Source organism: Mya arenaria, chromosome 9, assembly GCF_026914265.1.
Source record: "Mya arenaria isolate MELC-2E11 chromosome 9, ASM2691426v1".
NCBI lineage: Eukaryota > Metazoa > Mollusca > Bivalvia > Myida > Myidae > Mya > Mya arenaria.
Genome location: NC_069130.1, coordinates 19,087,224 through 19,209,119, shown reverse-complemented (window position 1 = coordinate 19,209,119; position 121,896 = coordinate 19,087,224). Strand labels below are relative to the sequence as shown.

Below are 121,896 nucleotides of genomic sequence, written 5' to 3'. Positions count from 1 at the left end.
GTTATTTACTAAAGCCAGGATGGCAACGGCGATAGAGCGTCGGACTTATAATCGCCAATATCTATAGTTATGAGCTCAAATCGAGTCTGTTAAGTATTTAGATTTACTGTGCTCTTTATAAAACTGAAAAAAATATGTTACAAAACATAGCCGCCCGTAAAGATCAGTAACGAACTTAAACAATTGGGTCTGCAAATCGTTTGAGCGTAGCCGCCGAAGACTGTTCTTAAGAGCTCCTTTTTATATAAGTTTAGTCATAGTTTGAACATTCCTTTATTGGTAGTCTGAAGTCTTATTCCGCCACAAGAGATCGGTCTGAGACAGACACAGACTCAAAGGATGCAGTTTCAAAATGTTTCGAATTAAGTGTTATGAAGAATGTTTCGCGATTAAATGAAAACCAAACGTTTTAAAATAAATCATTATTTAAGAGTAATCTTAAAATTTAATGAGCATTTTTTAAGTATTTTATACTATAGAAACTCGTAGTTTTAATATTTGTTACCAGTAAACACCAAAAACACCTCCAACATCATAAACAAACAACTCACACTTGACAACAAGAAGAACAACAACAGAAAAAGAGCATTAGAGCTACACGATTTCGAACCATATTCCTTCAGCTTCATAGCTCGGTACTTTGCCAACTGTGCTATATCAGAAACCGTCAAAACAGGTTATGCACTTAGTTTAAACATAACTCTGTTCGATAGGGCAAGTAACTCTTGAAAGATAATCAATCAAAATGACGTAAAATAGTGTCTGTACCCAATACAGGCTACTACTTTAGATGATACAGCCTTTTATTTCATGCTGTTTTGGGTTAAACGATTTTATTGATTTTATAATAATTTATATCTACTTTTTTAAACAGGTGAATCATGCTCATGTTTTTAAAATGGGAGAAATTTTGATAGGCTAAACACACATGGAATATACGTAGAGAACTATTTCAGAATGCAATTGATGAAAAAATACAAGTCACAAAATCAACATTGAAACAATCACATCTAAATTTAAATTAGTTAAGCCATAATTATGGTAAAAAATCAACACACATAAAACCCCACAACCTTTCACTACAAAAGCATTAGTAGGTGTACACAACATAGATAAATGTATGGCATATAACAACTTATGAGTAAATACAGTGCATAATCATTGATTTCAGTGCATCAACAAATACAAAACAGTTACGTTTAAAACAAGTTTCTTATGGCAATCACAACACCATAAAAACAACCAACACTGAACAACAACAATAGAAAAAGAGCATTAGAAGTACACGGTTTTAAACCATCTTCCTCTAGCTTCATAGCTGGGTTCTTTGTCAACTGCGCAATATCGGTTACCGTCAAAGCAGGTTATGCACTTAGTTTAAATAACTCTGTTCGAAAGGGCATGTAACTCTTGAAAGATAATCAAGCAAAATGACCTAAAAAGTGACTTTACCCTGTACATGCTTCTGCTTTAGATGATACAGCCTTTTATTTCATGCCATTTGTTGTTAAACGATTTTATCGATTTTGTAATAATTTGTGTCTCCTCTTTTAAACAGATAAATCATGCTCATGTCTTTAAAACGAGAGAAATTTGATAGGCAAAACACGCATTTAACATATGAGGAGAGCAATTTCAAAACGATATGATATGAAATAACACTTGTCACAAATCAACATTGAAACAGTCACAATAATGCATACAATAGTTCAGCTATTGACAGGTTGTTGCTCCAGGGACAACGGATCTAATGACAATGGTAGCCGACTGTTGCTATACATGTATGCAAAATTTAAGGTATATTTTGTTAGAAAATGATATATTCACTGTGGAAAGCCCTTAACATCAACACATTTCGTGTTAGACATGCCGTTTGTAATTTAATTACAACCAAAATAAAACTGCTAAGAGTGCTAATAAGTACATGACACATGAAATAATATTTCATAAGAGTAAAATATACATCATGTTATCTAAAGCTACGCTTCACAAACACAATAACAGTATTAAAGAGAAGCGTCAAACACTCGTCTATTGTCTATTGTTTACATGATACACGCATTACTCAACAACTATCAAATTCAGTTTTATTTGCCCTGCTTGACCATACATGTCATTTTTATTCAGAACATAACTTTTATTGAATATACATGTAATATATTTGTATATTTCAGTTTACTATATACATTTAATTTCTTTCTTTTTTGTAATGAAAGTAATGTCTTTCAAATAAAAAGGGTAAACTATTTAAAAGTGATTTTAAACTCACAATTAAGAGTTTGTATTATGCTTAATTTCAATTTCTAGCTGATGACAACTGAAATGAATGATTGATTAATTTTAAAATCAAATGATCTGTCATTATGATCAATGCATTGATTTAAAATTAACAGTTTTCACATATGAGCAGATTTGACTCAATATATTAAAAAAAAAAATCCTACCTTTATGTAAATGAGTATAATTAGATTTTTTTATCTACTTTTTACGTATTTTACTTTTTAACATTGTAAAATAAGTATTACTGATCCTATCCTTTTTAAACCGAGTATGGCATATAGTTTATTTTTTTATTTTTCCATATTCAATAAGGGAAACTTTTACATATTTCATGGTTGCTTAGCAACACACTTATAAAATGCTACGTCCCTAAGAAACTTATGTTCACTTCTTAGTTATTCACTTAAAAGCTGTATGACTCAAGTACGTAAATGAGTTGTTAAATTACATTTATCATATTATCAATAAATGTTACTTTTAAGAACAGGATTCTTCTTCTAAATTTGGTTAATAAGCCAATCTAACAATTCTTTGTTTTCCCTAACGTTTCACTGTAGTTGGAGATTTTTTAAACATTTTAGCTTGTGTACCCTGTTTATATATTTAAATGATGGTAAACGTATTCCATCCATATTGTAAATGCGTTTTTTTCTTGGAAATGGGTGTGGAATATTTGCTTGGTTTTGAAAAAAATCTTTGGTTGCCTAGCAACAATATCTTCCAGAAAATATGTTTACCTATCAAAGCATGTGTTAACTCTTAATAAACCTTATTAATTACGTTCAATATGTCTTTCTTTGTGAGTGTTTAAATCAATAATTACTTAAGCACATTTTATGCTCTTAAACTTACTCATTTTATTGAGCAAAAATGTATTTAAACATAAGCAATTGGATAAAAAAGCTATCACAGGAATGTGATAAATGCCACCGATCAGGTCTAGTCCGAGTGATAGCCAGTTGACATCAAAGTATAACATTGACCATTGAGGCGAGAGTATAAGTGTCATGTGAGAAGCAGCATCCCATACTGCTGGACATTTATATGAAGTTTGGTCTAAATAGATTAATCACATCTTAATTCAAGTGAAACGGGCGTAGACACGGACGAACGGACAGTGTGACTACTTAGAATGGATGGGACCAATAAATTAGCTATTAGGAACAACAAAACCATAATTATTGACAACAATCACCCAATGTTTTAATATTAAAATGATCATTAATTACACCGACTGCTAAAGAATCAATATGAAGTCAAACATGATGAGGTTTGATACACTTATATATATTACCGTATGACTGTATCAATGATATACATAGAGGATATATGTTGATTTCAGTGTACGATCGTATTTTATATCACGAGTGTCATAGAAAATATTGTTTTGCCATGATCACGAGTGAAATTAAATACGATCTTACACTGAAATCAACACAATGGTCTATTTCTTTTATGGTTATTTTCGGAATTTTTCTGTATACCCCCCCCCCCCCTTGAAAAGAGAGTTGGTTACGCCGCTACCCATGGGATGCCCCTCAATCAAAGTCAACAGTTGATAACTGTCATTGTTTATTTTCGGTTCGTGGATAAAAAGTTCCGTAAAAGTGTTTTTTATAGTTTATTGTTGAGTCGGGTTTTTGTTTTAATTTAAATTGTTAATGAACATTAAAAATGAAGTTTTACTAATGCAACTATGTTCCAAAATATAACAGTTAATGCACAATTGTACTTTTAAATTAAACTGGGCATGAATACATGACCAAATTACTACGCCGCCATTTATTGAATGAAAATTTGAAAGTTCAAACGTGTTAGCAAAAGAATTGCGGATTATCATTGGATTTAAAACAGTTTTCATAGTTTTAGAGTTTGTTACATGATACATGAGTATTCATTTATTATTCACTGTCAGATACTAGTCTAATTTGCTTGAAGACGGGTCGTTTTACTGATAAAGAGTGAAGACCACGCTAGGTTGGTGAAAAAATTTGAGGCGTTGGGGATAAAAAAAATCAGTGAATATTGTGTTAATCTTAAGGGAAGTTCGTATTACAAAGTCAAACTGTTTGAATACATGTGATAGATAATATATTTGTATAACATAACAAATGTTTGAGCAGTTGTTTTCGTCTGTAATTTGTTTTGTACGAAAGCAAATGTTCGAACATTCAGCTTTAAAGTTCAATAAAACGTTTGAAGAATAGGATTACAATATTTCTAATAAAATGTCATTTTTTCCACAAAAAAAACCGTTATTTAAATTTAAGCAACCTTTCATTAATATCAAATTATTGGCAACAATTTCTGGTTTTAAAGTGATGTGTTAGTTTTGATCTAGGGAAAGGTACTACAATGGATTTTCAAAAAGTAGTGCTTAAAAGTGATATTTTCATTCCTTAGGTTAAATTCGAAAGATGCTTTGGAATCGATGAAATCATATTTTTCATCTTGAAATATAGCACAAAAACTACGGGGAGAAATCAGACTTGTATTTTATCAAGTATTCTGGGTACACCTGACCGAGTTCAAAGATAACAAAAATCTTTGGATCTATAACACTATCAACGCAAGAGTCGTACAAAGGACTCGACAGATCATGTGGGTCTTTCTGTGGGGGTCTGCTGTATGATTTATCTCCCTTTGTGTAATCTCCCACTAGCACCTTAGCAATAAACATCCCCATGGTTTCCTTCTGTCTGTCTGTGTAGCAGTTTGAGTATTTGGCAGTGGTTGCAAAGTAGCTGCCTTTTCCATAAGCTGTACCTGCAAAGTAATAGGTAATATAATAATCACTTATTAAGTGTTCTTCAAAAAACAGGCCAACAGTCAACTGTATTTCGGATTTTTTTTTAAATGTTTCAAGGGGGCTAATAATCAAAACCTGTTTCAAGAATGTCAATTATGGCCAATAATTTTAACTTATGTTTCATGCATGGAAGTATTTGACGATTCTAGTATGGCAATTTTGGTCAATGCTTTAAGCGTTAGACTTGTAACCAATGTTTTCAGAATCAGAATTGCAACATATCAATCCAACATGACAGCATGCCCGAATCTTTCAAGCATGTCAATCTTTGAACCATCCATCCAGCATTACAGTTTTAACAAATCTTTTCGGCATGACGATTATAAGGATTTCAACTTTGACAAATACATGAAGCATGAGAACTTCAACCAATGCTTCAAGAATGACAAATTTGCACCAATGCTTCAAAAACTTTTTTTTTAACAAATGCATCTAGCTGAACATTTCTGACCAATGTTTAAGCATGATTTTTTAGTATGGCAAAGTTTGACCAATATTTCATGCACAACAGTATTAACCAATGTTTTAAGTATAACCAATATTTTAAACACGACTTTCTTTTAACCATGCAAAATGGCAAAGGTTTTTAGCATGACAAATGTTGTCAATGTTAAATGCATGACAATGTATGCCAATGTTAAAAGCATGACGATTTATGTCAATTTTAAAAGCAAGACAATTTATGTTTATGTTAAAAGCATGATAATTTATGTCAATGTAAAAAGCATGACTTTTTTTATAAATTTCGGCGGCATGATATGTTTTGTCAATGTTTAAAGCATGGCAATTTTTAGTCTATGTTAAAATATGACATGTAAAAAACATGCAAACTTTTACAATATGAATTTCTACCTGAAGCAGTTCCACTCAGCCTGAAGTCAAAACCTTGTCTGTAGATGGCCTCCACAGTGTCATTACTGGTGCCATGGAAGAGTTGTCTCTCCTCCACATCTACGCCCTTGTTCCTCTTTTTCAGTTTATCTTTTTTACTAGAGCGGTAAAAGTTTATATACTTATATAAAAAGTTATATAAACTACAACCGTGAATGTATAAACATATTACATAACCTAGACATTTTTGGCATGCTGGCATGTTCTTTTTTGATGACTGCGGCAGATATAAATAGTAGAGCATGACGATTTTTACTACTACAATAACTATAATAAGTTAGTCATGTTTGAACTAACTTTATTAGCTGCAGTAATGGGAAATCATTTAAATAAATAAAGCAACGGCGGTGAAACATGTCTCAGTATACTTATATTTTGAAATTGCAATAAGGTCATGTGCAAATATTTCTAACATAATCGACAAATAATTTTAAATTTTGATGCCAGGTGACCACATGTAATTGTGGTCTATTTTGAAAGAGTACTAATTGCTGGTCACTAAAACTGGGTAAATAAAATGACTAAAATTACATTACAGATAAAGTTAAGGCAGTTTGTAATTTTGTTCTTTAATTCGACTCAATTGAAAGTAAAATGACTGAATTTTCAATGTTTCATGGTCAAAAAAGCATGTTTGCAATATGTTTATTGGTATAATATTTAGATATTCTTCCTCAACACATTAAATGCTTTTAACATAAGCAGAGAGTGTCACCTACATCTATTTTGATTTAGAAACTTACTTAATTAGTGGTACTTGTGGTACTCTCACATAGGGCTATGCATGCCGACACAAATCACCACAGTGATTATTATACTGGTCATTCCACAAATTTTAAAAAGACCGCCAACTGTCACAAAATACGCCCATTCAAATTCAAGGACACCAAGTTTGAAGAAAAGTGGTTGTATGTTAAGCCTAGTTTAAGGAGCGGACCCTGTAAAGACAGTTTTCCTAATTTAAGGGTCATAACTATTTAGCGACATGGCTGGTTATCGAACCTGACCAAGATATTCTGCCCACAAACATTCTGACTAAATTAAATGATTATTGGAAAAAAGGCTTCTAAATTCATAGATTGGACAATAGATTGGGCAATGCAAGTTTTAGGTCATTTCTATAATTAAAGGGTGATTACTCTTGAGTGACTCAGCTATATGACTGGTTAACAAACTTGCCAAAGATATTCTTCCAATAAACATTTTGACCGAATTTGTTGATGGTTAGAAAAAGGCTTCTAAAGTTTTTGATCGGAAAAGTGTTGCGAATAACGCGATTTATGAATTTGACACATTAAATGTATTATGTTAAATATTTTTTTATTACAGGTGTTGTGCCGTTCAATGAGTTCATTTATTATTTATTGCTTCGTTAAAACCTTCCCGCCAAAACTTTATTTCCCACCTAAATTGACTCAACACTCAACGCATCAGTGTATTTTTTACTATTGAAAAGTATCGATGCGGTTAAAAATTGTCCTTAGCCTTAGTTAGTTTTGTTATAACCTTTAGTTTTAGATAAGGTCGCCACAACAAGACTAATTTGAGGTAACTCTCGAGTGACTTGAGCGATTTAGCTTGTAATCGAACTTATAACAGATACTAATACCGCACATATTCAGACCAAATTTGTTGAGCATTTATATACATACTAATGGGGTATTGGTTGTGTACCTCCACAGTATTCAGCATTTATAAACATACTTATGGGGTATTGTTTGTGTACCTCCACAGTATTCAGCATTTATATACATACTAATGGGGTATTGACTGTGTACCTCCACAGTATTCAGCATTTATATACAGACTAATCTGGTATTGGTTGTGTACCCCACAGTATGCAGCATTTATATACATACTAATCTGGTATTGGTTGTGTTCCCACACCGTATTCAGCATTTATATATACTAATGTGGTATTGGTTTTTTACCCCCACAGTTTTCATCATTTATATAAGTACTTATGGAATGTTGTCTGTGTACCCCCACATTATTCAGCAATTATATACATACAAATGGGGTATTGGTTGTGTACCCCCACATTATTTAGCATTTATATAAATTCTAATGAGAAAGTGGCTGTGTACCCCCACGGTATTTAGCATTTATATATATATACTGATGGGGGTATTGGCAGTGTACCTCCATAGTAGTCAGCATTTATATACGTTATAATGGGGTATTGGCTGTGTACCTCCACAGTATCCAGCATTTATATACGTTCTAATGGGGTATTGGCTGTGCAACCCCACGGTATTCAGTGTTTATATACATACTTATGGGATATTCGCTGTGTACCTCAAAAGTATATAGATGTATACATAGCGTATATATATATGTTAATGGGGTATCAGTTATGTACCTCCAAAGTATTCAGAATTTTTACATCTGTATAAACTTAAGAGACATGGGCATTCAGATTTCGATGAAATAACTAACCTATAACAGTTATTATTGCAGCATCATCATGGGCAAAACAAATGCAAAAACAGCAAAAGGTGGAAAGAGGAAGCGGAAATAGTCTTCACCACCTCTAGCAAATCACAGCAGACTGACTACGTTACTAGCAGAGGCTATTTCTAAAGACAAGGGTGTGCTGGCGGAGATTGGGGAGCTTATATCGACCACGAAGGCTGACGGTATGGTCAAATCAACCAATAATGTTTGTTCTTCTAACTCCTCTCAGGAGGCTGATATGTCATCTGTTGAGGAGAACGAGCATGCGAGCCCACTTATAAAATGGCTCATTTCAAGACGAAAAAATATAAAAAAAGTTGTCAAAACGGTCTATCTGGGAGAGCGCTGCTTCAAGTCGATTTAAAGAGTAGAATCTGAGTGAGTTAAATAGACAGGCTGTACTGTTAATTTCCAAATAAACTGAATGCAAGGGGGGGGGGGGGGCGGGGGTTCTGACCATTTTTCCAGCCCCATTCCCAATGCTCACAGTAATTGTATTCCCAACATTTTTTTTTTACTTTATAAGTTGGGCCTCTAAACGAATTTTGTATAGAAGAGATGGCGTTGTCTTAAAGAAACCAACTAAACTCACAATTTTATCTGTTCTGTCTTCTTTTAGAAGCATTCGTGAGGCAGCCGAAATCAGAAATGGTATCAGAATCTGGGACAGACAACATCCTTAACACGAAGATATATATTGACCACTTGAAGGTAAGTGCGCTTCATTAGCATATCTGTTTTTGAACGAAAATAAGTAATGTTATCGTCTTTGCTTTTTAACCAGGTTTTCACATAGTGAAACCTGGTTATTTGAATGGCGAACGTCGTTGTTCGGGCGGTCGGGCGGGCGGGCAGGCGGTGGGGCGGCGTCAAACTCACCTATGAAACTGAATAACTTTATTAAGGGTTAACTTATCTTGGCCAAACTTGGTCTATAGAAAAAGTTGATGGGTACTTTTCATGGGTTGCTTTTGATGTCCCTAGGGTTAAGGTCAAGGTCACTTACTAAAAATAGAAAAACGGTTGAAACTGAATAACTTTAGTTAGGGATGACATATCTTGACTAAACTTGGTCTATAGGAAGAGTTTATGGAGACCTTTCATGGGATTGCGTTTGGAGTCCCTAGGTCAAGGTCAAGGTCACTGTTACTAAAAATAAAAAAATAGTTGAAACTGAATAACTTTAGTTAGGGATGACATATCTTGACCAAACTTGGTCAATAGGAAGAGTTTATGGAGACCTTTCATGGGATTGCGTTTAGGGTCCCTATGTTCAAGGTCAAGGTCACTGTTTCTTAAAATAGAAAAAAGGTTGAAACTGAATAACTTTAGTTAGGGATGACATATCTTGACTAAGCTTGGTCTAAAGGAAGTGTTTATGGGTACCTTTCACGAGATTGCGTTTGGGGTCCCTAGGGTCTACGTCAAGGTGACTGTTACCTAAAATAGAAAAACGGTTGAAACTGAATAACTTTAGTAAGGGTTAACATATCTTGACCAAACTTGGTCTATAGAAAAAGTTTATGGGTACCATTCATTGGATTGCGATTGGGGTCCCTAGGTTCAAGGTCACTGTTACTTAAAATAGAAAAACAGTTGAAACTAAATTACTTTAGTTCGGGATGACATATCTTGACTAAACTTAGTGCACAGGAAGAGTTTATAGATACCTTTCATGGGATTGCGTTTGGGGTCCCTAGGGTCAAGGTCACTGTTGCTAAAAATAGAAAAATGGTTCAAACTGAATATCTTTAGTTAGGGTTGACATTTCTTGACTAAACTTGGTATATTGGAAGAGTTTATGGATACTTTCATGGGATTGCGTTTTGGGGTCCTTAGATTCAAGGTCAAGGTCACTGTTACTAAAATTAGAAAAACAGTTGAAACTGAATAATTTTAGTTAGGGTTGACATATCTTGACCAAACCAGGTATAAAGGAAGAGTTTATGGATACCTTTCATGGGATTCCGTTTGGGGTCCCTAGACCTCAAGGTCAAGGTCACTGTTACTAAAAATAGAAAATTGGTTGAAACTGAATAACTTAAGTTAGGGTTGACATATCCTGACACAACTTTTTATAAAGGAAGAGTTTATGAATACCTTTCAATAGATTGCATTTGGGGTCCCTAGGTTCAAGGTCACTGTTACTGAAAATAGAAAAACAGATACAGGCTGGAGTTCTTCTGTCAATCATTAAAAACCTGGTTTCGTCGCATTGCGGCGTTTCTTGTTAAATATTAAAGTTGTGTTGCTCTAAAACTGTAACTTTAGGTCATAACTCTAAAAATATAAGATACCAATAAAAAAGTATTAGCAATATTTTGGCGCTTTTCTAACTGGGGATTTGTGGTTAGGTAGCTTTAAATTGATTATAAAAAAATATATATAATATCTTTTTAACTCTGCACAAATCATATGCTTTTTTTGCTTGATCATTAAAGTGAAATGAGTGGAATACAGCCTGTGGTGTGCAATTTCAGAATTGAATACGCCCCTGTGAACTCATTCTGTTCTATACTAACAAATTTCATCCATGTTTCTTACATGGTAATGTGGAGTTTATTGATTTGTTGCAGGGTCGATGCTTGTATGGGGCAAAATGTTCCGATTACCACTGTGAATTACCGTACCAGTGGATTTACAAGTTTGATGACAGTGCTAATTGGGAAACAGTTAAACCCGACGAAAACGTGTGTATGGAATTGCAATACAGCGATCCAACCTACGATGAATACTTTCTGTTTATTGAGTATGTTGGTCTCTTTAGTTTGACAAAGCTGTATTTAACTGTGACATGTTCTGTCAATTTCAAATGGAAGATTTTAAACAATAAAAAAAAAATAATTATGGAACTGAAACTGTTCTGTAACTTTAAAAAAAATATCTGCTAATTTTATCAGCAAGTCTGAATTTAGTATAAAACAGTTTAAGTTTTTACAACTTTTGTGATAACCTTAGTGTTGTTTTCAGCATTATTGGTTTCCCCCACAACACAAGATCACACTCTCGCGCAACATTGTGCCAACGAGAGTGACTTAGTATAAGCTATTTAGCTTTCTTTACAATCGTTGTTAAATATATAATGTTTAAACTAATCCGTTCATGTTCTCTATAGATAATTTGGTCATTTGATTCAAGGTCATTGTGACCTTTACTAGAAAAATTGTGATGTGCATGCTAGACATGCGACACATCTGATTCTATTTTTTTGTTAGAATAGTTCATTTTTAATACTACTCTTTCATATATTATTTGTTCTCCACCACAGTGGCATGTTGGTGCAACTTAATTTCAAGACTATGAAAGGACAGGGTGGAGACAAGCACCTGACATTCAATCGGTTGTCAACGGAAACGTCGGCCATTTTGGATACACAGCCCCTAGCAACCAGTTGGGTGTGGTTCTAGAAAGGACAGATTGGGGAATGGAATCAATATGGTGATGTAGGTGTATATTTAAGCTCTATGTTCCATGCTTGATGGTTGTAGCCTATGTTTAACAGACATTTTAAGCTTGACTATTCGAAGAATAGGAGAGCTATTCCACCTACCCTACCGTCGGCGTCAGCACAACACCTTGGTGAAAGTTCTGCAAGAAAGCACATCTAAGTCAGCCTCTTAGAATGTGGAACTTAAGACAAGTGTTTCCTACCATTCAACCTTTTTAATTAATCATGTGACATAACTCTATCTTGAATATAATGCAAATTCTGAACCTTTTTAATTCAATTTATAAATTAAGGTTACGGTTTTGCATATAAGCACACAGTTTTATTTCAGTTGATACCTTATGTTTTGCATTCAAACATAATACAACGGTACTCCACTATCAAATCAACTAAATCAATTAAGATAACTCTACTTTGCATATAATGTTAATTATGGCCTCTTGGAATTTGACTTAGAACGTCTTGTAAAAGCTTTGCAAAAATCCACATTTAAGTCAACAACTCATTAAATACGTCATGCATTGCATTGAAACTTTAAAATAGCAATATGTCTTCAATCATCCGACTTACTTAACTATTTAAGTAGGATAACTCTATATTGCATGTAATGCAAATATGGCCCTGTATTATTTGACTTAGAAATTCTGGTTTTGCATGAAAGCGTGCAAAACAAAATCTCAGCAACTACTTGATGTATTCATTGAAACTTCATTCAAGGACTCCCAACCATCCAATCTTCTTAATGAATCAAGTCAGATAATTATCTTGCATCTAATGGAACTGATGATCCTTTATTATTTGACTTAGGGCATTTCCAGTAAAACACATTACCCACAGGGGAAAGGCAATCATTTAAATAGTGTTTTGGTGGGTGTCTTTTACCGCTAATTTGCACCCCGAAAGAGTAAATTAGCTTCTGTTGGGGAGTGGTATATTTTAAAAGTGCCCCCCCCCCTTGGGGTTATGTGTTTAAATGGAATAGCCCAGGAATTCTGGTTAAAAGTGGTGAAATAGTCAAACATACTGTCTCTATGACAGCTCTTGCTTATTGTTTTGCCAGCAAAGCATGGCGTCATCCACAGTGTTGGCATCACACTTTCGTTTGAGATAAATATATTTTCAATCGTCTAGTCCTTTGTATAGATCAAAACTTGATGTTCATATCGAGGGGTGAATCCTAAAAGGTTCTTAGTGACATTAAATAAAGAAGAAGATAGAACCATTTCGCTTTCACCCCTCGATATTGTATAACAAACAAGATGTTATGAAGCCGTTGTTTATTTCAATAAATTGCGCCCTGATTGGATTATAGTGCATTGTTTTGGCACTGTATAAAAATGATTAGCAGCAATGAAATTAATATTGACAGACAGACATACATTTTTATTAAGACTTGTACAATGTACATCATGAACATAAACATATATATTTCCATATAACATGTTAACGTGTATATACAACATGTAATGGTAAATACGTTTTTTTATATAACACAACATACTATGTGTAACAAAAGCAACATACTATGTGTAACAAAAATTGGAGGCTGAACTAAACATTTATCTTTTAACATTCAACAAATTATTTCGAATAACAAGAGCGTCTTTAATATACAAACTAGTTTAATTAATTCATTGCTATCATTTGATTTCAATAATCGTAGAATTTTGTATACAGAAGGGTGCATGTAGTAACAACGTTTTAGATATTTCTTTCTAACATCGGAATAACATGGACATATGCATATAAAGTGAAATTCATCTTCAATATCATTAGTATTGCAGGTTAAACAATAACGTTCCTCTCTATGTATTCGGTTTCTGGCATATCTACCAGTCTAAATTATCAGGGGAAATACAGATAGCCTTAGTCTGGAGAAATACAAGCGTAAATTTGTTGGTAAAATATCGAGATTTTTTTCGTATTTTAATGAATTTAATTAATTAATTAATTAATTAATTTAATGTATTTTCATTCAATTGTTGAAATGTTCTTGAAAACATGGCGCTCTGGGGGCATAATGTTTGACAAACATCTCTTGTTAAAAAATAGTATTGATAGTAGCCGATGTTCGATCAGTTTTCCTATGTTTATCAATTATCAGAATAACACAAAATAATTACAATACCTCCATGTCAAACATATTGTTTGTCCATGCCAGACAAGTAATGCAGAAGCCTGAAGGAACTGCTACATCAGAGTTTGTCCCTGTCGCTCCGCCACACTGGAATCTGAGACCGACCGATGAACTTTTTAGCCATTGTAGGCTTGTTCCCGTAAGTTGTTTTTGTCGTTATGTAGAATTGAATTGAAGAGAATATTCTTGAAATTTGGATCTGAAGACTTTGTATCTAGTAAGAGTTTAAGGTAAACCTTAAGTACTGTTGACTGGTGGCTTGCTGTACTCATATTTTGCATTTTAGGTTTTGACTTTATTAACTTACCAAAGAAAAATGTCATAGACTTGATGTTTTTGCTGGCGTTGTCGTAAAGCAGTTAGTTAACGACCTTTGAAGGAAACTGTGTACATATGTTGCCAGAGATGATTGCTTATAAACATCAAGGCTCATGACTCTACTTGTCGAGCCAGCTTGAGGTGAGAGACATAGTTGCCACAATGGCGCTTCCGTGCAAGAGTGTGGGTCTGTCCATGCATTTTAGGATTTTCAAAAAACTCGCCGAGAAGGTTCACCATGATATGGCGGAGGACCCAGATTTGTACCTCAAAGGTCATGGTCATGCTTAGAGGTCAAAGGTTGAACTGATTCTTGTCCTGGCTGTATCGTGATCATGCACTATATAAAAAAATCGCCATGATGAGGCAACGTGTCATGCTCAAGGCCAAGGTCTATAAGGACACACGCATAGGTTAAATGTCAAAATGAGTACCGTTGATAGGACTGGTCTGGACTGAACCTTATCAGGGCTGTATCTTTATCGTGCATTATAGGATTTTCAAAAAACTTGTCATGGAGGTTCACCATGCTGAGGTATAATGTCGCAGGTTCTACATATTGTTCAACTCCATATTATTCTGTAATGCATTTGCATGATGGAAGAGCATTTGGTGTCTTGTTTAATTAGTTTGAAGTTATGCCCTTTTTGGAGTGGAAATAGAACAGATAAGCGTTGACGTTCACTCCGCAACTCGCTTGTTACTAAGGCGAGTGATATTTATGCCTCCCTTGAAGAAGAGGGAGTGTATTGCTTTGAACATGTCGGTCGGTCGGATGGTCGGTCCTTCGGTCGGTCCTTCGGTAGACCAAAGCTTGCCCAAGTGATAACTCGACAATTCCTCAGAGTATGGACATCAAAGTTGACATGAAGGTTTGGCCTGACCAGTGGGTCAAAGGTCAATGTCACAGTGACATTTAATAGTGAAAGGTTGTCAAAGCTTGTCCGAGTGATACCTCAACAACACCTAGACCTATGGTCATCAAACTTAACATGGAGGCTGGACCTTACCAGTAGATGAATTCTATTCATTTTAGGGGTCATCGGGCCAAGGGTCAAGGTCACAGTGACCTTGAATGCAAACTCAACAATTCCTAGACCTATGATCATCAAACTGGACATGAAGGTTGGGTCTGACCAGTAGATAACCCCGATTGGTTATAGGGGTCATCAGCCCACAGGTCAAGGTCACAGTGACCTTAAAAAAGGTCAACAAAGCTTCTCCGAGTAATATCTCAACAATGACTGGACCTTTGATCATCAAACTTGACTTAGAGGCTGGGCATGGCCAATGGATGACCCCTATTGTTTAAGGATTTATTGGGTCAAAGGTGGAAGGCACATTGACCTTGAATGTGAAATGATTGTTTGAGCGATATCTGAATAATGCTTGCACCCATGGCCCTGTTACAGGACTTTGGGGTTAGGCCTAACCAGTAGATGACCCCTATTGATTTGAGGGGTCATCGGGCCAAAGGTCAAGGTCAAAGTGACCTTGAATGCAAAAAGCTTGTCTGTGTGATAACTCGACAGTGCCTGCACCCATAGTCCTCAAACTTTGCATGTAGGTTTGGGATGACCGGTTGATGACCCCTATGGATTTTGAGGTCATAGGGTCAATGGTCTATTGTGTCGATCTCCAGGGAAAATGGTGACCTTTGGCATAACTATTTGAGGTAATGACAAGTTAAAACTTGCTCATCCGCCTTTCAAAACTTCTGTAATGACAAAGTGTATTTATCACCGGGATGAGTTAAGTATGCATGCAAAAGCCTTTGTTAGAGCATCACATGTGACTAAAGTCTAAAACAATACAACCGGTTCGGGTTACCAGAATCTTTATACGAAATAGTCTCCGACCCTTCAGGGTTTTTAATTTGCCTTATTATCAACTTTCTAAGGTAGATGTCGGTGGCACTCTCTGTTAAATTTCAAATGCATAGGAATGGTTGTATAGCATTCAATAGCGAACAAATTTAGCAACACATCACTGATTTTTCTTTTTAATTACACTAAAAAGTGTATAAATGTTGTTCAAATTTGAAAGTACATGTCTATTTAATGAGGCACATACAGCTGTGTCTGTATCATTTATTTTGAATTATATCTCATAGCTGCATCTTATAAAGCGTGTTCAGACATGACTCTCTTATTATTATGTAATTCCATTAGCACTACATGTATTTGAAAATCTATATGCCTTACTATCTACATTTACCTCAGTGATCTCCATGCCTTTCTATCTACATTTACCTCAGTAGTTTACATGCCTTACTATCTACATATACCACAGTCATTTCCATGCCTTACTATATACATTTACCTCAGTCATCTCCATGCCTTGCCATCTACATTTACCTCAGTGATCTCCATGTCTTCCTATCTACATTTACCTCAGTGATCTCCAAGCCTTACTATCTACATTTACCTCAGTGATCTTCATGCCGTACTATCTACATTTACCTCAGTGATCTCCATGCCTTACTATCTATACATACCTCAGTGATTTCCATGTCTTACTATCTACATTTACCTCAGTAATCTCCATGCCTTACCATCTACATTTACCTCTGTCAGCTCCATGCCTTTTTATCTACATTTACCTCAGTAATCTCTATGCCTTACTATCTACATTTACCTCAGTAATCTCCATGTCTTACTATCTACATTTACCTCATTAATCTCCATGCCTTACTATCTACATTTACCAGCGTCATCTCCATGCCTTACTATCTACATTTACCTCAGTCATTTCCATGCCTTGCCATCTACATTTACATCAGTGATCTCCATGTCTTCCTTTCTACATTTACCTCAGAGATCTCCAAGCCTTACTATCTACATTTACCTCAGTCATCTCCATTCCTTACTATCTACATTTACCACAGTCATCTCCATGCCTTACTATCAACATTTACCTCAGTCATCTCCATGCCTTGCCATCTACATTTACCTCAGTGATCTCCATGTCTTACTATCTACATTTACCTCAGTTATCTCCATGCCTTACTATTTACATTAACCTCAGTCATCTCCATTCCTTACTATCTACATTTACCTCAGTCATCTCCATGCCTTACTATCTACATTTACCTCAGTAATCTCTATGCCATCACTACTAATTGAAATGGTTTTGTTATATGTTTATACATTTTTAGATGTCGGTTGTTATTTAAGGAATAAATTTGCGGGGTTGATGTCATTATCGGGGTATGAACGCAATTAGGCTGGTCAAGGACCCCAATCGTACTTTTACCAGCCCAATTGCGTTCATATCCCCGATAATAACATCAACCCCACAATTCATTACTTATATTTACACCAATAGTCCATTATTTCATTCAAAATTGTTAAAACAATTCTTCATTTCATTTAAGAAACATTTCAGTTATCATTTCTTACATATTCTGTAAATGGAACGACCCGACTGTAACCGGAAACATTTTATCAAATGACGTCACAATAACGGGAGAAAAGATCAACCATTTGAAATCACTTTTAAACGTAAAATTGAAACACTAATGAAAACAATACATTTAACATATCATAAATTGACACTTTATAAAATGTTGATTTATACTGTACGAGACTTGCTGTGGCAATACAATCAATGAACAGATTTTCCGATTTCCCATGGTCTCGAGGATTTTTCTCAAACATGTAAATACAATGAGATTTTAAGATAGGGGCGTAGAGGGGTATGACCAAACTAATTCTTCAGAGTAAGATCGTATTTTACTTTACGAGTGTCATAGAAAAACATGAATTTCACGAGCGGCTAAGTGAAAATATAGTTTTTCTATGATCACGAGTGAAATAAAATACGGTCTTACATCGAAATAAACAAATGAACTGTTTCTTTTGTGCTTAATTTTGGAGTTTTATCAGTATTTTTTCAAAAAAAACTTAATTATTCACTTTTTTGAAAATAATGTTTTTTACGCCACTACCCTAGGGATGCCCCTCACATAAAATTATAGTTGATGACGTTTTTGTCAATTTTCAATTTCCGGTTTGTTGAGAAAAACATTTTTACAGTTTATTATTCGCTCGTTTTTTAGTAAAAACACTTAATGAACTTTAATCAATGGCGTTTTATTAGTGCATATGTTCCAAAAAATAACGAAATCACTATTATATTAAAAAGAGCATGAATATAAAACCAAATTACTACGCTGCTATTTACTGAATGGAAAAAAATAAGGTCGAACGTGTAAGAAAAACAATTTCGGATACTTATTGGATATAAAACATTTTCCTTAGTTTTAGAGTGTGTTTTATGTTACATTGGTATTGTGTTATCTCACTGTCAGAGATCAGTCTGTTTCGATTGAAATCAGGTCGTTTTCCAGGTAAAGAGAGTGAAGACCATGCTAGGTTGTTGACTAATTTTGAAGCTTGCCGGGTTGGATAAAAATCATCAGTTAATCTGTTAAAGTGACACTCTTATTCAATATCAATTCATACACATGTATAACAAACATATATTTTGACTGATAAACCTTTAAGAACTTACTTTATAATGCATTTATGGAAAACATTAATTACTGATAACAAGATTGTAACCGTGTATTTAATAGCTGAAAAAACAAACATATTAAATGATTGGTGAGTACTAAAAGATTAAATGTGATCTACTATGATCTTGTATTGTAGAAATACTGTTTGTTATGCACATTTCTTTAAAATTAAAACAATGATAATCTGTATTAGAAACGTTGTTTTCGATATTTATTTATCCTTTTTCGAATTATAAAACAATAGTATTAATTGTGGTAAATCTTATGTGGGAGTAAGAGTACATCTTTAACTGATGTTTGTAATTTCCGAGAAATTCGTATAATATATTACAACTAAAAATACAACTAAAAACAGTTCAAAATATACTTGAACGATGCTTTAACATTATATTTATGTTCGAGCAGTTGTTTCCATCTGTAATTAGATTAGTATTTATTTTGATCAAGGGGAAGTTACTACAATGCATTTTAAAAAGTAGTTTCTTATTTTGCAGTGAAAATATCATTATGATATATTCACTGTTGTTATTTCACTGATATAACTCCATATTTCATCGAAAAGCATGAAAGTTTACCCTGATCTTTTACGGGAGATCACAGATCTTTTTGTTCGATTCTGAATATACATATCATAGAACTCCGGCTTCTTAACGAAAATCTTAATTTGATAACTTTGACTATTTCAGTAAAAAAGTGAAACTGAAGAAGAAGAACAAGGGCGTAGATGTAGAAGAGAGACAACTCTTCCACGGTACCAAGAATGACACTGTGGAGGCCATCTACAGACAAGGGTTTGACTTCAGGTTGAGTGAAACTGCTACAGGTAGGAATTCATATTGTAAAAAGTTCTCATGCTTTTAACAACACATATCATACTTTTTTACAAAATGTTGCATGCTTTTATTATTAACAATAATTCCCAGTTGAAAATATTTGCAGAAATTGTCAGGGTTTAAAGATGATCATGCTTAAAACACTTCTTACATTTTAAACTATGGCCTATGGTGTTGTGTATAAAATATTGGTCAGTTGAAGTTTTTGTCAAAAGGTGTCATTCTTAAAAACTTGTTCAAATTTTTATGGTTGATACATTGGTTCAAAATCTCATGCTTGAAACATTGGTTAAATTGTCATGCTTGAAACATTGGTGGAAATTGTCATGCTTGAAACATTGGTTAATATTCACATGCTTGAAACATTGGTGGAAATTGTCATGCATGAAACATTAGTTAATTTTCTCATGCTTGAAACATTGATGGACAAGGATAATTGTGTTAGTTATTATCATGCTTGAAGTTTCATATTAGCAACAACTGTTATGTTTAAAGCATTGGTATGATTATCATGCATGAAGGATTTGCCTGATTGTCATGCTTAAAAAAATGGTTCAAATTGTGCTGTTGGAAAGATTGGTTAATATTCGCATACTGGAAAGATTGGTTAAAACTGTCATGCTAAAAAACGTAAAAATAGTCACCCTGGATAGATTGGTTTAAACTGCCATGCTGAAAAAGATTGAGTCAAACTGGGTCAAACTGTCATGCTTCAAATTATTGGTAAAAACTGTCATCTGGAAAATATTGATTAAAACTAGGGATGCAAACGAATGGCAAAATCGATATTCGAATATTCTGTAATTCTTTCGATCGAATATTCGAATATTCGATAAAAATTGAATCTTTAAAAAGTTATAGTTATCTATTAATTTTAGTTATAAACCACGATACCCTTTTCTTTATCTGTCGAATGTTTCTAGTGTTATCGTAATACACTACAATACATAGCAGCGTGTCGAATATTATTACGTCGACATAAGAAATACATATCTAGCACATAACAAGCACATAACAAGCACATACAATTCAATGAAATCACTCATCAATAAAATCATCACATATGATGGCCTTGTTCTTATTCAGAAATATTATCTTATCAACAAGATCACATGACAGTCTGTTTCTAAGTTTGTTAACAATGAGTCCGGCGCAGGAGAAAATTCTTTCTGATGGCACAGACGTCGCAGGTATCCCAAGCAGTTGGCGAGCAACATGTGCAACGCGAGGAAAGCGTCCCTCGTTCTTTTTCCATCATGCAAGTGGAGTGGCCTCCTCGTCGGAAGGTTCGTGCCGGTACCGACGCAGCTCGTCGTTAGCCGTCTTGGTCGTCTTTGGAACCATGAAGCTAAGACGGGGTCGTTTGGAGGGTGTTGACGCACTCTCGTCGGGGTTGGCAACCGAAATGGAACATCGTCCAATCTACTCTCGAGCGCTGTCTCCGTTGACATATACGAAGTCGTCTCAGTCAAATGACTGAGTACGTCACTCAGCTCGGAGACGACGGTCCACTCGCCGTCCTTCAACGACAGGTGCTGGTCGGCCTTCCGGGTAACCCGAGTGTCCAGCATGAGGTCGGACAGGACGCGGCGTTGCTCGTTCAGCCGGGCCAGTATAGCATGCGTGATGTTCCATCGGGTTGTAACATCCTGCACCAGCTCGTGTTTGGGCACCTTTAGAGTAGCTTGGCGCTTGCGCATTTCGGCCGTCAATGTAGTCGAGTGTTTGATGTGCCCGACCAGCTTACGACATCTGGAGACGACCCTGTTGACATCCGGGAGAGCAAATGCCGGCTTGATGGCCAGCTGCAGTGTTTGCCCAAAGCACCCAGAACACAAATCATGTTTAAGACCAAAAACTCTAAACTTTTTCATTGATTGCTGTTTACTGCTTTCACTTTGAGAACTCGGATGCTTAGCCTTCACGTGATTCCAGAGATTAGTCGTCGTGCCCATGTACGACAACCTCACACTGCATAGTTTGCATGTGACAGATTTCTTGTCAACAGAGCGCGTGAAATAAGTCCATACTTCAGATGTGGCTTTCATCTTTTACGTTGTTAAGAAATACAAATCTAATATATAATAATAATAATAAGTTTAACTTATAATGTTTTGCGAACATATATTCTGAAGGAATGAAGTGGTATCTACTTTCAGCGTATAATATCAATCACCGATTTGAGCAATATTGCTCAGCTTAATTGGCAGGCAAACTGACAAGAGGGTGTAAAGGCCGCTTCCTTAAATTCTTAATTGGCATGGTCATTTAAAAGAACTGAAAATCAATTAAACTTGTTTGATGTTACTTCCTAATAGCCAGTTATTTTACAATTATGGACACTGTTTATAGTACCCTACGATCGATCCCTAATTGACACATGACGCACACTCGATTGTCATCTCGTTAACGCCTCAGGCACAAGATGCGTATTGTTGTAAAAACAAGACAATATAATTTTAAACACAACAACTGCCTTAAAGACTCAAGGTTTATATCATTATTTTTTGAAAAAAATAATCGAATATTCGAATACCGATTTTAACATTCGAATACTAAACGTTCGATCGAATATTCGAATATTCGAATATTCGTTTGCATCCCTAATTAAAACTCATCCTGGAAAAGATTGGTAAAATGGTCATGCTGGAAACATTCGTTAAAATTGTCATATTGTAAAAAAAAATGTTTAACTTGTCATGCTGGAAAAGATTGGTTGAAATGTAATGCTGGAAAATATTGGTTAAAAATGTCATGCTGGAAACATTCGTACATATTGTTATCATGGAAAATTGGTTTAAACTGTCAAACTGGAAAAGATTGGTCAAAACTGTCATGCTGGAAAAGATTGGTTAAAACTGTCATGCTGGAAAAGATTGGTTAAAACTGTCACTCTGGAAAAAATAGTTAAAACTGTCATGCTGGAAAAGATTGGTTAATTTGTCATGCTGTAAAAGATTGGTTAAATATGTCATGCTGGATAAGATTGGTTAAAGTGTCATGCTGAAAAAGATTGGTTAAAACTGTCATACTGGAAAAATTTGTTAAAACTGTCATGCTGGAAAATATTGATTAAAGTGTCATCCTGGAAAAGATTGTTTAAAACTGTCATGCTGGAAAATATTGGTTAAAGTGTCATGCTTGGAAAGATTGGTTAAAACTAGGCGAGAAATGCTTGGTATAAACTTTCATGTTGGAAAAAATGTTTAAAATTCTTATTTTCAAACATTGGTTAAAATTTTAAAGCTTAAAGCATTGGTTGAAATTGTCATGCTAGAGGCATTCATCAAAACTGTCATATTAGAAGCCTTGGTAAATATGTTTTTTTTATGCTGGAAACATAGGTGGCTTACTGTAACTGTCAGACTTATTTCTGCATGTTGCTGTTCAATTATGTATATTTGCTTAGCCTTGTGTGTATAGCAATTAGTATGTCAGTATGTAATATTTATAAATATTATAGGTATACAAATGTCACTGAATATATCATATACTATTATATATATATATATATATGTGTGATCAAATATATTGCCGAATATTTTAATATCTTTTAACTTTAATGAACTGAACACACATGTAAACAATACGTTTTTAAATACGTTGTACTAGTCTTCTTTGCATTTGATACCAAAAAATGATGCATTCTGTGCGATCCCCATGATCAGCACTCTTAAATACAACATGTACAAGTTTTATTTGAACACATTTTGCTGTGTAAAGCTATGCAACAATTGAGAATGGTCCAGAATGGACTAAGGAGACTTTGGTGTCCATATTCTACATATAATGACATTTAAATTGTATTCGTTTTTTATGGTTCTTTTTTCAGGATGGCTAGATAGGTTTTCCTACTAAGAGTTGAAACTACATTGTAAACATAAAAACATTCGGGTATGGCCTAAACATATTTGAAGGTCTAAAGAAGCACTCTGAATAACGTTGAATTTATTATTGTTTATAATTTGGACATAAGTAAGATTTTTGTTTCTTTTATTCTACTGGGTTTGTCATGTTTCAACTAAATTGCCCTATGTCAGCATATTTTTAAAGTGAGTCCCAAGTCAATCAAAAATTAAGATATCAATTTGAAATTAGCATTTGTTGTGTTGACACTGTGACAATCGCCACAAAAAATGAAACGTGCGTTTAATAAACCAAGTTTTGTACATGGGACTCAGAACTTAAAACCTCCAACATTGGAAGCAACTTTCTGGGGGTTTTTTATTTGTAATATAGACGTTTTTATTATATGGTATATAAACAATATCTGTCATGTGTTTCCGTTCCGGATAGAAAAATCCGACCCGAGGGCACCTGTGTTGCCAAGTAACGAGGCTTGCCGAGTTACCGGCAACGCAGCGTGCCCGAGGGTCGGATTTTTCTATCCGAAACAGACACACATGATAGATATTTTTTTCTAGCATACATTGAATAACATATTTTGAAGAAAATATATAAAAAGGCGCATTTTTGTACATATCACCAAAAAGCGCGAGCGATGATGTTTACTGACGTCATGACGCGCAGTAATTTGTATTCACTGCATACGTGTTCACCTTAGTTCCTTCGACATTACGTCTTTTGAGGCTTATCTTGTTTTGTTTTTTAGAGTTTATTTTTGTCAAGTTAATGTCAATGGAACTAATCTATTTAAATTATGATTACATAACGTGTGTTATAAAAGAAATTGAAATTATTACGTCACAGCGCGAGACTCATCTGGCATGGGGGGATGCCAGATGGAGTTTTCCAGCACGGCTGAATTCACTGGAAAAGCCTATCTGGTGTGATTTTATATCCACCTCAGATAAGTAGATCCATTAATTTAACCATGCTAGAAATTCTTATCTTGCCCACGGGCGAAGATAAAATTCCCGTATGGAACTTGTTGAAGACTGTCGTCTGTAGCGCATCATGGAAACCTTGTCGGGTGGCAATATTTAGAACGCGAGTTAATTATTTCTCGCTTCAAATGTTACCAGAAAACAGTTCACGCACCTTTCAAGAAATAATGCTTCACTCTTCTTAAAACTATTTAAAGACCAATCAGACCATTTACATACTCTGAATCACTGCGCGAATATCCATGACAACCACGAATTATTGCATATCCGTACGTAATTATTTTCACTAAGCACAAAAGAGTTCCGTCAAAAAATACATTTTTATTTAATTTTGTTTAACTGAGATGGGAGAAAAAGCATCTACCATAGCCGCTTGTGTAAGATAGGTTCAGCCCGACCCACGCGCAGGGTGTTTTGCGGAAACTCGGTAAACCTCGTTTCTGCAAAACACCCTACTCTCGGGCCGAAATTAACCTATCTTACACTCTCGGCCATGGAAGATACTTATAATCTAGGCTTATACCAGGATGTCCAGGTATTTTCAGAATCCTCGCAGCGTTCCTCGACGAAATGGGTACAGAACTATTTGGATCAGTGGCCTTTGCTGGTATTGTCCTAAGTGTCGCTGGTTTAGCAAATGTTCTGTATACAATTCTTATGACAGTTGGCTATCGACAGATGGAAAAAGAAAACAATTGTGTCCATGTTGTTCCAGAAGAAAGATACAAGAGTAATGGATACAGTTGGCTATTTTATCCCAACATCGGCTTTAACCTTTGCCTAATGTAACTTCGCTGTGCCTTCAGCCACTTTGCCTGCCCCCGGAATATCCATCTTTGTCATTTTGCTTTCTTTGTATGCGCAATGGAATATGTCTAGAATTATACGTGGGATTTGTAGCCCGTTTAACATTAAGGGACCCGTTGTACAAAGTATTGCCAAAATGAATTCTGGCGACGTTATGTCATGAAAGTACTGGAGCTTCAGTCTCTATCGTATAGTTACGGAAAGGGAAAATTCTTCACTTAAATGTGTGTTTTATGCTACTAGCCACCCATTTGCAACGCGAGAAGTCGTTGCAGAGCAAGAGGTATGACTGTAGCCATTTGGATACCTATAGCTTGTTTATTTAAATTTCACATTAAATAAAGAAAATTAATGTCTGACCATATTAAAAGAGTTTTAATTTGTACCATTTTGGTTGGATTTTTGTTTAAAATATCACCACAAAACGACATTATATTAGATCAAAAAGTTTAATTTTGTGTTCAATCAATGCCATCATTGGTTTGCGGAAATGGGAAGTTACTGCCGCCTTATTGGTTTCGTTATTCGTAAGGGAACTTGAGTTGTATGTTGTGATATTGTCATCTTATTATTATTATTAATTGCTGATGGTATGGCCATTGAAGGTAAATTTCATTAGGAAATTCAAAGCAATTGGGATAATTTGTCAAATGATTGCAATGCCTGGGGATGTAAAGTAAAGACTAATATGTCTTTAATGATGGTGTTTCCTAAAAGAGGTTGATAATTGCCCTATGAAAGATTTAAAAAGGCTATGGTATACACGCTTTTAATGATTTTGACTATTTTGGTGTTGATTTTGTTTGATAACTTCTGATTTAATTATAGATATTAATACTGACAAAATACACGTTGATGAACTGCGTGGAATTTTAAAGTTTTTGTATATAAAAATATTAACTCGTTTATATTTGTTTGTGTTTTACTATCATTTTGTATAAACACGCTGGCGTAATTTATTATATTTACATCCGTACTTGATTATCTGAACGATAAAAATTGAGTTCATTTTGCATTAACCAGTCGACCTTTCGTGACCTTTAAGGCGGAGCTTGGCAAAAAAGCAGCGCTCTGATTGGGCGTTGGTAAATCACCGCGCGTAGCGATCTTATTTCAATCTACTTTATTGTTAAATATAGCTGGGCGCCTGTTCTGTTGAATGCCGGCTTGTTTACAAGTTTCTTTTGATGTTTTACGAAGAATTTAAATGAAAGACATTATTTTCTAGAAGTATCATTTGAAAAATGCTTGATTTTGCATTTGATAAAAAAAGAATACGCATTGAACAAATAATAAAAACAAATTAAAATTGACGCGGTTTTACTACGGTTCGTCTGCAACAACTGTCAAAAAACATGGCTGATGATTCCGAGTTCGGCGATTTCTTTCTAGGACAAATGAATGATCCATAATATGATTCAGACAATGAATATCTTTCTACGATATACTTAGGCGATATCTTCGTCTACATTTAAATACATGAAAAGATTGGAGACTGCCAATGTGTCATGTATTTTCGCGAATTCGAAAAAAACGTCTTTATATTGACAATTCGAAAAGACTAGCTCATCACAACACTTCAATATCTTTGCAAAAGTTAAAAGGAAACAAAAAATGAAATTATCACGTTATAATTACCTTGAACTGGAAGTTATCCATTAAATCACCATGACCACATTTTTTTGCCCACTCACAAGGGTCATGCATATGTAAAACAGGAGTTAAAATGTATCGAAAGTTCTCTTGATTAAAATGAACATATTACAACAAAAATCATTATAACCTCCACATATTTTACAGAAACTACCAAATGATTGAAAAAAAAAAATATTATTTATTTATTTCTGCAAATTACTTATGGACTATTTATTATGCGGAGGATAAAAACGCCCAGCTAAAACACAAAGGGCGACAAGTTATCTTACCATTTACATTTGCTCTACACGTTTTGTTCCCCTTTGTTGTAATTAAAGACTCGTTCTCAAACACTATAAGTTTGAAAAAAAAGGGAAAATGTAAATATAAGTATTGATTCTTTTTTATGCGTTCATGCAGTAAGAATAAATCCTTAAGTAAACATTTGTGTTGTTCACGATGTTCATTGCATAGATCGGAAATAAACAAAATATCTTTCAGCATGTCTGTCTGACTGACTTTCTTTATGTTTGTCTATAATGCAAACTAACACTTTAATAACTAGAGAGTAAAACATAATGTTTGTAAATGTAAAATTGCAGTTCCGTAACATTAATCAACTAAGGTAGGAAATAAAACATCAAACAACTTTTACATTTGTCATTTGATATCGAAATATGTAATAATAAATGCACATAGTCGTATAAAAAAATGTTATGTAAAGAAAAAATGTATTAGGCAATACATCACTATAAAAGTTCACCTCTTGCCTTTGAATAAAACAATTTAAACTATAGGACCAAATCTAACATCTTTTTACTATAAAAAAACCCATTAGTTTGTCGATGTAATTGCCTTAGAATGTTCATTAATAATTAAGTAAGAACTCAATTGAGGTTTTATTTAAGTTGCGACATTGCGTTCAAGAATTGAAAAAGATCATCAAAATAACGCGCATGCGCAGCTAGGAAAATAATATGCTACTTGTGACAATACTTCAGATATATGCGTCAAATTTGAAAATGGTGGATGATAGGCTTTGCTGGAATATTGGTAATATTTTGCCAAAATTAACATTATTCTAAAAGAAAACAGTTGAAAAGACTTATTCAGTCTTCGATGGAGTCCAATACAATTAAAATGAATACTAATGTTTTAGTGACTGATGTTAAACTGGTGCGTACTTGTAATAGGGGTCGTGTGGAAATCGTTCAAGTTACAATAATATCACGGGGTTGTAATAAATCATGTAGTACATCTTGTTACGCGTGTGCGTGGAAGACTATTGGAAGGACATAACGTTTAAGAGAGTAAAACTTCTCATCAACTGTGTTATATTTTATTTATACTTCAAGGGCATTAATAAGCAATAAGTACTAACATAGATAAATGCATGGCATCTAATTACTAATGAGTAAATACAGTGAATAAACATTGCTTTCGGTGCATCAACAAATACAAAACACGTTTAAAACAAGTTCCTTATGACGATTACAGTGCTTGATCACTTACGATGCTTTAACTAAGAAACAATTCATTATTCCAAACTGACATTCCAAACTGACCACTTCTACAAACACTTAATTTATCAATCCAATGTATAATCTAAAAAAGTGAATAGATATAGTCCCTATTTAACGCAATGAGTCGTGAATGCACCTTTAAAATATTTATTTTTTGGATGTATCCGTACTTTAGGTAAATCAACTCCGTTATTTACTAAAGCCAGGATGGCAACGGCGATAGAGCGTCGGACTTATAATCGCCAATATCTATAGTTATGAGCTCAAATCGAGTCTGTTAAGTATTTAGATTTACTGTGCTCTTTATAAAACTGAAAAAAATATGTTACAAAACATAGCCGCCCGTAAAGATCAGTAACGAACTTAAACAATTGGGTCTGCAAATCGTTTGAGCGTAGCCGCCGAAGACTGTTCTTAAGAGCTCCTTTTTATATAAGTTTAGTCATAGTTTGAACATTCCTTTATTGGTAGTCTGAAGTCTTATTCCGCCACAAGAGATCGGTCTGAGACAGACACAGACTCAAAGGATGCAGTTTCAAAATGTTTCGAATTAAGTGTTATGAAGAATGTTTCGCGATTAAATGAAAACCAAACGTTTTAAAATAAATCATTATTTAAGAGTAATCTTAAAATTTAATGAGCATTTTTTAAGTATTTTATACTATAGAAACTCGTAGTTTTAATATTTGTTACCAGTAAACACCAAAAACACCTCCAACATCATAAACAAACAACTCACACTTGACAACAAGAAGAACAACAACAGAAAAAGAGCATTAGAGCTACACGATTTCGAACCATATTCCTTCAGCTTCATAGCTCGGTACTTTGCCAACTGTGCTATATCAGAAACCGTCAAAACAGGTTATGCACTTAGTTTAAACATAACTCTGTTCGATAGGGCAAGTAACTCTTGAAAGATAATCAATCAAAATGACGTAAAATAGTGTCTGTACCCAATACAGGCTACTACTTTAGATGATACAGCCTTTTATTTCATGCTGTTTTGGGTTAAACGATTTTATTGATTTTATAATAATTTATATCTACTTTTTTAAACAGGTGAATCATGCTCATGTTTTTAAAATGGGAGAAATTTTGATAGGCTAAACACACATGGAATATACGTAGAGAACTATTTCAGAATGCAATTGATGAAAAAATACAAGTCACAAAATCAACATTGAAACAATCACATCTAAATTTAAATTAGTTAAGCCATAATTATGGTAAAAAATCAACACACATAAAACCCCACAACCTTTCACTACAAAAGCATTAGTAGGTGTACACAACATAGATAAATGTATGGCATATAACAACTTATGAGTAAATACAGTGCATAATCATTGATTTCAGTGCATCAACAAATACAAAACAGTTACGTTTAAAACAAGTTTCTTATGGCAATCACAACACCATAAAAACAACCAACACTGAACAACAACAATAGAAAAAGAGCATTAGAAGTACACGGTTTTAAACCATCTTCCTCTAGCTTCATAGCTGGGTTCTTTGTCAACTGCGCAATATCGGTTACCGTCAAAGCAGGTTATGCACTTAGTTTAAATAACTCTGTTCGAAAGGGCATGTAACTCTTGAAAGATAATCAAGCAAAATGACCTAAAAAGTGACTTTACCCTGTACATGCTTCTGCTTTAGATGATACAGCCTTTTATTTCATGCCATTTGTTGTTAAACGATTTTATCGATTTTGTAATAATTTGTGTCTCCTCTTTTAAACAGATAAATCATGCTCATGTCTTTAAAACGAGAGAAATTTGATAGGCAAAACACGCATTTAACATATGAGGAGAGCAATTTCAAAACGATATGATATGAAATAACACTTGTCACAAATCAACATTGAAACAGTCACAATAATGCATACAATAGTTCAGCTATTGACAGGTTGTTGCTCCAGGGACAACGGATCTAATGACAATGGTAGCCGACTGTTGCTATACATGTATGCAAAATTTAAGGTATATTTTGTTAGAAAATGATATATTCACTGTGGAAAGCCCTTAACATCAACACATTTCGTGTTAGACATGCCGTTTGTAATTTAATTACAACCAAAATAAAACTGCTAAGAGTGCTAATAAGTACATGACACATGAAATAATATTTCATAAGAGTAAAATATACATCATGTTATCTAAAGCTACGCTTCACAAACACAATAACAGTATTAAAGAGAAGCGTCAAACACTCGTCTATTGTCTATTGTTTACATGATACACGCATTACTCAACAACTATCAAATTCAGTTTTATTTGCCCTGCTTGACCATACATGTCATTTTTATTCAGAACATAACTTTTATTGAATATACATGTAATATATTTGTATATTTCAGTTTACTATATACATTTAATTTCTTTCTTTTTTGTAATGAAAGTAATGTCTTTCAAATAAAAAGGGTAAACTATTTAAAAGTGATTTTAAAACTCACAATTAAGAGTTTGTATTATGCTTAATTTCAATTTCTAGCTGATGACAACTGAAATGAATGATTGATTAATTTTAAAATCAAATGATCTGTCATTATGATCAATGCATTGATTTAAAATTAACAGTTTTCACATATGAGCAGATTTGACTCAATATATTAAAAAAAAAATCCTACCTTTATGTAAATGAGTATAATTAGATTTTTTTATCTACTTTTTACGTATTTTACTTTTTAACATTGTAAAATAAGTATTACTGATCCTATCCTTTTTAAACCGAGTATGGCATATAGTTTATTTTTTTATTTTTCCATATTCAATAAGGGAAACTTTTACATATTTCATGGTTGCTTAGCAACACACTTATAAAATGCTACGTCCCTAAGAAACTTATGTTCACTTCTTAGTTATTCACTTAAAAGCTGTATGACTCAAGTACGTAAATGAGTTGTTAAATTACATTTATCATATTATCAATAAATGTTACTTTTAAGAACAGGATTCTTCTTCTAAATTTGGTTAATAAGCCAATCTAACAATTCTTTGTTTTCCCTAACGTTTCACTGTAGTTGGAGATTTTTTAAACATTTTAGCTTGTGTACCCTGTTTATATATTTAAATGATGGTAAACGTATTCCATCCATATTGTAAATGCGTTTTTTTCTTGGAAATGGGTGTGGAATATTTGCTTGGTTTTGAAAAAAATCTTTGGTTGCCTAGCAACAATATCTTCCAGAAAATATGTTTACCTATCAAAGCATGTGTTAACTCTTAATAAACCTTATTAATTACGTTCAATATGTCTTTCTTTGTGAGTGTTTAAATCAATAATTACTTAAGCACATTTTATGCTCTTAAACTTACTCATTTTATTGAGCAAAAATGTATTTAAACATAAGCAATTGGATAAAAAAGCTATCACAGGAATGTGATAAATGCCACCGATCAGGTCTAGTCCGAGTGATAGCCAGTTGACATCAAAGTATAACATTGACCATTGAGGCGAGAGTATAAGTGTCATGTGAGAAGCAGCATCCCATACTGCTGGACATTTATATGAAGTTTGGTCTAAATAGATTAATCACATCTTAATTCAAGTGAAACGGGCGTAGACACGGACGAACGGACAGTGTGACTACTTAGAATGGATGGGACCAATAAATTAGCTATTAGGAACAACAAAACCATAATTATTGACAACAATCACCCAATGTTTTAATATTAAAATGATCATTAATTACACCGACTGCTAAAGAATCAATATGAAGTCAAACATGATGAGGTTTGATACACTTATATATATTACCGTATGACTGTATCAATGATATACATAGAGGATATATGTTGATTTCAGTGTACGATCGTATTTTATATCACGAGTGTCATAGAAAATATTGTTTTGCCATGATCACGAGTGAAATTAAATACGATCTTACACTGAAATCAACACAATGGTCTATTTCTTTTATGGTTATTTTCGGAATTTTTCTGTATACCCCCCCCCCCCCCTTGAAAAGAGAGTTGGTTACGCCGCTACCCATGGGATGCCCCTCAATCAAAGTCAACAGTTGATAACTGTCATTGTTTATTTTCGGTTCGTGGATAAAAAGTTCCGTAAAAGTGTTTTTTATAGTTTATTGTTGAGTCGGGTTTTTGTTTTAATTTAAATTGTTAATGAACATTAAAAATGAAGTTTTACTAATGCAACTATGTTCCAAAATATAACAGTTAATGCACAATTGTACTTTTAAATTAAACTGGGCATGAATACATGACCAAATTACTACGCCGCCATTTATTGAATGAAAATTTGAAAGTTCAAACGTGTTAGCAAAAGAATTGCGGATTATCATTGGATTTAAAACAGTTTTCATAGTTTTAGAGTTTGTTACATGATACATGAGTATTCATTTATTATTCACTGTCAGATACTAGTCTAATTTGCTTGAAGACGGGTCGTTTTACTGATAAAGAGTGAAGACCACGCTAGGTTGGTGAAAAAATTTGAGGCGTTGGGGATAAAAAAAATCAGTGAATATTGTGTTAATCTTAAGGGAAGTTCGTATTACAAAGTCAAACTGTTTGAATACATGTGATAGATAATATATTTGTATAACATAACAAATGTTTGAGCAGTTGTTTTCGTCTGTAATTTGTTTTGTACGAAAGCAAATGTTCGAACATTCAGCTTTAAAGTTCAATAAAACGTTTGAAGAATAGGATTACAATATTTCTAATAAAATGTCATTTTTTCCACAAAAAAAAACCGTTATTTAAATTTAAGCAACCTTTCATTAATATCAAATTATTGGCAACAATTTCTGGTTTTAAAGTGATGTGTTAGTTTTGATCTAGGGAAAGGTACTACAATGGATTTTCAAAAAGTAGTGCTTAAAAGTGATATTTTCATTCCTTAGGTTAAATTCGAAAGATGCTTTGGAATCGATGAAATCATATTTTTCATCTTGAAATATAGCACAAAAACTACGGGGAGAAATCAGACTTGTATTTTATCAAGTATTCTGGGTACACCTGACCGAGTTCAAAGATAACAAAAATCTTTGGATCTATAACACTATCAACGCAAGAGTCGTACAAAGGACTCGACAGATCATGTGGGTCTTTCTGTGGGGGTCTGCTGTATGATTTATCTCCCTTTGTGTAATCTCCCACTAGCACCTTAGCAATAAACATCCCCATGGTTTCCTTCTGTCTGTCTGTGTAGCAGTTTGAGTATTTGGCAGTGGTTGCAAAGTAGCTGCCTTTTCCATAAGCTGTACCTGCAAAGTAATAGGTAATATAATAATCACTTATTAAGTGTTCTTCAAAAAACAGGCCAACAGTCAACTGTATTTCGGATTTTTTTTTAAATGTTTCAAGGGGGCTAATAATCAAAACCTGTTTCAAGAATGTCAATTATGGCCAATAATTTTAACTTATGTTTCATGCATGGAAGTATTTGACGATTCTAGTATGGCAATTTTGGTCAATGCTTTAAGCGTTAGACTTGTAACCAATGTTTTCAGAATCAGAATTGCAACATATCAATCCAACATGACAGCATGCCCGAATCTTTCAAGCATGTCAATCTTTGAACCATCCATCCAGCATTACAGTTTTAACAAATCTTTTCGGCATGACGATTATAAGGATTTCAACTTTGACAAATACATGAAGCATGAGAACTTCAACCAATGCTTCAAGAATGACAAATTTGCACCAATGCTTCAAAAACTTTTTTTTTAACAAATGCATCTAGCTGAACATTTCTGACCAATGTTTAAGCATGATTTTTTAGTATGGCAAAGTTTGACCAATATTTCATGCACAACAGTATTAACCAATGTTTTAAGTATAACCAATATTTTAAACACGACTTTCTTTTAACCATGCAAAATGGCAAAGGTTTTTAGCATGACAAATGTTGTCAATGTTAAATGCATGACAATGTATGCCAATGTTAAAAGCATGACGATTTATGTCAATTTTAAAAGCAAGACAATTTATGTTTATGTTAAAAGCATGATAATTTATGTCAATGTAAAAAGCATGACTTTTTTTATAAATTTCGGCGGCATGATATGTTTTGTCAATGTTTAAAGCATGGCAATTTTTAGTCTATGTTAAAATATGACATGTAAAAAACATGCAAACTTTTACAATATGAATTTCTACCTGAAGCAGTTCCACTCAGCCTGAAGTCAAAACCTTGTCTGTAGATGGCCTCCACAGTGTCATTACTGGTGCCATGGAAGAGTTGTCTCTCCTCCACATCTACGCCCTTGTTCCTCTTTTTCAGTTTATCTTTTTTACTAGAGCGGTAAAAGTTTATATACTTATATAAAAAGTTATATAAACTACAACCGTGAATGTATAAACATATTACATAACCTAGACATTTTTGGCATGCTGGCATGTTCTTTTTTGATGACTGCGGCAGATATAAATAGTAGAGCATGACGATTTTTACTACTACAATAACTATAATAAGTTAGTCATGTTTGAACTAACTTTATTAGCTGCAGTAATGGGAAATCATTTAAATAAATAAAGCAACGGCGGTGAAACATGTCTCAGTATACTTATATTTTGAAATTGCAATAAGGTCATGTGCAAATATTTCTAACATAATCGACAAATAATTTTAAATTTTGATGCCAGGTGACCACATGTAATTGTGGTCTATTTTGAAAGAGTACTAATTGCTGGTCACTAAAACTGGGTAAATAAAATGACTAAAATTACATTACAGATAAAGTTAAGGCAGTTTGTAATTTTGTTCTTTAATTCGACTCAATTGAAAGTAAAATGACTGAATTTTCAATGTTTCATGGTCAAAAAAGCATGTTTGCAATATGTTTATTGGTATAATATTTAGATATTCTTCCTCAACACATTAAATGCTTTTAACATAAGCAGAGAGTGTCACCTACATCTATTTTGATTTAGAAACTTACTTAATTAGTGGTACTTGTGGTACTCTCACATAGGGCTATGCATGCCGACACAAATCACCACAGTGATTATTATACTGGTCATTCCACAAATTTTAAAAAGACCGCCAACTGTCACAAAATACGCCCATTCAAATTCAAGGACACCAAGTTTGAAGAAAAGTGGTTGTATGTTAAGCCTAGTTTAAGGAGCGGACCCTGTAAAGACAGTTTTCCTAATTTAAGGGTCATAACTATTTAGCGACATGGCTGGTTATCGAACCTGACCAAGATATTCTGCCCACAAACATTCTGACTAAATTAAATGATTATTGGAAAAAAGGCTTCTAAATTCATAGATTGGACAATAGATTGGGCAATGCAAGTTTTAGGTCATTTCTATAATTAAAGGGTGATTACTCTTGAGTGACTCAGCTATATGACTGGTTAACAAACTTGCCAAAGATATTCTTCCAATAAACATTTTGACCGAATTTGTTGATGGTTAGAAAAAGGCTTCTAAAGTTTTTGATCGGAAAAGTGTTGCGAATAACGCGATTTATGAATTTGACACATTAAATGTATTATGTTAAATATTTTTTTATTACAGGTGTTGTGCCGTTCAATGAGTTCATTTATTATTTATTGCTTCGTTAAAACCTTCCCGCCAAAACTTTATTTCCCACCTAAATTGACTCAACACTCAACGCATCAGTGTATTTTTTACTATTGAAAAGTATCGATGCGGTTAAAAATTGTCCTTAGCCTTAGTTAGTTTTGTTATAACCTTTAGTTTTAGATAAGGTCGCCACAACAAGACTAATTTGAGGTAACTCTCGAGTGACTTGAGCGATTTAGCTTGTAATCGAACTTATAACAGATACTAATACCGCACATATTCAGACCAAATTTGTTGATGATTTGTCAGGGGCTTCTAAAGTAATTGAGAGGACAAGCCAACATTAAGTCTTTTTTCTATAATTAAAGGGCAATAACTCTTGAGAGGCTCGAGCGATATACATGGTTATCAAACTATACCCATTCACATTCTGACTAAATTTGCGGATGATTAGACAAAGGCTTCAAATGTTATTGCACGGACAAGACAACTTTGAGTTGCTTTCAATAATTTAAAGGCGATAACACTCGAGTACCTTTAGAGATATTGCTGGTTATCGTTTAAGATATTAGGCCAATATACATCCTGATCAAATTTGGTGATGTTTGAGCAAAGGCTTCTAAAGTTATTGAGCGGACAACATACTGGACGCCGAGCGAGAGAACGCCCGCCCGCCCGTATGCCGCTGGTGGAACTATAATATGTCCCGTTTTTTATTTAAAAAAGCGTATAAAAAGCGGACAAACAAGCTCTTACTCGTCATTACCTAAGATAGTTATACCAAAGGTCACCATTTTCCACCCTGGAGATCGACACAATAGTCTCCGTCATTCTAGGCATGGTCTCAAAAAACATGTTTTCAATCTCATTGTACTCAGTGTTCATACTGGGATTCCGCTCATCCAGCTGCAAAAAGAGACATTTAAATATGTTATTAATTTTAAGTATATTATGATTAATCTCACTAACTTATCACAAGAATTTCACCCGCAGGAGGGTGTTCAATTCTCAGCAGCGTCACACCAAAGGTGTTTAAATGCTACAGGTAAAATAGCTCTGCAAGCTTATGTTGTCTTTTTATCAAATGCGACATTTTAAATAATACATTTGAATTTATTTACATGGAAGTTGAAGGAATGTCCTTTATGTAATGCTTGTAATGAAGATTACGAACACTTCTACATTAAACATCCAGTTCAATTGACAAATTTGTTGAATGTTTTGCATGATATTTTGAAAAGAATGGAAATGCAGAAAGTAATTAAGAATATAAGATATATTGTTATAGGTGACACAATAAAAAATAATACACTTTTGTAAACATTGTTTTAAATCATATAACCTATTGTATTTACAAGACCTACTGTTTTATTGAAAAGAGAACTAAACCGATAAATAGTATATACCATATAATATGTAATGTGTTGATAGTGCTTCAAACTCATTTGAAAAGTAAGTGCATTTCTACGAACGATTTTTTTAATAATATAAGAATAAAGCAAATTTTCAAAACATTTACTGTTTGACCCATTTATTAAATTGTAATTGTTCTGCTTTATATATATATATATATATATATATATATATATATATATATATATATATATATATATATATATATATATATATATATATATATATATATATTCATGCAGAAGCAATTCACACCCAACCCAATTTTCATAAGAAATATGGTAAATGGGAACGTTAAACTCGTAAAAGGACAAAATTTAAAATACAAAAGTCATTAGTATCTTGTTCAATACATTTTTATATAAAAAGAAATCCTTACTAGAACGAGCTCGCAATGGTTCAACAGTTCATCGGTCCTTCTCAGATTCCAGTGTGGCGGAGCGACAGGGACAAACCCTGATGTTGCAGATCCTGCAGGTTTCTGTATTACTGGTCTGGCATGGACAATCAATATAGTTTATACTGTATACAATACGTTTGAAGTGTTATACATATAGGCATGATAAATATACTGTGTTGTTTTAATGATTGTTCATAATTAGGGATGCAAACGAATATTCGAATATTCGATCAAACGTTTGATATTCGAATGTCAAAATCGGTATTCGAATATTCGATGTTTTGTTGTTAAATAAATATAATAATAAATATTTTGCCTACAACTCTGTTGTTTTGTTTAAGATTCGTTTGTCTTATTTTTACAACGACAATTTTGCCATTCGTTTGCATCTCTATTTATAATAGAAAAAAAATAATCGAAAAGGTCAACAGACTTACTGTTTCTTGCGTCTTTCTAACTCATCTTTTGATACGAACTTTGGTCGTCTTGATACTTCTCGCTCCGTCTTGTGGTGAATGTTACACTGCACCATTTTTGCAAAGTCTAGTTTATACTCATGCTCTTGAGTACTAAACTTTAGCTGACCATCAGGGTTTGAGATGTAAGCTTGTTCTAGGTCCTCGCTCGAGATTTTGGAACGATGTCCATCTGCATCCTGAAAATTAAAAAAAATGAATGTTTCTCGGTGAATGTTTTTATCCCTACTGCAAGTCCTTTTTATATTTTTACTGAATTGATATAAGGTTTCTGTATTGGATTTTAAAATTAATGTCAGCTCGCCAAAGTTGATTATTTTATATGGTTTCACAGAAACCATTTTCTTTGACAACATTTGAAAGGCAATGAACCTGAGCTCTTAAAACGTTTATAACCCAGGAGCTTCCCAAGACTTTACGTGTCGATACTTTGAAATACCAAGAGGGAACCCAGGAACTATTTTGTTCTGCAAGTGCATTATATTTTTAATTCAGTATATGATAAATACTCTCCACAGTGTATAATTAAAATATAAGTTAATTATATAGAATGTGGGTACATAATACGAACCGGCCGAAATGGAAGATTCAAATGGCTTTTGAGCCGGATCAAATTTGACATAAAAACGTCATTTTGCTGAAAATAGTACCCTTTTGCATCTTAATATGCACCGACAGACTGGTTTTATTTATCCAATAATGTTTTGATATTGATCACCAAATCAGACGCACTCTGAGTACTTAGTCTGAATCGGATTGAAGTTAATCTACGAAGTATAAATAAAATATTTTTTGACGTCAAAAAAGTTAACTAATGCTAGCGCGAAAGTTATCAATGTTGATGGAAAAAATCCTCTGGGGTCGTATTCATAAAGCATGTTAATGAAAATTGTCAACTCAGTAAAAATGCGTTTTTTTTTCTAAGCTGATTTTAAAGAAAACAAAAATGTTTTTACACTACAAATAAGCAAGAAAAAAGTAAAAGTGATAAATGCAAATAAACAGATGTAATGAAAATAAAATGAATTAAAAATATTCGTTGTTAAAAAAAGTCGAAATGTCAAAAAAATGTTTTGGAAACGGCTCCTGGTCTTATGTCAAAACCCACTGGAGTTCTGAAAAAAATGTCCAAATTCCCTGGAATGGCCACCAGAAATATGGTATGTATGGAAATGATGTCATAAGGAGCCAACAATATGTTTACCGTTACAATTTTATGCGACCAATAGTTTATATACGTACATGAAAGTTTACAACATATTTACACATTTTCAGTTTGTGAAAGTTTTTGCAAATTTAAGAGATTTATTTCGAATTAGGACTCTGCAGGAGAGGCACATTGTTTTGGCCTGTGAAAACTTGAACATTAAGAATTTGACAGAAAATGTTAGGAGTTGTGTTTTTTATTGAAGTAATATTAAGTTTCAACTGCCAAATATGTAATGTTTGTATGCATTTATATTCATAGCTTTAATCAAAACAAAATAAATATTAAATTAATTTAAGCAATTAATTATGTAAAGGCAGAAAGGTTCACATGCTGAATTAAAGCTGCACTCTCACAGATTGAACGTTTCGACAACTTTTTTTTTATTTTTTGTCTTGGAACGAGCTAATTTTTGTGAAAATCCATTGAAACCAGTGATACAAGTGACAAAAAATTAGATCGCAGATTTTTATATTTAAGTCCAAAAATTGATGTTGTATGCATTTTTCTTAAACCGTTAGTAACGGTTTAAACCATAAAACATTATTTTTTTAACGGAAATATGAAAATCTAAGATCTGTTGTTGTTTTTTTTGTCAACAACCTTATATTATTGGTTTGCGGATATTACCACAAATATTTGCTCTTCCAAGACAAAAAATAAAAAAAGTTGTCAAAACGTTCAATCTGTGATAGTGCAGCTTTAAGGGCAGAAGGGTGCTGCCAAAAAAGGATAGACAGCAGCACCATTCCATAACTCTTTCACTAAAACGCTATAAAACATTAAACATAAAGGTTTACTATGACACTTACATCACCATATTTCTTCCATTCCCCACTCTCTGCCATCCAAAACCACTGCCAGCTTGTTGCAAGGGGGTGCGAATCCAAAATTGCCGACGACTCTGTTGACACCCGATGGAATGTCAGGTGCTTGCCTTCACCCTCTGCTTTCATGGTCTTGAACTTCAGTTGCACCGACACATCTCTATGGTGGAGAACAATTAACATAAGATAGAGTAGTATTAAGATTAGAATTTCGAAAACCTAATATGTCACATGTCGGGAACGCCCATCACAATTTTTCTACTGGTAAATGTTACAATTACCTTGAATCAACTGACCAATATATACATATATACAAGACATGACATGACCACGACCAATATACCAAGTTTAAATATTCTTTAACGATTATCGGAAGAAAAGTAATTGATCAGAAATGCCATGTGACACAAAATATGACGCTGTGGACGAGAATATCACTGTCAAAAGTGTTGTTGCAAATATATGTATATTAAATAAATGATTTGTAGATTGAATATCAATGGTTTTCTCGAATTAATACACAATACATAGACTTTTCTTCTTATGAAAATCTCTAGATAATAAAACGATCAGATAATTTCTTACTGCTACAGAACACTTTCAGTTTGACAATTAACATGTTTTAATTCTTTAAAAATCTTCCATTAAATTGACAGAACGACAGCTTTGTCAAACTAAATACACAAACATACTCAATAAACAGACAGTATTCAACGTTGGCTGGATCGCTGTAGTGCAGTTCCATACGCATGTTTTCCAGGGGTTCGACTGTCTTCCAGTTAGAACTGTCATCAAACCGGTAGAACCACTGGTACAGTAATTCACAGTGGTAATTAAAACACTGTGCAAAGTACGAGCATCGACTCTGCAAAACAAGAAATCAATAAAAACTCAACATTAACATGCAAGGCGCATTGATGAAACGTATTAGATAAGATATAGATGTGTTAACAAGGGTTTAGCCAAGTTGGATTGTGCAAACCAGGGATCGCATTAATAAAATCGAATCTCAGTGTATTTATTTATCTTAAAGTGATAATGTTTGCATTAGAATTATTTAAATAACCTCTACTGTTCATTAAATTCATTTATATGCAACCATTATCTAGACTATTTTCTTGCTTATTTTCATATTTTTGGTGTACAAACATCCTTAATTCTTTTACATTTCAAATTAGAAAAAAAGTCAATTTTCCTCAATTAAATATTAAAGTTACTTTTTTAACACAGCCACAGAAACAGGGCCCAGTCAATTTCCCTAACCCCCTTTTTTATTTTGTTTGGCATTAATGTTCTATCACTGTTTCAACTATCGTACACAATGTGAATGTACATATAACTGACAACCCCCTGGACTTTTAATACAATTTTATGTCAAATTCTTGAAGGTTTTAAAAGCAATAACCAGCATTAAGCTTTTTGTACCACCAAACTAGGACATCAACACCATCAACAAGACCAGGAAATCAGCTTCACACTGTTTTCTTTCTTTGATTTACAGACATCAGTCTGCGGGTGATATTTTGAATTGTCAAAGCCAGAGTTATTGGCCTCACAACATAATGTCGTTGGTAACGCCATCTGCATTAAGAATCAAGTTATTTTATATTTCCAGTTATGACATAGGTAAAAGTGTTTGCACAACGCAAGCGTTGACACCATTGCTATTACAATAACTCAACTCAATTCTTTACTTCCAAAATCAGACAAACAGGTTAACACTCACCTTCAAATTGTAAATACATATCTTCTTGTTAAGGATGTTGTCTGCCGCAGTTTCGGATACCATTCTGGGGAAAGAAGAACCATTGGCATTTCATTCATGTCATTTTCATGGTTAAATGAAAACAACTATTAGTATCGAAATGACAACTTTTGTGAAAACATGAATAAGAACTCGGAGTCTCAAATTTTCAAATATTTGGCCGTTATGATATTTTTTCTGAATGCAACGTTGTATCAAATCAAAATGTATTTTTTTTTAATCTAAATACGTCAAATTCATGTTTTCTAACTTTGGCTAGAACAATTATAACCTCTTAAATAATTGCAATAGAGAATAGCACACGATCCTTATTATCTTTAAAGAGAAATCACTTTCAAGTTCGAAAGTACATTCAGAATCCACAACTTGTATGGACGAGTTACTTACTCTGCCTATAAACTCATATACGATACACAATATCCTCTAGACATACCGGCCCATGGACCTTTATACAATACACAACTCACCATTGGCATTACTGCCAACAGGACATGGGCCTGCCCATAAACCCGTCTACGACACACAAACCCCATATGTATACATGGTAATAGGTTTTCGGCTACCCATAGAACCTTATACGATACCTAATATCCCATTGGTGTTACTGCCAATGACACTTAGGTTTGCCCTAAAACCGGTATACGAAACATAACATCCCGTAGGCATACCTGCCAACAGGACAGGCCTGCCAAGCGTACCCGTAGACCCGTATACAATACACAACATGTATATAGGTAAACCTGCCAAAAGGACTTGCGCGTGCCCGTAGACCCGTATACGATACACAACATGTACGAGTATATAGGTATACCTGCCAACAGGACTTGGGCGTGCCAATAAACCCGTATACGATACAAGCCCATATGCTTACCTGCAAACAGGACTTGGGCTGTTAATAAACCAATAAACAATAAACAACACCCCAAATCTATAACTGCCAACATGACTGGGGCGTGTTCATTAACTCGTACAAAACAAACTGCATTATAAAGGCAAACCTGCCTGCAGAAAGTGGGCATGCCCATAAGCTCGTACACGATACACAACGGACTTAAGGCATACCTGCCCATAAACCCACACGATACACAAAACCCCCAAGGCATACCTTCCCCATAAACCCTTATACCATACACAATGCCCTTTAGGCATACATATTTTGCATACGAGACACACCACCCCTTAGGCATACCTGTCCTTAAACTTGCACACGATGCACAAATTCCTTAAGTATACCTGCTCATAAACCTGCAAACGAACGATATACAACATCCCATAGGAAAACCTGACCCAAAACCTGCAGAGGATACACAACTCCCCTTATGCATACCTGCCAACATGACTTGGACGTGCCCATAAACTCGAATACGACACACAAACATGTCCATACACAACTATAAGATACACAAAACCCCTAAGGCATACCTGCCCATAAACCTGCAAACGATACATAATATTCCTACGACATACCTGCTCATACCGGCATAAGATACACAACACCCCTTAAGCATACCTGCCCATACACCCTCATACGATAAACAACATCCCTATGGCATACCTGTCCATAAACCTACACAAGCCAAGTAAGGCATATCTACTTACTCATAAACCCTTATACCATACAAAACCCTCTTAGGCACACCTGCCCATTAACCCGTATTCGAAACAAAACACCCCTTAGGCAAACCTGACCTTAAACCCTTTAATTTATACGATACTCAACACCACTTAGGCATACCTGTCCATAATCCTGCATACGATACAAACACCCATTAGGCATACCTCCCATACACCTGCATACAATACACACCATCCCTTAAGTATACCTGCCCATAAACATGTTTACGATACACAAAACCCCAAAGGCATACCCGTCCATAAATCTGCATATGATACACATCACCCCTTAGGCATACCTGCCAATAAATGTTCTTACCTGCCCATACACCAGCATACGTTAAAAAACCCTTAAGGCATACCTGCCCATACATATGTTTACGATACACCACACCCCTTAGTCAAACCTGCCCATAAACCCGTATACGATACACAACACCACTAAGGAATACATACCTGCCCATAAACTAGCATACGATACACAACACCTCTTATACATGGCTGCCCATAAAGCTTATACGATACACAACACCCCTTAGGCATACCTGTCCATAAACACTTACATGATACACTCCCCCCCCTCTAAGGCATACCGGCCAATAAACATGCATACGATACACAACAACCATTAGGCATATCTGCCCATGAACCTGCATAAGATGCAAACCACCCTTAAGGCATATCTGCCCATAAATCTGCATATATGATACACGACAACCCTTATGCATATCTGCCCATAAACATGCATACGATACACAACAACCCATAGGCATATAGCCCATAAACCTGCATATGATACACAACAGCCCTTAGGCATATCTGCCCATAAACCTGCATGTATATACGATACACAGCACCCCTTAGGCATACCTGCCCATAGACCTGCATACGATAAACAACAACCATTAGGCATACCTGCCCAAAAATCTGCATATGAGACACAACAACCCTTAGGCATATCTGCCCATAAACCTGCATATGAGACACAACAACCCTTAGGCATATCTGCCCATAAACATGCATACGATACACAACAACCATAAGGCATATCTGCCCATAAACCTGCATACGGTACACAACAATCTTTAGGCATATCTGCACATAAACTTGCATACGGTACACAACAACCCTAAGGCATATCTGCCCATTAACCTGCATACGATACAAAATAACCCTTAGGCACACCTGTCAATAAACACCTGCATGCCATTCACAACCACCCTAAGATTAACCTGCCCATAAACTAGCATACGAAACGCAACAAGCCTTAGGCAAACCTGCCAACAGGACTTGGGTGTGACAATAAGCCAGAATACGATAGACAACAACCCTCAGGCAAAGCTGCCAACAGTACCTGGGCGTTCCCATACCCCCTATACGATACACAACACCCTTAAGGCATACCTGCCAACAGGACTTGAGCGTGCCCATAATACCGTCAAAGATACACAACACTCCATAGGCATACCTGCCAACAGGACTTGGATGTGTACATAAACCGGAATACGATACCCCCCTTCCCCTTAAGCATACCTGCCAACAGGACTAGGGCGTCCCCATTAGGCCACTTAAGCATACCTGTCAACAAGACTTGAACTAGCCCTCTGCGAATTAAAAGGTATCCCTGGTCTCTGGGTTCCTCTGCCAGACGCGACTGCTTCTGCTAAAATTTAATAACATGGGACACTAGGTCAGATGTTATAAAACAGCGGCCATTATCAAAAGAGAACATATACTACAGTCTTTAATGAATTTTACAGTCGGATCAAAACACTACTTTTAATTTCTACTATTAAAATGAAGTTGAATCTAAGTAGATTACTGAAAATTGCCCCAGATCTATGAATAATGTTCAAAGATTCACATTCCAATTCAAAGTTTTCAGCATTTATTATATCTCAGACGCCGTTCTCAGTTCAACAATGTGCTGTACTCCTGCCAGAGTTATGTAACTTTTTTCTTATGACTTTATTAGCATTCTGACATGGATATATGTTGCATGACAATAATGACTTCTAAAGATATTTCCGTATCTTGACTGCTTCGGTACTTGCCTAAATTTATCAAGAAATGAATTGATATAAAAAATAACTATTTCTTACCTCCACCTAATTGCGCAGGAGACAAAGGGGGTCTTCTGGAAGTGGGCCAAACTCCCCTGTCCTGTATAGTCATGCCTGACATCGGTCTTCTCAGGGTATCCGGAAGTGGCCTGCCTCTGTTGAAAAAGAGAAATATGCGAGCTAGATAGTTAGTGCTTGGATGCAATTTTGTTATTTGTTAATTTATAGTATGCATCTTAAACTTCTATATAGAAGGGTTTTCATGTAAGTGCAAACACGATCTCAATAAAATAATCAAATATAAAACTTACAACATCATCAAAGTGTTTGAGTTTTGTGCAACACAAATCCAGTAATGCCATTTCGTGATCATTCAAGGACCATAACCCTGGTTTTACTAAGTGCAGCGGGAAACAATATCCCAGGTGCACAACTTGATCAATCAATTAATATTTTCCTAAGGTTTCATGACTCTCGGTGAAATAGTTTTGGAAATTTGAGCGGCACGAGTTCGGACGTAATCACACACGCATGGAATCACGCACGCATGCACGAACGGACGGAAAAGAGCAAATATGTTTGCCCTCCCCATCATCCCCGATTTAAGTGAGGGTTTTTTTTTAAGAAATATTTTTTTTTACTTTAATTTTAAAACATAAATTCCCCTCAGACTGTCAAGTGAGAAAATGCATTTGAAATTTGTAGTTATAATTTCAAAATAATGAAGCTATAATTCATAGAATGAAGTGTTTGTATAGGCATGAAAAATATTGATGATTAATCGATCATTAATTGGAATTTATCATTGAAATTCGATAGGAAACTTTTGTCCGATTCCCAAAACTAATGTTCATACCTTCCAAACATCAGTTCAGGAATAGGTCCATCTCTTCCGGAGTAATTCCTGTCATTTGACTGCATTATTTTTTTGAATTCTGCTAAATTCCTGTTTGGTATTTTTCCCATACTGATGCCATGCTTCTCTAAGACATTTCGTACTGTACTTTCATGGATGAAATGGCTTCTTTGGCAGTTTTCTGTCACACATTCCCGTGTTATGTAGTTTTTACACAGATGCAGATATGGGCATGGTTTTCCGTTTTTATCATTTCTGCATCCCCCATTCTTGTTGTAAAACTCACATATCTTTGTGGCAGCATTTCTGTTGTTCAACAAGAGACATTTGTAGCTGATCCAGTAAGAGTTGTCTCAGAACTTACATGTTGTTGGAAGTTGTTCAGACATGACCAAAAATAAAATGAATGAATTTCAAGTTTACATATCAGATATTAAACATACAATTATGTTAGCCTGTTCAGAACGAGATGTTTCTCGGACAGGTCTGCATTTTTATAGAAGTGCTAACGAGAGCGGATTCTGTTGAAAAGTACCTCCATTTTATTTAAGAACACCAAGTTTGATGATAACTGCTTGTTCGTTAGCCGAATTTAGAGAGCGGGCAATATTTATTTAGTGTTTTACAAATTCAAGGATCATAACTCTTGGGATGACTAAAGCGACATGGCTGATTATCGAACCTGACCGAGATATTGATATTTTGCCCAAACACATTCTGACCAAATTCGTTGATGATTGGACACAGGCTTCTAAAGTATTTGATCCGACAAGACCGTTCTTATAGAATTTCTATAATCAAAGGGTGATAACGTTCGAGTGACTTGAGCCATATGGTTTGTTTACGAACTCGTCCATGTTATATTGCCCATAGACGTACAGACTGGTTATAAAGCTTGATTGAAACATAATTTGATGATAATTGGACGAAGGCTTTTTAAGTTATTGGTCAGACATTATATAGAAAACTAGCAATGTGTCCATAGGACAAGGAAGCCCTATATGCCGCGTTTGTCACAAAAGGAAGGGCAATTATCTTGTCCATTAACCATATATGTGCATCAAACGTTTGTGCTCCACAACTGAACAACATCAAATACCTTCTTAAAAGATCTCATGAGTGTATGACAAAAAAAAAATAAGTTATAACGACAAATATTCAACAGTCAAAAAATGCCAATTTCTGCTTATTCAAGGGCTATAACTCTAGATATTATATGTGCAACAGCAATCAAAACCACAGGTGCACAACATCATCACAAGATTGACATTCCCTCACGGTTTCAGTACTTTAAGTAATAAAGTGTTTTAGTTTTTGCGACAAAAATCCAGAAATGCCATTTCGTGCTCATTCAATATAACCCTGGTTTTACTAAGTGCAGCGGGAAACAATATCTCAGGTGCAAAACTTAATCAATCAATTGATATTCTCCTAAGGTTTCATGACTCTCGGTGAAATGGTTTTGGAATTTGAGCGGCACGAGTTCGGACTGAACCAAACACACATGGACTCACGCATGCATGCACGAACGGACGGAAAAGAGCAAATCTGTTTGCCCTCCCAATCCTCCCCGATTTAAGTGAGTAAATATTATTTTTTTACTTTAATTTAAAGTTCCCTCAAACAATTCAAGTGAGAAAATGCATTTGTAATTTGTAGTTATAGTTTCAAAATAATGAAGCTAAAATTCATAGAATGAAGTGTTTGTATAGGCATGAAAAATATTGATGATTAATCGATCATTGATTGGAATTTATCATTGAAATTCGATAGTAAACTTTTGTGCGATTCCCAAAACCAATGTTCATACCTTCCAAACATCGGTTCAGGAATAGGTCCATCTCTTCCGGAGAAATTCCTGTCATTTGACTGCATTATTTTTTTGAATTCTGCTAAATTCTTCTTTGGTATTTTTCCCATACTGATGCCATGCTTCTCTAAGACATTCCTTACTGTACTCTTATGGATGAAATGGCTTCTTTGGCAGTTATCTGTTATGCATTCCCGAGTTATGTAGTTCTTACATAGATGCAGATATGTGCATGGTTTTCCGGCTTCATTATTTCTGCATCCACCCGCCATGTTGTAAAACTCACATATTTTGGTTGGACGTTTAAGGAGATCTTCAACAAGAGGCATTGGCAACTGATTCAGTAAGAGTTGACTCAGAACTTCCATGTTATGGGAAGTTGTTAAGTCATGTCCAACAATACACGGATTGTGTGTGCAGTTTCCATATAAAATATACCTCTTACAAATATGTAAGCCTTTGCAGACCGAGATGTTTCCCGGACAGGTCTGGTTTGAACAATGCATTTCACATACCTTTACTTTGATAGAAAGACGGACAAATAATTGTCCATCTTCAAACAACTCAAACTGATCGGTATAGTTTCTAAGGAGACGTTCAAATTGTCTTCCCTCCATGAGCGCGTTGAAGTTAGCATGAAGATCCGCAAATCCTATCGCATAGTTCGGTTGTGACGCCAGAAATCTTATCACTCTGCGAACAATGTCATCCTTATCTTGATCTATAGCCATCGCCATTTTATAGCACTAGATGCAATGAAGTTTTGTGTGAACTGAAAATAAATAAATATTTGTTTGCAACAAGCAGATAAGGATCGAAGACTGGTGAATTGGGGATAAAAACAAAACTACATAATAGCAGTCTCAATGCCATAGTAGTCACAACATGTTAGATATATTTATTATTAAACCTACATGTTTAAATATACAATATATAAATTTGTACGTCATTGTTTTTTGCGATCAATTCCTTTTTAGTAACATTATGAATATAAGAACACTTCCTGAATTTAAATCAATATGGTTTTAAATTAACATATTATTGAAGAGACCCTATAAATGTATATCAGTCGTCAACTTGTCTCCAGAATACTTTTTCAAACCGGAACTAAAAACTGTCGGTTGTGATAAAAATCATGTTTGCTTATAATACTGCATAATATCAGTTAAGCTGACGCATATTGCATAAAACAAAATGTTTGTAACAATGATGATCCCCATAAGGCCAACCATCATTTTTTTTCAATAAGGTATGGAAGGTAGGGATTTTTTTTCATTGATTTCTTTTGGCAAAAATACTTTATATCAAGATCATTTTCTTGCAAATTGTTCTTTTTCCTGCAAATATTGCTATTTATTCTGTCAAATATTGGTAAATGTTTAAAATAAATTTCTGGTTTATTGCGGAATACCAACATATAGCTTTTTTCTTTCATATTTCGCATGGTGTATGATTCTGAAAGCTTGATTTCGCATGGACATAGGTATTTGAATAGCCAATTAAATTAGACATTGCTAATGATCATCTTGATAAGTCTAACACGACTGGGTGTTTTTGTTTTTTGTCATTTTTTTTTATCCTCAGATATGGAGGAAATAGGGTTAGGATGGTCTGATTTCCCAAAACAAGCTATTATATTTTTGGTATGTCCTAGTTCAAACAAGAAATGTATTGTTCAATTCCCAAATCAAGCTTTTATATTTTGGTATGTCGTAGTTCAAACAAGAAATGAATTGTTCAATATCTTGAAACATGAGACATAAATTGAGAAAATGCTTCAATTTGCCAAACAAAATCTTTGAATACTGGAATTCCACGAATTTGAGCTTGGATTTATTGTTCAATAATAATATTTATCACAAATCTCCAGTCCAGATAGAAAAATATGACCAAGAGCACGTCAGTAAGCTGTTTTAGAGTAAAGCCGGGTTACCGCTCATGCAGCATGCTCGAGAGTCCGATTTTTCATTCCAGACCGGAAACACAATCATGTGTTTTTCTTTTCTTGCATACAATCATAAATTCGTGTACATAATGACGTAGAAAAATGTATTTTTATACATTTCACCAAACAGCATCATGACGCGAAGTACATTTAATGGTCACTGAGGTCAAAAAGTTCCTTGAAAAATCATATTTTCAAAGGTCATTTGTTTTCATATTGTACTCAAATTTCTTGTAGAAATATGCATTCAATCACACTCCTTTTAAATGTCAAAATTTACTTGCCATAAACAATACAGTTGAACATTTAAGAAGTGACACATTGCGCGTGGGATACCAGCACAGCTAAATTCACCGGAAATCCAGAGTGGTGCTAAAACCTAGTATCCGATACCCGGTATCTGGTACCATTTGTCGATCCAAATCTAGATGATACCGGGATATAATCAGATGATAAATCCCAGTATCGCAAGACATTGTATTTATTGCATATCGAAGGCATCTGTAAGTGGAGTTTTTATCATGAGTTATTGTTTTCTTTTGTGACTCTGTTGGTTTGATGGTTCTAGTAATAATGTCAAACTGTTTTGATATATTTCTATAATTTTACAGGTTTGTTAGTACTTATAACATTAACTACGCAATACTGAACCTTGTTCTTTTGTTCAAATTATTGCTAGAAATGATACCCATCGGAAACTCATCGGGGATATTAACACTTGTTCTAAAATTGCTTTCCTGTATGGATGCTTTCCGTTTTATAATAAATGTTAAATCGCTGCCATTCCTTGCGAAAATAAAAATTTATAACAAATAAATTACAGCTATTCATATGATTTAAAAAGTTGCTAGATTAAAATTTCTTCATATCGAGGCATAACCCTTTAATCTTCAAGTACGGACGGAATGCTAGCTCCGTAAACAAACGTACCAGACAATATTAATCACGGACAACGAACAAAAACATTGAACGTGTTTTATATTTGATCTGATTTGGTATTACACTGAAGAAATGCAAAATACAAAGAATAATAAACAATAACACTTATGTAAAACCAATTTTATCATGAAACGACATGATAACACTTGACAAACACAAATTCGTATTGATAAATATTACGAACATTAATTATGATTTAAGTTCATATTATTATATTAAATGACTACGGATGACCTCACATGCCACACAAAGCAGTTTTGAGTGACACAGATTCAAAAATGTTAATTTTGGTAATTCCACAAACCAACCACAGCCTCAAGAGCACAACCAGCAGTTTTAAAGTCTTTTTCACCACTCTTGTTGGCTTTGACATCTCATCAGTTATGCCATTCAGTGCAGCTGTCAAATCACTGTACTGTTCTGTGATGATTTTAGGAAAAAAGATCCACAAACATGATACCGCTCATCATTTTTTTTTTAAATTAATTGACAATGGGACATAATCAAACAACTGAAAACTGGCAATATTGTGTTTCCTACGCATAAACGCAAACAAATGCAGTCGTTCAGTAAGCCTTGGCATGTATTGTTTGACGAATATTTTGCACTCAGTAAAATGTTAATACACTGAAATTGTTCAAGCAGAAAAAAAACAATGTCAATGTCAGCGCCAGCACCAAAGAAAGGACAAAACTGCAGATATATTCTATGAGAGATAATTAAAAATAACAGTGTATCAATGAAATATTTCTTTTCTGTTAGACAAACAATTGACACACTTAGTGTTATGGCGAATATAAGATAAGTACCTTATATTATATAATTTTGGTAAGGTCCTCCTAGATAGGCCTCTGATCATACTTGATGTTCGGCCAGCATCCTGTGAGGGTCCTGCCCTTGTATTTTGCCTCCTTATACAGTAGTCTGGATAGAAGTTTAACAGTCAGTGGAAAAGTCTCCAATCCCCTTTATTTATTGTTTCCGTGTATAAATAATTCTTTTGGAAGTAGTTCTGATTTCCAAAAATTCATAACCTTTGTTTTCCTACCTTTACTTTCATTTTCCATGTATAACAACACTTAAGACAAATATCAGAACCTATCTGCAAACCGACTTGTGTTTGAGAAAATAGTACAATATCATCGACAAATATATCCAACCACCTTTTCAACAGATTCATCTCAATCCCATCGTAGCCATTTATAATATATATATATAATTAGTTAAAGCATTTCCTCAAAGTCGTCTTAATATAATGAGAAAAATACAGGAGATAATCATTCTCCCTGCCGCACTCCTAAAAACAATGAAATAATGTATAAGAGTATTGCGTACTTTAAGTCTTGATTTTATATCATCAACAATGGACGCAACTGACACTACTGCCCTTGAGTAAGCACTGTATAATCGTGTGTATAGAATATCGTAATCTGATACATAGAGCTTGTTAGGAGGTGCTCTTGCAGACAGTGATTCATTATATAAAAACAAACATGTCATTAAGAGACAAGAGGTTCAAAATTGCTTTACAAAATTTTGAGTTTGTTAACACAAGTCAGAGATAGAAATTACAAAAGTATTGCTGGAGAAGAAAGATTTTGAAACGACGGTCTCACTGGGAAAATTGAAGATGAAGTCCTCTTTATCACTTCATGTAAGGCTTATAATTGTCAAAGAAATTAGTTTTATGGCTGTTTAGTAATGAGGATAAAGCTGTAATCTGCGACTTTGTAAATGATTGTTATCAGTTAAGGTCCTATCTAATTAATAATCGTTCAAAACACCAATATAGATCAGTAAGTTCATCTTCCTCTAGGCACACCAGTTCATATACTAGAATACTAATATGAAATAGTTTGTGAATTGGTTTTGAAACTATTTCAAGTTCAAACCACAACTTACTTTATAATAATGAAATAATGCTATGTCATGTGGTTCTAATTTGACTGTTACTGTTTTATGATTATAACTATGTCCGTGAATTAATTTATAGTCATTGCACCCATTAATACTGCCTACTTCATCATACCACAGATAACATATTATGATGCATTCACTAAAAAAACAACTTTTTCGCTTGAAATTATGATAAGTAACAAGTATGATCAACCTTTATAATGCAAACAAATCTATTTTATGATAGGATTTTAATAAAGCAGAAAAAAAGTCTTATTTAATTTTACCACAGGTTCTAGGTCTTACCACATAATCAAGGGCATTGCCTATATCTATAAAACCGCAATTTAACTTTTTATTATTGTTTATTATATTGGCAATAAGTCCATGATGTACAATAACATTGTCAACAGTGCGCATATTTTCTTAAAGCCAGACTGAGGTTCAATATATACAAAATGCATTTTGAAAGCATTTGTGTGTGGTCGGAAAAATGTTCTGAAATGTTGATAAAACACGTTTTCAGAATTATATTTAAATCACACCAATGAAATATTATTGCACAAGGTGTCCAATTCAAATCATAAATTGAAAACTTTATAAACAAGAGCTGTCACCGAGACAAGCGCGCTCTACCTTTCCGCCGCAAAACCTTAGCCATAATTTCTAATAATAAAGGACCATAATTAGCATTATATGAAAAAATAGAGTTATCCAACTTGATTATTTCTGAGATATTAACATATGTGTGCTAACATGCAAAACCTAAACCAGAATAAGTATAAATATAAATAATAATGGGAAATAATTTGCATTATTGCAAGATGCAGTTATCTTACTTGATAATTAAGTCGGTTATATAGTTTGGAAGTCATTTCAATAGTCTCTATGTAATACATTATGTATTTGCTGAGATATTGACTTAAATTTGGTAACATGCAAAACCTTTACCAGAATTTCTAAGTTGAATTCAAGTTCAAGTTTCATCTCTGCGAAAATGTATTAGTATAAAATATGCATGGACCTTTTTTAACACCAAAACTGTCGGTGGTTTTGTCCTTATCACAGGCGTAATGTATTCATTACATGCCAGAATCTCCCCTTTTATTTCGTACGAGATAACGTAATGTTTGCTTAGAAACACGAAGAAAAAAACAACAAGTAATATTTACAGAAAAAGCTTATTGCATAGTAAAACATGCAGAAAATATTCTAAGTCCATACCTTGCATAATTATCTAGTTTCCAAACGTTTCCAGTGTAATAACGGAAAATATCAACAACTCCAATATGTTGACCGCACGGTTTTCCAGAAATGACTGTGGATAATATTTTAAAATCTGTGGAAATAACTGGAAATTCCATGTGTGTGTGTGTGTGTGTGTGTGTGTGTGTGCGTGCGTGCGTGCGTGCGTGCGTGCGTGCGTGCGTGCGTGCGTGCGTGCGTGCGTGCGTGCGTGCGTGCGTGCGTGCGTGCGTGCGTGCGTGCGTGCGTGCGTGCGTGCGTGCGTGCGTGCGTGCGTGGGTGTGTGTGTGTGTGTGTGTGTGTGTGTGTGTGTGTGTGTGTGTGTGTGTGTGTGTGTGTGTGTGTGTGTGTGTGTGTGTATGTATGTATGTATGTATGTATGTATGTATGTATGTATGTATGTATGTATGTATGTATGTATGTATGCTTGATTACACGTTTATGTATCCTTGTTATCTTTTTTGCGTTTTAAGTTTCATTCCCGAAATTTTATTAAACAAAATTGTTACCTATGGGATTTCTTAAGCGACACGTACATTTTCCTGTGAATAATCATACCCGTTCTAAAGTGCTGATAAGTTACAAACGATATTGAAATAGAGTGAAACTGCTGACCATATATTTAAAAGTGCTGTCAATGTATTCTTATTAATGAAAAGATAAGATTTTGAAGACTTATTTTATGTTCTATTTTGTACTTATTAAGTGCGAATAGATTGTTGTTAGTTGTTTTAAAAGGGAATTTGTTAAATAGTACAATAATAAGGATATAATAAGAGATCAAGTCTGTAAAGTACATTTTTTTAAATTGTTTGGCTATATTTTAGGGGCTTAACTACTAATTATCTCAAATAGATGAACATGAAGAAATAATTAATGTAGTTGAACCTACCATTCAAAAACAAGACAATGTAGTAGAGTGTGGATTATATGCCATTGCACATGCTACATCTTTCTGAGTCGGCAAAATCCTTGTTTTGGATGTATACTAACTCCGAGAACATTTATCATGTGTGTAGAAAAGGAAGAAATCTCCAATCACGAACAAGAGTGCCTGTGGACGGCGGAAACAAAACATTACAACATCAACTGAAACCTATTGTGTATGTAACTTGCCAGCCAGACCACAAACAGTGTTGTAGGTGTCCCCAATGGTACCATAAACACTGCTTTAAAGCACTAATCACATGTTGACATTGAGTTCATTAAGTCGTTCCTTCGTTCGTGCGGTCTGTCTGTTTGTCTATCTGTCGGTCGGTCGGTCGGTCGCTCGCTCGCTCGCTCGCTCCCTCCCTCACTCACTCACTCACTCACTCACTCACTCACTCACTCACTCACTCACTCACTCACTCACTCACTCACTCACTCACTCACTCACTCACTCACTCACTCACTCACTCACTCACTCACTCACTCACTCACTCACTCACTCACTCACTCACTCACTCACTCACTCACTCACTCACTCACTCACTCACTCACTCACTCACTCACTCACTCACTCACTCACTCACTCACTCACTCACTCACTCACGCACTCACTCACTCACTCACTCACTCACTCACTCACTCACTCACTCACTCACTCAATCACTCACACAACCACACAACCACACAACCACCCAAAAGCATCACAGCGTAATGTGGCATGTATTTGAAAGGATAATGTTTATGTACAAAAGTCATCCACCGTAAACTCAACGCTTTTATAAAATATAGAAATATCGATTTTCACAAATAAAAAATCCATCAAAACATTTCAATAGTAAATTTTGTTATTTATATTTTCAGCACTTTTCAATAAATGATCAGCAGTTTTATTCTGTAACGGATTTAATCAACTCACTGTACCGCAAGTCAGCGATGCATGCCGGTTAATGTGTACATGTAACGTTAATTTTGTTCCGTTCTGCTCAATAAGTTTATGACATTAATCTAAGTTTTAATAGTTATTACTGTTTTACAATTTATATTTAATCCAATATCATATACAATTTAACTTTTACTGCACCCATTTAATTTATTTGAGAGTTTATCTTCAGCTAGCTTAATAGCTTAATATGCAAATCATGTTCAAGATTTGGATTTTTACATTCAGTTCGAAATATCTCTCACGCATATTGAATATCAAGACTATACAATCACAAATTCTTATTTTCTGAAAATGCTGAATAATTTCCGAAACCTGATATCTTCATTTTTCGATAGACTTGTGACTCACTTTTAAATTTACATACAAAAAAAAAGGTTCTTAATTCAACAAATTATTATCAGATAAACATCCATATTCATTTGCTTGTTTAGACATTCCAATACATGTATTAATATGTGTACATCTTAACTGAAACTTTCAGTTTGTCATAACTTATAGAATCATACAACTGAACACTTGGAAGAAGGACACTAAAGAAATTAAAACTTCTTATCAACATCTACTGACTACAGTAAATAAACATTCTTTTCATCTCATTAACAAAGACAAAACCAAGGTTTTAAAGGTCCTAGGATGATTACAGTTCTTAAACACTTTAGATGTTTTACTTCAAAAGAAATCCAATATATTAGCCATGAAAGTTAACTCATAATAAATGTAGCCAAAAAATGTATTGCTAGCAACTAGGTAATCAAATGAACTGCTCGTACGAGTAACTTTAGCCAAGTACGTGTACTGCTAGTGACACACGTCAATGTATTTAACTGCTAGTACGTGTAACCCTAGCCAATAAAGTGTACTGCTAGTGATATACGCCAATCAAGTAAACTGCTAGTACGAGTAACTCTAGCCAATAAAGTGTACTGCTAGTGACATACGCCAATAAAGTGAACTGCTTGTACGAGTTGCTCTAGCAAAATAAGTGTACTGCTAGTGATATTAGCAAATAAAGTATAACAGTAGCGAACTTGGCCAATACAGCCTTTTTTGTTGCCACATTTTAGTAATAAATATGATTTCATTATGTTTATTATAACTTTTATCCATTTGCCTAAGCAGATGAATCATACTCATGTTTTATTATTTGTTTTGTTTTTTAAATGAAAGAAATTATGATAGGCAAAAAACACATGGAATATATGTAGAGATCAATTCAAGAATGCTATGTAAACAATTAGGCGGAATCATCAAGGATAAAAAAACACTTCTGTTACAATTCAACATTAGAATAATCACAGTGGTAGATATGCTTCATTTTAGGCATACTTATGGTAAATAATCAACATACATGAAAAAACAACATCATACAAAAGTGCCCAGATGGTCCAATATCGCTAATTCGATTGGACAAAGAGTTCTAAAGTTATAGATCGGACAACGTACATGTATTTGTTTTAAAAAATACATAGGGCAATACCTCTAACGAAGAAAATAAAAATAGCAAGAGATGTTTGACAAACATTATGCCCCTCTCCCCTGAGCGGCAGGTTGTGAAATATATTTGGACAATAAAATGAAATTAACCAAAATGACTGCTGATTTGTTATTGACATTGGATGCCCCTAAGGCTGTTTAAAGAGTATTACCATTTAAAGTGTGAGGATAGTAGGCACAGTTTTTAATCGTGTTCAGAAGTTTATAATTATGTTAAGATGATGACCGATAAATGCAGACAATCATGTATCCTCTAAGTAGCACGAAATAAGTAAAATGATGTAATTTTAATGACCAATATTTGTTGTGACATTGACCTTAGACTCTATGACCTTAAAATCCAAAGGGGTCACCTAGAATCTAGATGTCCAGTTTGAGGGCCACGGGTGCAGGCATTGTCGATATATCATTTGGACAACCTTTCAGCATTCAATGTCACTTTGGTTTTGACAGTTGACCCCCTTAAATCAATAGGGGTCATCTACTAGTCAGGCCCATCCCCAATATAATGTTTGGTGACCATAGGTTCTGGCATTGTATTTCTCGGAGAAGCTTCGTCAACCTTTTCACATTAAAGATCACTGTGACCTACACCTTTGACCCTTAATCATTATGGATTATCTACTGCTCAGGCCAAACCTTCAGGTTAAGTTATATGACCATATGTCTAGGAATTGTCGAGTTTGCGTTCGAGGTCACTGTGACCTCGAACTTTAAACCCTAAATAAATAGGGGTCATCTACAGTTCAAGGAGGGTCATGGGTGCAGTCATGGTCGAGTTATCACTAGCACAACCTTTTGCAATAGAATGTCAATGTGACCTTGACCTTTGACCCGAGGACCCCTTAAATCACTAGAGTTCATGTTCTGTTTCTGCCAACCTTCCGGTCAAGTTTGATGACAATAGGTCCAGTAAGTGTCGTGTAATTGTCGTGTTATTACTCGGGCAAGCTTTGGTTTACCAAAGGAAACGCCAGCCGACCGACATGTGCAAAGCAATATACCCCCTCTTCTAAGAAGGAGGCATAATAAATTTGATAAAAGGGTAACATTAGGAACTGCTCTGTGTAATTATTTTGAAATGAGGTATTTGCTTTCGTTCAGTTTTCCCTGGAGAGGCATTTCCAAATGTTTCTACCGACCAATTTCACTTAATCTACCTGGGTAGTGGGAAGGACCATGTTTGAATTTACCTATGGACCTACTATTACCCCGATTTCATTATAAAGGGCAAAATGTACTTGTATATCACCTGAATCGTCTCTTAAGATAAATTCCATTTTGATATCCTAAGACTGCGTTTGCTACTGCTTAATCATACCTTTTATAGTTTCAAAACAATGTCTGACTCAGAAAGGGTGGGGGTACGTTTCCACATCCACTCCTCATAAATAATCAAGGACATATTATGCACTGAGCTCATTCATTTCGCAAATGTTTACAATATAACAAAACCACTCATGATAAATCTCACGTAGTAAAGAATAACAGTTTTGTGGAAGATCGATTGACAAATAAAATTACATGTTTCAATATTCAGTAGAAGAGAAAAACAGCAGTTTTAGAGGATATTGATTATTATCATGCGACAGCTTAACTTACACAAAGCCTACTCTAAAGTCAATAACTATAAAGCAAAGACCCACAAAATTCCAAAACGGTTGAGATCTTTCAATTATATATCCTATTCACGATTTTATTTTTACATTCAGTTGTTGAGTGAAAACTTTTTTTCTCATGCAATTATAAAAGTGATTCTCAAGTGTATCGAAAAAGGAAAATATCATGTTTCGAAAATGACTCAAGATTTTCAGAAAATAACATTTTGTGATCTTGAAATTTAATTTGGGTGAGCGATTATTCAAATTGTGCAATAAACATATTTGTATGGTGATAAGTATCTTGAAATACTAAATAATGGGTTTTATAATTCCATCAGAAAAACAGTTTTAACTCAACTTATTATTATTGGATAAACATTGTTCATAATGCTCGTTTAGACATTCAAATACATCATTTAATATTTGTAAATCAGTTAGTCATACCTTAAGTCCACTCGTTATAAATCCTATTCATATTGTACACTGAGCTCATTTATTTCGCAAATGTTACAAAATAACAAAAACAATACCTGTCGGGTCTCACATGAACTTATCAATACGAGTCAAATAGTAGCTCAAAGCGTACAAATAATTGATAGAAATGGAAACACAATGAGAATACAGTGAAACATTTTTTGATGAAAGGTATAAAAGGGGCGCTGAGAAGTATATCAATCTATATCCGTCAAATGTGTAAAATAATCAAGAATCGACAATTTGACAAAAATATGTTACTCAATGGGACCTTGAAAGAAGCAAGGTGAAACTGTTATTTGTCGTTTTCCCTGTTTCTACCGACCAATTTTACTTAATCTACCTGGGTAGTGGGAGGGGTCTTAACTCCATGTTTATATTTACCTACGGACCAACTATTACCCCGATTTCATTATAAAGGGCAAAATGTACTTGTATATCACCTGAATCGATGCTAGATACTTGTTTAATAGAAAATGATTCTGAAAAGCACAAAGCAAAAAACGTCTCTTAAGATAAATTCCATTTTGATATCCTAAGACTGCGTTTGCTAGTGCTTAAAAACACCTGTTAAAGTTTTAAACAATGTCTAACTCAGAAGGGGGAGTACGTCTCAACATCCACTCCGCATGAATATTGATATGATGAAACTCCTCGGGTAGGACCCGAACCTCCCGCCCGCCACGAAAGAAACATTCCCTTCACCCTCCACAATCGAGTTTACGAAAGTTTGGCCTAGCTCCGCTTTTGCTAAATTCTAGTTTTGTTCGTCAGTAGCACGATTTAAGGAAAATCATATGGTATAACCAAGTAAGTGCAGCTTCATCAATAACAATATGATTATGTGGAAAGTTCAATATAGTTATACATGACCAACTAGAAGAACTTGCAGTGGACAGCTATGCAGTGATTAGTTTTGAACAGTGATTGGTATCTAATGTGGCAATAACACGTGAATAATAGACAAATTATGCATGCATAAAACACTAAAATCACAACAAACTCGTTATAAATCTCAAAATTTTCTTCAAGAAGGCAATCAATCAGTTTTGATTAAGAAATGAATTTATACACCAAATATACCAATTAAAGCTTTCAATGCATCGATTATTCAGCGATGATCTTGTCAAATGCTTCATTGATTTACTAAAGAGTGTTTTCTTCTAAGCATATGCACCTCAAAAACATAAACTACGTTAAAATAGGGTAAAACTAAAAGCGCTGACTGCCAAAGTATACAAATAATAAACAAACATATCAAATAAAATTTTGGTAAACAGTTTTACAAGAATATAAAGAAATAACTAAAATATATCACTTTCTCTTAACAATCAGTTAAAAATGAAAACGTTATATTGGACTTTATTTTGTAACAGTATTATTTGGTATAGGCTTAAAATTGAGAAGGACAATATTCTACTTTATAAAGAACCTGTTAAGATTGTTTAATTGAAGCATAAACGAGATATATGTAGACAGTACATGCAGATCACTGGTGTAAATGTAGATAGTTAGGCATGGAGATCACTGAGGTAAATGTAAATAGTTAAGCATGGAGATCACTGAGGTATATGTAGACAGTAAGGCATGGAGATCACTGAGGTATATGTAGACAGTAAGGCATGGAGATCACTGAGGTATATGTAGACAGTAAGGCATGGAGATCACTGGTGTAAATGTAGACAGTAAGGCATGGAGATCACTGAGGTAAATTAAGCGAGTAAGGCATGGAGGTGCTGAGGTAAATGTAGAAAATAGGGCATGGAGATAACTCATGTAATTGTAGGTATTAAGGCATGGGGATCAATGAGGTATATGTAGAGAGTAAGGTATGGAGATCACTGGTGTAAATGTAGACAGTAAGGCACAGATCATTGAGGTAAATTAAGAGAGTAAGGCATGGAGATCGCTGAGGTCAATGTAGAAAGTAGGGCATGGAGATCACTGAGGTAAATGTAGGTAGTAAGGCGTGGAGATCACTGAGGTAAATTTAAAGAGTAAGGCATGGAGATCGCTGAGGTCAATGTAGATAGTAGGGCACGGAAATCACTGGGGTAAATGTAAATAGTAAGGCTTGGAGATCTCTGTGGTAAATGTAGATAGAAAAGCATGGAGATTGCTGAGGTCAATGTAGATAGAAAGGCCTGGAGATCATTGTGGTAAATGTAAATATTAAGGGATGTAGATCACTGAGGTCAATTTAGATAGTAAAGCATGGAGATCACTGAGGTAAATGTAGACAGTTAGGCATGGAGATATCTGTGGTAAATGTAGAAAGTAAGGCATGGAGACCTCTGTGGTAAATGTAAAAGTAAGGCATGGAGATCACTGAGGTCAATGTAGATAAAAAGGCATGGAGATCACCGAGGTAAACGTAGATAGCAAGGCATGGAGATCACTGAGGTAAATGTATATAGTAAGGCAGGGAGATCACTGAGGTAAATGTAGATAGTAAGGCATGGAGACCATTGAGGTTAATGTAGATAGTAAGGCAAGGAGATCACCGAGGTAAATGTAGATAGTCAAGCATGGAGATCACTGAGGTAAATGTAGGTAGTAAGGCATGGAGATCACTGAGGTAAATGTAGGTAGTAAGGCATGGAGATCACTGAGGTAAATGTAGATAGTAAGGCATGGAGATCACTGAGGTAAATGTAGATATTAAGGCATGGAGATCACCGAGGTAAATGTAGATAGTTAGGCATGGAAACCACTGAGGTAAATGTAGATAGTAAGGCATGGAGATCACCGAGGTAAATGCAGATAGTAAGGCATGGAGATCACCGAGGTAAATGTAGAGATAGTAAGGCATGGAGATCACCGAGGTAAATGCAGATAGTAAGGCATGGAGATCATTGAGGTAAATGCAGATAGGAAGGCATGGAAATAACTCAGGTAAATGTATGTAGTAAGGCGTGGAGATCACTGAGGTAAATGTAGATAGTAAGGCATGGAGATCACCGAGGTAAATGTAGATAGTAAGGCATGGAGATCACTGACGTAAATGTAGATAGTAAGGCATGGAGATCACTGAGGTAAATGTAGATAGTAAGGCATGGAGATCACCGAGGTAAATGTAGATAGTAAGGCATGGAGATCACTGAAGTAAATAAAGATAGTAAGGCTTCGTTGCAAAATGTGTTCGCTATCGAATGCTTTACAACCCACTCCTATGCAATTGAAATTTAACAAACATTATCACCAACAACTACCTCGGATAGTTGTTAATATACCACAAAATCAAGTCTCTTTATGTCAATCCTAACCAAAAGTATTTGATACATAAGGTGACTTTGATGCTGGCCTACCACCAGTCCGCCCAAACAATGACGCAAGTCATTCAAATAACTTGATTTCCCATTATGAAAATGTGGTTAAGAATATACAAATATGCCTTTCAAAGGAAATTAAAAAAAAGAAAAGAATAAAATCAAGGGATATAATTTGTATTTAGGCTTAAACGGAGTTATGTTTCTTGTTGTAAGGTGGTCGTAAATAATTTTGAATTTTATTAAGTGCATTGAATGAACGGTATAGAAGTTTTTTTATTAAAATCCCAACTTGCCCTTAACTTTTACTTGCCGAAAACTTTAACCTAAGTCAATCAGGGGCCATGACTTGTATTAAGGATATGGAGTTATGTAACCTCATTGGGTGATGGTCCTGAACAATTGTGTGAAGTATTAAGTCAATTGAATGAATGGTATAGAAGTTATTAAACAATATCCCGACCTGCCCTAAAACTTTAACCTAAGTTCCCTAGTCAATCAGGGGCCATAATTTGTATAAAAGATAATATGGAGTTATCTAACCTCATTATGTGATGGCTCTGAACATCTGTGTGAAGTATTAAGTCAATTGAAAAAATGGTATTGGAGTTTTAAGTGAAAATCCCAACTTGCCCTAAAACTTTAACCTGCCCTAAAACTTTAACCTAAGTCAATCAGGGGCCATAACTTGTATTTATGATAATATGGAGTTATGTAACCTCATTGTGGGATGGTCCTGAACAACTGTGTGAAGTATTAAGTCAATTGAACAAAGGATTATTAATAAATATTCCAGCTTGCCATATAATTTTTACCTAAGTTCCATAGTCAATCAGGGGCCATAATCTGTGTAAAGAATAAAATGGAGTTATCTTACCTCATCATGTGATGGCCCTGAACAACTGCGTGAAGTATTAAGTCAATTGAATGTAGGGTATTGGACTTATAAGTGAAAATACCAACTTGCCCTAAAACTTTAACCGGACGCCGACGCCGATGCTTGGGCGAGTAGTATAGCCCACCTATTCTTCGAATAGTCGAGCTAAAAACGGTTAGGTCAGAGACTATTTTGTATTAAGATTCTGGTAACTCGAACAAGTGCTTAGTCCTATGTGGTGCTCTCACAAAGGGCTTTGCATGCATACACAACTCACACCCAATGATTAATATACAAGTCATAACATTATTTTTGAAAGGCTGACGACCAAGCCATAACTTGTCATTACCTTACATAGTCATGCCAAAGGTCACCATTTTCCACCCTGGTGATTGACACAATAGCCACTGTGTTAGGCATGGTCTCAAAAAACTTGCTTTCAATCTTATTGTACTCAGTCTTCATACTGGGATTTCGCTCATCCAGCTGAAAACCGAGATATTTAAATATGAGATTTAGTTTTAGTATGATATGAATAATCTCACTCAGCTATCACAACACTGTCACACTTGACTTTGCAGACTTCAATGCCACATACCACAAATTAGGACAACAAGCTTTTTTTCAAAGTTTCTAAAGGGGCATTACTCAATTTAAGTATAAGCATAATGCATGTTTTAAATGATAAGATGATTAGTAAGTTCATGAGTATATGGGTGAATTGAAAGCATAGACGTGACATAGGTGTCAAAATTAAACATTGAATGCCCAAAGTGATTTTAGTCGATTTTGTATCCAAGATATTCAGGTTTATTTTCTTAAATTCTCAAATGGATAGGTTAACAATAAATGTGATTTTTTTAACATTTAATAATGATTTTAATGAACTTTTTATGAACTTGATAACACATTTTAAAGGAAAATATAAACAACAAAATGATACTGTTTTCTTCTATTTAAGTAATATTAAGTACATATTGAACTAACAATATGACCGAACATTGATGACACAATCACCAAAACCTGCGAAATATAACATTATAAACTATTTGCTGTATAACTTTACAAATATCATGGGATATAAGTAAAAAGACATGTTTAGAAAAATGTAAGTCAAAATGAAGGTTATTGCAGAATTTCATCAAGCCTGAATTAAAATTGACTTTAATACAGCTTATACAATACATGGCACTTTTTGGGCTATTTTTGTACACTCATTTAAGTTAATTTGTAACATTATCAAAAGTCATGACCAACATCATTATGCAACAGTCAATATGAATATATTAAAGAAAAATGATGCCTAATTGTTGTTTTATTTCAAGGTTCAAATATTACATTAATGAAAGAAAATATTTTCATACATAAAATTATACTCAAATTGTAATATTAAACCTGTAATGGTGAGGTTAGTGCATATTTGCACCCTCAAAATTATTTAAGGGTCATGTTCATTTCAAGACTCCCTTAAATTGTTCAATCCAAGATGGCTGATAATATACAAATGTATTGATGGCAGACATGCTAATAAATGAATAGCAGCAGAAAATTTGGTCATACATGTATATCATATATCTTAAGTATTATTCAAATTTTAAAATGGCTGAGAAGGTGAAATGTCACGCGAAAATCAGTACACTCCGGACATTTTGGCGACTTTATTCTTAGGCATTTTTGAACAAGTGAATAAAACTTTCCAGCAGCAACACACCATAAAACACACTTAATGAGCTTAAAGTTGAGCTCATGGACCTCTGTTATGAAAGTTTATTAAAAAAATGGAATAGGCTTCATTTTTTTGAATTCACCCATATCTATAAAGTGTTTTGCTTCGTGGCCAAAGGCTTAAATGGACAAGATACCAGATGACTGCAAGAAAAACAGAAAAATATCAAAAACTTACATAAATTAATATCATTGTGTACAACACATTGAATCTAACTTACTGATATATTTTTCACACGTATCTTTCAAATTTTTTGTGTAATTTACTTATTCGCAATTTATCACGTTACATTCACATGCTAAATATAGACTCATTAAACTAGAAAACCATTATGGGCTATTTTTAAACAGGTAAACTCAGCTGAGACAGTTAAAATCACATTATCTCAATCATTTAAATGATGTATTATCAGCCTCATACTATCTCGTATTGACGATTCTAGTCTTGTCTGGAGGATATACTGTTTTTTGCCGATTTCAGAAACATTAAGCGTCTAGTCCCTTTAGGTCTATTAAAGCATGACAACAACAGAGCTATGAGAACTTTCTCTGTAAAACAACGAAGCTCAAATCCCTACTTCTTCATATACCAGGAATATTTATTAAATACAAGAGCGCTGCAAAGCCAACAGTCCTCTGTTGTGTTCGGGCGTTTATGAGGCCTAACTAAACACTTATTAAAGCCAGAGTTATGCGCCTTGGAGAGCATGGCTTTTGAGTAATGGCCAAGTTTTTGAAGGCTGACGACAAAGTTGACAAGGCTATGACATTGCTTTATTTTCTTGGAAAGGTAATATAAACTCAGGCGCTGCCTCTACGTGCTTGAAGTGTTATTGCCGGAATCGTAGTTCTTTTTATGAAACACATGTTGTACAATACATCGCGGCCGGCATTTTTGGCCTCTCGGGCCATCAAGAACAACTAGCTGTTTTATATAAACAAGTCGCAAACTTTTCAGTACATGTTCTTTTAAGTTAAGCACAGAGCCTTAATTTATGAATATTCATATGGCAAGGACGAAGAGGCTTTTTTGAATGTGCTTTTCAGCTGTATAATAATTTTCATATCGGGTCTACAGTCCAGTACAGTCCATACTTTTAGTGTGTGTATACCACGTGATAAATTGCGTCATAAATGCTACGTCGGAAGGCAATATTTTGATTTGAAAAAATACTTTAAACAAAGATAACTTTACTATTTCTTCATCATTGTAAATGAAACATAGCGCAGTCTACGCCGATTACGGAGCCTTACCTTTGTTCTTTAACCAAATTTTGATTGCGAGTTTAGTTTCTTAAAACACTTCGACAAACCTTTTTCAACATATAGCCGTCTGACGGAGAACTGTCAAAACATTATTTTGGAAACAGGTGGTATATACTAGTGATGGGCCGATGAAAAAAAGTAAAAGATGAGTATATATTCTTGTAAAAATACCATTCAATACTCATATTTGAAGATTTAACTTCAACACTATCCATTTCATAAAATATGTTGATTTAACAGCAACATCGGTAAAACATTCCTTTGACCAAATGCAGGAGTATAATTCCTGATTAACAGTAAATAAAACAATCATTTTAAGATCACATGTCAAAAGCATTATCACATTTTAAAAGTTAAGGAAGTTTTTTATATAAAATATGAAGGCAATAAATTGCCCATTGAGGGAAGGGTCAAAACTAAGAACATAACTCAACTTTTATTAAAACTTCATTTTTTCAAACCAAAAGATTTAAGGGGTTTACTTCCATTTTCAAAAACTAGTAACTAGTAAATTTTTTAAAGCACATTTCAATATCTGCAATATATTTCCATCACATAAGTGTTTCGTTTATAGTATAATTGTAGAATAAGCCAGTAATTAGAAAATAAATATATATATATATAAAAAGTAACAGAAAAAATGCATGATTTTTTTTAATTGAAAATGAAAACAAAAGTGAGCCTTACAAGTTTCAAATGTTTTATCATTTGAATGTGGAGGGCAACATAAGTGAATGAATAAGTTAATGCTTAAATATATTTAAGGCTTATACTAAGAATAACTGATAATCTATAGAAAAAGAATGGATTGAAAGTTACTACTACATGGTCTTAATTAAGCAGTGTTATGTACATGATTGTCAAGTTTAGAAGTGGTTAATAACTTTCCTGCTTGTACATGAACTAAAGCAAGTACTTTTTGCTTTTGATTGTTTTCCTTTAAAGCATTGATATAAAATAAAGAAAAAATCCACTTATATGAGGTTGTCATTTCTGCACACATTTGATTATGGAGGAAAATATCAAAATGCAGTAAAAGTTTTGTTGTTACTTAAAGCTGCACTCTCACAAATTTACTGTTTGACAACTTTTTTTAAAGTTTTGTCTTGGAATTAGATTTTTTTGTGTGTAAATATCTTCTTACCAGTGATGAAAGACTGCTGAGAAAAGATCAGATCGCAGATTTTCATATTTCCAATCCAAATTTAATGTAATTAACGGTTTATTAAAAATGCATAAAACATCGTTTTTGGGACGGAAATATGAAAAGCTGTGATCTGATCTTTTGTCAGAAGTCTTTTATTATTGGTTTGCAGATATTTACGCAAAAACTTGTTCGTTCGAAGACAAAAAATAAAAAGTTGTCAAAACGTTCAATCTGTGAGAGTTCAGCTTTAACATCAGAAATCACAATAAATGAAAAAAGGTATCACACATATCAGAAAATAAATTACATAAAAAGCTGTTTAATTTCTGATAAAAATAGGATAGAAACTCTATCCCTAAACTATGACAAAAACAGTGCTATTACTTTGATATAAAGTATTCTTAAGCATATAGGTACAATGTTTTTGTCCTGAGTAATATCCCAAAATACGTCATTATATAAATATTTACCCGAATGTTGACAATGTTATATATGAAGTGTGCATAATTAAGAAGAATCATAATTGGAACCCATTTCACTATTCCTCCTTTCTACATAAGTACAATTAATACTCATTTTTGTTTTAACTTACTATGATTTACAATCAGCACAGTATTTTTGTATTTCATTAAGTATTTGTATTAAGTTGATTTCATTCGTTCGTTTATTTCTTACATAAGGAGCATGTTTTGAACTTGACTTTTTTACATACGTATTTTTCATACTTTTTGTCTTCTCTTACAAAAAATTTTAATCAGCATAATAATTTTAGTAGTGTTAAGCTGATTTCATTCGTTTGTTTATTTTTTACATAAGGAGCATGTTTTGAACTTGACTTTTTACATAAGTATTTTTCATACTTTTTGTCTTCTCTTACAAAGAATTTTAATCAGCATAATAATTTTAGTAGTGTTAAGTGGATTTCATTGGTAGGTGTTCTACTTTTAAATGAGCATGTTGTGTACTTGACTATCAACATAAATATTATTCAGACCTTATTGGTTTTTACTCTCCAAGAATTTTAATCAGCACAATATATTTTGTATTGTTAATTGGATTTCATTCGTAAGTATACTTTGTATACCAGAGCATGTTGTGGACATGACTACCAGTTATCATAACCATGCCAGTAGATATATATACTTTTAATGGAAAGGGCATTGTTTCCCCAAAAAAGCGCGAAGAAGTTGTTAGCTGGTTAATAACAAATAACTTCTCAATATGCTTGCTACAAGAAATATATTTTTCACATACAGTGAATAACGTAAATGACTGGAAGGAACCTTGGGCGGGCCAGTGCTTCCTAAGTGGAGGCAGCAAAAATAGTATAATCTACTTAATTTAAAAAAACAACAATTACACATTTGAAGAATATAAAAAAATAATCCCCGGTTGAATACAGCTTTTTAATATTATAATTAATGAAATGAGTATGATAGTTATTAATGCGTATGGTCCGAATTCAGATGATTAAGAATTTGTACAAACATTAGAAAAACATGTTGACCTCTACAAGGATAAAACTCTTTAAATAAGGGGATATTTTAATACTGTTTCAGACCCTAAAATATATAATCTTAACGGTAATTTACCAACGCATAATAATTGCAGAAGACGGCTAAGTATGATACTAAAAGTTTTAAAAAGTGTTGATATGTGTAAAATATGATGCATCAAAAATAAAGACAAACGGAGGTACGCATGTTACTCTAACGGCAAACTACACATTTATGTCGTCTTGATTAATTGTTGGCGTCCACTGAACTCTTCAAAAAAATTATCCCATGCAATATAAAACCCGGTCTGAAATCTTACCACTCAATTATAGCCATACAACTTAATAATAATGAAATGCTCGAGCTGCAGGATATTTTAAATTGATAAACTCTATCCTTGAAAACCACAAATTTCCAAATTAAATCTAGAGATGTATCACTTAGATTGTTCAATTTAATAGAGAATCGAACCCGAATAGCTCATGGGATATAATTAAAGCCGCATGAGTGGCGTCTCTTTAAAGTATTCAAGCAATGAATAGAAAGCAAGAATTAAACATGAACAATAAATCTAAGAAAACTTAATATGAGCAAAACGTCTTAAATCGAACAAACACTATATAAACTTAATCAAGAAAAACAAAACAAACTCAATTAAAACAATGAAGACAAAATAGAAGGAAGATTACTACAGTCTCAAGCAGAATGGATCGAAGGTGTTGAAAAAACCCCGAAATATTTCGCTAACTAGGAAAAGAAACGTGCAGGGCATTAAACAATCACACAATTAAATATCGATGCAAAAATTAAACTGATACACGTAAAATATTAGAGTATGTTAAGTCGTATCATGATTTTTGATACAGGCAAGGTGAAAATATAGAAGAGTTAATATATTCACGAGTTCTGACAAACATTACAACCACTGTTACTGAAGAAAACATGCATCCAAAACATTTATTAGAAAATGAATGCTATATTGCTCTTAAAGATATGAAACATGATAAAAGTCCAGGATCAGACTGTTTGATTGCAGAACTTAACAAAATGTTTTGGAACGAAATAAAAACATATCTAAAAAGACTCACTCAATTTTTCATTATAAAGACAACCGGTCTCAGCTACAAAAACAAAGCGTCGAAACACTCCTTCCGGAAAAAGACAAGGATACAAGTAACATCAATAACTGGAGACCTTTTTCCTTATTAAACATGGTTAAAATAGCTTTAAAAGCATTTGCTTGAAGGATAAACGCCTATTGAAAAACATTATTGATACTAAACAAACATGACATATAAAGGGCAGATAATTTTGGAACTTTAACAAACAAGTGGACAGCTTAGATCACAAATGTATGTTTGACTGTCTTTGAATTTAATTGCAGTGAAACAATAATTAAATGAATTCGATTATTTTATAAAAATGCAAAGGCCTGTGACTGTAACGTTTCTTCCCTAACTAGCTCGGACACGCTACCTTAAATTAAACTACAAACCTATTCCCGGACTGCATTGTCCCAAAAATTAAGTATGATCTCAGTAATATATAAACTCGATCAACAATGATTGATTGCTTACAAAACCATCAATTGGAACTAATTATTATGGTTCAAGAATCTTATCCAAAATCCAAGAACGCACAAAAAGAAACACTACAATACCTATGCTATAACTGTAACAGGACCAACATACAAAACGCTAATAAACCAATCACAATATATCAGTGAAAACAACAGTCCTAAGTGTATAGCTTTTACGGGGAATCAAACCATTGACCCAGTTCCGTCTGTATCGCAGTGATCCAGGCTTACTAAGAGGTCATTAAGAAACCCCACGGATGTACGAACCTGGAAACAAGAAGCTTCACTTTAATTCTCCTAGTCCCCAATAGTTCAGAACCCGCCCTAATTTGTTTGTTATTCGCTGCTTTTATACCTTAACATCACGTGACCAAAATGAAATTGTCCATTTAAACAAAATAATTATCATTTAAATTCCAATGAAACTTTTAGGGAAAATATTTCATTTTTGAATCAAAATGTGAAGAAAAGATACCAAGTTGTGCCATGTTTTCCCATTATCTTAGTTAAATACTAAAAATAGAAAAAAAATAATAGCAACACTGACGAAAAAAGTTAACACCTACAATAGACAATGGCAACAATTAGATAACTTATTATTTTAGTAAAACAGCTCTTGGATATAGTAGTTTGTTTACTACTTTAAATGAAATAATCCAAAGGTACTGTACAACAAACAACCGAATACACAACATATCGCCCATTATAGTACCATTTTGTTTTCTTAAGGACTTTAGTCTGTATACATATCATATGTGGCCAATGTCTTCTGGTAAGGACTGAAGTCTGTATTCATGTAAGCTTTGACAAGTGTCGTCTGGTCATGACTGAAGTCTGTATTCATGTCAGCTTTGACAAGTGTCTTCTGTTCAGGAGTGAAGTCTGTATTAATGTCAGCTTTGACCAGTGAACTCTTGTCAGGACTTTAGTCCGTATACATATCATATATTGTGACCGGTGTTTTCATGTCTGGGTTAAAGTCGCTTATACACTCAGGTGTAATTAATGTGTTAAGGTCAGAGCTAAAGTTTTAAAATAATATGTGACCAGGGTTTTCTGGTCAGGTCTCAGTTAGGTATACAAAAAATAAAATATGTTGTTATGAGCTGCTTATAAATATTAGACTCCGTATACAGTCTAATGTTATTCTTATGATTTATGCATGCATTTGTACAGAACAGACATAACTATCATGAGATGTATATCAATGTTAATGTATCAAACATTGGACTTACGACCCAAGTTCATAACATGGTGTAAGAAGTAAATTCCACTACTCGCGAGAATAGACATTATTAGAGAAAATGTATATTCAATGCTACTTAATTTGTTCATCAGCGGGATAATTTTGACTAAATAGTAAAATCGGAGACGAAGATTACACAAGGAAAACTAATATTTCAAATTGCATTTCATGTGTAATGGAAAAAAAACCCTCTGCACATGTATTTTAAAGTTTTCGATTTTTTTGCAGATGGTCAAAACAAATTTGAAAACGTGTTGGAAAAATGAACGGATGTTGCTCATCAATAGAAAGCATTATTTCAATGAAAGAGCAAAGTTCCTTTCTCGAAACCATACAAAGAGCACGTGGATATAATGTTTTATCATGTAAGTAAATTCAAATACTTGGGATTTTATTCACTAGGAGGCCAAGCACTAAAGGCTATTTTTTTTAAATGAATAAAAACTTATATAAGTTCACCGATATTTCACCAAAACACATTCTTGATCTTTTTGATAAACTTATAACTCCAATTCTCAACTATTCAGGTGAAGTATGGGGATTCAATACTGGATCTCAGGTTGAGCGCACTCATTTAGCATTTTGCAAAAAGGTTGCTTGGCGTTAAAATATCAACGCAAAATGACTTTATTTATGGTGAAACAGGAATATTAAATCTAATAAATGGAAGATGTTATACTATTATTAAGTATTGGTTAAAACTGTGTATGTGCGGAGATAACAAATACATTAAATACGCGTTTAATATGTTTAAAAATGCACTTGATGTAAATCCTAACAAAATAAATTGGGCTTCGAAAGTGCAAGTATTACTTTCCCAGTTATGGTTTTACGAAGCTTGGTTAAATCAAGGAGTAGGGAGTACTAAATTATGTTTACTGCTAGTTAAACAAAGATTGCAAGAAATTTCGTCCAAAATCTAAATGAAACTATACATGAATCATCTAGGTCAATGTTTTACAGAACAGTTTTCCGTTTTAAGTTTAGCGAGTACCTCAACCTAGTAAACATACCAAAATACAGAAACGCCCTATCTAGATTACGCTTGTCGTCACACAGGTTAGCTGTGGAAACTGGAAGGTGACGTAGACCAGAAAGTTTACCATATCACGAACGCAAATGTATGAAATGAGGGGTATTGGAAGATGAATTTCATTTTGTTCTGCAATGCGATAGTTATAAAGATTTCAGAAAAAATATATAAACAACTACTTTTGGCATAATCCAAGTTTCTTCAAGTTTATGCAATTGATAAATAGTGAAAGTTCAGTCAAATTAAAATATCTTGCCACATTTACTTTTAAGGCTTTTGAAATAAGACGCCATTGAGTATATGACTGACGTGCTTTTACCTGATATAAATTGAATCGAACACATGTTGTCTCTCCCGACATGAATTTGTATATAAGTTTAATATTGCTATTTTGAACATATTATGTAAACTTACTATGCCAGATGACATCTTAGTTCTGCTATGCTATGGATCTTGTCAGATTTGTTTACATAATAAAGTCTTCTTCTTCATCATGAATCTTAACGAGTTGGCTGAGAGCTGCGATTTCGATGCTGCAACTAAGTCAGGACAAATCCGTGATGTCAATTTGGCCGAATTTGTTGACAAAAAGTTGTTAGAGAAATTGCAGTAAGAAGGCATTATATTAGATAATAAAGGGGTGAAATTTAAGTATGGTGAAGGGCGTTGTCAGCCCAAATCCAAATAAGGCTGTCGACATGATGAATCATTCACAAAACCACAGTGTTCTCAGTGTAACCGTAGTCATAGTTCGTCGGTATAATGTCAAATAGACACAGAATTGCAAGAAAGGTTGAATATTTAATCATTTTGCAGTATGCTACAAAAGTGTAAGTGATTAACATAAAGTATCAAATATGGATTACACAAGCGACAAAGTGAATTGTGTCCAAAACAATGAACAAATCTGTAAATATTATTTTAAAAAAATACAAGGGCAGACATTACGTTACAGTTATTCCTGAGTCCACATTTAAATCTTTTAAAAAGTGCACAGCGCTAAAGCCCTCATCGGCACTTCGTGGTCGTGCTGGTCAAAATGATAATGGTTAATTCAATGCTGATACGTACTGAACGTTTTGTCGTTTGAGGTTGCCGGTGACGATCACATAATCTACAAAGTAGAGGAGCCGCGAATGCTATGCATTTAGTACAGCGTTTATGTGAATATTCACAAAGCATATTTGGAACTGCGGGTACAATGAAATGAGAGCATGTTTATAAAAAAAACAGATTCACAGCCATACAGTGTAAATAGAGTGCTCCTCGTACCATTTCCACCTTTGCCGAAGTATAAAATAGCACTTAATGACATGCGTAGTAGTAGTTAAGCAGAATGGAAATGTCAGAATATGTATTGCCCTAAAGAAGCTCAACACATCCGTAAAACATAAACGCTATTTGATAACAAGTCTTGCCGATGTTTCTATCAGATTTCGATTGATGAAATTCAATATAATCGCGATTGACGAGATTAAATGTGATTTAGTATTTATGCGTTTAAACACGTCATCTACAAAAATGTGGAGCTTTAAGTTGGCCGTCCAGATGTCGATGACATTATGGATGACATTGACTTTCATGGTAAAAGCGAAGCTTACATAAGAATGATTAAATTGACTCGAGTCCTACTGAAATTTAAAAAAATGAAAATAACCAATTTGGCCATATTATTAGTGAAAGAGGGTCAGTGTTAATCCCGAAAAGGTCCAACAGTGTCTACAGTCATAAGCCCGATGACTGATTGGTTGAAGTTAACATCCGCGTGGCAATGAGGCATTCCTTAGGAATAAAGCATTTTAAACAAATATAGTTTTGTTGACAATCACTCAAACTTCCTTATGACTGATCATAACCTTCATCTGTTAGCGCTGGTAGCAGTTATTATGGATTAGGTGAAACGCTATTCGTTTAAGAAGGTTCGAATCTTAAGCCGGTAGCGTATAGTTCGAGAACATTGCCCACTGCCGAAAAGAGAAACGTAAAGATCGCGAAAGAAATGAACGTCACGGAATGGGCATGCAAAAAGTTTGAAAAGTGTCTTATAGGGCTATATTCATTTGTGTTTTTGAAAGACCAAAAATGTTGACATTGGCAAACACCTTTAAAATTCATGCGAATGAGAACATTTAAATTTTGTTAAGTAACATTTGAATTCTGTAAATAAAACAGTCACAACATAGTGCTAAAACATTCACAAGCTTATGTCCTACATGAGGCATTGCTGGCTGGAAAAAGAAAAACTTGGAGGACTTTTTTGTGGTCAAATGATTACTGTAAAACAGGAGAAAAGTTCTTGTTACAGACAAATTACACACAATTTTGTACAATAAATGCATAGAAGCCTTATGGGAATTACTTAATTTAGAACCTAGCTAGCTTGACAGTTTAGAGACTGGAAGACATTATAAATTAATTCTAAACTTTCAAACTTGCCAAGAAAATAAACCAACACAAGGACGTAAATCATTGAAAGCAATATCGTGACCTATCGTGAGAAAATTATCGCAGATATCTGTAAAGTTCATAATAAACAGCTGTTTATAATCTTGAAATTTGATAATTACAGGCAAAAACAAGTGATACCGTTCTGGGAAAAAGTCAAACATGTTCTCACATTCAGGGGACGCCACAAAGCTTGTAAGCGATAACGTTACAGCCGCCATACCTTATAGGTTCACAAAAGAAAATGGCAACACATAATGTGAAACATACAGTTACCTCCTCAAGATATCCTCAAAGCAATGCTTAAGCCGAGGCAGGAGACAAATTATTGAAAGGATTTAAAAATAAAACTGATGTTACAAGATCATTTATATCGTATCCGATCACCCCAACACTAGCAACAGGTTCTTATCAGCTGATGATAGGATGGAATTTCGCCCGTTTTTGCAAAACGAACTAACAAACGTTTCTACTATCATTTGGAGCTCCTCGGCCATTTTATCGACAACAACCTCTGCTGTATGCCTGTATATCAGTAGAAGTAGTTAATATTTTTTTAATTACACGTCTATCATGAATGTAAATGCATTCAGCATTGGGGAACCGATCCGTTCACATTGATTAAATTGATTGTTCAATTTTATAAGAAAATATATTTTGTGAAAGTTTTCTGTGTCTATGCATTTGCATCATATGAATGATCAATTTGTTTTCATTTGTCTTCAAAGAACATAACCATGTAATACACTTTTGTTTAACTAGATAAAGTACGTATTCATGAATCATAAAAAAGATATATTTCCTATACATATTTGTTAAAAAGCTTATGGATGATGAGGCCCGACATCTAGTTGTTCGAGACAAATCCTGTAAATCTGGATTACAAACGGGCAGAGGTTTCAGAGTTTTTTCTCCGAGAAGGGGGGTTTAACCTCAGTCTTCCTCGGCCAGTCACCACGTCTGTAAGCTTCATTTTGTCAAGCATTTGTTACCAAGACATACTTTACTCATTTTGAAATTCATGCTGTATGTGTTAATCGGTTTCCCAAATGCTTCACTAAGCCTTCCAAAATAACACTATTGAAAAGAATTTGTTTTGTCGTTTTCTATCTGTGTTAACAGTTAGATAAAGCACAAACATATTCAGTTATATACATAACTCGATCTAGGAGGGAAGTAAAAACACCACACAGATATGGAAGCTATGTTAAATCTTACCAGTAATGACTTTCTTATAGAGTTTTCTTGTCTCCAATACGACACTCTAATCGCTTATTTAGAAATGAATCATCTAAAAATCTCGTTAATGTTAAGATAAGGACTTCACAAAAGTAAGAATTGTTGTCTCTCATATATAAATCATTAGGTTATTGATGGAGATGTTTGGTTTTCCATTCATAAAATATGTGACTATGATAACTCATAGCTACTAATAAATTTTAGGCTTCCCATGCTGTTTAATGTAATCATTATGATTGCTGCAGGGTTTCGTTCACAGCACAGTTGTCTTAACTTTCATGAGATGTATAGCCTTTTTTAAGTATAAAACATTGAACTGTGTTTCTATACACTTTAGAACATGGCTCAAGTCGGTTTTAATATCTGACGTGCGCTGAAGTAGGAAGTAATTCCAGTTTTGGCTTTTGTTATATTCACCTATATGTCTACCATCGAAAACAACTTTAAAACTATTTTAATCCTAACATTGTTTAAGGTTCCTGTTTTTGGAATATTAAAGAACTTGATGTTTTAGAATCGACCATTTAAATTGACGCCAAGAAATAATATGTGAATGAGTCGCTCACATTAATGTTGGAAATTAACCTTTATGCCCCTCTTCGAGAATCAAATTTAAGTTCATGTTTTGTTCACGAGCAGTTCAACAATGGGTTCGTTCCTCTTTTATCAGTTATTAACATTTTAAATGTATTGACAAAGTAAAGGTCAGAATGTAAACTGAATTTCCAGCCTGGTTGTTTTAAAATTTAACTGATAAAAACACACCTGCCTATAACATTCATATACCGTATATTATTTAAGGCCAACTTCATATGCAATAATCAAATATCGGATACAGATTTAAACTAGTTGCTATTAGGCCATTTCAATATGTATATAACGTATGCAGAAGTTTACTCCTGACAATAAGGCCAAATCCGTATGCAATATACATCCATGTATATCGTTTGGAGACTTCAAAGGGGTGTATATGAAACAATACACACACTAAATGAGGAAACATGTCATCATGATCATAGTATGTCAAGATGAATCAGTAGATACATGAATCTAACATATCATGTTAGAATTGAAAAAGAAATGATGGTGTACGAAATTAAAAACATCCATGTTTAAGCATTTTTTGTTTTCAATTGTTTCTTTTTACTTTATTTGCATTTATCGTAAGAAAGAACTGCCGAAATGGAAATTTAACAACTGACTATTTGACAAATGTTGTTTGCAATATTTCATAGATCTTATTAAAACAAAACTTCTGACTGAAAGAAGGTACACGACTGAGGCCGGACGCAATACAGCATATCTCGTAACTGATGGTCGTATGCATTTTCCATAGATTGTATGCATTATTTAAACGCTGAATATAAGTCCGTGCTCGTTAACTTTGGATCGTTTTCCGAATTGAGCTATTGATTCTTATATCGAAGTCGTATGTTACATTCCATAGATCATATGAATAGTTCAATTGCTGACTCTTGCACCATACTTTATCGCAATATTCCATAGATTGTATGTGCATTGCAAATACTGACCCTCAAACCATGCTCGTATGCAATATTCAAAGATTATATGCATAATTCAACTACTCACTCCTAAACCATGGCTGTTAGAATTATTCCATATATTGTAAGCATAATTCAATACTGACTTTTAGACCAATGCGGTATGCAACATTCCATAGATTGCATCCTGATTTCAATAACTGAATTTATACCAAAGTCGTATGTGATATATATACCAAAGATTCGATGCAGAATTCAATTACTGATTCTCAGATCAATTTCGGTTGCAGTACGGCATATATCGTGTGCAGAATACATCTACTGACTTTCAAACACTGGCCATTTCCAATTGTCCATAGGTCGTATAAAGAATTCAAATATCGACTTTAGAACAAATGGTTCGTAATAGTTCGCAATATTCCATTCATTATATGCACATTTCAACTAAGTATCACATATCTTGGTCGAATGCAATATTTGAAAGATCGTATTCTAGAACTTACACTAAAAGCAAGGTCGTTTTTAATTGTTCATGATTCATATGCATTGCTCAACCAAACACTCCAATACCAATGACGTATGCAAGATTTTATAGATCGTAAGAAGAATTCAACAAACGACTCTAAAACAAAGATCGTTGCAATATTTCACAGATTGTATTCATAGTTCATGTTCTGAATGTCAAAACGTCGTATACAAAATTCAATAAGGTCGTTTACAGAATTCTTAGACCAAGGTCCATTGCAATTTTCCATGTTTCATATGCATTATTTGACCACGGACCCTAAAACTAAGGTCGTGTTTAATATTACATGCATCATATGCATAATTCAACAGCTTATTTTGATGCCAATGTCGTATTTCATAGATTGTTTGTACAATCCAAATACTGACTCTCAGACGAATGTCGTATGCAATATGTCATAGAATGTATGCATAATTCAATTATTGGTCTTAAAAACCATGGTTGTTCTTAATATTTTATATTGAATGTTGAAATCAAATACTAACTCTTAGACCATAGTCGTATGTCATATATCACATGCATAATTCAACAATTTTCTCTCAGGCAAATGACAGTTGCAGTTTTAAATGGATTATATGCACAATTCAAATTCAGACTCCCAGACCAGGATCGTATGCAATATTCCATCGATATTTTGAAGATTTCAACTACTGACTCTTCAAACACGGTCGTTATCTTTAGTTCATGCGATCTAGTATGCACAATTCAAAACTGACTCTATATTGATAATTCAATTATTGACTCTAAAACCAGAGTTGTTTGTAACATTCCGGTTATCGTACGCATAATGCATTAACTGACTCTCAAACCAAGGTTGTTTATATTATTGTTTGGCATTGTCATGCTTAAACTACTGACTTACATATTAAAGTCGTATTAAATATTCCATGTATTATATGCATAGCCTAATAGGAACTTTCAGATCAAGGTCGAATACAAGGTTTCATTGATCTACATTCGATAGATAGGATGCAGTATTAAAACCATTTTACGTTTAACAAACCAAACTCGTATGCAATATTCTATAGATCATATATTTCATTCATCTTATGTCTCTTAGTCCAAATACGTTCGCAAAAGTCCATATATCAAAACCAGAACACACAAACTGACTTCTAGATCAATGTCATATGCAATAGTCCATAGATTATATGCATAATTCAACAGTTGACTCTCAGAAAATAGTTAAATACATTTCCCACTAAATGCATGACAGATCCTATGCAGAATTTTAATAACTGACTCTCAGATTAAAAAAAGTATGCAATTTTTCATGGATAAGTGTAACTCAAATACTGACTGTCAATCCAAGGTCGTATGCAATATAACATAGATAATATGCAGATTTCCACTTATGACGTAAAACCATGGTCGTTTGTGAACGTCTACAAAGTGCACACATAACTAAAAATTATCTCGTGCCCATCGTACGAACAAATAGTACATTTTAATGTCGTTGAAAACATTTAATATTTTCCTTCCAACTGCTCAAATGCTTTATCTTTTTCCTTTTCAGGGATTCATACATGTATTACTGATCGCCATGTATATAAGCACAATATACAATTTATAAATAATCATGGGCTATTTTTACTTATATCATTACTTGAACTGTTTTATACGAAATAAACATTGATGTGTCTTCTGCGAATATCTATCGATCGTATTCAGAATTCAACTTTTGACTCTAAGATCATGGTCGTATGCTATATTCAATAAATCATGTGAATAATTCGAATTGTGACCCTAACACTATGGTTGTTCGCAACTTTCCAAGATTGTATGCACAATTCGAATACTAACTGCGGTCGTAATCATTATTCCATGGAAAGTTTTACAAATAAACTACTAACTCTCAACTCAAAGTCGTATGCAATATTAAATAGATCGTATGCACAATTCAACTGCTGACTCGAATCTCATCCCCATCCATCCCGAATCCCATGGTCCCATAGCAATCTTCCAAAGATTGTATCACTTTTTAAAACAGAAATCGTATGCAATATTTCATCAATCGTTTGCAGAATTGATACAATGACCTTTGAATCAAGGCCGTTTGCAAGACTCCAAGGTCAAATGCAATATTACATATATCGTATGCAAAATGAATTCCACTACTGACTCTAAAGCCAAGTTCGTTTGCCATAGTCCAAATCATGGTCGTATGCTTTATTCGAAATATTGTATACAATTTTCCTGCTTTTGACTCTACATCCATGGTCGAATGTGATGTTTCATAAATCATTTTAAATATTTAACTACCGGGCCTCATACAAATGTCGTATGTATTACTCAGTAAATCATAATAAGAATACAACTAATGACGCCGAGATTAAGGTCGTATGCAATATTTCATTTATTGTATGTACAATTTAATTACTGAGTCACAGGACATGATTGTTCGCAATATTAAATTATTCAATAATTCAACTACTGACTCTCAGACCAATGTCGTATGCAACATTTTCATGGATACGGCTTCTATATATAGTAAGCATAATTAAAAAAACTGAACCGCAGACAATGGTCGTATGCAATATCTCACAGATCGTATGCATTATGTGAAACTCCAGTCGTTTGCAATAGTCCATGGTTATGATACTGACTCTCGGTTGCAATATTCCACACAGTATATATTTACTTCAATAAAACAGAGGTGGTATTAAATATTCCATGGAACTAGTGAAACAATGATCTACTGAACAACTGGCCAATGGATGGATTCAATGTGGATAAGGTGATTCCTATATAGCCCACGTCACTTTCTGGTGAAGGTTTAATTACTGTTCATATCCTTAACAAATAAAGTCAATAGCTAAATGAAAACATGAAAAAAAAAACTTTAAATGTTCATATATTTAAAAAAAATATCAAGAAGCAACTGTGCATGCGACTATGATCGGTGCTCTGCATTGCCATTTTAGTGGAAGTGGATCCAAAGCATGTACAAATTATTGACCGGGACTGCTTTTTACCAAGTGCTCTACCTTGTTTATCTCTGTTTAATAAAACCATCACGAATACGGTTTTGTATAGAGTGTGGGTCATAAAACAACATTTATCGGCATGAAAATCACAATTGGAAAATGTATTCCAGCAAGCCATAAGTTAATTTCTCAATTATTTTTTATATGAAAAAGATTTATTTATAAAAAGGTCATATTCCAATAACAAATAATCAAAAAGGATAACGTGATGTTCCCTCTCTTTGGCATGACCAACTTTAAAGTTCCATTATGGTTTAGTAATGTAAATTATGTCTTTGTATGTATATCTAAATGACTTCTCTTAACCGTTTTTACATGTTTAACCCACATGAAAATAATTTAAGCAATAAAAATGCAAAAAAAAAAAAAAGTTACTTTAACTATAATTTGAATTTAGTGCACAACTTAACTACGAAATTGGCATATCACGTTACTTTCTGAATACCTAAAATTCTATGTTGCTTTATCTACGAATGCATTTTCTAAATAAGACGTAAAGGTAAAGTAAGTTTCCCTTTTTTCATTCGAAAACACTTGCATCACATTTGTTTTAGAAGCAAAAGCTTAATATATTTAAGTGAAATTTCATTTGAAAATGTTCAGTATTTTTATTTTTCCATTCTGTTCCTGCAACTGCTGGTATTGTTTGCAAAGCCAACTTATCGACCTAATTGGCATATAATGAATCAGTGATCTACTTTGGGATTTCGTTGGTATTTCCCAAACATTTCTTATTACTAACGCATCGCGTGGACCTCGGGAATTCATCAGAAATGATATAAGACTCTGCCATAGTTCTGTACTCACTTTTATTTTTTTTATCTCATTACTTAATCCTTAGTGGCACGGAGGCATTTATTAAACGTTTTATACTTTCTGTACGTGCAGAGCAAGTGACTTCATGGATATTTTACAAAATGATGACGTGATATAGTCTTTTGTGACACGACCATTCAAAAGAAATCAAATAATGTTCAATGTATAAAGTTTATTCTATGAAATGTAATGAATATCATCTCAGCACTCATATAAACATTTTATTATAACATTCTAGGTACTTCTTTTTGTTATTAAGTTGGCGAAATTATATTTCTTTGTCAGATATTGATATTTGGCTCACCATCAACACAGGTAAGACAGAGGTTGAATAAAATGAATGTGTGACAGAGTGAATGATATGACGAGCGACTGAGAGAATGTCAAAATGAGCAGCTGACTAAATGATACTATGAGAACTAAAACAATGACAAAATAAGCGGCGGATGGAATTAAATGCTGAACGGCTGAGTGAATAGTAATATTAAAGGCTGAATAAAATGATAGCATGAGTGGCCGAATGGATAACAAAATGAGCAGATGAGTGAATGGCATAATACTCGGCTAAGTGAATGCCATAATGAGCGATTGAGTGAATTGCAGTATGAGCGTCTAAGTAAAATGACAAAAAGTGAGGCTGAGTGAATGTCGTTATGAGCGGCTGAATGAATAACATAATGAGCGCCTGAGCAAATAACATTATGAGCGACTGAGTGAATGAGAGACTTAGTTAATGACATAATGAGCGGCTGAATGAATAAAATAATGAACGACTTTGTGAATTACAAAAGTGAGGCTGAGTGACATTTTGAGTGGCTGACTGAATGACATTATGAGCGGCGACTGAGTGAATTACAAAATGTGTGGCTGAGTGAATGAAACTATGAGCGCTTGAGTAAATGACATTATGAGCGGGTGAGTGAAGGACATAATAAGTGGCTGAGTGAATGACATAATAAGCGACTGAGTAAATATATTTGATGCTTAGTGATTGACATTATGAGCGGCTGAGTTCATGACAATATATGAGACTAGGTAAATAACATCATGAGCGACTGAATGTGACAATATGAGGGGCTGAGTAAAATGATAGATTGTATGGCTGAGTGAATGATACAAAACGCCTCTTAGTGAATGCCACACTGTTTGGATGACTGAATAATCAGTGGTGTGAATGACATAATGTGTTGCTTAGTGAATGGCACACTAATGAGGGGCGGAATGAATTGCATATTGAACAGATGAGTGAATGACAAAACGAAGGCTGAGTAAATTACATAATGAGCGGCTGAAATACTGGCAAACTAAAAGGCGTAGTGAATGACAACAAAGGTGGTTTAATGAGAGACATACTGAGCGGCCAAGTATTTGACTGCATGCGCGGAAAAATGAGTGTTATAATGAGCGTCTGATTTGATGACATAATGAAAAGCTGTGTAAATATCATCATGAGTGGCTGAGTATTGACATAACGAGCATCTGAGTAAATTACATAATGAGCAGCTGAATGAATTACATAATAAATAGGAGATTGTGGGACAGAAAAAGCGACTGAGTGGATGACGCCATAAATTACTGACTAAATTACATAATGAGCGGCTGAGCAAATGACAAAGTGAAAGGCTGAGTACACGCCAGTGTAAGCCGCTGTATGAAGGACAAAACTGGCGGCTTAATGAATGAAAACATGACCGACTTTCCGAATGACAAGAGTGGAGGCCTTCTGAATGATAAAATGGGCGGTAATCTGAATGACAAGATGAGCGACTTTCTGAATGATAAAATAGGCGGTTTTCAGAATGACGAGATGGACGGCTAGCTGAATGACAAAATGGGCTGTTTTCTGAATAACTAGATTGGCGACATTCTGAATGACAAGATGGGCGGCTTTCTGAAAGCCAAGATGTGCGGCTTTCTAAATGACAAGATGAGCGGTTTTCTGAATAAAAAGATGGACGGTGTTCTGAATGAAAAGTTGGGAGGTTTTCTTAATGATAAGATGGGAGGGGCGGCTTTCTGAATGACAAGATGGGCGGGTGCGGCTTTCTAAATGACAAGATGGGCGGCTTCCTGAATGACAAGATGGGCGGTTTTCTGAATGAAAAGATAGACGGCTTTCTGAATGACAAGATGAGCTGTTTTCTGAATGCAAAGATGGGTGACTTTCTGAATGACAAGCTGGGCGGCTTTCTGAATGCAAAGATGGGTGGCTTTCTAAATGAACACATGAGCAGCTTTCTGAATGACAAGATGTGCAGCTTTCTAAATGCAAAAATGGGTGGCTTTCTAAATGAACACATGAGCGGCTTTCTGAATGAGAAGATGGTTGGCTTTCTAAATGACAAAATGGGCAGGGGCGACTTTCATAATAACAAAATGGGTGTCTTTCTGAATGACAACATGGGCGGCTTTCTGAATGACAAGATGGGCGGCTTGCTGAATAATAAGATTGGCGGCTTTCTGAAAAAAAAACGGGCGGCTTTTTGAATGACAAGATGGACGGCGTTGTGAATGACAGGATGGGCGGCTTTCTGAATGACAAGATGGGATGGGCGGCTTTCTGAAAGACAAGATGGGCGGGTGCAGCATTCTGAATTAAAAGATGTGCGGTTTTCTGAATGACAAGATGGACGGCTTACTGGATGACAAAAAAAGGCTGTTTTCTGAATGACAAGAAAATCGGCTTTCTGAATTTCAAGATTGACAGCTTTTTGAATGATTAGATGGGCGGCTTTCTTAATGAGAAAATGGATGGCTTTCTTAATGACAAGATGGGCAGGGGCGGCTTTCCGAATGGCAAGATAGGCGGCTTTCTTAATGAGAAAATGGGTGGCTTTGTTAATGACAAGATTGGCAGGGGCGGCTTTCCGAATGACAAGATGGGTGGCTTTCTGAATGTTAACATGGGTGGCTTTCTGAATGACATGATGAGCGGCTTTCTAAATGATCAGATGGACTGGGACAGCTTTTTGAATGACAAGATGGGCGGCTTTCTAAATGACAAGATGGGCGGAATCTAAATGACAACATGGGCGGCTTTCTGAATGACTAGATGGGCGGCTTTCTGAATGCAAAGATGGATGGCTTTCTGAATGACAAGATTGGCGGCTTTCTGAATGACAAGATGGGCGGCTTTCTGAATGTCAAGATTGGCGCCTTTCTGAATGACTAGATGGGCGGCTTTCTGAATGCAAAGATGGAAAGCTTTCTGAATGACAAGATAAACGACTTTCGAATGACAAGATGGGCGGCTTTCTGAATGACAAGATAGGCGGGGCGGCTTTCTGAATGACAAGATGTAATTCCTTCTCAATGACAAGAATGGCGGAATCTTACTGAAGGATAAGATTGACGGCTCTCTGAAAAATAAGATGGTTGGTAGCTTTCTGAATGACAAGATGAACGGCTTTCCAAATGGCAAGATTGGCGGCTTTCTGAATGACCAGATGGGCGGCTTTCTGAATGACAAGATGGGCGTTTTTCTGAATGACATGATGGGCAGTTTTCTAAATGACAAGATGGACGGGGACAGCTTTCTGAATGACAAGATTGGCGGCTTTCTAAATGACAAGATGGGTGTCTTTCTGAATGACAACATGGGCGGCTTTGTAAATAACAAGATTGACGGCTTTCTAAATGCCAAGATGGGCGGCTTGCTGAATAATGAGATTGGCGGCTTTCTGAAAAAAATGGGCGGCTTTTTGAATGACAAGATGGACGGCGTTGTGAATGACAGGATGGGCGGCTTTTTGAATGACAAGATGGGAGGGACGGCTTTCTGAAAGACAAGATGGGCGGGTGCAGCATTCTGAATTAAAAGATGTGCGGTTTTCTGAATGACAAGATGGACGGCTTACTGGATGACAAAAAAGGCTGTTTTCTGAATGACAAGAAAATCGGCTTTCTGAATTTCAAGATTGACAGCTTTTTGAATGATTAGATGGGCGGCTTTCTTAATGAGAAAATGGATGGCTTTCTTAATGACAAGATGGGCAGGGGCGGCTTTCCGAATGACAAGATAGGCGGCTTTCTGAATGTTAACATGGGTGGCTTTCTGAATGACATGATGAGCGGCTTTCTAAATGATCATATGGACTGGGACAGCTTTTTGAATGACAAGATGGGCGGCTTTCTAAATGACAAGATGGGCGGAATCTAAATGACAACATGGGCGGCTTTCTGAATGACTAGATGGGCGGCTTTCTGAATGCAAAGATGGATGGCTTTCTGAATGACAAGATTGGCGGCTTTCTGAATGACAAGATGGGCGGCTTTCTGAATGTCAAGATTGGCGCCTTTCTGAATGACTAGATGGGCGGCTTTCTGAATGCAAAGATGGAAGTCTTTCTGAATGACAAGATAAACGACTTTCGAATGACAAGATGGGCGGCTTTCTGAATGACAAGATAGGCGGGGCGGCTTTCTGAATGACAAGATGTAATTCCTTCTCAATGACAAGAATGGCGGAATCTTACTGAAGGATAAGACTGACGGCTCTCTGAAAAATAAAATGGTTGGTAGCTTTCTGAATGACAAGATGAACGGCTTTCCAAATGGCAAGATTGGCGGCTTTCTGAATGACCAGATGGGCGGCTTTCTGAATGACAAGATGGGCGTTTTTTCTGAATGACATGATGGGCAGTTTTCTAAATGACAAGATGGACGGGGACAGCTTTCTGAATGACAAGATTGGCGGCTTTCTAAATGACAAGACGGGTGTCTTTCTGAATGACAACATGGGCGGCTTTGTGAATAACAAGATTGACGGCTTTCTAAATGCCAAGATGGGCGGCTTGCTGAATAATAAGATTGGCGGCTTTCTGAAAAAAAAAACGGGCGGCTTTTTGAATGACAAGATGGACGGCGTTGTGAATGACAGGATGGGCGGCTTTTTGAATGACAAGATGGGAGGGACGGCTTTCTGAAAGACAAGATGGGCGGGTGCAGCATTCTGAATTAAAAGATGTGCGGTTTTCTGAATGACAAGATGGACGGCTTACTGGATGACAAAAAAAGGCTGTTTTCTGAATGACAAGAAAATCGGCTTTCTGAATTTCAAGATTGACAGCTTTTTGAATGATTAGATGGGCGGCTTTCTTAATGAGAAAATGGATGGCTTTCTTAATGACAAGATGGGCAGGGGCGGCTTTCCGAATGGCAAGATAGGCGGCTTTCTTAATGAGAAAATGGGTGGCTTTGTTAATGACAAGATTGGCAGGGGCGGCTTTCCGAATGACAAGATGGGTGGCTTTCTGAATGTTAACATGGGTGGCTTTCTGAATGACATGATGAGCGGCTTTCTAAATGATCAGATGGACTGGGACAGCTTTTTGAATGACAAGATGGGCGGCTTTCTAAATGACAAGATGGGCGGAATCTAAATGACAACATGGGCGGCTTTCTGAATGACTAGATGGGCGGCTTTCTGAATGCAAAGATGGATGGCTTTCTGAATGACAAGATTGGCGGCTTTCTGAATGACAAGATGGGCGGCTTTCTGAATGTCAAGATTGGCGCCTTTCTGAATGACTAGATGGGCGGCTTTCTGAATGCAAAGATGGAAAGCTTTCTGAATGACAAGATAAACGACTTTCGAATGACAAGATGGGCGGCTTTCTGAATGACAAGATAGGCGGGGCGGCTTTCTGAATGACAAGATGTATTTCCTTCTCAATGACAAGAATGGCGGAATCTTACTGAAGGATAAGATTGACGGCTCTCTGAAAAATAAGATGGTTGGTAGCTTTCTGAATGACAAGATGAACGGCTTTCCAAATGTCAAGATTGGCGGCTTTCTGAATGACCAGATGGGCGGCTTTCTGAATGACAAGATGGGCGTTTTTCTGAATGACATGATGGGCAGTTTTCTAAATGACAAGATGGACGGGGACAGCTTTCTGAATGACAAGATTGGCGGCTTTCTAAATGACAAGATGGGTGTCTTTCTGAATGACAACATGGGCGGCTTTGTAAATAACAAGATTGACGGCTTTCTAAATGCCAAGATGGGCGGCTTGCTGAATAATGAGATTGGCGGCTTTCTGAAAAAAATGGGCGGCGTTTTGAATGACAAGATGGACGGCGTTGTGAATGACAGGATGGGCGGCTTTTTGAATGACAAGATGGGAGGGACGGCTCTCTGAAAGACAAGATGGGCGGGTGCAGCATTCTGAATTAAAAGATGTGCGGTTTTCTGAATGACAAGATGGACGGCTTACTGGATGACAAAAAAAGGCTGTTTTCTGAATGACAAGAAAATCGGCTTTCTGAATTTCAAGATTGACAGCTTTTTGAATGATTAGATGGGCGGCTTTCTTAATGAGAAAATGGATGGCTTTCTTAATGACAAGATGGGCAGGGGCGGCTTTCCGAATGACAAGATAGGCGGCTTTCTGAATGTTAACATGGGTGGCTTTCTGAATGACATGATGAGCGGCTTTCTAAATGATCATATGGACTGGGACAGCTTTTTGAATGACAAGATGGGCGGCTTTCTAAATGACAAGATGGGCGGAATCTAAATGACAACATGGGCGGCTTTCTGAATGACTAGATGGGCGGCTTTCTGAATGCAAAGATGGATGGCTTTCTGAATGACAAGATTGGCGGCTTTCTGAATGACAAGATGGGCGGCTTTCTGAATGTCAAGATTGGCGCCTTTCTGAATGACTAGATGGGCGGCTTTCTGAATGCAAAGATGGAAGGCTTTCTGAATGACAAGATAAACGACTTTCGAATGACAAGATGGGCGGCTTTCTGAATGACAAGATAGGCGGGGCGGCTTTCTGAATGACAAGATGTAATTCCTTCTCAATGACAAGAATGGCGGAATCTTACTGAAGGATAAGACTGACGGCTCTCTGAAAAATAAGATGGTTGGTAGCTTTCTGAATGACAAGATGAACGGCTTTCCAAATGGCAAGATTGGCGGCTTTCTGAATGACCAGATGGGCGGCTTTCTGAATGACAAGATGGGCGTTTTTTCTGAATGACATGATGGGCAGTTTTCTAAATGACAAGATGGACGGGGACAGCTTTCTGAATGACAAGATTGGCGGCTTTCTAAATGACAAGACGGGTGTCTTTCTGAATGACAACATGGGCGGCTTTGTGAATAACAAGATTGACGGCTTTCTAAATGCCAAGATGGGCGGCTTGCTGAATAATGATATTGGCGGCTTTCTGAAAAAAAACGGGCGGCTTTTTGAATGACAAGATGGACGGCGTTGTGAATGACAGGATGGGCGGCTTTTTGAATGACAAGATGGGAGGGACGGCTTTCTGAAAGACAAGATGGGCGGGTGCAGCATTCTGAATTAAAAGATGTGCGGTTTTCTGAATGACAAGATGGACGGCTTACTGGATGACAAAAAAAGGCTGTTTTCTGAATGACAAGAAAATCGGCTTTCTGAATTTCAAGATTGACAGCTTTTTGAATGATTAGATGGGTGGCTTTCTTAATGAGAAAATGGATGGCTTTCTTAATGACAAGATGGGCAGGGGCGGCTTTCCGAATGACAAGATAGGCGGCTTTCTTAATGAGAAAATGGGTGGCTTTGTTAATGACAAGATGGGCAGGGGCGGCTTTCCGAATGACAAGATGGGTGGCTTTCTGAATGTTAACATGGGTGGCTTTCTGAATGACATGATGAGCGGCTTTCTAAATGATCAGATGGACTGTGACAGCTTTTTGAATGACAAGATGGGCGGCTTTCTAAATGACAAGATGGGCGGAATCTAAATGACAACATGGGCGGCTTTCTGAATGACTAGATGGGCGGCTTTCTGATTGCAAAAATGGATGGCTTTCTGAATGACAAGATTGGCGGCTTTCTGAATGACAAGATGGGCGGCTTTCTGAATGTCAAGATTGGCGGCTTTCTGAATGCAAAGATGGAAGGCTTTCTGAATGACAAGATAAACGACTTTCGAATGACAAGATGGGCGGCATTCTGAATGACAAGATAGGCGGGGCGGCTTTCTGAATGACAAGAAGTAATTCCTTCTCAATGACAAGAATGGCGGAATCTTACTGAAGGATAAGATTGACGGCTCTCTGAAAAATAAGATGTTTGGTAGCTTTCTAAATGACAAGATGAACGGCTTTCCAAATGGCAAGATTGGCGGTTTTCTGAATGACCAGATGGGGGGGGGGGCTTTCAGAATAACAATGTGGACGGGTTCCTGAATGACAAGATGGGCCTAGGCGACTTTCTAAATGACAATATTGGCGGCTTTCTGAGTTTCAAATGGATGGCTTTCTGGATGACAAGATGGGCGGTTTTTGAATGACAAGATTGGCGGCTTTCTAAATGACAAGATGGTTGAAATTCTGAATGACAAGATTAACGGCTTTCTGAATGACAAGATGGGCGGCTTTCTGAATGAAATGATGTGCAGGGGCGGCTTTTTGAATTGACAAGATGGGCGGTTCCCTGATTGAAAACATCGGCGGCTTTATGAAAGACAAGATGAGCGGGGTCGGCTATTTGAATCACAAAATAGTCGGGAGCGGCTTTTTAAATGGCAAGATGGGCGGCTTTCTCAATGATAAGATGGGTGTCTTTCTGAATGACAAGATGGGCGGCTTTTTGAATTGACAAGATGGGCGGTTTCCTGATTGAAAATATTGGCGGCTTTATGAAATGACAAAATGAGCGGGGTCGGCTTTTTGAAAGACAAAATGGAAAGGAACGGCTTTTTGAATGTCAAGATAGGCGGCTTTCAATGATAAGATGGGCGTCATTCTGAATGACAAGATGGGCGGCTTTCTGAATGATAAGATTGGCGGCTTCATGAATGTCAACATGGGCGGCATTCTGAGTGACAAAATGGGCGGCTTTCTAAATGACAAGGTTGGCGGCCTTCTAAATGAAACGATGGGCGACTTCCTGAATGTCAAGATGGGCGGCTTTCTAAATGACAAGATGTGCGAGGGCGGCTTTCTGAATGACAATATGAGCGGGGCAGCTTCCTAAATGACAAAATGGGCAGCTTTCTAAATGACAAGATGGGTTGAATCTGAATGGCATGATTGGGCGGCCTCTGAATGACAACATGGGCGGCTTTCTGAATGACAAGATAAGCGAGGGCGGCTTTCTGAATGACAAGATGGGCGATTTTCAAAATGACACGATCGGTGGCTTTCTTAATGACAAAATGGGCGTTTTTCTAAATGACATGATGGGCGGCTTTCTTAATGACAAGTTGGCGGTTTTCTGAATGACAAGATTGACGGTTTTCTGAATGACAGGTTGGCGGCTTTCTGAATGACAAGATGGGCTGTTTTCTGAATGCCAAGATGGACGGTGTTCTGAATGAAAAGATGGGTGGCTTTCTGAATGACAAGATGGGTTGGGTTGGCTTTCTAAATAACAAGATGTGCGTTGGCGGCATTCTGAATGACAAGATGAGCGGCTTCCTCAATGACAGGATGGGCGGTTTTCTGAATGACAAGATGAACGGCTTTCTGAATAACAAGATTGGTTGGGTCGGCTTTCTATTAGGAATCCGAACGACAAGATTGGCGGCTTCCTGAATGACACGATGGGCGGTTTTCTGAATGACAAGATGGACGGCTTTCTTATTGAAAAGATGGGCTGTTTTCTGAATGACAAGATAGGCGGCTTTCTGAATGAGAAGATGGGGGTCTTTCAGAATGACAAGATGGACGGCTTCCTGAATGACAGGATGTGCGGGGTCGGCTTTCTAAATATCAATAATGGTAAGGCGGCAACCTGAACGACAAGATGAGCGGCTTCCTGAATGACACTATGGGCGGTTTTCTGAATGACAAGATGGACGGCTTTCTTATTGAAAAGATGGGCTGTTTTCTGAATGACAAGATAGGCGGCTTTCTGAATGAGAAGATGGGGGTCTTTCAGAATGACAAGATGGACGGCTTCCTGAATGACAAGATGGGCGGGCGGCTTTCTGAATGACAAGATGGGCGGCTTTCAGAATTTCAAGATGTGTGGCTATCTGAATGACTAGGAGGGCAGCTTTTAAAATGACAAGATGGGCGGCTTTCTTAATGAAAACATTGGCGTTCTTCTGAATAATAAGATGTGCGGCGTAGGCTTTCAGAATGAAAAGATGGACAGCTTTCCGAATGACAAGATGGATTGCTTTCTGCATGACAAGATGGGTGGCTTTCTGAATGGAACGATGGGCGGGGTCGGCTTTCTAAATAACAAGATGGCAATGGGCGGCATGCTGAGTGTCAAGGGGGGCGGCTTTCTCAGTTACAGGATGGGCAGTTTTCAGAACGCCAAGATGGACGGCTTTCTGAATAACAAGATGGGCGGGGTCGGCTTTCTAAATAACGAGATGGGCGGGGCGGCAGTCTGAACGACAAGATGGGCTGCTTCCTGAATGACACGATGGGCGGTTTTCTAAATGGCAAGATGGACGGCCTTCTGAATGAAAAGATGGGCTGTTTTCTGAATAACCAGATTGGCTGGTTTCTGAATGCCAAGATGGGGGGCTTTCAGAATGACAAGATGTACGGCTTCCTGAATGACAAAATTGGCGGGGGCGGCTTTCTGAATGACTTGATAGGCGGCTTTTAAAATGACAAGATGGGCGGCTTTCTAAATGAAAACATGAGCGGTCTTCTGAATGATAAGATGTGCGGCGTAGGCTTTCAGAATGAAAAGATGGACAGCTTTCCGAATGACAAGATGGGCGGCTTTCTGAATGACATGATGAGGGACTTTCTAAATGACAAGATGGACGGGGACAGCTTTTTGAATGGCAAGATGGGCGGCTTTCTGAATGACCAGATGGGGTCTTTCAGAATAACAATATGGACGGGTTCCTGAATGACAAGATGGGCCTAGGCGGCTTTCTAAATGACAATATTGGCGGCTTTCTGAATTTTAGATGGACGGCTTTCTAGATGACTAGATGGGCGGTTTTTTGAATAACAAGATTGGCGGCTTTCTAAATGACAAGATGGGTAGAATTCTGAATGACAAGATTAACGGCTTTCTGAAAGACAAGATGGGCGGCTATCTGAATGAAATGATGTGGAGGGGCGGCTTTTTGAATTGACAAGATGGGCGGTTTCATGATTGAAAACATTGGCGGCCTCTGAATGACAAGATGGGCGGCTTTCTGAATGACAAGATGTGCGAGGGCGGCTTTCTGAATGACAAGATGGGCGTTTTTCAAAATGACACGATCGGTGGCTTTCTTAATGACAAAATGGGCGTTTTTCTAAATGACAAGATGGGCGGCTTTCTTAATGTCAAGTTGGCGGCTTTCTGAAAGACAATATGTGCGGCTTTCAGAAAGACAAGATTGACGGTTTTCTGAATGAAAAGATGGGAGGTTTTCCGAATGACAAGATTGGCGGGGTCGGATTTTTAAATAACAAGATTGGCGGAGGCGGCATTCTGAATGACAAGATGGGCGGCTTTCTGCATGAAAAGATGCGCGGTTTCCCAAATGACAAGATGAACGGCTTTCTGAATGACTAGATGGGCCGTTTCTGAATGACAAGATGTATGGTGTTCTGAATGAAAAGATGGGTTGCTTTCTGAATAACAAGATGGACGGGGTCGGCTTTCTAAATAACAAGATGGGCGTTGGCGGCATTCTGAATGACAAGATGGGCGGCTTCCTCAATTCCAGGATAGGCGGGGCGGCTTTCTGAATGACAAGATGAGCTGTTTTCAAATTGACAAAATGGACGGTTTTCTTAATACCAAAATGGGCGGTTTTCTGAATGACAAGATGGGCGGCTTTCATTATGACAAAATGGGCTGTTTTCTAAATGATAAGGTAGGCGGCGTTCTGAACGACAAGAATGACGGTTTTGTGAATGACAAGATGGACGGCCTTCTGAATGAAAAGATGGGCTGTTTTCTGAATAACCAGATTGGCTGGTTTCTGAATGCCAAGATGGGGGGCTTTCAGAATGACAAGATGTACGGCTTCCTGAATGACAAAATTGGCGGGGGCGGCTTTCTGAATGACTTGATAGGCGGCTTTTAAAATGACAAGATGGGCGGCTTTCTAAATGAAAACATGAGCGGTCTTCTGAATGATAAGATGTGCGGCGTAGGCTTTCAGAATGAAAAGATGGACAGCTTTCCGAATGACAAGATGGGCGGCTTTCTGAATGACATGATGAGGGACTTTCTAAATGACAAGATGGACGGGGACAGCTTTTTGAATGGCAAGATGGGCGGCTTTCTGAATGACCAGATGGGGTCTTTCAGAATAACAATATGGACGGGTTCCTGAATGACAAGATGGGCCTAGGCGGCTTTCTAAATGACAATATTGGCGGCTTTCTGAATTTTAGATGGACGGCTTTCTAGATGACTAGATGGGCGGTTTTTTGAATAACAAGATTGGCGGCTTTCTAAATGACAAGATGGGTAGAATTCTGAATGACAAGATTAACGGCTTTCTGAAAGACAAGATGGGCGGCTTTCTGAATGAAATGATGTGGAGGGGCGGCTTTTTGAATTGACAAGATGGGCGGTTTCATGATTGAAAACATTGGCGGCCTCTGAATGACAAGATGGGCGGCTTTCTGAATGACAAGATGTGCGAGGGCGGCTTTCTGAATGACAAGATGGGCGTTTTTCAAAATGACACGATCGGTGGCTTTCTTAATGACAAAATGGGCGTTTTTCTAAATGACAAGATGGGCGGCTTTCTTAATGTCAAGTTGGCGGCTTTCTGAAAGACAATATGTGCGGCTTTCAGAAAGACAAGATTGACGGTTTTCTGAATGAAAAGATGGGAGGTTTTCCGAATGACAAGATTGGCGGGGTCGGATTTTTAAATAACAAGATTGGCGGAGGCGGCATTCTGAATGACAAGATGGGCGGCTTTCTGCATGAAAAGATGCGCGGTTTCCCAAATGACAAGATGAACGGCTTTCTGAATGACTAGATGGGCCGTTTCTGAATGACAAGATGTATGGTGTTCTGAATGAAAAGATGGGTTGCTTTCTGAATAACAAGATGGACGGGGTCGGCTTTCTAAATAACAAGATGGGCGTTGGCGGCATTCTGAATGACAAGATGGGCGGCTTCCTCAATTCCAGGATAGGCGGGGCGGCTTTCTGAATGACAAGATGAGCTGTTTTCAAATTGACAAAATGGACGGTTTTCTTAATACCAAAATGGGCGGTTTTCTGAATGACAAGATGGGCGGCTTTCATTATGACAAAATGGGCTGTTTTCTAAATGATAAGGTAGGCGGCGTTCTGAACGACAAGAATGACGGTTTTGTGAATGACAAGATGGACGGCCTTCTGAATGAAAAGATGGGCTGTTTTCTGAATAACCAGATTGGCTGGTTTCTGAATGCCAAGATGGGGGGCTTTCAGAATGACAAGATGTACGGCTTCTTGAATGACAAAATTGGCGGGGGCGGCTTTCTGAATGACTTGATAGGCGGCTTTTAAAATGACAAGATGGGCGGCTTTCTAAATGAAAACATGAGCGGTCTTCTGAATGATAAGATGTGCGGCGTAGGCTTTTAGAATGAAAAGATGGACAGCTTTCCGAATGACAAGATGGGCGGCTTTCTGAATGACATGATGAGGGACTTTCTAAATGACAAGATGGACGGGGACAGCTTTTTGAATGGCAAGATGGGCGGCTTTCTGAATGACCAGATGGGGTCTTTCAGAATAACAATATGGACGGGTTCCTGAATGACAAGATGGGCCTAGGCGGCTTTCTAAATGACAATATTGGCGGCTTTCTGAATTTTAGATGGACGGCTTTCTAGATGACTAGATGGGCGGTTTTTTGAATAACAAGATTGGCGGCTTTCTAAATGACAAGATGGGTAGAATTCTGAATGACAAGATTAACGGCTTTCTGAAAGACAAGATGGGCGGCTTTCTGAATGAAATGATGTGGAGGGGCGGCTTTTTGAATTGACAAGATGGGCGGTTTCATGATTGAAAACATTGGCGGCCTCTGAATGACAAGATGGGCGGCTTTCTGAATGACAAGATGTGCGAGGGCGGCTTTCTGAATGACAAGATGGGCGTTTTTCAAAATGACACGATCGGTGGCTTTCTTAATGACAAAATGGGCGTTTTTCTAAATGACAAGATGGGCGGCTTTCTTAATGTCAAGTTGGCGGCTTTCTGAAAGACAATATGTGCGGCTTTCAGAAAGACAAGATTGACGGTTTTCTGAATGAAAAGATGGGAGGTTTTCCGAATGACAAGATTGGCGGGGTCGGATTTTTAAATAACAAGATTGGCGGAGGCGGCATTCTGAATGACAAGATGGGCGGCTTTCTGCATGAAAAGATGCGCGGTTTCCCAAATGACAAGATGAACGGCTTTCTGAATGACTAGATGGGCCGTTTCTGAATGACAAGATGTATGGTGTTCTGAATGAAAAGATGGGTTGCTTTCTGAATAACAAGATGGACGGGGTCGGCTTTCTAAATAACAAGATGGGCGTTGGCGGCATTCTGAATGACAAGATGGGCGGCTTCCTCAATTCCAGGATAGGCGGGGCGGCTTTCTGAATGACAAGATGAGCTGTTTTCAAATTGACAAAATGGACGGTTTTCTTAATGATAAGGTAGGCGGCGTTCTGAACGACAAGAATGACGGTTTTGTGAATGACAAGATGGGCTGGATTCTGAATGACAAGAATGGCGGCTTTCTAAACGACAATATGGGCGGCTTTTTGAATGCCAAGATTGGCGGGGTCGGATTTCTAAAAAAACAAGAATGGCGAGGGCGGTGTTCTCAATGACAAGATGGGCGGCTTTCTGAATGCCAAGATGGACGGTGTTCTGAATGAAAAGATGGGTGGCTTTCTGAATGACAAGATGGGTGGGGTTGGCTTTCTAAATAACAAGATGGGCGTTGGCGGCATTCTGAATGACAAGATGAGCGGCTTCCTCAATGACAGGATGGGCGGTTTTCTGAATGACAAGATGAACGGCTTTCTGAATAACAAGATGGGTTGGGTCGGCTTTCTATTAAGAATCTGAACGAAAAGATTGGCGGCTTCCTGAATAACACGATGGGCGGTTTTCTGAACGACAATATGGACGGTCTTCTGAATGAAAAAATGGGCTGTTTTATAAATAACAAGATTGGTGGCTTTCTGAATTACAAGATGGGGGGGGGGGGGCTCTCATAATGACAAGATGGACGTCTTCATGAATGACAAGATTGGCGGGGGCGGCTTTCTGCATGACAAGATGGGCGGCTTTCAGAATTTCAAGATGGGTGGCTATCTGAATGACTAGTTGGGCGACTTTTAAAATGACAAGATGGGCGGATTTCTAAATGAAAACATGGGCGGTCGTCTAAATGATAAGATGTGCGACGTAGGCTTTCTGGAAGAAAAGATGACCAGCTTTCCGAATGACAAAATGGACGGTTTTCTAAATGACAAATGGACGGGAGCGGCTTTTTGAATTGATTAGATGGGCGGAGTCCTGATTGAAAACTTTTGCGGCTTTATGAATGACAAGATAAGCGGGTCGGCTTTCTGAATGATAAGATGGGCGGAAGCGGCTTTTTGAATGACAAGATGGGCAGCTCTCTGAATGACAAGATGGGCGGCTTTGTGAATGACAAGATGGGCGGCTTCATGAATGTCAAGATGGGCGGCCTTCTGAGTGACAAAAGGGGCGGCTTTCTAAAAGACAAGGTGTCCAGCCTTCTGAATGACAAGAAGGGGGGCTTTCTAAATGACAAGATAGGCGGCTTTATGAAGGACAAGATGGGTGGCTTTCTAAATGACAGATAGGCGGGGGCGGCTATCTTAATGACAACAGGGGTGTCATTCTGAATGACTAGATAAGCGGTTTCTGAATGACAAGATTGGCAGCTTTCTGTATAACGAGATGGGGAGCTTTCTGAATGACAAGATGAGCAGGAGCGGTTTTCTGAATGACAAGAATGGCGGGGGGGGGGGGGGCTTTCTGAGTGACAAGATAGGCGAGGGCGGCTATCTTAATGACAAGAGGGGTGTCATTCTGAATGACTAGATGGACGGTTTCTGAATGACAAGATGGGCAGCTTTCTGTATGACAAGATGGCAGCTTTCTGAATGACAACTGGGCGGCTTACTGAATTGCAAGATGTGCGGCTTTCTGAATGACAAAATGGACGTAGGCGGCTTTTTGAATTGATTAGATGGGCGGAGTCCTGATTGAAAACATTGGCGGCTTTATGAATGACAAGATAAGCGGGTCGGTTTTCTGAAAGACAAGATGGGCGGGAGCGGCTTTTTGAAGGACAAGATGGCCAGCTCTTTGAATGACAAGATGGGCGGCTTTGTGAATGACAAGGTGGGCGGCGTTCTGATTGACAAGAAGGACGGTTTTCTTAATGACAAGATGTGCGGCTTTCTTAATGACAAGATAGGCGGCATTCTGAATGGCTAGATTGGCGACATTCTGAATGACGACATTTGCGGCTTTCTGAACGACACTATGTGCGGCTTTCAGAAAGTTAATATGGGCAGCTTTCTGAATGACAATATGGGCGGCTTACTTAATGGAAATATCGACGGCTTTCTGAATGACAATATGGGCGGCTTTCTTAATGACAATATGGGCGGCTTTCTGAATGACAATATGGGCGGCTTTCTGAACGACAAAATGGACGCCTTTCTGAATGACAATATGGGCGGCTTTCTGAATGACCAAATGGACGGTTTTCTTAATGACAAGATTGGGCGGCTTTCTGAATGACAAGATGGACGGCTTTTTAAATGACAAGATGGTGAATGACAATATGGGCGGCTTTCTGAATGACAAAATGGACGCCTTTCTGAATGACAATATGGGCGGATTTCTGATTGACCAAATGGACGGTTTTCTTAATGACAAGATTGGGCGGCTTTCTGAATGACAAGATCGACGGCTTTTTAAATGACAAGATTGGGTATTTTCTAAATGAAAACTTGGGCGGCCTTCTGAATGACAATATTGGAGGCTAATTTAATGGCAATATCGACGGCTTTCTGAATGACAATATGCGCGGCTTTCTGAATGACAAGATTGGCAGCTTTCTGTATAACGAGATGGGAAGCTTTCTGAATGACAAGATGAGCAGGAGCGGTTTTCTGAATGACAAGAATGGCGGGGGGGGGAGGCTTTCTGAGTGACAAGATAGGCGAGGGCGGCTATCTTAATGACAAGAGGGGTGTCATTCTGAATGACTAGATGGACGGTTTCTGAATGACAAGATGGGCAGCTTTCTGTATGACAAGATGGCAGCTTTCTGAATGACAACTGGGCGGCTTACTGAATTGCAAGATGTGCAGGAGCGGCTTTCTGAATGCAAGATGGGCGGCTTTTTGAATGACAAGATGGGCTGCTTTCTGAATGACAAAATGGACGTAAGTGGCTTTTTGAATTGATTAGATGGGCGGAGTCCTGATTGAAAACATTGGCGGCTTTATGAATGACAAGATAAGCGGGTCGGTTTTCTGAAAGACAAGATGGGCGGGAGCGGCTTTTTGAAGGACAAGATGGCCAGCTCTCTGAATGACAAGATGGGCGGCTTTGTGAATGACAAGGTGGGCGGCGTTCTTAATGACAAGATGGGCGGCATTCTGAATGGCTAGATTGGCGACATTCTGAATGACGACATTTGCGGCTTTGTGAACGACACTATGGGCGGCTTTCAGAAAGTTAATATGGGCAGCTTTCTGAATGACAATATAGGCGGCTTACTTAATGGAAATATCGACGGCTTTCTGAATGACAATATGGGCGGCTTTCTTAATGACAATATGGGCGGCTTTCTGAATGACAATATGGGCGGCTTTCTGAATGACAAAATGGACGCCTTTCTGAATAACAATATGGGCGGCTTTCTGAATGACCAAATGGACGGTTTTCTTAATGACAAGATTGGGCGGCTTTCTGAATGACAATATGGGCGGCTTTCTGAATGACCAAATGGACGGCTTTTTAAATGACAAGATGGGGTATTTTCTAAATGAAAACTTGGGCGGCCTTCTGAATGATAATATTGGCGGCTTATTTAATGGCAATATCGACGGCTTTCTGAATGACAATATGCGCGGCTTTCTGAATGACAATATGGGCGGCTTTCTTAATGACAAAATGAACGCCTTTCCGAATGACAAGATGGGCGGCTTTCTGAATGAAAAGATGGGCGGCATTCTGAATGAATAGATGGGCGGTTTCTGAATGACAAGATGGGCGGCATTCTGAATGACAAGATGGGTGGCTTTCTAAATGACAAAATGGGCGGCTTTCTGAATGTCAAGATGGGCGGTTTTCTGAATGACAAGATGGGCGGTTTTCTGAATGACAAGACGGGCGTGGGCGCCTTTATGAATGACAAGATGGGGATAAGATGGGAGGGGACGGCTTTCTGAATGATAAAATGGGCGGCTTAATGTAGGTCATGTTGATCGGCGGAAAAAATGCCTCTATGCGTTGTAATGTGAATGACACAATAAATGGCCAAGTGAAAGACAGAACGAGCGGCTGATTGCATTACAAAATGATCGAACCTGTGAATGACTGAATTTGCGAATAAATAAATAACATAATGGGTGGCTAAGAGAATGCCAGAATAGGCAACTTAATGAATGGCATAAAGAATGGCTTACTGAACGATTGACTGAGGGGCAGAGTATATGAAGGAATGCGTGGCTTGGTAAATAACAATGTGTCTGACATATTACGAGTCTGAAAGAATGAGGGCTTATTGAATGTAATATTAAGTGAATGACAGAACGGTCCGCTGATTTAATGACGAAATGTGTGATGACTAAATGAACGGCGTAGTAGATGCTATCACAAGTTGCTGAGTGAATGTCAACATTGGGGCTGAGTAAAAAAAAGAAAAAAAAAGTGTGCCAAAATGAGAAGCAGAGTAAATTAATACGCGGTCTTGCAAATGACATAACGAGCAGCTGAATAAATGACCTAATGAGCGGCTAAGTGATTAAAAAAATAAACGGTTAAGTGAATTACAGATTCAGTGACTTGGTGAGTAAAACTAATTAACGGCTGAGAGAAATGTTACAATAAACGGTTGTGTGAAATGACGAAATTAGCGACTAAATCAATGTCAAAATAAGCCGTCAGGTGTTTGAAAAAATGAGCAGCTGAGAGAATGACATAATGAGAGGCTGAATAAAATGACAGAATGTGCTGCTGGGTGAATGACATAATGATCGGCCGAGTGAATGAAGAAATGAAAGCTGAGCAAAATGAATCTGCGTCTAAGTGAATAACAAAATAAATGGTTGAGTAAATGAGATAATGACACAATAAACGGCTGTGTGCAATGGAATTTTAAGCGGCTAAGTGAATGACATTATGAGCGGCCAAGTGGAAGACATAAAATGTGGCTGAATGAATGACATAATCAACAGTTGATCAAAGGACATAAAGAGCGGCGAGTCATGAAAAAAATATATATCCCATGCACAATTTATGCCTAAAAAAGACAAATACTACATATACAAAAAGCGAACAAATCTACTTTAACTATTTACATTTGAATTATTTAGAAAAAGAAACAGTATTCATATTCTTATTTCTTACCTTTCTAGAAAGCTCTCTGTTTACTATCCATTAACGCCCACTTCCGGTGGCCATATTTTCATCTATTTTATCCATTTATTCGTCTGTCTGTGTCTATGTCGCACAGTGATCTGATATAATGACATTTGGTTTTCGCGTGACGAGTACGATTATGTAGGTCTGATAACATATTCAAGTGATTTTGATAATAATATCAGTCGATATGTAGGTGAAACCGAATACATTATTACAATCATTTATTTAAAGGCACAAACAGTTTTCTTAAATTAACTTAAATTCAAAACTCAGCTTTGAAAGAATATTATTTCGAACAAATAAACTAAAGCTATCAGATTTATTACCACTTCCAGTAACTTATAAGATAAATATAACATAGTTTCAGTCATCATCATACTGCTTTACCATATTTTTCAAATTCAGGGTATTTTGTATTTGAAATTGAATTGCATTTATAAATGGAGTGTGTTTCAATACAAGATGTTATCAGCATCATGGACATTGTCGAGAACATCTTTAAATCGACAATTCATTGTTACCACAACTATCTATAAATTTATCATCAGAGTTAATAATAGTGATATGAAGGACAAAGTTATCCATCACATTAACACAACATTCCAAAAAAGTATTCACTGTCCTATTGTGAATAATAAATGTACCCAATGATGTGACAATTTGATATGTATTAAGAAAGAGGAGGAATGATGATGTGCATTCACACACTGATTTGGACCATAAGTAGCATTTTATATGATTTTTATTAGCATGTTATGTATCGGCAAGAAAGCAATTTTTCAGCAAACAATAGATATATATAAATATCGATTATATATATATATCATGAGCTTTTCAATACAAATGTAAGTATCTATTCACATCGGCGTTGTAAAAGTAACATCTGACATCCGTAGACAATAAAGCAGTTAATGTATTGTTTGTTATCTAGTTTGATTGAATGCGATAGTAGACGTCTATGTTATTAATGTTATATTTCAAAAAGACAACAACGACAACAACAACAACTGATTATTATCCGAATGTAGTGCAATATCATTGTCTTTATGATGTCTCTTGCTGATAAAAAAACAACATGAACGCGTCATTTTAATCCAGCATGTACAGAATCAAATAATACTGTCACTGTAATTATGAATTTGTGCACGCAATCGAGCGAGAAAGAAATACTACCGACTAGAATCGAATCGTTTGTACGACATTTTTATGACGACAGAAGCTGTGTTATGGCAAGACTAATAACAATAATACCCTAGATGAATAGCATGAACGATGGGTGTGTAGACGTTCGTGGAATGACCAAGTTCAATATCGTTAAAGGCAAGGGTAGCTTGATTTAAGTATTATTTCTTGGCAATCGTTTACATATTATTTCTGTACACATGGAAACCTTTCAAATGTTGCCAACATAATATGAGGTCGCCAAGAATCAAAAACACACATCATTGTAAATCGAATGCCATTAACAATTTAAAACACAAACTGTGAATTAAACACCGTGAGTTAGGGTAAGCCATCAATTAAAAGGATATAAATATTTGTTTGTGCATTTTGTAAAAAAATACGGTTTGTAATTTTAAAATGAAATTTAACCGATAGCAAGTATATATATATATATATATATATATATATATATATATATATATATATATATATATATATATATATATATATATCTCATTAACTATTTTGTCTTTGCTTTCGAAATTATCATAAAACATTGCTACCTTATTTCAATATATATATATATATATATATAATACTTGTTTCAAAGCAGTTTAATATCATCATATGAGAAATGATCACAACAAAGCAAAACTGTATCTTAAACCTCTAAGTCCGGACTTTTGATATCATACCAGTATATTTGAACCTTATATGACTCATTTTATTTTAATATAATATTTAAAATTATCCAACTTTTTCTGATCGTTTGCACTCCTACATGCATAGTTGATATAAATTTTTAAACACAGCAGTCACTGAACATTTATTACATGTTTATGTAATACAATGTATGTAGAGCATTTTTCCAGATATATATATTTTCTACATATTATTTCCCTTTGCGAAAAAGAAAATATATGTATATTAAAGCATCGCATAATAGGGTAATAACTTATTAGTAGTGCGTTTTGATTAGGGAGATGGAATTCGACTCAAGTCGCACGAGGCGCTTGCTGACTGAAATCAATATCTTAAAACATCAACAACAGTTGAATAAGACATTCCGGATCAACATGTTATTTATATATATATCAATGGTTTAAATCACTTAAAAGATACATGATTTCGTAATATTTACACCTCAACTTCCATTTCTTAAATGAACTGCCTTTCGGCAATTGCGTTCATCAATCGATGAACGCAACATATTCGGATATGTTCGGATCGTAATTCATTGCATAACAATATACATGAAAGCTATTGATCTTGTTATAGGTTGTATTGTGTCTGCAGGTCCCGTAAAATATAGATCAACATTTAAATATAGATCAACATTTTTAAAAGTGTTAGTTTATTATATTTTAAATATATTGGTACCAGAAGTGTTTCAATCTTACGTTTTAAAGTGATTTCAAGTGGTTGATCTTTTCCCGCGTTATTGTGACTTCATTTGAAAAAAATGCTTCCGGTTATAGTCGGGTCGTTCTATTTACAGAATGGGTAGGAACGGATTACTGAAAGGTTTTCTTAAATGAAATGAAGTTTTTTTTTAACAATTCTTGAATGAAATAATGAACTATTGGTGTAAATATAAGGAATGAATTCCTTCGGACTCCACACACATTGACCAACCCAATTGCGTTCATACCCCGATAATGACATCAACCCCGCAATTCATTCCTTAAATAAATGTTACATTCATGACAAACTTGTTTTATGACGTCATTTAAACATTTCACAATGATACTTGATGGACATCAGTATAGTGGATTTTGGACTACCGTATATAATAATAATAATAATAATAATAATAATAATAATAATAATAATAATAATAATAATAACTATGATATACAAAATTTATACAAAAGAATTCGATAATAATATTATTTTAATAATCAAGTTAGCGAAAGTTGAAATACCAAGAAAAACCTCCTAACATAAAATGGCCCAAATCTCAAGACAAGAACAGCTATTTCTCTCAAATTAGTCAGGCAAACAGCTCCCAGCAGGGAAAGGGTCAAGTGGTCAGTTTACAGTAATGTTAGGTTAGCTCCACTGTTAAGCCCGAGCATCAGCTTGATGCTCAGTAGCGGCATAAACTGTAGGACTGCAAGTGTTCATAACCTCGTGTATAGTGGTCAATAGGTTTATAAATATATGCCTTTGTGGGGTTAAACTGAAAAATAATTTTCTACAAGGGTTAGAATTTTAGTAAGTACCATTGGCATGTAGATTGCCGTTATCTTAAGGTGGTTGGCGAAAAATAAAAAAAAAATAGCTTGTGCCATTAAACTAAGTCCATTGCGCTTTACAATTCAGAGAAATTGCCTCCCATTAACTCCTCATTTTGAGAAAAAGGCTAGTCAGTCCATGAAATCACCATGAAATTGTACCAGTCATTTAATTACCACTTAGTGGGCCATCCTGCTGGGCTGTTTAATATGTATATTCCCAGATGCTTTTTGTTTTGACTGATATTGCAGTGTTAAGCTTGTGGTGAGTTTTTGCATGTATCAAAATGATCTTGAAAATGGGGTAAATATTTGCATACATAGAGAATTGGCCTACACTAATTGATAAATTAAAAGTTAAAACTGAAATCACAATGTTTTCTTTACAGTTCTTGAAATTGATATAGGGACATCTACGTCATTTTTTGAATGATTTCCTTATCAGCCTAACTGGCGATAGTTTGTGTTCGGTCTTCAATTTTGTCATACAAGGTCGTATTTAAAATGAGTTGACTTGGGCGTGTAGGGATATTCATGACATTTAGTGATAGCTCTTATTATTAAAAATATATAATATCCCACAAAAAGAGATCATTCTAAACTGTTTATGTAAGTATAATGGTATACAACAAAATTAATTCATCAACTTAAAAGTTCTAGTTAACTGAATCAAATGAAATTTAATGAACGACAAAAAAGTTAAAAATACGATGTACAGCTCGTTTGAAACATGTGCATTGGAATTGAATACCAGCTGGGCAGTCAGAAGTATTTATAAGACTGTGGCTTATATGTTGCTTCAGATCATTATCACATAAATGTTAATAAGCAGTGGCCCTGGGTAACCTTTATTAGAATGATAAGTTTGGAAGGCACAAACTCTTGGCATTATATTTAATTTTGCACATAAAGAAGTGAAACTGGAAAAAAATGTCATGATACAATACTTAAATGACGGTTTAATTCAGGAGTCCGATGAACAATTGGCTGTTGTTAGTCCAGAGGAGCCCACACAGCCACTTCATTCATCAACACCAAAGAAACCGATACATGAATGTATTCAACTGCCTGCAAAAATATGAAAATTTACTGCAGAAGATTGTACTTTTTACAATTAAGTTACCCCATAAAGTCATGTATTACTTTTTAAATAATAAAGAACAATAAACAAATAGATCATATTTATGCACCGTGTTAATTTTAATTGCTTACAAAAACAGTTCATAGATATGTTATCAATTATAATTATTTTTCAGACAAGTAAAACAGGAAAAGGCAGACCAGTTCATATTTATGCACCTTGTTAAATTTTAATTGCTTATAAAAAAGTTCATAGATAATATTTTATCAATTATAATTATTTTTCAGACAAGTAAAACAGGAAAAGGCAGACCAGTTCGGAGGTTATTAAAGCTTAAGAAAACAGAGGAAGTGCAACGTCTACAGCCATGTAGGAGAGGATGTTTTCATAGCAATGTATCCCAGAGCCAGATCATCAGGGCTAGAGAAAAAAGTATGGACGAAGGATTTCAACTGTAGAGTTGAGTGGATGTTGGAAAAGTTTGAGGAGTCAGGCAAAGATGGTTGTCACTATTTTAGAATTGAAAATAATCAGGAAGTGTGTGGTATGTGCTTACGTAACTACTATAAATTTGACAGAAACTTTTACTATAAATGCCTCCGAAAGTACAGAGAAGGAGAGGTTAGTAATAAGTATTCACTTGGAAGGGGTCAGAGTAAAGCAAGCGACAAAGCAAGAACTTGGTTGTCTTCATATATATACTTCCATGCCGACAGGATGCCAGACACAGGGTATATGATGCTGCCTTACAAAACAAGGAAGTCTGATGTCTACCAAATATATAAGGATGAAATGAGAGAAATGATGGCACAGACTGTTAGTGAAGCCAGTTTCAGATCTATGTGGACCCGGGACTTCCCTAATCTCCGAATAAAACAAGTGAGAAATACTTTAAGCATATGTACACGTCCGTATACGGCCGTATTGCACTTGAGTGGAATACGGACTACCGTATTCTGCAATATGTATTGCGTGTGGATTTATGATAGGTATATAATAAAACGTTTTATAGAGCATCATCGAAATCTGGCCGAACATTTGTTTCCAAAAAGAAGTTTCTTTGTACATGTCAGTCACTCAAAGTACTTTTTTTAAATCATGGGCACTTACTTAAAAACCACCAAATTGGATTCGAACACCGAACATAAGAAATACATAAATACATAACCGCTCTGTTACTCAAGCTAACAAATGTATTTATAATTTTAAGAAACTTCCTATTAGGAATACATATATTGTCTGATTAATGTTTATACGCATAACATTATCCTTGGTGGGCTGTAGTTAATCAATGGTTTTCTATAATAGAGGGAAATAAATATTTTTTTCAAAACATGATCATTTACTAGTTTATATTGTTGTTTTTATAATATGTTATACATTTTCGACGAGTTAAAGTGTAATTCTAAGTTATTGTGCAAAGATAAAATTCAAACATATTCAATGTTATTTTTTTCTTTCAGACCAACTCCTTCTCCGTTTGTAAAACATGTGCCCAAATAGGACGGGAACTGTTAAGGTCTAGAGATAGTGATCAAAGGCACAGTTAAGAGACGCAATGACTGTTCACAACAAAAGGCAAATGGATGTGTTTGGCAACTAGCTAATGTGCAAAACCTCAACATCATTGTTTAGTAAACCTTGAGATAAAACTATAACTGTGATCTCTTTTGTTTAACTTTTTTTTTATTTAGACAGACATGAACAGCCATTCATTTAGTGTAAACATTCATTTTTAGTTCAGATGAATCAAAATTGATTGGATCATGAAACTTAAAATGTAGTTTATGACCACTGAGACATGTCAACAGACAAATGTGATCATTTATTTACTTACTGAACAGGTCAGAGCGTGCCCACTATTATGCAAAACGAGGTATGGCCCATTCACAACCATCCAAGTACATGAGTGTCATAATAGATGGAATGGATCAAGGTAGGCATTAATATATATTTCCTCAAACCATGATAAAAATTATTGTTAATTCCACCTTGCCATCTGAACATCTGTTCAGCTTTAGGTACATATTTAGTAGCCAAAACCATGCCAAGCTCGGATTATATTAGAATTAATAATACTAATTGATAATTGAATTAAATGCAAATTGTCCTAATCTGAAAAAGTTGGTCGCTATTACTGTTAGACATAACTTGATATCCCAGGGTGTCAAGTAAAGAAATACAAATATATTTCAGCAAAGAGCAGTCTGCCTCATTTTACAGGCAGGACACCAAAGGTAACTTCGTTCATTGACTTGTATCCCCATAATGGCTCTATTCCGCCAATTAGTAATACAATAGCAGTACTATTTTTCAAATATAAGTTACTTTAAGTTAAAATCTTTTTATTGACCATTAGATTCTCATATTAAGTTATTTGGTTGTTATAAGCTCTACCAGTTTGACCGGATATTTACCCGCCATCCCTCCGTTTACATAAATATCGGTTCTTAAAATAGATATTGAGGCTAGGATGATGAAAAAAAGTATGTAAAAGCGAGCAATATGTTAATAATGCACATTGTTTATATTATGTCAGACAAAACTTGCAGACTTATAGCCCTTAACTTGATCGATATTATGCACGTTACATACAGTTTTATTTTTCATCAGAAAAAGTATAACAGTAAAATCTCTTGTTTTATATTAACATATAGCTGCTGTCTGAAATAAATCTTCATCCTGTATTAATTAAACAAGTATCCAAGCTAATTAATGAATATCAGTAGTCAAAATGGCTAACCGAAAAATTGGCCGTTAGGCAAACCGGCCGGCAGTTGAAATGATAACCTTATAGAACCTAAATTTATTTTACCAATGTTTGCTTGCAACAGTAGGCAAGACCCAACGAGTTTTTTCTACACTAATGTTGCTTACAATTTTAAACAAATATTGTAGAGATACAGATTTGAAATCGATATAATTCTTTAACGTTCACACTGTTCATAATTTGATTTTTCACAACAGGGTATTGATCTAGTTGGCTTCATAAAGACCCATATTAGTGGTGTAATCAACCATGGCAAAGACAAATTCACAACTTACATTGACATCAACGAGTATACACATGATGCTAACCTGGTGATGAACATTCTTTTGAGAGTTATTCATGACCCAATTGGAAGGGTATGTTAGAACTGTTAATGAACATGACTATGAACGCAATTAAAATGAGTCTATAGCTGTATGTGAAGTGAGAAATGTAAGAACGAAAGTAATATACTTATAAAATATATTTGCGTAAAAGGCAATCCTTAAACCATACAACTGAATAAAGGAACATTCTATCACTTTATCATAAAATAAATAAAAGAAACTGTGAACAGCATGTTATCATCTCTTTGGATTTTCATGTGTTGAATGTTATTTACTTGGCATACGTTTTCAGGATGACAAACTTTCAGAAGTTCTTTACATACAGGCTGATAACTGTGCTAGGGCAAACAAAAACAGGTTCATGCTTGGATTTTGTGAATTGCTTATTAGACTGGAAGTGTTTCGGGAGGTGAGTTGAATTATTTGTGTTAAAAAACTGCATTCTACACAAACCAAGATAACTTAATGTTTTATACTTCAGGAGCACATAGAAGGGTCAGTTGCTCACATATTTTATTATACACATGTGTAGTAAATCCCTGTTGTGGCAACCTAAAATATTGATAGGTAGCACAAATATAATCTAATTTCAAGAGCAGAAAATTTGTCATTAAAAATAGAGTAAAGCATGTAGGCCATCCAAATTAGTTTAAATAAACTTTGCATTATAAATAACCACTAAGTTATATGCAAGAACCCAGCTTTCTTGGTATTTTTCAATGTTACCCATGACACACTATTCGTTTCTGCAATAAATAAGTAACCAATTATGCATGTTTTAGACTTAGCTTCTAAGAATCGAGGTCAATATCGCTGTTACTAATATATATATTGTGTGTCCAGCCTATTGCATTTACATAGATGTATGAAGATATACAATCTTAAAATGAAGTTAAGGGAATGCTATGGCTTGTACTATTTTCTTACCCCCTGAACTCGTATTTTTCAGTAAGATGTGGATATTAATCATCTTCTAATTAAATATTTAAAAAAATGAAAATATAATGTGTACAGAAGTGCAAATAGCGTGTGAAAATATTGTTGTGGTAGTGCATGCCAAATATATTTTTACTGTTTTAAACATTTGTTTTAGGTTCAATTATCATTCTTGATGGTGGGACACACGCCCGAGGACATCGACGCCCAGTTTTCTGTTATATCTAGGACATTAAGAAAACTAGATGTGGAAACATTACCCAAACTCCTACAAATATTGCCAAATTCAACGCAGATAAAGAAACTTTTTAACATTAAAGATTGGATAGCTCCGCATTTAGATAAAATAGTTAATCATTCAAAACCATTGCACTTTATGTTCATGCAAGGTGAGGATGGAGTAATTCAAAAGTGTAAAATTCCAGTTGCACAAGTGACTGGACCTACATTCCCGACAGTTTTCTTTCATCACTTCCAAACGGTATGCCGGAAGTAGTTAAACCAAACGGATTACAAAAACCTTGAACTTAATGCAATAAGATCAAATGTTGAAAAATATAGGCACTTTTTTGGACGAGAATGCCAATATTTATGGTGTCATGAGTATGTGAATGAATCAGCTCGGGTTGGGAAAAGTCAGGAATTAGCCAAGGAGTACACCAAAGAAGAGCAAACAACATGACTATTGCCAACACTAATGAAAAGGGTCAGATGTCACATTCCAAAGGAAATACCAACGCATATCAGTGAGCTGCTGGATAAAGAACTTGATGGAGTAAATGTAAGTTTTTGTTTGTTCCTTAGAACTACTGTTAACAATCATTACACCACTGGCGATGGTCTCATATTCATGTTATGCATGCTAAGCCCTATGTGTTATTCTAATAGTTTAACTAAATTTTTGTATATATATGTGTAAAATCTTTAATGCTCGAGTTTACAAACACGGGGATATATTAAATGCAGCCTGCAAATAAACTAAGAAGTAACTAAGATTTTTCTGACTAGCTTAATGATGCTGTTAACTGTGTAATATGATTAGTCTAAAGACTATACTCAGTGTGTAACTCATGTATTTCCGTGTTCAACTAGGAAGGGCAAAACATTCACATCACAAATGTTAAACCGTCATAATTTAAACTATATTCGTGACATTCAACCTCGGTAATTTTGCATTAAATCTTATTATAACAGCTTTTGCAGGTTCAGGTTACTAAGAAGAAGGCCACTGACAAAAGGAAAAAGAACAAATGACTTTATTTGAAAAATATGGTGTATTTTATTCGTTATCCCATGAAGTATTCTGCATTATTACGCTGTTGCTGTTTTAGATGCGTCCATCCCCTACGCCTCGATACTCTTGTCTGTCAAACTACTCTCCTCGTGTGAAACAAACACTATTTTCACTTTAAAACTGGATGAAAGAGTATAGATTACATATTATTCAAAAGATACCTTTTACCATCATCAGATGCAAAGGCCGAACTGTAAAGGGGTTGTGCTGTTGTTTTTTTGTTTTAAAATGTGTGATGAATGTCAGCAAAAAGGCAAATTATGTTTTTTGTTTGTTTTTGTTTTTGTATTTACTTCTAAACAAGTTTCCGATCACATTAAATTGATCACTATGGTTGCGGTCAAACAGTAATGTGTTCGACATGTTTTCCCATACACCAATGTATGCTTATCATTGTATTGTTATGTTTGATTTAAACATATGTATTTGGTTGTTCTCTCTACCAACTAATCTTTCAAAAATAAAATATGTTTCTGATCAATTACTTATGAACAGTTTGATTTATGGTCACCAATTTTGGTCTGGAGAATAGCCATGACTTAATTATTTCTAATATTTAATTAAACAAAAGTAGCTAGGTTGATGGAATGTTGTTTGTTGTCGTGTGCCTTTAGTGAAAACTGTGCTCGAGTTTTCAAAAAATGATATTCATTGTATGGTAATAATATAAGTTTTCATTGTTTTATAACAACATTAATGTTATGGCAAAAATGTAAATCGGGTGTTCCTGTAACTGGTCCGTTGTCGTTCATTTGAAACCTGTGCGTATGACAGTGACATGTTTGATGTCTAAAAACGAAAACATCAGTATATGCATGTAAATAACGAATGATATATGATCATAGTGAAAAAGATACTTAGTTATATCTTTTGTTTACATTTTTATATATATATTAATGCAACCATTTAAATGTTCATCACTCAGTATGTGACTATATATACTCTTTCTTTTTACTAGTAGTTTATTTGGTCAAGTAGTTGATAGAAACAACAATAGGCTTTGGTTAAAAGAATGTTATGAATTAATCCATGTTTTTAAAATGTTCCCAAGAACATTTCAAGGGAATTTTCAATTCAATTCCATATAACCGTTTCATTGATATTTAAACACACAAAATGATTAGGATTAGTTTAAAATTAGACAAATTCAAAATATAAAATAATGTATGAATACGAAGTTAACCAATGATATTTCGCCTTTTCCATGATATTAATAAACTGGGAATATTCCAATAATATCAAGAGTTAACTGTTAATATCCCAAATTATTGTTTGACATTTCTTGAATATATTTCAAAGTACTGCTGGGAATATTCCCTACAATTTTTTTTTATATTCTAAAACTATTCATTTGTAAAATCCCCGAAATGTTAAGGCAATGTTATTAATCCTTTCTAGATCGAATTGGTAATATTCCCAGAAAACTTGGTCATTATCCATGATCGATTTCAAAATGCTAGCAGAAATTGTTTATAATTTGTTTTTGGAATGTTACGAAATACTTGTGACTTCACCAGTATAAGGAATGCTTAGAAATTCTCTTGGCATACTATAAATGACTTTGGGACTATTCCCAGAAATGTTGAAACACCTGCTAGAACTTTCAGGACTTAAGATTATGAAGTGTTTTGTAATATTCCAGAAATATTTCCCAGCACTCCTAGTAGAGTTCCTGCTGGGTGTCTGTTGTAATATGTCACTTGAATTCATCTTGTCACATTCCCGATATGTTTTTGTAATGTTACCAAACTTTCAAGATCCAGTTGTTTTATTCATCTGATAGTATTCGCAATATTTTTTGGTAATGTTACCAAATATTTCAAGATGATTTATTTTCATAAACCTGGACATTATATTCATGATGAATTTCAGAATGCTAGCAGAAAATGTTCATATCTTTTGGGAATATTACCAAATAATTGCGAATATTCAACGTACCGGTAATGGAAATTCTAAAGGCATATTATGGATTATTCGGGGAATATTCCCAAAAATGTAAAAAAATAAATTCTTTTAGTACTACTATGAAGTTTTTGGTAACATTCCCAGAAAAAATTCATGTCCTGCAGCAGCCCATATGGAGTTTGCAAAGGCTTTCTTTTGAATAATTGTTTTCATTCATCTGATAGCATTCGCAGTTATTTTGGTAATGCTACCAAATATTTCAAGATGAAATTGATAATATCATCATAAACCTGGGCAATATATTCATGAAGAATTTCAGAATGCTAGCAGAAAATGTTCATATCTTTTGGGAATATTACCAAAAAACATGCGAATATTCAACGTTATGGAAATTCTAAAGGCATATTATGGTTTATTCTGGGAATATTCCCAAAAATGTTGAAAATCTTCTTTTAGTACTACTATGAAGTTTTTGGTAACATTCCCAGAAAAAGTTCATGTCCTGCAGCAGCAGGCTTTCTGTTGAATAATTGTTTTCATTTATCTGGAAGTATTCGCAAAAAGTTTTGGGAATATTACCAAATATTTGTGACTATTACTAGTTTATGAATAATTTAGAAAATCTCTCGTCATAGCATGGATTATTTTGGAAATGTTCCAAGAAATTTTGAAAAGCCCCAGTTTTCAATACTATACTATGAACTGTTTGTGGAGTTTTGAGGCTTTTGTTTAATTGGTTTGTTTCAATTCGTCTGGTATTCCCAAAATGTTTTGGTAAAAATGTTACCAAATATCACGATCAAATTGGTAATATTCCCAGAAAACCTGGACATTTTATTCAGAATCCTAGCAGAAAATGTTCATCATTTATTTTGGCTATATTACCAAATATTTGTGACTTTTCATAAGTGAAGAATATTTTTGAAAATCTCTCGGCATAATATCGATAGTTTTGGGAATGATCCCAAAAATGTTAAAACCCCCACTATTACTTTAAATACTATGCTATGAACTGTTTGGCAATATTCCCGATAGGTTTTGGTAATGTTACCAGAAATTTCAAGATTAACTTTGGTAATATTCCCAGAAAACCTGGACATTATTTTCAAGACGAATTTTAGAAGGCTAGCCGAAAATGTTCGTAACTCAGAAAAATTACCAAATATTTGAGACAACCCCTAGTTTTTATTAATTTTAAGAAAACCTCTCAACATACTATGGATACTTTTGGGAATATTACCAGAAATGTTGAAAACCACACCATAACTCTTCAATACTATATTACAAAGTGTTTGGAAATATTTGCAAAATGTTTTGGTAATGTTACCAAATTTTCAAGATCAAATTGGTAATATTCCCAGAAAACCTGGACATTATATTCAGAATCCTAGCAGAAAATATTCATCACTTATTTTGTGAATATTACCAAATATTTGTGACTTTTCATAGTTGAAGAATATTTTAGAAAATCTCTCGGCATAGTATGGATTATTTTGGGAATGTTCCCACAAATGTTGAAACCCCCACCATAACTCTTCAATACTATATTACAAAGTGTTTGGAAATATTTTCAAAATGTTTTGGTAATGTTACCAAATTTTCAAGATCAAATTGGTAATATTCCCAGAAAACCTGGACATTAAATTCAGAAACCTAGCAGAAAATGTTCATCATTTTTTGGGGGAATATTACTAAATATTTGTGAATTTTCATAGTTGAAGAATATTTTAGAATTTCTTTCGGCATAGTATGGATTATTTTGGGAATGTTCCCACAAATTTTAAAACCCCCACCACAACTTTCAATACTATACTACAAAGTGTTTGGAAATATTTTCAAAATGTTTTGGTAATGTTACCAAATTTTCAAGATCAAATTGGTAATATTCCCAGAAAACCTGGCATACTATGGATACTTTTGAGAATATTACCAGAAATGTTGAAAACCACACTATAACTCTTCAATACTATACTATGAAGTGTTTGGTAATATTCCCAAAGATATTTCTTATCCTACAGAAATGCTTTGAGGACATTACAAAGGGTTTCTGGTGAATAAAAATGTTACCATGCTGAAAAGGGAAAGTTGCGTTTTCTCCTTTTTATTTTGCAGTTTGTTATTCTCTCTTAGTTACAAAACGAACAATCATCACAATTCAAATTTGCACACTTTATGAATTTTAAAGTGTTATCTACTGGACAAAGCTCTGGTCTAGTGTTTGCAATCATTATCCAAGAGTCATCTCTATATTTATCTGTCTTGCTGTTTTCTATTAAAAATGCCATATAAGACGTGTGAAAAACAATATCAGATATTTTAATTTTCAACAATTCACAACTTCTAAAAAAAAACTGAAAACCCTCTCTAAAAGCACATATAGTTTTCTGACTTTTTATTTGTTGTAATCATACACTCGTTTAAACACAAGTGCAATAATTTTAACAGTAGTCGGTTCATTTTTAACAATAGGTTTTCCCAAAATCCTTTAGCAGCTTCTAAAACATTTTCAACTTACTTTGAATTGGAGATACTCTTTTATTTCATGATACAAGTTGTTGCATAAAGCAGTAAGCACTGGACTTGCTGAATTTACTTTCTGAAGTAACGATACCAAATATATATTGCTACAATGAAAGCTCCAGCGGGCAAAGCGTCCCTATTTTTTAACCCATTACACGATATCCACTTCAGAAAACGTACAAAGGCACTGCCCATGTTTTTTTTAAACAAATCCGGAAGTAGGTGCGCTCTGCCAGCTATCGCCTCCGGTAATTCATAAATTTCGTTCTAATAGATCTGAAAAAATACACGTATAAAGAAATTTACATTTGCATCCTAACAATACTACATGTATATTTCGCATCATTATATCTCAACAAATTAGCGCCTGGCGCTTTTATACACGACAATACGGACATAAGTTCGTTTATCAGTCTAAAACACGCTTTCTGACACGGCAAAACTGCAACATAAAATTTATACTGTTGTTAATCTTCCTCCACATTTGCAATATTGCGAGCGTTCATTGACATGGCAATACTGCCAAAATTATGTTAACAATGTTATTTATACTCCCGTGCCTTTGCAATACTGCCTGCATACAGTGACACAGCAATACTGCTATATTTATGTTTACACAATTGTTAAATACCTGCAACTTTGCAATACTGACTGCGCACAGTGACACGGCAATATTACCATAATTATGTTTACAAAATTACAAAATTCCTGCGCCTTTGCAATACTGCATGCGCACAGTGACACGGCAATGCTGCCATAATTATGTTTACAAAATTACACAATTCCAGCCCCTTTGCAATACTACCTGCGCACACTGACAGGGCAATGCTGCCATTACTATGTTTACAGTATTGTTAAATTTCTGCACCTTTTCAATATAATTATGTTTATAATATTGTTAATATTCCTGCGCCTTTACAATTCTGCCTTAGCTTTCGAACACTGCAATACTGCCATAATTATGTCAACAAAATTGTTAAATTTCTTGCGCCTGTGTAATACTACCTAAGCGTTCGAACACTGCAATACTGCCATAATTATGTTTACAAAATTGTTAAATTTCCTGCGCCTGTGTAAACTGCCTAAGCTTTCGAACAGTGCGATACTGCCATAATTATGTTAACAAAATTGTTAAATTTCTTGCGCCTGTTTAATACTGCCTAAGCTTTCGAACACTGCATACTGCCATAATTATGTTTACAAAATTGTTAAATTTCTTGCGCCTGTGTAATACTACCTAAGCGTTCGAACACTGCATACTGCCATAATTATGTTAACAAAATTGTTAAATTTCTTGCGCCTGTGTAATACTACCTAAGCGTTCGAACACTGCATACTGCCATAATTATGTTAACAAAATTGTTAAATTTCTTGCGCCTGTGTAATACTACCTAAGCGTTCGAACACTGCAATACTGCCATAATTATGTTTACAAAATTGTTAAATTTCCTGCGCCTGTGTAATACTGCCTAACCTCTCGAACACTGCATACTGCCATTATTATGTTAACAAAATTGTTAAAATTCCTGCGCCTTTACAATACTGCCTAAGCTTTCGAACACGTCAATACTGCCATTATTTTGTTAAATAGCATCGCAAGTAGTTTAACGCCCTTGCAATACTTGCTACGCTATCGGACACGGTAATACTGCCTTAATAATGTACAACAATTTTGCAATAGTAAGGAGTTTGCAATACTCCCTTTGCTTTCAGGCTCAACAAAGCTATCATAATTATGTATAACAAATAAGTAAATAGTTCAGGGCCTTACAATACAGCCTTACGTGCTCTGTCAAACATTACTGTCTCGATAAAGTGCAAATGTGCTTATGTTCTAATTATAATAAATTCAACAACAGACTATTCAACGATAGTCTTAACCACCGAAACATTATGTAATGAAGAAAAATATTAGCTTTCAATGCTTACATTCGGAAATTCAAATCTATATAACCGAACAGTCTTTACCATTTCTGCATAAAACATAATACTCTCTTTTGTTGGTAAATTAAAGTAATCAACTACTTCCGTTGTAAATGACCCGTTTGGACAGGGGAAAGGCCGAAATAAAGCCGATTTCCACCAAGAAACGATTAGAACACGCTCGCTTCATCTAATGTCATTTTCTTGATGACGTGTGTAATAATAGTGATAGGAGGAAAAAATAAACCAACGTTCCCACTCATAATTTGAGAAGTGTGCCCTACAACAACTGTCATTAAAATAATTTGACTAATACAGCTTGATACTTTCTAAACATAAACATATCGATGACATATGTGACTATAAGATATGTCTGATATTGTGTGCATACAGTTATCTATTGTACGATCAGGAATAAATATCACACCTTTGCTAGAATCCAACATCACACATAGAAACTCTAAAATATGAGCTGGGAATAAGATACATTTCGTCGTATTTCGTACAGCAGATCATTTTTGATCATCTGCCCAAGTTTCACAGCGCTATCAAAAGTTTGAGAACAACCATATCCATTGTCTAAAACCATAGTAACAAATTTGGCCTTTCCGCGCCATTTTTTCAACTTGGGTCTCGTTAGCTTCGTAGACAAAGAGCATGCGCTGGGATTTCGAAATGGAAGAATTATAAACTAAAAATAAACGTTTTCCCTTCCTGTGTTGTCCTTGAAAACCACAGCTATTCAATATGAGGCTCATACATATCAACAAAATGATAGGCGCTCGTCAAATGAAACTTAATTTGATAGCATTTGTTTTGTTTTTAAAAAGACAATGCAATACTAATATCTTCAAACTTCACAGAGTGTTTTCATAAATGTTTATTTCCTTCTTTTAAATCTAGAAAAAGTGTTTTCTTCCCAGAACTTTGAAAGGATACAGTTAAAGGATTAACAACATATGGCTGATTTTCACAAACAGAAACTAAAGATCTGTCTAATAAATCTTGAATAGCTTTTGAAACACAATCCGAGTCCTACAAAGCAGATTTATTATTTTTACAAAGTATTCGTGAAGGTTTTGAGTATTAAGGTATATTGTAACCATTGTTAATAGCATCAAGTATAAGATCGCTTGTATCAATTGACTGCCAATATTATATATGTTTCTTTAACCTTCACCTCTTCCAGTTCATCTTCTCGCGCCAGAACCCCACATAGGAACACCGGAAGTAGAAACATTGCGACGCAAACCGCTACCCGGGAAAATCCAAAACTTATGTTTTTTGAGAGATCGGCTCCCCGTTCTGTTAATTTTCTTCTCGTTATCGCTATCGCTGACCACAGCGTTAGTCACAGACTGTCTTAACTCCTCGAGAGGTGTCTACAATTCTCACAACCATGTGCATCTAATGTAACTTTTCTATAATATATGCGAGTTGTTCTTTAACAAAGTCGAACTTTTAAACCCCAAACGCACTGGATGACAATGTTTGCTATTTATCTTTTTAACTCATATTGATGCCTGTTGCCTGTGAAAGGTCAAGTAAGATTTTTTTTAGTTTTAAGTTGTTTCACCTCTGTGGCGACATTTAAAGAATTTCTTTGCACATCGCTTTTTAAGTTTGTAAGTTGAATAATATGCCCATAATTTTACGAATTCGACATGCTTAAAACTATTCTACAATCAATCGCCCACCGACTTGTATGTCAATCACGGATCAATTTTCAAAACTCTATCCGTTCAGACGAACGTTCCGAACTATTTAGCGCCCGTGTAGATCTAATATCACGCCACCTACTGGAAATTACATCATTGAAGAAAATTATATTGTCTTATATTAATGTTTTAAAATATTATTCATTACTATAAAAATAGCAGTTTATTCTGCAATTATTGATGATTGTTCTTAAAGAAAGTAACCAACAATAGACGTTTGTACGAGTATACAATAATATTATAGCTGATATTTGAAACGGCGTTCATCATTGGTCGACTTACGTCAGCTATTCCAATCGAAGCGCAATATTGAAATTAACAATGACGTCATAACAACTTGCGTCTCATACAATATGAACGTCAGGTCGTATTTATACAAATGACTAGGCGAATATAAATATAACAATGAAAATAAAAACTTACGAAGAAATGCTTTACAACCTGGACCAAATAGCCGGTCAATTAAACAATGGATGATAAAACTGTTTTTTCGTATGCGTAAGGATCAAATCCCCGTATATAGGGGACTATGTAACTACTACTACTTCAACTATATCTATGAATTGCATTTCCTGTTTCCAATTGTATTCAATGGAAGAGTATTTCCAATTGAAATACGTCATCCTCAATTCTTTCAAATCAATATAGAATGAATAATACTGCTGAAAATCTTCTCCTATTTTTTGCAATATATTTTTGGTACATGTATATACGAGTGTACGTATGGTATTTACTAGCATCTATGTAATTAGGTTTTGTCACGAAATTGTCCAATAATGTTCTTCAAATTAATACATTATTTGTATATATATATATATATCTGTTTTCATATAAAATACGGAAAAACGTTTTAGATATGCAATTCCAAGTAAGTCGATTGAAAAATAAAATGTATGTTTTACATGGGAAACATTCAGATTGAACATTATTGTGTTAACCTATATTTATTTGAAAAAACAAACAAACACAACTTATATAAGTTTCATTAACCTTAATTTGAATAACCTCAAACTATTTAGTTTATAATAATTGTGTTATGGTTGACTGTTTAGGACCAGGGCTAGTTTACGTCCTTCCATAATCAATGTTAAGACGAAAAACGCTGCGCATGTCCGTGACATCGTGTACAATGAATCGCTGGACAATATCAGGAAAAAATGCGTATTTCGTCGTCAATGTAATCGTATACTTTCGGATAAGAAAACTGTTTTATGATAAACATTTTATGTCTATTTTCTTTGCTTTGTCTCAATTATGAAACATCATGATTTTGATAAATTACCAACAAAAAATATTATTTAAATACGGTTTTCGTTAATTTTTTTGTAAATATATTACAGAATAGAGAATAATTTCTCTTTATAGTCGCCCTAGTTTTATTTAGGCTAATTCGCTT

General features: G+C 35.3%; 2 protein-coding genes across 2 annotated transcripts; both read right to left on the bottom strand.

Annotated features, from left to right (window-relative positions):
* Positions 1-2,496: 2,496 nt before the first annotated feature.
* On the bottom strand, positions 2,497-6,188 carry LOC128202733 (protein mono-ADP-ribosyltransferase PARP12-like). The gene is made up of 2 exons (XM_052903815.1): positions 5,942-6,188; positions 2,497-5,046 (listed from the first exon to the last, which is right to left on the bottom strand). The coding sequence occupies exons 1-2, from the start codon at positions 6,180-6,182 to the stop codon at positions 4,751-4,753; spliced, it is 537 nt and encodes a 178-aa protein (XP_052759775.1). The 5' UTR covers positions 6,183-6,188; the 3' UTR covers positions 2,497-4,750.
* Positions 6,189-33,164: 26,976 nt separating this feature from the next.
* LOC128202732 (protein mono-ADP-ribosyltransferase PARP12-like) lies at positions 33,165-102,706 on the bottom strand. The gene is made up of 13 exons (XM_052903814.1): positions 102,612-102,706; positions 48,444-49,215; positions 46,634-46,939; positions 45,817-45,932; positions 45,293-45,377; positions 42,062-42,125; positions 41,028-41,200; positions 40,321-40,495; positions 38,263-38,480; positions 37,805-37,919; positions 36,779-36,918; positions 34,636-34,772; positions 33,165-33,740 (listed from the first exon to the last, which is right to left on the bottom strand). The coding sequence occupies exons 2-13, from the start codon at positions 49,178-49,180 to the stop codon at positions 33,445-33,447; spliced, it is 2,562 nt and encodes an 853-aa protein (XP_052759774.1). The 5' UTR covers positions 49,181-49,215; positions 102,612-102,706; the 3' UTR covers positions 33,165-33,444.
* Between the last annotated feature and the right edge of the window lie 19,190 nt (positions 102,707-121,896).

What these genes read in the sequence shown, in the direction of transcription:
- LOC128202733 (XM_052903815.1), bottom strand. Translation starts at nt 6,182, where the DNA reads ATGCCAGCATGCCAAAAATGTCTAGGTTATGTAATATGTTTATACATT. An exon ending in GCTGAGTGGAACTGCTTCAG is followed by an intron (nt 5,047 to 5,941) that starts GTAGAAATTCAT and finishes ATTACTTTGCAG; the next exon opens with GTACAGCTTATGGAAAAGGC.
- LOC128202732 (XM_052903814.1), bottom strand. Translation starts at nt 49,180, where the DNA reads ATGGCGATGGCTATAGATCAAGATAAGGATGACATTGTTCGCAGAGTG. An exon ending in AGTTCAAGTCTTGTTGACAG is followed by an intron (nt 42,126 to 45,292) that starts GTATGCTTAAGT and finishes TTCTTTCCCCAG; the next exon opens with AATGGTATCCGAAACTGCGG. An exon ending in GCTGAGTGGAACTGCTTCAG is followed by an intron (nt 33,741 to 34,635) that starts GTAGAAATTCAT and finishes ATTACTTTGCAG; the next exon opens with GTACAGCTTATGGAAAAGGC.